The 132089-nt window shown below is 34.3% G+C and overlaps 3 protein-coding genes across 4 annotated transcripts; 2 read left to right on the top strand and 1 right to left on the bottom strand.

Moving 5' to 3' along the window:
• The first annotated feature begins 50980 nt into the window (after window positions 1–50980).
• GEN1_1 (Flap endonuclease GEN 1) lies at window positions 50981–88253 on the top strand. Of its 2 annotated transcripts, none has more exons than XM_051213478.1 (17): window positions 50981–51099; window positions 52205–52456; window positions 57888–58036; window positions 59594–59669; window positions 60264–60353; window positions 62316–62402; window positions 63440–66214; window positions 68501–68562; window positions 72940–73330; window positions 75253–76887; window positions 79033–79067; window positions 80434–80453; window positions 82537–82576; window positions 83555–83596; window positions 84601–84721; window positions 85311–87783; window positions 87873–88253. In XM_051213478.1, exons 7-10 carry the CDS (start codon window positions 66108–66110, stop codon window positions 75716–75718), a joined length of 1026 nt encoding a protein of 341 aa, XP_051069463.1. In that variant the 5' UTR covers window positions 50981–51099; window positions 52205–52456; window positions 57888–58036; window positions 59594–59669; window positions 60264–60353; window positions 62316–62402; window positions 63440–66107; the 3' UTR covers window positions 75719–76887; window positions 79033–79067; window positions 80434–80453; window positions 82537–82576; window positions 83555–83596; window positions 84601–84721; window positions 85311–87783; window positions 87873–88253. The 2 variants fall into 2 exon arrangements, with proteins under 2 accessions (XP_051069463.1, XP_051069462.1); XM_051213477.1 differs by having other exon boundaries at window positions 50981–52456; window positions 57920–58036; window positions 63440–63784; window positions 65943–66214.
• An 8494-nt stretch (window positions 88254–96747) lies between these two features.
• MS3_00005405 (uncharacterized protein) lies at window positions 96748–125594 on the bottom strand. The gene is made up of 22 exons (XM_051213476.1): window positions 125198–125594; window positions 125019–125164; window positions 124898–124986; window positions 124821–124867; window positions 124714–124786; window positions 124475–124674; window positions 123497–123521; window positions 123168–123457; window positions 121770–122411; window positions 120260–120442; window positions 118878–118969; window positions 116146–116324; window positions 115887–116026; window positions 114214–114305; window positions 112854–113046; window positions 110214–110697; window positions 107445–107610; window positions 106769–106918; window positions 104879–105038; window positions 103892–104033; window positions 101282–102189; window positions 96748–100133 (listed from the first exon to the last, which is right to left on the bottom strand). Exons 1-22 carry the CDS (start codon window positions 125356–125358, stop codon window positions 99743–99745), a joined length of 4953 nt encoding a protein of 1650 aa, XP_051069461.1. The 5' UTR covers window positions 125359–125594; the 3' UTR covers window positions 96748–99742.
• Window positions 96781–97878, top strand: MS3_00005406 (uncharacterized protein; the record flags this gene model as incomplete). Its single annotated transcript, XM_012942011.1, has 1 exon — window positions 96781–97878. The coding sequence occupies one exon, from the start codon at window positions 96781–96783 to the stop codon at window positions 97876–97878; it is 1098 nt and encodes a 365-aa protein (XP_012797465.1).
• Window positions 125595–132089: the final 6495 nt, after the last annotated feature.

Genomic DNA, 132089 nt, shown 5'->3' with positions numbered 1-132089 from the left:
GTACTAATAATCATTAGTCAAGGATAAAAAAATTTCCCTAAAATGAACAATGAAAATTTTCTTCCTTATGATTTACATTATCATAATAATAATAATAGTAATAATAATTAGTGGTAGTAGTAGTAGTAAAAAGGAGTAAAAATTTTTTTTCTACTTTGGTAATGTAACTAGTTCTAATAATGTAGATTACATTCACTATGTATACAGTTGTTACTTGTTTAGGTTATTTATTATTATTTTTTCTTTATAATGTAAGTTATTTCTTAAAATATCATACATTTGCATAGATATGTAGTTGAAAAGTGAGTTGTTTATTCTCTTTTTTTTCTGATAAAAAATAATAACCCAAGTATAGATTACATTAGAACGATAGAAACGAGCTTACAGATTAGAAATTAGGTTTATTTTAAGTGTAGCACATATGAATTGATTAGATTAATATGTATATAGAATAATTGACAAGCTTATTTAATGTTTCATAATTGTTATTTACCAATTTATTGCACATCATTCGTTTGTTTTTCATGTTATATGAGACTGTTACCAATGTTGAGCTATATGTTTATGCTTGTTATATATTTTTTGAGACTAATTAACTTATCTTTATCAATAGAATATCATTACGTGTGTATGTATGTTTTTTTTCTTTCATTTCTTTCATAAAAGCTCTTTCATCAATGATTCACGTGGTATATTACAGTTAAGTTCAAAATTACCTCAGTTCATTATCAGTGCTTTCATAAGATATTTCCAAATTCAGTATAATTCTTGTTAAAAGAATACTATTCTGGTAGGTTTATTTGAATATTTTTTTGGTAAAGTTGTGCAACGTCTTTTGTATTAATTAGTCAAACACTTTAAACTGTAATTTTTGTTGGATGTTTGTAGTTTGATCTTTACAATATAATCAGGAACAAAATATGATTAACGAAATAGATCCAGCGTGGTAACTTAAAACAGAATTATATGCAAAACCAGTATCAAGTATCTTAGATCCTGTTGTATCTTGTGACTGCAGATAAGAACGAGCAGCGTATTTATCGATCGGATCAATGACACGTAAAACACGTACGAACGACCTAAAGTCCCGATTGGCCCTGCTTAGCTGTCTAGCCCAGCCAGTTGAATCCAGAACGCAAGTCTCAGCCTCTGGGATATGAATCATTATATTTCAAACATACTCTGTTTATATACCAATCAAGCAGACCAAATCGTACCATAAAATGAAAAGCAACATTTGTACAATATTTAACAAGTGAAACAAATATTGACCAATAGGGAATGCCCATTTAAAGTCCAAGGACACCATTAGACTTAACATGATAATTATTAGTATATTTTTCCGAATATCCTAACAGAACAGAGTAGGATTTCTGAATGAATATTGTATATTCATTTTTATGAAATTATAGCGTGTGAATGGTAATTATCTTGTGGTTTACATCACGAGTTGATACTAGTTAGTGACAGTTGAAAACCAGCTGGTACTAAACAGCTGTGTTGTTCTAGTGAGAGAATTTTTGACAGTACAGACCCACAACCTTACTGTAAAGGAGGTCTTATAGTCTCACGGTGAGCATCTCATGGTGTAGATGTCTAACTTTAATCAGTTTATAGTGTCGTGCGATCACTTTCCTTTGCCTGTGATAGAAACTTTATGAAACCCATAAACCCTCTTTATGGTAAAAAAACCATGTACTTACCAGTGCTTGATTCAAGAGCCATAGCTAATTATGATAACAATTTATTACCTTATTCATCTATCAGTTCATGCCACAATATATTTAGTCGAGAAATTTATATTTCCGGCCAAAAGCTATTCAAGAGTTAGTCGCGATAAACAATTAGTATTTTCTTAGTTTAAGCTTAATATAACAGTTATCCTTTAAATATATCTTCAGAGAATCTACTGGTCATGGCCTCCAATTAAAACTTTGAGAAGGCCCGTTTAAGAATAATTTACTTTTTTCCATGTGTCTATTATTTAAATGTTCCGTCAAAGGATTTACGTAATTTGTTGTTTGTAATTAGAAAATAACCATTCTCTGATATTAAATATCATGCTGTAAGAAAAACCTTCTAAAGTTTGAAACACTAACTGATCGGTCCCAATTTATTGGTCTGAATATATCATATTCGTGAAACTTAATTTATAGTCATCTATCAGCTGATATCGACCCATGATTAAACTTTTCTCCTCAAAACACAACCCTATTAATAATTATCCAATTGTCATGGGTCTGATATCCTTTACCCCTGTTCTTATGAGAATTGATAAAGTTTCATTGAAGTTACTGTGCCCTCCACCTCGTTCTGTCTCTCATTTCTAAGTATCTAACATGCATACTATGGAGTTCATTTCTTCTGAACTTATGCGTAAAACACGTTGCTTTTTACATTATTATTTAGTCTTTATTGATATCCAAATAAATAAGAACAAATTTAAGTTGAATATTTTCGTGATGTAGATACTTCTCTGATGTATGTTTGTAAATACATTGATAACTTTCATCTGTTAGCATGTTATAAACCTGGTCAACATATATTTAGTATAATATTAGTTTGTAATAACTATGTTAAATTTTTGTATATCAGACTCACGTTATCGTGATAATCTACTTTTATTGTATTTCAGTAGAAGATCGACAAGGAAAGAATGGAAACGGAACACGATTGATAAGAAAATGCATGAACAAGGAAATCTGAGACAATCGACTGATATTTGCAAAAGGAACAGTCAAGTTTGAGACAACTTATTGATATTTTGCAAATTAACTAATTACTATATGGTTCTCAAATTTTAGTGAGATGCTCTGTACTTTTGTGCTCTGATACATCCGATTGTCCCCACTGGTGTTCTTGTTCACTACAAGTCTTGTGTGCTGTTCGTTAGTACTAGAGTCTCATCCAACATCATGCTTCATGTTACAAAAAAAAGAATGATTAAATGTTTACTAATAACATCTGACTATTGTCACAAACCTAATTACATTGTCTAAATCTTGTTATTTTGTGATCAAACTTGATCACTTGCTACTATTACTGAAACACTCCTATGAAAAAGTATCATTTCATTAGTTTTTGAGTAAGTTTTATCTATGATTAATCCCAAGTTTTTAAAAAAACGTTTATTCTTTTATTGTCTAATTGTTTAACTTTATTATCTTTATATTAGACGAAAATAATATTTATTTGAACGTTCAGGTAAATACTAAAACTTTCATCAACTATGAAACTGATCCATAAATCAGTATCTGGGTTTCAATAAACAAATTGCATTTATATTTTTTTTAAAAAAAACATCACTAAAGCAAAAAAAAAATTTTTTTGACAAAATCCAGTTTTGTTTTACACAGGGATGATGACCTTTTACCAGTAAACTAAGTCAAGAAAAAGTTACATGAAATAGTTTCATCTACAAAATCTGTTTTGTTCATTAATTTCTCTGTCTACTGAATTCAATATTGCAAGTACAATTGATTTAGAGCGAGGAAAAAAACAAACAAAAGAAACAACAACACACCGACATGAAGATTACAAATGGTCTTGGAAATAATGAATGGATAACAAATTTATTTGGCTTTCATTATTCCTGTAGTACATTTTTTAATTCATCTAATATCATGTAAACTAAGAAAACATAAAAGTAACAGATTTGAATGAAAAACAAACAAACAAACGACAGTATCATAATTTAAATAGACTTTTTTTAAAAAAAAACTTTATCATGGCGGAAACAAGTGTAACAACACAGACTAAACATGTGTCATCGAACAGAAAGAAAAGCGAACTTGAAACATTCAGCAAAAAAATAGGACCACAAAGTGTGCTTGTTCCTGCTTTGTTATAACTAATATTATAAAAGATTTACTAATATATACCTCTATAAAATAAAATGTTATATTCGACCAGTGAATATAATTTTGGTGAAATGAGTCTATATCAAATCCATTATGAAGTAACATATTTTTTTTGTTTCGGTTTTCATTAATATCAATGTCATGAGTTTTTCAGTGAGTTAACTGTTATTTTGCTCTCACTCAAAATAACTTTTCATTCATTGTGTAGTTTCCATTCATTTAGCTCTTAAAACTTGTACTAATCCTTTTCAAGTATAATTTAATCCATATTATCACATGTTTGGTTTTAGATAATGTCTATCTTAACCACTTCATTGAGTTTAGTGTATAATACTCCATTAAAAGTTATCAATGTTCATTTATATTCTTCAAACTACTAACATTCATTCGTGTTCATTACATAATATTATGTTATTTCCAATAAAAAATAAGATTATAATTCATCAAAAAAGAATTCAAGAAATATAATGGATTCATATTAGTCTACTTCAATTTTTATCTATTGTTTCGGTGAAATGAATGTATTATGACTATTTGAATTCTAAAACACAAATTGACGATAAACGACGCGTCAAGAACGTTTTATGTGCTACCGTTTTCCAGTATTGTGCGTAAGCATAAACTGATGATCCAGAAAGCCACTGATTTTCACTGCATTACCAGTTGTTATAAATTACAGATGCAGACTATCTGTTTTAGTCAAATATCTCACTTCAGTCAGTTCTTCAATGAGGAGAAGAAACCGGTACTAACCAGATCCTTTTGAATTAGTATACTTTGCTGAAATCTCATATCACTGAGATAACGTAAATACGATGTTAATAAGAATGCAATTTGATTGAAAAACGGACAGTTTAATTCAAGATTTAAGAATACATAATCATCTTGATTATTTTTAATATTTTAGTTTTGATTATGTGTTCATATTAAAGGTTATATGATTGCATTCCCTTTTTTGATGGAGTTAACACACAATACACAATTCAAGTACTTTAAGATAATTATGTTTATTTATTTGAACATTAGGAATGTTTTGTAGTCAGTTCATCAACCCCCGCTGTGTAAAGAGAAAACAGTTTATTACTGACAATTTGATTGTCAGTATTCACCTGAGCTCATAATAACTGCATGTAGATTGACAAGATATTATTATAACTTTTAAATTGAATCTGAATTAAAAAAACAGCTGATCCTAAATTACAAATGATTTACAAAATAATAAAAGAAGTGATTTGTGAAAATATATATGTCTTTCAACAATTATACTCATTAAATATTTACAGAGTAACTGTTAAGTTTCCACTTATATTAAATAACTGTACATCTTAAGCCCTCTGTTTTATAAGTTCATTAATTTACTATCTTCAGTCATAACAAATAACATTTACCGTCACATTTAGAGACAATCATTGTGTACTACATTTCAATGAATGTGAAAAGTTTTACTCAATGAAGAAAACGATTCTTTCTCGCCGGTTCAGTTAAATGGAATACAATCGGAGATAAATTAATTTCTTCTTTTCTTAAACATATAGAATTCCAGGAATTAGCAGAATCTGTCAATTTCTCTTCTTTTTGTTTGAATGTCATCATGTAAAATGCCTAGATCCTATTTTCGTCTCATTCATTTTTTAAATGACATTTTTATTTGATTATATTTGACAAAGTAATACTTTCTTTTTACTAGTTTTTTATATTTTATTCAATTTTAACAAAATGACAACTTAAGTAGATAATAAACTGACAAGTGTTAAATGGTCTTTACGATGAATGAATATACCATTTTTCCTACATCTAAATAACTAATTACATAGATTAGTTAAGTAAAAAAAATAATACCAAGGTGACATTATAAAGAACTTTCAATTGATGTTATTCTCTCAATAAATCTGAAGTAATAATATCACTATAGAAATTTTTATTGATACACAATGGTTAGATTTTCAGGATATAAAGAAAATTTCAGTAGTTGAAATCATGAGTCAACTGAAGCTAGATCACTATGAAAAACCTGGAAGTACTGGATGGCCGTTTTGTCTTATTGTGATAGAAAATTTCAAAAGAAATATCGAAGTTATGCATCATTCAAGAAATGTACACAATCTTAAAGAGAATAGGTAGAATGGAATTTTTTACAGGTAGCTCTCAACACAAATCTATATCAATAGAATAAACATTATTTCATAATACAGAAATTATAATCAATGCCAAAAATGAAAACAAGAAATTAAATATTTTTTGTAAGCAATGATCAAGAGATATTTTTACTTTGATTTGTGTTTCACTTTGTCAAGTTGTTTGATATTCATATCAATTAATACATATAAAGATGGATAGTGGCTAACAGTGGAATCCAGGATGCGCGCTGATGAGTGCCAAATAGGACGAAACGCGCGTTCCGAATTCCACTGCTAGCCACTATCCATCATTGCTTACAAAAAGCTTGTGAATTAAGACAATATCGAGGCATACGCATAGTATGCACATATGCCAATAACAGACTGATCAGTTGCAATCTTAAACCTCAATGGGAAGATTCAAGCCAAACACTACCAAGTGAAGAAATTAAATATGTTTAATAAAAAAAGAACTCGTAGACTATAGCAATAAAAGTATTTTGAAAAAACAAAATACATAATTAAAATATTTTAATTGTTGAATAAGGTATTCATTAATAAATCACTGTTACAGATAGATGACTGATTTGTAAGATTTTTCAGAATGAAACATTTTTATTTCATTTTTGTATTGTTTATCTGAATCTGATCATTGATGTTTAGGACTGCGATTGATTAGTTTCTTATCGACATATATACATCATGTGTGGATTGCTTCAATGTGACCTGAAATCATAAGCGTTATAAGCAGTAATGAATGGTGGCTAGCAGTGAAATCCAGGACATGTGTTTCCTCCTATTCTTGACTCGTCAGCTGGATACGACTGTATCCCAGAGTTGATGTTCACTCCAGAACCCGAATCCAGTATCATTCACTTTAAACGTCATCGTATAATCCTCGAATAGACATCAACTCTGGGGTGCAGGCGTACTCAGCTGATGAGTCTCAAATATAATGAAACGCTCGGCTTGGATACCACTGCTGGCCACCATGTATCTCTGTATGTAAAGTATATTCATGTCCCTAGATTGAAGTCAAAAAACGTTTAATGAAAAATATCTTGTAATATAATTGATAAACTCTAATAACTAAAATACTTCTACATACTGTGAAATTATGAATATCATTTTCAGTAGAAAATATCAACAATAGTAGAAAGAGGGAAGTATACTAATTCAACAGCTAGAATATTGTAGTTGCGTAATATATAATCTTCTTCACTAAAGAAGTATTTTCATGATGATTCGATGAGATTAATGAAATAATAACTTGTTTTTTCAGTTAAGATAAAAATCAGCAATGAACGAACTATGAGGCAGTATTGAACTAGAGTAAATTATTAGGATAGAAACCAAAGGATCAGTTGAATCAATTCACATTGATAACATGTAATCATATATGAAATACTTTTTTTACGAAGTTTAGTGAAATGCAATCATGGCTTAGAAGTGAAAAAACGACAAACAAATGTAGTATGTGAAAAGTATTAGAAAAATTATTCATGAATTCATATTCGATGAAGGATAAGACAGGGTTATCAGGAAGGTTTTCTGAAGTACCCAAACCAAGGTTATAGACTCACAAAAGACAAGACCGAACACCAGTTACAGACGATGAAGCAATCCCATAGATAAGTACAGTGACGTCAATTTATCTACCATACGGTCACTGTCAACTATGTTTGCCGAAATGGAGCTAATTTAGTCCTCTTTTAGACCTATCTAAACAAGCTGAGAAATTTTCACTTATTTTTTGTTTCAGGGTACGCCTAATATAATCATCTAAGCAAGAGCAGCTGAATTCCTAGATGCACATCGAAGAGAAAAACTCAACAAACTTATCCTTTGTTTTAGTTAACATCACTGGTTGACAACTAGAACATCTGTCTTATTTACCATCAGTTTATGCTTTTTACCTAACATGTGCAGTTATGCAATTTATCGAATAATCATTAATTAATAAAATACTAATATTGATCATCTAACACTTGATTAAACTCTCTCTCTCTCTTTATATATATATATATAGTCAAGTAGATGTTAATTGATTTATTATAATACAATACAAAAATTCATTAAACAATTTCCAATAAACATTTCCTAACTGTCAAGAAATTAGGATGCATACAAACTATATATACTAAGAGTCATTCAGTATAAACATAAATGGAACATAATTCATAAATTTAGAGTTATGTATGATGTTAGTTACATAATAATAAAAAACGTTTTACCTCGTGATTCATTCATTCTAATAACAATAACTATATAGAAGTTTGTTACTTGATAAGAGTTTATGTTTTTGAAACATAGATTGTTACTTATTCAGCATAATAGTACTACAGAACAAATTAATACTCTAATAATTATACAAATTGTCACTGTAAATAATCCGTACTAAAAATCATTTTATTTTAATTTTATTTACAATTGATTGATCACTATGTGGTGATCAATGTCATGTATGTTAGGTCCTTCTTGGTACAGATCGAATCTTATCGACCAAGTGGCCCAGATAGCTCAGTGGTAACGTCTCTGATTGTAAAGCTGGGTGACATGGGATTAAATCCGTCAAGGAGAATCAGTTCCGTCAAGATTACAGGTACAACTTTCTGACGAGTGTCAAGTAGCATGAAACCTAGGTTCAGGGTTTCCTGTTGACTACCATATTAATGTAATTTCATTTCTCTTACATTTGATCTTATTTCTCTCGGATTTATTGATATACACTCATGATAATAACAATAATAATCTGACAACAGTTTCAAGCTTTGGATAAACTAATTAAAAACACAGAGGTACAATGTAAAAGAGTGAATCATAAAGAGCTGAACTATATAACTCATATAATGATGAAATATTAAAGTACTGAAGAGGGTTTGATTGTTATAACACACCTTCTTCGGCTGATAGGAAAACAAACTATAAGAATGGTAATTTTGAATAGCCAAAACACTGGTTTAATCATTCATTAAAGAGAGCAGAAAATTTATTCACTAATGGATATGATTCCTAAGATAATATAAAAACAATTCAAAGTATATCTAGTTATAATGCTCTTCTAATGGTTCCGAAACAAATCAAAAGTACTTTATACAGATATTTTTTTGACATCCATATTCAATCATGCATAATTTTTGTGTGTTTTGTTGCTACAAATGTATCCTTACCGATACCTACAGTATTTCTATTTGAGATTTCCTGTAATTTGTATTTTTCAATTGATAACCCTTTCATAATTGCACATAACAACATACAGTTAACATTTTATAATTATTCAGTTCAAATAAATTCAATACATGAAAGTTAAATGGGATATTTGCATATTTGAAAAAGAAAAGGATGGCGACAATATTGAAACCAACTCCCTTAAACATGAATTTATGTCCGAGATGCTTTTAAAACAATTTCAAATAAAAGACAATATCTAATGGTGGTATTGAAAATACCAGAAATTAATAATAAATGAATTCATCCACCTTTTCAGTATGTAGTATATATATATTTTAAAGCATATTACCTTGTCTTTTATAATACAATGTTAACTGAAGAATAGATGAAAAACTGATGCGGATTACCTATAACAACTCACAATTAGATTAACAAAAACGTCAATAAACTGTATAACTTAATATTTACTAATTAATTGAAAGAACATTACTGTCTTTTTGACATAAAACTTAAAGTGTCATGACGCAACATGCTTTCATACTAAAAATGTTTCATTGTGAGTAATTGAGGCCATGAATAAAGAAATATGTTAACCGAAAGTTGTGTTCAAGTAAATTATAACCTAAATAAGCATGTAGATCGCTCAGACTAAACCTTTCAGATACATTCTGAAAACATAACTAATCTGATTATCGGCATTCCATATATCAAGATTTGTTTGGACATTTTTCAAAAATTCATTTTACTTGAACTCATAATCAGTATAGTCTACTACTTTGAAAGTAAATGAAACAGATCCTGTACTATCGAGTACTAGATTTTGCCAAGTGAAAAAGGACAGTCTGTATTTCTTTGAAAATTTCTTCTTCTAATCTTGATAATACACATCTATTTAATTCAACTTGGAATATTATTCTCTGCATATTATTTAGCGAATATGTGTTCAATCATTAATCATTGAAAAAAAATGGAATTTAGATCTGCATCATCTTAATAAAAATCATTTATCCGTTTAGGGGTTGCGGAGATTGTCAGATTTTTGATTGAGATCATGAACCGATTGGTGCCAAACCACCATTGAAAACATGGAAGCACTGAACGGCCGTTTCGTCCTAGTATGGGACTCCTCAGCAATGCGCATCCACGACCCCGCTCCCCGCGAGATGCGAACTCAGGGCCTTCAGTCTTGCACGCGAACGCTTAACGTACTGGACCACTGAGCCGGCATACAGTGGTGTTAATGTAGGTTTAGGACGAAACGGCCTTCCAATGCTTCCAGGTTTTCAATGGTGGTCTAACATCAATCAGTTCATGATCTCAATCGAAAATCATTTACTCGGACTGTACAGTAATACGATTTTGTCTATATGAGAACATTTTTATAATCAGATGAAACTAGTCAATGTGGTTTTGTTACATGAACATGATTAGCGATAATTATATTCTTCTATGATTATTTATGGGTAACATGGTTTTACAGACGTCCATCAAGTTTTGCCTAATGATGTACTGTTCATTAATACATTTCTTAGTAAATTTGAATATTTTTCCCAATAACAGAATTTAAATCTGTAAAAAAATCGTACGTTTTATAAGTAAAAACAATTTTAACCTCAAAATGAATTATTCATTGATTAAGGGACAATAAATGTTTTCAACCTAATGAACTAAGTTTCATGTAATATTCGATAATGGTAACGTTTTTGTTTTAATCATTTCCAATCACATCAAAATCGTATGAAATAGTTTAGACACATAAGCGAATATTTAACATTAAATGTCCAGCTATCTATCTAAATGAATATGGTGGATATTACTCATCTATAGGCACTTAGAATTGTTAGGGAAGAATAATTTGTGAAGAGCTTTTCTTGACTGGTTAAAAATAATCCTATCAAAGATATTTCCACGTATCATGTGCTTGAACACTGAAAGTTTGATTAGTCACAACAATCAACTTTTTATATATTTCACCTAGGAAGTAATAACTTTCGATAAACATCCTGTACATCTTTCTATTGCCTATCGATTTATACATTTATTTGTTTTTATGATCGCTTTTGTCTATGAAAGTTTTTAGTACGAATTTTTCATGTTTGTTGCTAAACAATATCTTGTTGGATAACTGTCCTGTTTGTTTTCTTATGTACATATATAGTCTCCGCTGAGTTACATTTTGGTGTTTTTGATAATCCATTACTATTGTAGAAACCGTCTTTAAAATGACTCAGCAACTAATACAAAATAAAGATCTGCTAATAATATGCAATGACAAGGGTAAATATGAAGTATGTATTATAAATCCACCGTTTTTGTTTCCTAGTAAGGACATATTTATTAATCCTATCAATGAACAATATGAAATCGGCGTTGTCAAGAGTTAACTTACTAAATACCTAGGAAGAATCTTAAATAAACGGCTACTGCGAAATAAGCACATAAATTACTGTATATAACCCATAATTGAAGTTTTATTCAATTGTGGATATGTCTGTCGCTACAATTTATTCAATAACCAGTCATTAAACTCGAAAAATACGTCTAATAAATAGCTGACTATAAATAGAAATGCTCATATTGATAAATAAACGTTATTATTTGGAGTCAATTTACCTGCAAAGATATTCTCTTTTCTTTATAAATGTATCATTCAAATTTAACAAGTTATAAGATTGAGATATTTTCAATCAAAAGATGGAAAGTAGCCTATATCACTGAAATTAAGCCAATATAATATACAAAAATTGTTTATAAAACTGATACTTTGAACATGATTCTAATGTTTATTATTGAAAACTATTTATACTAACTAACTGTATTTACTATTCTATTTATGACTACGTTTCATCTTTTTTCTTTCCAAGAAATATTAAGGTAATATCGAGGAATACGCACAGTATGCACATATGCCAATAACAGACTGATCAATCGCAGTCTTAAACCTCAATGGGAAGATACAAGTCAAACAATACCAAGTGAATCCAAGATATTTTACTATATTTAAAAGCCTATTAACAAAATAAATCCTATCCATTTGCTACAACGTTTCTGATTAATGTGTAATTATACATTCTAATAGGAAAAAACAAACTTTATCTTTGACATTTCTGTTCTTTGGGTATCATGTAGGAAAAAATTATTGTACACACACACACACAGAGAGAGAGAGAGAAACACACCATAGATGATCATCAACAAACTGTTGAAAAAAAGTACAATAATACACCTTTAATGAAATCATTCATATGAAATCACTTCAATACATCACAATTCATAAGTTTTATATTTATTAGCTAATCAATTGTAAACCATATACATGATAATTAGTATCGTTTAATTCCCATCAGTTAAATTATTTATTGAATATACTTCACCCTTTTATCACCCTAAACAAATCGATTATATTCCATTAGAAAAAAAATATGACAGAAATGAATAACTCTCAATGGTTTTATGGCCGTTCTATGGTGGAGATTTGTAGCTCAGATGGATGATTTTGGTGGAGTTTCGTTCTCTGAGCTGGATGGTTTGGTCGTGGAGCTTTCATCGTTCTTCTGAACGACATCATCAGCACAAACTTCAGATAGAAGTGAAGTGTTTGAATTTCTCCATATGTGTCTCAAAGCTTGTTCTGTGCACCTCGACGTTGATTGGTTCTTATTGACCTTAAATTTGTCGTTGTTTACTTCTTTGTTTTGGTTGTGTTTCCCATTGTTTTGATTTTTGTTCTTATGTTTGTACATGATTTTTCTGATTGGTTGATAAATTGGATTGATTTCAATATGCTTGTTGATTGCTGATTGACCTGAGTGCCAGGCTTCTAAAAATTCTCTGGTGTTTTTGGAGTTTCCTCTGTCTAAGATTTCCACATTTTTCCAATCGAATGAGTGTCCGCAGTTGTCCACGTGTATTGATATAAGTGAAGAGATATCATGCCGTTTGATTGCTAGTTGATGTTCATGTAGACGAAGGTGAAGGGGGCGTCTACTTTGTCCGATGTAGTGTTTTTCGCAGTTGGCACAATTTATCTTGTAAATGATGTTTGATTTGTTTTCCTTTGTTATTTCATCTTTTGGTTTGCATAAGATTGATTGTAGTGATTTTGTCGGTTTGTGTGCCACACCTATTCCGAAGGTTTTCAGCAGTCTCGTCGCGGTTTCTGATATTCCTTGTATATATGGTAGAGTGATCCTTTTGTTGATTTTTGTGCTTGACTTGAGTTCTAATGCTGCGTGCGGTTGGTATTTTTTGATGAAGTTGATGGGGTAGCCGTTCTCCCGAAATACATCCTTTAGGTATTTCTCTTCATTTCTTCGTGCTGCCAGTGTGCTGCAGTGTGTCCTCGCCCTCTTGAACAAATTGTGTACGCAGTTGATTTTGTGAGCTCTGGGGTTGTTGCTATAGCAACAACCTGGCACTCAGGTCAATCAGCAATCAACAAGCATATTGAAATCAATCCAATTTATCAACCAATCAGAAAAATCATGTACAAACATAAGAACAAAAATCAAAACAATGGGAAACACAACCAAAACAAAGAAGTAAACAACGACAAATTTAAGGTCAATAAGAACCAATCAACGTCGAGGTGCACAGAACAAGCTTTGAGACACATATGGAGAAATTCAAACACTTCACTTCTATCTGAAGTTTGTGCTGATGATGTCGTTCAGAAGAACGATGAAAGCTCCACGACCAAACCATCCAGCTCAGAGAACGAAACTCCACCAAAATGGCCGTTCTATTTTCTCTCGATTATTCATTTGTTATTCGATTGTTAATTTATAATTATACTACTTTTAATATTTGAATTCATAAGTCGATTTAAGCTAAACTACTATTGAAAACCTGGAAGCACTACTTTTGTTAGATATAAATTGTGACTTTTATTTTTTTAATGTATACAAGTATATCAAGGCAAATTATTTATAATATCTAGTACTGCGTCTAGCCTACATAGGTTATTCTGGCTTCCGAATAGACTAAATTATTTATTCTTCTTGAGTCACATTTTGACCTTATCAATTATTCACGTATTAACCTTGACTGATTTTATTTGAGTGTGTGCATATATCACTAACCCTATTCATGAAGTCTTTAACTTATTTTTGTCTAGATATAAATAATGAGTCGCACCTGATCGAATCGAGTTGGAATGCTTGTCTTCTTCGGTCTGCTTCTCCGCTTCTTTTCTCTGATTGTCTATCTGGATCAATGAGTGTATGAAATATACGTATCCAAAATTTATTTTCGTGTTTGACTTGCTCCATTATTCCCTAATGAAAATGAAGTTGATAGTTTTATACGAGGGTTGACAGCATGTATGTTTGGTAAACACCATAAATTGGAATCATACTGTTGGGCCACAGAATGATCTGTTATAAGCCTTAGTCTAACAATAGAGTCTGAGGCGCTTTAGTTTGCTGACGTACCATGAGACTCCAAACATCATAAACAGACACGTAGCTAACACGTTCCCAACTAACTTTTACTGAATATAACCTTCAGTGGGACAGATAAGAAATCTATCTGCTTAATAAAATACTTAGGATGGTATCATCATAATATATAATGGTTGTTAAACATGCCCTCGGAAAGATGATAGACCTAGTGCCTTGTATTAATTCGTACATATGTTCATAGTAGTGTTAGAATATGACTGGATCAAAAAGTAACTAATAATGGGATATTCACAACGGGTAATGAAAACGTGAGGGTATATTTCTTACATACTGTCTTTTACCAAAATTTTATTTATTATGTTTACTTTTCCACTAGTTTTCGTGGTTCCGCCTCGAGGTGTTGGTATGAAATATGGTGATTTAACCGATATACATAAATGCCATGTACTCCATTATTTTGTCTGACTGACGATACACATTTGTAGATTGTTTACGTCTAATCGCCATTCGGTTTAGTCTACGTACACCTTAAAATATTGACTAAAATCATTATTAAACTAAAAAGGAACATTATGCTTCCTAAAGCAAAAACACCAACTTACTAATAGTGCTTTGTACGATTATATATGACGCAATTCATGTGAATAAATGTAATTTAATTACAGAAAAATGAAGATGACTCGAATACATAACAAGCTTAAGAAAATGGAAGGAAATCAATAACAATAATAAAATTCGTGGTTTTTCTCCTCTCGACTTTGATGTTAAAAATGAAGCGAATATCTCCCTGAAGCAAATACATCTGTAATTTATTGTTTTACACTTAGATTTTCCGAAAATAAATCCATTTACCTGTTAATTCTATTTTTCTACTCGCTGTGTGTGGCAAAAACAACATACGTTAAACATGAAGTATAAATTTACACTACACTAACATGTTTTCATCCATATTTAATTTTAATAATTTAAAAATTAGTATATACATGTTAAAGACAAATTACAGCTATTCTTCAATCTAACATGGAACTACAGATCCGACCTTGTGATGATTTTGAACTGAGTGATGGATGAGTTTTTTTTAAAAAAAGTAGTTTAAACAACATCAATTATTTGCTTAGTAATCATTTGGTGCAAACTTTTTTCCGTACTGTACCGACTAAAACTATTAGAAATATCATACACTGAAGTACATGCAGTGCTTAAATCGAAATTCGCCAAACAATTTAAAGATACCAAAAGAAGAATTAGTACTTGGAAACAATTAGAAGGGAGAGCCTAGGGTAGAGTAAGATGGAGACTCCAAATCTATTGCAAGTGGTATTATGTATAAGAAAGTGAGTAAACGATTTACAGAATACTTTGTTAATTTAAATTATCTCAGCTAGTTTACAAATAATTCAGATTCAATAGATAATTTTCACTATAGATAGATATCAGCGGAAACGTCATTAAAAATCATAATTCAGTTGGAAGATATTTCCCCTCTGTCTGGCTACACCTCGATAGTATTTTTCAACCACTGTTCATTGGACTAAAATGAAGATACCTAGGCCTTTGAAAATTATCAATATTTGATATAAATTTTATAACAATATGAATAATATTTAACTAAACTTATTTTGACAAAAATCAAACATTAACAGTTCATTGATGAAATTCATCTGATATGAATCCCGATAGTAGAAGGTAAAAATAAAAATTTCATTTGGTTATGTTTGCTTTTATCTTCTGATTAATGATTAGGACTGCAATTAAATAATCTCTTGTTGGCTTATGTACATCCTATGCCAACTGCTTCAACATTGCCTTCAGTTATAAACATTATGAGTAAAGATGGATGGTGGTTAGCAATGGAATCCAGGACGCGCATTTTGCCCTATTTAAGACCCGTCAGCCGTATGTACCTGCATCCTAGAGTTGATGATCAATCCGGGTACAGCAATGCAGGTACATTCAACTGACGAGTCTCAAATAGAACGAAACACTCGTTTTGGATTCGATTGCTAGCCAACATCCATCTTTGCTTATGAAAATACATATGTTTTAACGCTAAGATAAAACGGACTACTAAATGATGGCTAATCATACTTAGTTTCAAAATTAAACAATATAAATTTTAAAAATGTTTGTGATATTAGCAGTTATAACTAATGACAGTCGTTAAAAGTAATTAGGCTTTTTGTATACTATAATTTAATAACAGAATAGATTGTAATATGTCATTAGAATAATCATTTAAATAGGAGACTATCAACAATTATTTTTTGATTGAAATCATGAGTCAATTGAAGCTAGACCACCATGGGAAACAAGGAAGCACTGGACGGCCGTTTCGTCTTAGTATGGGACTCCTCAGCAGTGCGCATCCACGATTCCGCACCCCGCTAGATTCGAACCCAGGACCTATCAGTCTCGCGCCAGGTGCTTAACCAACTAGACCACTGAGTCGGTATTCAATGGTGTTAATGTCTAACCTCGAATTTCGCGACCATCTTCCATTGTACTGAGGTAGACACCTGTTTCTACCCGACACGGATTAGCTCACATCAAATCATACTATAAACTACCCTGGTAGATAACGTTTTCATAAGAAATGACTAATATAAAAGTTCCTATTCAAATGAATGTAAAATTTCATTGAATAAGAATAAAACAACCCATCTATTACATTTGAATTCATTGATAGTTATATTGAATAGATAAATAATTCATTTAAACTATACATATATAATTATAATTGTAGAAATGGCAATCATATTTAATGATTGAATCAACTAGACAAAGTTAGAAATCTTATGAAAAGGTCATAAATTAAATTTTAATACTATTTTATCTTTTATAAATGTAATAGATGTAATTAAGAAATCATTTGTTGAAAACTTACTAAATTCACACAAACACATTCATTTTCTTGTAAACAAATGGTTGAAATGGTCAAAGTAATCTATGAATTCACATATGTCAATATATTTGAAATAAGAAATGTACTATCGAATGGATATTTTTCAGCATACTGAAATGTATGAAATTGAAATGATGTCTTTTAGATAAGTTTTGGTCAAATGTTTCCTACTTACATGATTAGTCTGATTTTAATAAACAATTTAATTTGTTTTATTTTGTTTTGTCTTTGTTTTGTTTTTTCAATGACGATTACGATAATTACACTTTTTTGGAAGAAAAAAAAGTGTGTTTAAAAGTTAAACTGAAGTATTAGAATAATCTGGCATTCAACGTGTAACGTATATCTACACTGATTTTTTAGGTTACCATTAATTGAACAGATAGTCAATATCATACAGAATTAGATGGTGGTTGGAGGTAGTCAACAGGAAACCCGGGTCCAGGGTTTCCTGTTGACTACCTCCAACCACCATCTAAATCTCAATACATAGTGCCCGCAGTGTCGAGTCACCTAGACTGGTGGCCACATTGCAACATGATCGATAGCATTCGATCTGCACTAATAGGGACTAGACAAGCATGAGATTGATCACCACCCAGTGATCAATCAATTGTGATCATACAGAATTCCTATGATGGATTAAAATGCAAAATTGTGCATGGAGGACAGTTGACAAACTCGTTCGAAGTAAAGACCGGTGTCAGGCAAGGTTGCTTACTCTCACTCTTTCTCTCTCTCTCCTGATCGTGATCGAATGGATTTTGAAGACATCAACATCTGAAGGAAAGCACGGGATACAATGGACATCTAGGATGCAGTTGGACGATCTAGACTTCTCAGATGATCTGGCCCTTCTATCGCAAACGCAACAACAGATGCAGGCGAAGACGACCAGCGTGGCAGCAGTCTCAGCAGCAGTAGATCTCAATATACACAAAGGGAAAAGCAGGATTCTCCGATACAATACAGAATGCAACAATCCAATCATAGTTGACGGAGGAGATTTGGAAGATGTAAAAACCTTTACATATTTGGGCAGCATCACTGATGAACAGGGTGGATCTGATGCAGATGTGAAGGCGCGGATCGGCAAAGCAAGAGCAGCATATTTACAACTGAAGAACATCTGGAGCTCAAAGCAACTGTCAACCAACACCAAGGTCAGGATTTTCAATACAAATGTCAAGACAGTTCTACTGTATGGGGCAGAAACCTGGAGAACTACGAAAGCCATCATCCAGAAAATACAGGTGTTTATTAACAGTTGTCTACGCTAAGTACTTCGGATCTGTTGGCCGGAAACTATTAGCAACAACCTACTGTGGGAGAGAACAAAGCAGATCCCAGTGGAGGAAGAAATCAGGAAGAAGCGCTGGAAGTGGATAGGACACACATTGAGGAAAGCACCCAACTGCGTCACAAGACAAGCCCTCACATGGAATCCTCAAGGCCAAAGGAGGAGGAGAGGAAGACCAAAGAACACATTACGCCGAGAAATGGAGATAGACATGAGAAAAATGAATAAGAATTGGATGGAATTAGAAAAGAAGGCCCAGGACAGAGTGGGTTGGAGAATGCTGGTCGGCGGCCTATGCTCCATTAGGAGTAATAGGCGTAAGTAAGTAACTGAACAGAATCAATAGCGTTTTTTGATAAAGATTACATCATGTGTTAGTGTTATTATTATTATTAAAAAGAAAGGATAAGTTAGCAGTTACTGATGATAACATCATAGGAAACTTTTTAGACACTATGGTATACTTGAGCAAATCCTCAACATCATCTGCAATTCATACGACGGACTACATTAAAAAGTGGTGCGTGGAAGACAGCTGACAGACGCCTTCCAAGTGAAAACCGGAGTCAGACAAGGTTGCTTACTTCCTGCCTTTCTCTTTCGTCTGGTGGTCGACTGGATTAATAAGACATTCACATCTCAGGAAAAACACGGAATATATTAGACAACTTGCATGCAACTAAACGATTCGGACTTCGCAGATCATCTAGCTCTTCTATCCTATGCACACGAACAAATGCAGGTCAAAACAACTAGTGTAGCAACAGCCTCAACATACACAAGCGAGATCCTTAAATACAACACAAAGAACACCAACTAAGTCAACCACATTTGATATGGAAACTCTGTGAGATGTTGAAACAATCACGTATCTGACTAGCATCATCGATAAACAAAGAGGACCTAATGCAGACGTACAGACGAGGATTGGCAGAGTAAGGACAGAATTTCTATAGTTGAAGAACGTATACAACTCGAAACAACTGTCAACAAACATCAAAGTCAGAATCTTTAATGCGTACATCGAAACAGTCCTATTCTACGGAGTCGAAACTCGGAAAACTACCACAACCATCATCAAAACAGTACAAGTATTTCTAAACAACCGTCTACGTAAGAGTGTGAATATCCGTCGGCCGGATACCATCAGTAACGGCCTACTGTGGAGGAGGTCAAACTAGCTTCCATCTGGATAGAAAATTAGATGTTGGGAGCGGATAGGACGCACATTGAGAAAATCATCAAAATGTATCATAAGGCAAGCGCTTACTTGGAATTCTGAAGGGAAATGGGAAAAAAGAAGGCTAGAGGACATGCGGCCTCGAGAATTGGAAGCAAACATGAAAAGAATGAATAGGAACTGGAGACAGGTAGAAAGGATTGTCTAGGACAGAGTTGGATGGAGAATGTTGGTGAGCGACCTATGTTCGTCCATAAGGGTTAACAGGCGTAACTAAGTGAAGCTTATATTTCGTTTGAACCTCACAAAACATATTTAAACAAGAGACCTTATATGGTTGTTATCTGTTACCAACCAAACGAGATTGTTTAACACTAATAAACATATTATGATTAAATGGATAATAAGAAAATGGGTAGAAGAAATTAGCACTTGACTATATCTGTTCAATAATATGTTAATGTTAAATGTTTCGAGATACTTTGCTTTACGTAACTACTTTCCGAAACAATGACATTACATAATGAGACAGAAAATAGTTCACCAGTATACATGAATTATCGATTTCGTATTCAGCAAAATATACTGCACATATATAAATGAACTCAATTTCCTTCGAAGAATAAAGCTGTTTAAGTAGACCATTACATAGGTTACAAATATATAATAAGTAAATCTATCAAATTGTCCTTAAAAAAATATATAAATTATTATGATGAAATATTTAAAAAATGTCTCGATAGAATAATGAGAAGACAGAGTTGATCTGAAAAATGTGATGTATTTGCATCATACATTTCGAACAATATGGTCACTTACTTCGTCTTCTCATTGTTCTATTGAAATTTATAAAAGGGACTAATTGTTTCAAATTTTAAAAAATGGCTTGACAATTCTATTAATATTGCATCAGTATTAAAAATATAAACTAGAATTACACTAAACCATTTTGATTTAATTTTTCTGGCTAGCGTTTTTTTAGCGAGTTAGTTTTCTACAGGATGGGGACGCTAACCCCATGCCCAACCCTCCTCCTCTATCCGGGCTTGGGACCGGCAGTAACCCCCGGAGGGACTTCAGGCGGAGGAAGACCAAGGAACACATTACGCCGGGAAATGGAGATAGACATGAGAAGAATGAACAAAAATTGGATAGAATTAGAAAAGAAGGCCCAGGATAAAGTGGGTTGGAGAATGCTGGTTGGCGGCCTATGCTCCATTAGAATTAACAGGCGTGAGTAAGTAAAGTAAGTAATTTTGATTTAACTAAATACATAACCATATAAAACTCAATAATGTCTTTGTTAGTAATTTAAATTATCCCTTATTCATGAATGGATAAACCTTTAACACTTTAAATTACATCATTTGTTCAGGTAAACATTATTGACATAATAACAACAGTTAAACTCCATTTGTCTTTTAACTGCATAGTTTGTTTTATTATATTCTAAGATTTAGCTGAGACATTTAAAAAAAAACTAATTCATTAATGATTATTACATTTTAATAAACATCGTTCATATAATCACTTATTTGATCATTCAAAATGACCCCTGTTGTTTACTTAATAGCTTTCTATACTCTTTTTTTCTTCTGTTCTTTCTTATTTCATTATATAATCCCTATGGGGTTTCTTCAGTTACTTGTTTTGTTTAATTTATAATAGTTTGATTAATAATTTATTCATCTTAAATGTTTACTTAATAAATGTAGCCAATAATTATTTGTATACGAATGTTTTATGCAAAATGATATATCTATATATAGACATATTTTCCATGGGCTTAGTTTGTCATTCGATTGTTTGTGAAAATTTATTGAAAAGAACTAATCATCATCAACATAGTTTTGTATTTACACTCATTAAACATCAAAGTAATTTTATTTACCTTATATTATTCAGTAAACTTGATTATGTCCGATATTTCAATATCTTTCAATGATTATTTTTGGGTTTTTTTTTATTATCATACTATAAAAATAAATGAATGCGCACAATAGGACGAAACGGCCATCCAGTGCTTCCAGATTTTAGATGGTGGTTGGAAGTAGTCTACAGGATTACATCTCAGTCCTACAGGAGGTCAGTCGTGGCTCGGATAGCTCAGTGGTAACGTCTCTGACTGTGAGGCTGGGTGACACGGGATCGAATCCGCCAGGGATCACCAGTTCCCTCAAGATTACAGGTACACCTTGCTGACGAGTGCCAATTAGCACGAAACCCGGGTCCAGGGTTTCCTGTTGACTACCTCCAACCACCATCTAAATCTCAATACATAGTGCTCGCAGTGTCGAGTCACCTAGACTGGTGACCACAGCGCAACATGGTCGATAGCATTCGATCTGCACTAAATAACGACTTGACACACGTGAAACTTATCACGACCCAGTTATCAATCAATTGTGCTTTCAGGTTTTCCATGGTGATCTAGCTTTAAATGATCACAATTGATTGATCACTGGGTGGTGATCAATGTCATGCTTGTCTAGTCCTTATTAGTGCAGATCGAATGCTATCGATCATGTTGCAATGTGGTCACCAGTCTAGGTGACTCGACACTGCGATCACTATGTATTGAGATTTAGATGGTGGTTGGAGGTAGTCGACAGGAAACCCTGGACCCGGGTTTCGTGCTAATTGGCACTCGTCAGCAAGGTGTACCTGTAATCTTGAGGGACTACCTCCAACCACCATCTAAGCTTTAAATGACTCATGATCTCAACTATTTATAATACGCTAAATATTGAAAATCTATGTAATTAACAAATAAATCATAAAACATATAAACGGTTATTCAGTACTTTCAGGTTTTCCATGATGATTTAGTTTTAATTGATTCATCAATTCAGCTATTAGATTACAGGACAATCTTCATAAAACTATCTTTCTGAAAATATTTAGTTGTTTGTATAGGATAGATTTATTTTTCAATCATAACCTATTCGTTCATAAAACTTCTACCTGAAGTTTATGCTGATGATATCGTTCAGAATAACGATAAAAACTCCACGATCAAATTCATTCAGCTGAAAGAATAAAAAATTCCACCAAAATTTTCCACCTGAGCTATAAATCTTCTCTACCATTATGAAAATACTAATTAGATGATAATTAATAAGCATAAATGAATCCACTTGATTCAAATCATATTTAGTACAAATGGCTAATGTTAAACAAGAAAATCCCATTATAAAAAGTAAGAAAATAGAATAGTGAAACAGTTTCAATCTCAAACTCATATAGATTAAGAACAAAATCGTTAAGATTTAAGCTTAAGGAAAATGAAAGAAACTACACAAATTAACAATTGAGTTGTAAAACATTATTAAAAAGTAGATAAAGTTAATTAGTAATGTAGATAGTTTTTAAGTTAAACATTCTTTGTAAAATCTGATCAATGGTCATAACACACCAGTAAGTAACTGAGAAAAAATTACAAATTTCTAATAGGTATCCATATGCTGTCTTATTCAATTCTGTACAATTTAAATGTAGATTTTCGTAATTCTGATTATTCTTTTTGTCATCATTTAACCATAGATATTTTTAATTCCCATATGTAAATGTTATACAAGGCAAAGTAGAGGATTTAAAATTTGTTTCATATTGGTTCTCACATAATTATATCGCGTTTATCTGAGATTATATAATTTATATAATACTACATGACAAACACTGGGGTTTCCATGTTTGAGTCTCACTGTAGCCAGTTTGAAGTTACGTCTTTTATAAAACGCTTGAGTAAATAACTCGGTTACTAAGATCCAGTAGGTAGCTAAAAATAAGTTCAGAGTTGAAAAGTTTATTCCAAAATCAGAACATTTAGCAAATGATTAGATGATCTAACAAGCGATTATTAACTTCCATCTTTTATACTTTTATTTAGGTCAAAAGTCAATAATTATTCTTTCGTCATTCGAAATGAGAGATGCTAATTTTATTTTGAGTAAATATACACTTAAGTATCAATAGTGAACTATTACCTTTACTAAATGCCACCTCATTGTTTATTGACAAACAACTACTACAAAACCCAACTTTTATTTACTTTTAGTCAGCTTATAGTAATATTGCAAATGGGATTTTGATTAACTTAGTGAGTTTACTGTACAGTGTCTTCTTCATATTCAATAAAACACTTCACAAACAAATAATTGCTATTCGCTTGACTGTTAATTCACTTACATTCAAATATTGTGCAAACAATCGAATACTTCACTTTACAAATCAATATTCCTTTGTTTTGTTAAAGTTATGAGGAGGATCTTCATGAGCTAATCAATAAAATACAACATCTTAGGTTTAGAATCATCAAGCAATTACTGTAATGCTAATTTACCCACTCATAGACTAGTAATCCACAGTTCTATCTTTAAATTTTAATTACTACTAGGATTGAAGATATCCAGCAATTAAGATATCACTGACCAGTATGAATAATTTAATCAATTGAACGTTCGAACCATATACAAGCATATGTAATAGACAACATTGGTGAAAAAATATTTAAAGTTTAGAATTTATTCATATCACAGACTAACTTTATTGGTTACACAATTGAAGTGAATCCATAATGTATGTTAATATTAAAGTAAATAAATGTTTAAATAACATTAACTGGCTAAGATATACTATAAAGCTTCAGTCGATTGTAGCATATTTCATAATTCAGTTTTTCCATTTCATAAAAATAAATGACTATTTTTCATAAAATATTTTACATTCATTTATCAATAATGTATTATTTTGCTTATAATAAGGCCAGGTGAAATAGATTAAATGCGGCAAATTTATATAATAAAAACCGAAAACTAATAGTTTCAATGAAGTTTTATTGTTCCTTAAGTTGTACTTTTTTTTTTGAACATTGAACCTCGTTTATTTAATCTTCTTTCAACTCGGCCAATTAGATAAGATCATAATTTTGAAGAAAAAAAACTAAAAAAAATATCATTACTATTATTATTATTATCATTACTACTATTATTGTTATTATTATTATTATTCATCTATGCATGACCTTTAATAACCAATTGATAGATTTGATGATAGTAAAAAAAAAGAAGAAAAAAAGGAATAAATTAAGGTCAACTGGATTTTTTTTGACATTTTCAATAATAAATTATTTATTTTATGGCATTATGATAAGATGTTTGTCTAATTTATTTGAGGTAACTAGTCATGTACAACTGATGATTTGTAATTTTTGGATGAATCTTTGCTATTTAGTAAAGTTAATAGACCATATCTGATTCATCTATTGAAATCAACTATTATAAGATGGTAAAAGTATGTTAATACAAAAAAAATAATAATACAAAGCTTAAAAGTTAATTGTTGAATTAGTAATATCCCATTATATAATTCAAACCTACGATAATAATAAATTATATTATACTTAGAAACAAATGAAATAATATAACAGAATAGTATTATAACATTATTACTGTAAAAAAGCACCTTAGGTGGAAAAGATTCACATAAAAAGGTATTTCTTTTCTATGTGTCTATCATTCACAATAAATCACGCTGCGAGGGACTAAAGCTTTTAACAGTGCAATAGCTCGGCATCTACTTGACACCGGGCATACCGTTGATATTATGCGCGCGTTTAAAATTATCAATAGACAAAGAACTACTACCACTCTCCGCTTTGCTGAAGTCATTGCAATTAAGAAACTGAAACCGGACTTATGCATCCAAAAAGAGACTTTAATAAACTTATCACTACCCTGGTAATCTTTTTGTTTCTGTTTGCTTTGTGTTTTGGTTATTTTATTCATTTACTTATTCTAAGATATTTTATATTCCCCCCCTATTACCTAATTCTTAAAATAATTTTTATTCACACATTTCCACCACCTGATCCTCTTAAATCATCTTAACTTTCCAAACCCTATTTAACTATTATTACGTAATCTACCTTATCATTATTTAATTCCATTAATCTCTACAATTATCACACAATTTATGAACTTCACTAAATTATTACACCACCCACCCTGGATTAACCCCCTCTTTTGACCTCTGACCTGTTCCTAGCATATATATATATATATATATATATATATAGTTATTATTGTAATCACGTTATCTACACTCATTTACGTCAATTGTTTCACACTATCTCCATGTAAAAATTCTATCACAATTTTGGTTTGTAAGCAGCTGACGAGAAACCTCGAAACAATATGAATTCGTACTATTCTGCATCAATGTTTGTTCTTGCTCTATTTAAATTCATAAAGGGAACCAATCGCATGATAAATCACTGAGTTGAGTTAAAACTGTTTTTAGTTATCAGAGATGTTGTTAATAAATTAGATGTATTTACTTACGTTTATAGATAAGCTCTATTGAAGTTAATCTGTGTAAATATTTTTGGTCGAGAAACCTTCATATTTTCAATATCTAGGCGATATTAACATCTTAGAAACGCGATAAACGTTTGTTCATATAGGCTTAACAACAACATGAAATGTAATTGGAACAAGTAAATAACGTCTTTATATTGCTTTCTCAATAATCATATGCTTAATTGTGATTTCTAAGGTGTTCAGTTCAACAGTATCAGTGAATATGTTGCGATTCTGATAAGCAACACTAAGTAGATAGGGTAACATAAACATTCTTATCAAAATCATGAATAAGAAGTGCCTATAGGGCGTTTTCGAGAGACGTTTAAAATTGTAGTTAACTTTATAGAATAACTGTGGCTTGACAGTTATTCACAAATGAAAATCAATGAATAGCTGTTTCATCCTAATTTAGCTTATGATGTAAGCTATAAAATTCAACAAACTCCTGGAAACTGCCCAAACTAATAATATTCTTGTGTTTACTAGTGACTTATTACTGAAGATAATTCCCATGGTTTTACTGAGAAATCATGACCAGTAAATTTGTTTCAAAGTTTCCCAATATCTACCTTCAATCATATTAAAAATAATTTATAAATATAAGTAATTGACTTCACTAGTGAACTTAATATTCATGCAAAACTTATAAGAATGTATTATAAAAAATTCACAAAATCATTAAGAGAATTATTCAAGGTAACAAAATATTCAAAGGAGTACAATTTAATATTTTTCGTAAAACTTAATCAGTTCATGAATGTATACTCACGGTAAATGTTTACTAGTTACAAACTAATTATCTAAAACTAACAGTACAAACAAACAAAAAGAATGACAAGCACCTATGATCGATAATAAATAAGTCCTCTTTTCTGTGGTATATAAATTAAATACGCATATGACTAAAGACTAACAACAGTCATAATTATTACGAAACTATATTCAGTTACTAATAACATTATGGTAATTAATTTATTAGTTTATACTAACTAACACCTTGCTGACGAGTGCCAAGTAACACGAAACCCGGGTCCAAGGTTTCCTGTCGACTACCTCCAACCACCATCTATTCTCACAATAGTGCATGCAGTGTCGAGCCACCTAGGCTGGTGGCCACATTGCAACATGGTGGATATCATTCGGTCTGCACTAATAAGTACTAGACACGCATGACATTGATCACCACCCAGTGATTAATCAATTGTAATTACATCTCAGTCCTACAGGAGGTCAGTCGTGGCTCGGATAGCTCAGTGGTAACGTCTCTGACTGTGAAGCTGGGTGACACGGGATCAAATCCGCCAGGGAGCACCAGTTCCCTCAAGATTACAGGTACACCTTGCTGACGAGTGCCAATTAGCATGAAACCCAGGTCCAGGGTTTCCTGTCGACTACCTCCAACCACCATCTAAACTAACTCTAATATCCTATCTACCATTATTAATTTCTTTCTTTTTAAAACTAAGTAAATCATGCATAAATAATCGATATTTAAAAGAACAACTTTTAATTTAAACGGGAAACAATGATCATGTATTTACTAAATACAAAATTCAATTATAAAACATTGGCCCACTTAATAATAATTAATGTAATGTTTCATGTATAATATGAATGTCAGACACATAAATTGGAAAATGTTATGAATAATAATGTTCACTATCTCCTCTCTCATAAGTAATCAAGTTTAAATGATTTCATTATTATATATAGATCACTTTATATATATATGATGTAATAATATAACTTAGAATAAATTTTTGACCGATTTAAAACAAACTATACTTTATTTCTATCTTGTAATAAACAATATAAAACTATTCAAATCTACATAGAAACAACGTCTGTTAGAAAGATTTAAACTTTATATTACTTAAACAAATACATGAAATAAATATGCTACAAATGATGAATTATTATTAACTATAAACATAGTTAAATTACAAAAGAACATAAAAAGTACATATGCGGTAAATTAATCTTGGTTTCTTATTGAACATATGATGTGTTTATTAAAAACACATGTTTAGTAATTTGACTATACATTGATATACTTTTTCGAAATTAATTCAGGTTAAATAGACATAACAATTAATATACTTGGATGCCAACTCAATGGTCCAGAGGTCGTGTTTTCGCGCGAGATCGACAGATCTTAGGTTCGAATCCCACGAGCGCGATGGTGGATGTACACTGTTGAGGAGTCACATACTAGGACGAAACGGTTATCCAATGCTTTCAGGTTTTCCATGGTGATCTAGCTTTAATGAACTCGTGAATTTAACAATTAACTTATTAAAATCTCCACAAAACCTTCTTTTGATAACTTAACAATTATTTGTAAATATAATCATAACAAGTATTTATTATAATAATTACTATTATTCGAATTTTCTTTTAAAACGAGTTCTATACACATTTATAACTCTGATCTTGTGATCAACTATTAGCTAAATTTGACTACGGGCAAGATTAAATGTGAATTACATGTGACTATTATAGTATTTAGATCTAACTGTTTATTCAGTTATCATTTTGAATATATCTTTCAATCAACAACATAAGAAAAACAAAATATATTTTTTCAATGAATCAATGTTTTTAGTCAAAAAGTCAAAGACTTGTCTGGAATTTTATAAGCTAAATTTATTAATGTTTTCAAATGTCAATCAATTTTTAAGCCCTTTTTAAAAAAAATATAAATTGTACTACAGAAAATAAGTGGATATAATATCATTTTATCGATTTACTTCTTTTTGATTAAGACGATTTCAATGTTCCTACATTCAAGAATCCGAAATTGGATAATTGTGCTCGAAATATAAGGTTATAATTTTAAATGGGTGTATTTATGAGGCACTTGTGATGATGATCTATGAAGTTTCAAATTATTTTATAGATAATATTATTTCTCTAACATGATATCTCATACCAATGAATTTAGCTTTAAATATAGTTTTGACCGTGAAACTATCACTGATTCTGTTGGATTCATCACGATCTTTAATTTTGTGATTCTTAATAACAACAAACCAGGATCGTTTTGAAGTATAGTACTTTTATATAAAAAAAACAAAATTTCATTCCATGAATGAAGTGACATAAGCAACGCAATGTTAGAGGGAACAACCCCTTCAGATATTTGGCTTAAATTGAAGCATTTGAGATTTATACAAGTTTGTTTCATTTGAAATTTTCTTGGTGATTATGCAATCGTTTACAAATAACTAATTATTTCTATGGTTGGAGATCAGATGTAAGAGTAGATGAATAAAAACGTTTTCATTAATGCTGATTTCATTTGAAAATTAATATATTCTTAGCTCGTCATGTACAAATGCATCAAGAAATCTTAATTTTTCTATACCGTCGACCTCTATCACTAATGTTTGTTGGTAGATTTTTGTTGTTGTTATTTAGAATATTCTTTGTTTTAGAAAAGTAAATTATTCTAAATCATATTTGTGCTTCATATTCCATATGATACTTCCAATTCACAATTCCTTTCTATTTTCCCTTCTATCCTCTCCAACTCAATCTTTCTAGCTTTCTGCTGCCAGGTTTTCCACTTCTGACTAGTGTTACATACTACTTACGTCGATAGACATAAGTAGGCATACACCATATATATATATAAACAAAGATGTTTGAGGCTTCGACTATTCACACTAGCTTTGTATATGTACTTGTTGGGGGCGTTAGATCCCGAAAACTCATATTTCGTAGTTTTATCTTTGTGAAGCTTGTATACAGATGTATGCTTGGGTATTTCTTACCACCCACGCACATAGTCGATTGACGAACGTATCGATTAAATGTTTAAAGACTTCCATGGCAATATCGATCATATATATTTTTTATAAATACGCTTGGTTTGTGTGCTTGATGAACCTGGTATCTCTGGTTGTCTGTAGAATATACTTTCTACATCTTACCAAGACTTCTGGATCAAGTTAGCTGAGTCATGGACAATGGACCAGTATAGCCTATCGACTCTCTCAATCCTTGATTCTCCGTTCCGTTCCGAGTACGACGAATCAGTAGTAGCATTCAAGTTAACGAATATAACAGTACTGACATAAACTAATTGAAACATATAAGACAATTACCAAACGATTCATAATTCAACAAAAATGTTTAAAATTTGAACTTTAGAAGTTTTAACATTTTAAGGTCATAACAGTTACACAGTGGATTAGATTTATTACCTATAAATGTAACTAAACTTGGTAAGAAAAAAAAGAAAAAATACGAAGTTCTTGTTTTACAAACTTGGTGTTTTTCGCTTCAAAAGAAAACTCTCATTTTTTAATGTTCTCAAAATGATATAAGAAAATGAAAATGAAATTGTTACACACACCCAACTAATATTTAAATTATCACTGAAAAATATTCTATTTTCAAGAGAAATAATTATTCACCTACACTCCAAGAGAGAGAGAAAAAATTTTACTCTCCCGCACCAACATTGTTTTACTTATATCTTGGAAAACTACTGTTGTAGTGAACAAGAACATCAGTGGGGACAATCGGATGTATCAGAGCACAAAAGTACAGAGCATCTCACTAAAATCTGAGAACCATATAGTAAATAGTTAATTAGCAAAACATCAATAAGTAGTCTCAAACTTGACTGTTCCTTTTGCAAATATCAGTCGATTGTCTCAGATTTCCTTATTCATACATTTTCATACCAATTGCGTTCCGTTTCCGTTCTTTGCTTATCGATCTTCTACTGAAATACATTCTGTGTGTAACCACCGTTATACGCTACTTATGTGGATATAAGTAACCCACACCACACTGTGACTAACAATTAAATACAAACAAAAAAACTGTACTGTAAATATTAAAATTTCCTTGATTGGTACATAACGACGTGCTGTTAGAAAAAAAACAAAACTTGTTAGTTTCAGATTTTTGCATCTATTCACTTAATTATTTATTAAAGATAAATATTAACTTAATATTTTGTAGTGATTTCATTATTTTTCAATGTGATTATTGTGAATAATTACAAAGTCAGTTGTTCTTAATCAAACATTAACTCAATCAATTATGATAGACTGTTTATTTTCCGGTGAACTGGAAAATTCCATATTTACTGCACCAAATAATCTCAAAGTGATATTCATGTGGATAAAATTAGTATCCATAAATTTTGTGTGATTGCGAATATGAATCAGTCAGTCGGTCAGTCTGTCAGCTACAAAGTAGAACCGGGCATATATGTGCATCGATCCAAATTACCATGTCTCATTAGCACAGTTAATGAATAATAATATATGAATCAAAACAGTGAGAGCAAATGAGATTCTCAAACAACCTATGGGTAAATTTAACTCATATAAACCATATATTAATAGTTGTTTAAACTATTTCTTTTTTAAAGTATGAAGTTCTTATACTTCATGAGAATTCGAAGTTGCACCATCACTGAAACTTGGTTTTGAGATGTATGAAAATTTTAGTCCAGTAGATGAAGCTTATGTTAATAATAAGTAGGTTCATAGAAAATGGAATATGTATTTGTGTTTTATTCATAATTTTCACTAAAAATCTGTATTCACGTGTATTACATATCAGCATAACTACAATTTTTAGATGCAGTTGTAAACACCAGCTAAATAGTTAATGATATCTTTTATTTTAGTGGATAAGAAGCAGTAATAAATCAGTTTGTTGAATAACAATTGATGATCATTGTTTTATTTTCATATTGAATGCTAGAAAGGAAAACTTCTAAATTGAGGGATATTGTTAGCTTGACTTAAATATAAGATTCATACCCTTGTTTTCAACTGTTTAACGTGTATAAACCAAATGAGAAACATTTCAATAAATGTTACGCAATCGATTACGTACGGTGTAATGCCTCATAGAATTTATAGTCAATGTAATGAAGTGACCGGCACACTTTGACGACTGACAGTTAGAATATGATATCTTTTGCTAATTTTCGAATAACCATTGATGTAACTGTCAAATGTAGCGCCTGTTTCCATCAAGTAATCTACGTTATTCATGGAGAGTCAACGGACTTTCATATCTCATCTCTTTTGTGAAGACAAATATAATATCATTGAAACCATGAACGAATCAACGTTAAACTACGATAGAAAACCTGGGAGCAGTGAACAGTCATTTTCCCTGGTACGGAAATCCCCAGAAATGCTCAATCACGATCTCGCACGCGGTACTTGGAGCCATAACCTCCTGTCTGGCACAAACGTTTAACCTTTAGACAACTAGACCGGTATTCAACGATGTTAATGGTGTGGATTGACTGAGGTAAGACATTAACATCATTGGATCCAAGCTCAGAGGTCTAGAGATTAATTGTTCGCGAACGAGACCAAATAATATGCATATTAATCCCGTCTGTGGAATCACAAATGCGCACTCCTGAGTAGTCCAATACTACGAAAAATAAACAGGTTATTTTTTTCAGCTTTCAGTGGTGGTCTAAAATTGATCAGTTCATGATTCACTGATACTCAATAATATTCACTTAGATTGTAAATTGTTATCAGCGATGACTTACAATTGTATCTACATATTAATGATGCTATCTAGAATAATTATGTTCCATATTCTCTTAGAAGTTGAACTATGATCTACCAATAAATTCAGTTAGCATTCTATTGTAAAACACACTAACTTTCAGTACTGTTCACTGATTTTCTATTTCCTTGGTCGTTCAACCTGGACTATTCAACATGTGTAAACAGTTACACACCTCAAACAGAACAATCTTGCCTGGTTAAGTTGTATCTCTATATTAGAATGATATTACTTGACCAACAATTTTCCAATTACAAACTGAGTTCCTCTACCTTATTTTCTTGCCAAACGTACTTGAACAAATCGAAAGATTAAATTCGTAAAGTGATGATCAACAAAATAAACTCGAATATTACCCATTTCATCTAATTATTATTTAGTTACTTTAACACTACAGGTATTCTTAAGTATAGCATTCTAATTATGTATTAAACACTAAATGAACAATGATTGACTTTAGTAAATCAATTTATCAAGCTAATCTCTTTTTTTGTGAAATTTATTTTAACAAGTTTATATTTTACTTACTAGTATATGTTATAGATAATACTGGTTCATTCATCTAAATGTCTATAATGAAAACTATATTCTTTTCAAATAAATACCAATTGTATATATTGCTACTTTGTTAACCTCTTATAAGTAATAGATTATTAAAAAATGTAAATTTTCAAACTGAAATTTCATCATTATCTGTATACTATAATGAGGTAAGCAATAAACAAATTATAACACTCACTACCATTATCACTTTTTTTCTATTCTTCTTATTGTTAATACCACTATTACTCAAATAACTGAAAGAAATGTTACTTGTCTGAAAAGAATTTTTAATAAATTCCGATGAGACTATAATTTATGGGAGACCTTTGACGCTAACGTGACCTTGAGAATCTTCACCTAATAATTAGGACCAAATGAGAGTTATAAATCACTGTGAGGAATTAGAATTATGATTTACATTTTAATGGTTAGAGTTAGAAATTACATTTAGGGTTTTTATCACGAACTGAAATCAGCTTTAATGCCAAAACTTTATTTGGCCAAATAGATGGGTGAATTTTGCACCGAAATCCAAAACCTGTTATCTTATACCTGATTGGTTCGTTCATAAATTATAGTCTCGCCTAAATTTCTTGTATAAAGATTTCAAAATACTAATAAATGATTTTTCATAGTTTTGTTCTTAACTTAGAGCGTCTAGTAAAGCAAAGAAGATTAGAACATGTTTGGAATTTAAACTTAAACAGCTTAGAGGATACTAAACAGCAGAGATTCTTAATAAAAGTAGATGAAATTCAAATCAGTTCAATTATCTGACCAAAATTAAAATAATCTAAGCATTTAGGTCAGTTAAACCAAACGATTAGAAATTATACTTGGTGATATTAACATTGAAATGAAAGCATATAAGTGATTTATCTGTGTGTGTCTACTAAGCAGCGCTTATCCGGATGCATTATATCTGACTACTCATATTTATAAGTATTATATAAACTATGTGAATATCGATTAATTCATCAACCGCCATGTTCGTAATTTTCGACTATAAATAGAACAGTCGTTCATCAAATGTAATGAGGTTAGAAGAAAGCGACATGTTTGTGTTATAAGCAAAATGGGAATTTACTTTATTCTCAAGAAACGTTTATCAAACTTTGCTCTTTCATTGAAATACATTGTACCATACATCATGCTGGGTTTTTTTGTAGTTATTATCATTACAAACATTAGTTTAACTTAAACTACTTTTAATGACATGTAATATGACATATTTTTATTAGTTAATTTAACTGAATTCTCACTAACAAAAAGAAACAGAGTATAACCCATGGTTGTTCATTCATTGAAAAACATAATAATTTATTTTTGTTTTAAAAAAATAATTAAATTTTAAATTATTCACTGATAGATATCTTAATAAAGCTAAAAACAAATTAGTGATTATCAACAACATCATCACAGATATCATTACAATAACTATGAGAGTAATAATAGAAAGAAAATTGAAAAAGGAAAACATTTATTGATCACAGGCGAAAACAAGTATTATTGAACTGTATCTAATGTAATAATCACAGCATTTGTCCATTTCTTGCCTAAAAGTAAACCGTTCTATACATATATGTAATGTAGCTTTATAATTATCCGATCAGTTTTTGCCTCGATAGTTTTATAAACTTTAATGATTAATAGTAAAATTGAAATGGAATAGAAAAAAATTCCAGACAAAATTATTAAAATTCTTTTTTAATTATATGTTCACTTGAATGGTTAGTTATTCAGTTAACTTCATGAGCATCATCTATTGTATAAACTGGTATAGGTTTCGTTTCTTTAATTATATTATTTAAACAAAACGAATATAAATTAAAAAATAAGTAATCAGTGAATAACTTTTAATTTGTCTGTCTATTTTTTTTTTTCATTTCTATAGGTTCAGTAAGATTTTGTTAAACTAGACCTCCCAATCTCGCTCACATTGTATTTTATCACTAGAAAGATTGAAATAAGAGATAAAGGTTTACTTATTCACAAAAGTACAGATAGTATTATACGAATAATGATTTAAAAATGACGAATATTTGAGCGAACAATTGTTTTCAATAACTTCATCATCAGGCTCTACAGTTATAAGTCTTCATTAATACATGCCTTAATTCTGGCCTTTGTAAAATATTATAATTATGGACTTATAACTGTAGAACCTGATGATGAAGTTATTGAAAACAATTGTTCGCTCAAATATTCTTCATTTTTGAATATCCTATGGGGATTTTTAAACTACTGAAATAATGATTTAATAATTTTTTGAGTTTAAATGATGATTGAATTATCAAGTAGTCATAGATTTTGAATAGAACCAACCTAATACTTAAATTGAAATACACTACATATTACACCAAATCATTCGAGTCCTTATATAAGTAGCTATCTTATTTGACTACGGTTTTAACTTATATATTGAGATCAATGAGATAACTTCTGAAAATTTGGGAGAATTGACATTTGTATCGACGTAGTTTATGACTATTGTGACAAACATATCCATAAATCTGCAGTTAAGAATACTTAGTTCTATCAAATTTCCTGGTGAATGTAACACAATTGACCAATGTAGTTAAAATCCGACCGTTCATATTTTTAAGATACACCCAGTATAAATGGTTATCTGTTAATGTAGCACTCATTTTCCATGACCTCTATATCGTCATAAATTATTTTCGGGAGAAATAAATGTTGGTTTCTTGACAGAACTAATAAAAATAACATTGAATACACAAAGTAGAATTCAAAGTGTTTAAAGTGTGGGGCTGATGACAAGGAAAAGAAATAAATGGTTTTTTAATATAGTTAATTGATAAAAAATAACTAGTTGTACACCGAGGCTAATTTAATTGAAATCCTATGAGGTCCATCATATGTGAATTATGAATGCTATTGTTAAATGATTGAATTATTGAGATTGAACATAAAGCTTCAAAGGGACCTATATGTCAATCCTATGTTCATATTTCACTAAATGTAAACAAATAAGCCATTTTATTTACTGTTCCTCCTCTGTGGTCAGCCACTTCCGGCAGTAAGCTGATGAGCTTATCTTTTTACACTTGCAGTCCAAATGACTAAAGAGAAATAATAACATCATTTATTTTGTGAACAGTGGTGAAAAATACTTTCTTGCAAAGAAATCTTTCGTATTTCCCACGTTTCCTTATAAAATATAATGTTCATAGTCTATTGTCTGAATACTTATCTGATCTTTTTTTAAACTCACAGAATATTTGTATTACTTTATTGTTATCATCAACGTACCAATACCATAATATACTGATAGGCTAAACAGAACATCAGGACACGGTTCAGTCAAGAACAGACTTATAAATAACTTACGATCTCATAGACTACAATCTTTCTAATCCTCCTGTTCATGTGTTCACTTTTTGATTCATTTACAATTGTATATTTTACCGAATACTTTATCACAATTTAGCTTTATCTAATAATTAAGTGAAATTTCTTTTTTTTTAAAGAAGTATATTTAGGAAGTAATATTTATAGCATATCGGTATTTTCAGAATGGGTTTTGTGGGGATTGTTAGAAATTTCATAGGTTGAAATCATGAGTCAATTGAAGCTGGACCACCATGGGAAACAAGGAAGCACTGGACGGCCGTTTCGTCCTAGTATGGGACTCCTTATCAGTGCGTATCCACGATCCCGCACCCCGTGGGATTCGAACCCAGGACCTACTGATTTCGCGCGCGGGCACTTAACCACTAAACCACTGAGCCGGCATCCAACGATGGTAATGTCTAGCTTCAACCAGTCCACGAAGTTGCGCCACCGTACACCATTGTCTTCAGTGAGCTGATATTTCACAACAGACCTGGTTGAACTCCACTGGTAACGGCTTCTCACTAGAACCCCAGGAGTATCTCTTGAAGTCAGCCACTAGTGAGCAGTTGGTTATTATCAGAATGGGTTTTGTGGAGATTTTTGGAAATTTCACAGGTTGAAATCATGAGTCGATTGAAGTTAGACCACCATGGAAACCAGTAGGTCCTGGGTTCGAATCCCGCGGGGTGCGGGATCGTGGATGCGCATTGCTGAGGAGTCCCATACTAGGACGAAGCGGCCATCCAGTGCTTTCAGGTTTTCCACGGTGGTCTAGCTTCAAATGACTCATGATATCAATATTTATAAATCAACCAAATTCTAATATTTACAATGAACTTTATTGTATCATCCTATTAGTCAAACGAATGTAGTACAAAATTGTAAGATTCATTTCTGTTAGTTTGTGGTTAAATAAATTACACTATAGAGAAAATTTGAAATTTCTTATGATCACAATTTAAACAGTTGTGTACAATTAACAATTTTATTTTCTACTTTTATATTTTATATTGAGAACATAAATAATGGGAGTATCATTCTTTATTTCTGTCGATTTATAAAAAAAACTGAATGTTGAAGAACACGAAATTCTTTTTTTTTTTAATCATATACAATAACATTTTCTAATAGTATAAATAATGAATTGAATATTCCTTAGGAATTATTATATTACCGAAAATGTTAAAATTCTTTAAGTTCATACTTTCTCAACGCTTCTTTGAAATATGTACCATTTTTATATTTGCTATACAAGTCGTAAATGATATATGATGATATAATTGTATTCATAGTGAATAACTTTCAAAGGATTACAGTTGCCGGAATTCATGAATTTTCTATACAATTTTAATATTGTTTCATTACAATGTTTCTAAAGATTTTAAAGTGGTTTAAACAACTGAATTTTATCACACACTAACGTGATCGCTATATTTATAACTTTCTTTGTTTTAATATTTTGTTATATAAGTTTAGATCCCTTCTAGTTTCACATGCTGGCTTTGTATTCATAGTTATCTTGTTATGCAGCCAATTATTTATTTATAATCAGCTTAAGTTCTGCCATGGTTTTCATGAAATTATATGACTGGAGTCAATCGGGAAGAAACCTTAGTTTACACACTTCAGTAAAGTGTACTGTTAATGTAGAGGGAAATATTACACCATGTGCTATTTAAAACTTAATTATAAATTGTCATAAAACTGGCAAATCATAATCTCATCAATTAAATTCAATTAAAACTAAGGTCTAGACAAACATGAAACTGATCACTACTCAGTGATGAATTAAATATCTTAGTTGGACAAGAGATAAGGTCAGGTCCGATTAGTTCAGTGGAACTGGCTGTAGCTCTTCTAGAGTTACTGCCGGTCCCAAGCCCGGGTAAAGGAGGAGGGTTGGGCATGGGGTTAGCGTCCCCATCCCGTAGAAAACTAACTCGCTAAAAAAACGCTTACCAGAAAAAATAATTCAAACCATTTTAACTCTGCCCTGAGAGTTAGAAGGTCTTCATTTAGAAGAATTATGACGCTTCATGGTGAAAGCCGAATTCCTTCGGAAGCCACGAGGCCGATGCCCCTTCTAACAACCAGAGCAAAAATTTTTATAGGTACATGGAACGTTAGAACAATGTGGGAAACCGGGAAGACCAGCCAAATAGCAACGGAAATGAGGAGATACAACTTGGCAGTACTGGGAATCAGCGAAACCCACTGGACTCAAGCTGGACAGAAAAGGCTAGCTACGGGAGAGATGCTGCTATACTCCGGTCACGAAGAGGAAAATGCTCCACACACACAGGGAGTTGCTCTAATGCTGTCCAAAGTAGCACGAAATGCACTTGTAGGATGGGAATCCCACGGATCCAGAATCATCAAAGCATCATTCAAAACAAAGAAGGAGGGGATCTTAATGAATATTATCCAATGTTATGCACCCACCAATGATAGCAACGACGACATTAAAGATCAATTCTACGAGCGACTGCAGTCAATCATAGAGAAATGCTCAAGAAAGGACCTCACCATTCTGATGGGAGATCTAAATGCCAAGGTCGGAATAGACAACACTGGATATGAAGATATTATGGGACGACATGGACTGGGAGAGAGGAACGAAAATGGAGAAAGATTTGCAAATTTGTGTGCATTCAACAAATTAGTCATAGGAGGCACAATATTTCCACACAAACGTATACACAAGGCTACATGGATCTCACCGGACCACACTACAGAGAACCAAATAGACCATATTTGCATCAAAAAAAATTCCGAAGGACACTGAAAGATGTGAGAACCAGAAGAGGTGCTGACGTAGCTTCAGATCACCACCTAGTTGTAGCCAATTTAAAACTGAAGCTAAAAAAGAACTGGACAAGTGGACAAACAGCAATACAAAGGTTCAATACAGCCTTCCTTCGAGATACTGACAAACTCAATGAATTCAAGATAGCTCTCAACAACAGATTCCAAGCCTTTCAAGATCTACTGAAGGAAGAAGAAACCACCATGGAGGACAACTGGAAAGGCATCAAAGAAACATTGACTTCAACGTGTCAAGAGGTTCTGGGCCTGAAGAAACATTATCATAAGGAATGGATCTCTATAGAAACACTGGACAAGATCAAAGAAAGGAAGAACAAGAAGACAGCAATTAACAACAGCCGAACACGAGCAGAGAAAGTCCAAGCACAAGCTGAATACATAGAAGCAAACAAGCAAGTGAAGAGGAGCATTAGAGCCGACAAGAAGAAATACGTGGAAGAACTAGCAACGACGGCAGAAAAAGCTGCTAGAGAAGGAAATATGAAACAGCTCTACGATACAACGAAGAAACTATCAGGGAAATACAGTAAACCAGAGAGGCCGGTCAAAGACAAAGAAGGCAAGCCAATCACTGAAATTCAACAACAGCGAAACAGATGGGTAGAATACTTCGAGGAACTCCTGAATAGGCCGGCTCCAATGAATCCACCGAACATCGAAGCAGCACACACAGATCTTCCTATAGATGTCAACCCACCAACGACGGAAGAAATTAGAATGGCCGTCAGACAAATCAAGAACGGGAAAGCAGAAGGACCCGACAACATACCAGCTGAAGCACTGAAATCAGACGTCGAAGTAACCACAAGCATGCTTTACCCTCTATTCAAAAAGATTTGGGAGGAGGAACAAGTGCCGATGGACTGGAAAGAAGGACACCTCATCAAGATTCCAAAGAAAGGAGATCTGAGCAAATGTGAAAACTACAGAGGCATTACACTACTGTCAATACCAGGGAAAGTCTTCAACAGAGTGTTGCTGAACCGGATGAAGGATGCAGTAGATGCCCAACTTCGAGATCAACAAGCTGGATTCCGAAAGGATCGGTCGTGCACAGACCAAATTGCAACACTACGGATCATCGTCGAACAATCAGTTGAGTGCAACTCGTCACTATACATCAACTTCATTGATTATGAAAAGGCATTCGACAGTGTAGATAGGAGGACATTATGGAAACTTCTTCGACACTACGGAGTTCCTGAGAAGGTTGTCAATATTATCCGGAACTCATACGACGGACTACAGTGCAAAGTAGTGCATGGAGGACAGCTGACAGATGCATTCCAAGTAAGGACCGGAGTCAGACAAGGCTGTTTACTCTCTCCCTTCCTCTTTCTTCTCGTGGTTGACTGGATTATGAAGACCTCGACATCTGAAGGAAAACACGGAATACAATGGACAGCTCAGAACCAATTAGACGATCTGGACTTCGCAGATGACCTAGCCCTCCTATCACGTACACGTGAACAGATTCAGATAAAGACAGCCAATGTAGCAGCAGTCTCTGCATCAGTAGGCCTCAGCATACACAAAGGGAAAACCAAGGTCCTCAAATTCAAAGCGGAGAACAGCAATCCAATCACCCTTGATGGCGAAACTCTGGAAGATGTAGAATCCTTCACATATCTGGGAAGCATCGTCGATAGACATGGAGGTTCAGATGCAGACGTAAAGGCGAGGATTGGCAAAGCAAGGGCCGCATTCCTACAATTGAAGAACATATGGAACTCAAAACAACTTCCAACCAATATCAAAGTGAGAATCTTCAATACGAACGTCAAGGCAATTCTACTGTATGGAGCTGAAACTTGGAGAACTACAACAACCACAATCAAGAAAGTACAAGTATTTATAAATAGCTGTCTACGCAAGATACTCAACATCCATTGGCCGGATACCATCAGCAATAGCCTTCTGTGGGAGAGAACAAACCAACTTCCAGCTGAAGAGGAAATTAGGAAAAGACGATGGAAATGGATAGGACATACATTACGCAAATCATCAAACTGCATCACGAGGCAAGCTCTAACTTGGAATCCTGAAGGGAAGCGGAAAAGAGGAAGGCCAAAGAACACATTACGTCAGATAATAGAAGCAGATATGAAAAGGATGAATTACAACTGGAAGGAGCTGGAAAGGATTGCCCAGGACAGGGTTGGATGGAGAATGCTGGTGAGCGACCTATGCTCCTTCACGAGGAGTAACAGGTGTAAGTAAGTAAGTAAGTAATATTTCTTCTAACTTAAGATATCACAATTACTATATTGGTCTTCATTTACCAAATATCTAACAAGTAAACCAGACGCAAGCATAAAAGTGTTTGATGTTCAGTATGTATAAATTTACTTAGATTAATTTCAGTCTTTTTAATCAATGTAATGAAAAATGTCCATTTGCATAGTTTGGAACCTTGATATTTAGTAATTTTTTATCTTCCACAACTTCTGGACCTTATCCTAATAAAAATGTTGTATTTGTGCAAAGGTCAAAAAGAAATAAATGAGGAAGAAAATAACAGAAAAGACGAAAAGATGAAAGAGACTTCAATAGATAACAAAGTGATATTTTAAAATTACCGATACCAGTATTTACATCAGTAAGCCTTGTTCAACATCTTTCTACACTACAGAGTACTTGAAAAGATTGTTTACTAACATACAGTATCATTACATGAGAGTGAATTGAAAACTTTTGCTTAAAGGATAGCTATTAGATACATTTCAAGTGAAGACCAGTGTTAGACAAGACTGACAACTCATCTTTTGTCTTTCTTTTGGTGGTTGGCTGAACTATGAAGACCACATCTCGGGGGAAACACAGAATACACTGAACAGCTAGGATACACCAAGACGATTTAGTTTTCGTAGATGACTTAGCTCTTCTATTCCATATACAGCAAAAAATGAAGGTGAAGACGGGCAAAGTAGCAGCAGTTGTTTTCACCTTTCACAAGGAAAAAAGTCAGATCCTAAAATTCAATACAACGAGCACCGGCCAAATCACACTTGGTAAGGAAGTTTTGGAGAGGTGGAAATTTTTACGTATCTCGGCAGTATCATTGATAAATAATGAGGATCTAATAAAGATGTAAAGGTTCAAATTGGCAAAGCAACGGCTTCATTTCTACAACTAAAGAACATATGGAATACAAAAGGATTGTCAGGTAACACTAAAATCAAAATTTTCAACATTAATGTTGAAATAGTTCTGTTGCAACAGACTGAAACTAGAAGAACTACCACAGCAAACATTAAAAAGTATAGGTTTTCAAAATAATATAATATACTTCAGATCAATTAACCAAATACCATCAGCGTCAATCGATAAATCAACTTCCAGCTTAAGAAATTAGGAAAACAGTCTAGAAGTAAATTGGATACATTTCGTGGAAATCATTAAATTACATCATAACTCAAATCTGAACTTGGAATCCTTAAGCCCATATCCACAATTACTTAAGATTTCATTTTTCTTATGTCAAAATTCAACAATTAGTTTTTACTACTTAGGAATTTTCTAGAATAAATCTAGCAGTAATTAATTTTATCATTTTATTAAATGGATCGTTTCTTTTAGTATTTTCTTTATTTTCATTTGAATCAACTCACAACTGTTATTTTAAGCTATAATACTTATTTTAATCATAAAATATCTTATTCATATTATATTTGTCCATTATATTCTTATATTCACATGTCATTCAATTATAAATAATACTATTTCTTAGGTTACTGCAAAAAAAGAGTAAATGCCAGAAAACAGTACCTAGTTAAAATAAAACGAAAACGTAGTCACATTATCTTAATAATAATAATAATAATAATAATAATAATAATAATAACAATAATAATAACAATTATTATTATTATTATTATTATTATTATTATGGTAATCAACAACTTTTACTGTTTTTATTTTTCAAACTAACTACAAACATGCCGAGTAATAAAAACAACTAAAAGATGTATAAACATTGTCTTTAATTATATCATACAATGGTTAGACGCCGAATTAGTTGATAATTTAATTAAATGAAATCAAACAAAATATATATATATATATAATTTGTATTATTATGTTTGTTTATTAGTTATACATGGATAATATTTATTTAAACAGTTGTTTTAATTTTGTTTATAAACTTGAATGTAAATTGTATAGTACAATGTTATAATAGAGTACAAATAGAATTCAACTATATTATATATCGATTTATAATGATGTTGATAAGTGATTAATCTCAACATTGTAAACAAGTACATTCTCTTAATGAATCATATATACATATGAATGATTCTATTAATTTATTGTTATTTATTCGTCAGTTAAACTATATGAATGCCACATGTTTATTGTAAAAATAAATGGAACATATTGAGAAAATAAAACTCCTTTTTATTGAAAACATGAAAGAAATTAGTGAATTTATTTTGTTTCAAGGAATCTCAAGCGACGGATTTCTCGGAGGGTGATGGTCCCAGGTCTGTACCTATGTGGCTTCTTCACGCCCCCGGTAGCTGGGGCACTTTTGCGCACAGCCTTGGTGGCTAGCTGCTTTCGAGGTGCCTTACCTCCGGTTGATTTGCGAGCAGTCTGTTTGGTTCGTGCCATTCCGAAACACCGAGAGATGATGAACTAAGTATGAAAATTTAAGAATAACTGAAATATCTGTAATGATTGTTGATATGACAGGAAGAGAAGTCAAAATTCCATTGATTTACTCAATATGAGTTTTGTTCAACATTTCTCTCCGTTATGATTCAATGTAATGATCATTCAGTGTAGTATTTGTTTCCTTTTCTTGTATGATATTTTCTTCTGTATAATATACGATAATTTTGTATTCCATTGACATGAACTATGCTCTAGGTGGGATTTGTTATATATGTGATTTCATCCGGAATAATAATCAAAGTGTGTGTATTTTCGACTAGGGTTGTCGTCGTGTTTTGGGGTTGATAAATCTTCACTTATATCAGTTTTGTTTTCTTACTTTCGCGTCGTGGGAATTGCAGAGCTCCCTCGTTTCCAGTATAAGTGATAAGCGTTTCCGAAACAACAATCAGCGACGACCAGATATAACAAGTAGCATTCAATTGACAAGTTGTAACAATTGTCTCATGAATTTATCAAATTTCCGCATAACTTCTTTTAGTTCATTTAAAAAAGCTACTACAGTTTTTATATCTTGTTTTATGTGTTGAATAGTTGAAGATTATATTTGCGGAGAACTTTCACTGAGTTGGTTTGAAGAATCGGTCTAGGATTTTTAAAAAATGTTTATACTTTTTAAATATGTAGATTTGAGTCGTGTCACTGTAGTAAAGCTTCTATTACTATCAGTCTAACCAATACTTATCAATTAATAGTTATCTCTTAGTATTTTAAACTTGATTTAACTGCCTCTATTTACCGGTCGAATTATGTAGTATTTAAAGAACTTTATTAATAAATGCATAGACAGACAGGTAAGCTAGGGTATGAATTCAAAAACTCTTTAAACCAAAGTTTTAAAATTCTGAGTATAAACTACAAACTCTGAAACGATTACTTCGTATTTTTCTAAAGCTGCATCATCAGTACTGTGTAAATTCAGTAGCACATTTTCGTCAATATAGTTACAATTTTTTGTAGCCACGAAAACAAATAAAATGGATTTAAAAACGAGTTATACTGAATAAAAATCATACTGAATTAAAAACAAGCACTTTATCTTTCTACTTCATTCCGTAATACTACAAACACTATTAGTAAATCTGTAATAAAAACAATCTGTCACACTGTCCCTGAACAAAAGACAAGTTGTTTGCAATAATTATATTTGTTTGTTATTGAGTTGTCTGTTGAAGTTGACTCAACTTAAACATATTTTCCAAAATTGTTTGACTCTGTTAACAGAACAGCTAGAAAGTTATCTTTTCTTTTTATTTCTGGATTTCTGTGTGGGTAACTGAAATGTCCTAAACAGTTTCAAAAAAACCATCGAATATATTATGATTCTCAAACTGATGCTTAACTGTAGTGTGGAACATATAGTTCTCCATCTTCATGTTACATATGCACTTACATACTTACATGTTAACCCTCGTAGGGAAGCATAGGCCGCCCACCAGCAGTCTCCTTCCAACCCTGTTCTGGGCAATCCTTTCCAGTAGCTATTTATCCTTTTCATATCCGCTTCCAATTCCCGACGTACTATGTTCTTCGGCCTTCTTCTTTTCCGTTTCCCTTGAGGATTCTAAGTTAGCTCTTGCCTCATGATGCAGTTTGGTGATTTCTGCGATGTATGTCCTATCCACTTCCAACAACGTTTTTTAATTTCCTCATCAGTTTAAAGCTGGTTTGTCCTCTTCCACAGTACGCTGTTGCTGGTAGTTTCCGACCAACGAACATTGAGTATCTTGCGTAAACGATCATCTATAAATACTTGCACTGTTTTGATGATGGTTCCAGTAGATCTCCACGTTTCAGCTCCGTACAGTAGAACTGTCTTGACGTTCGTATTGAAGTTACTGAATTCTGTATTGCTTGATAGTTGTTTTGATTTGCATATGTTCGTCAATTGTATGGGTGCTGTCCTTGCTTTGCCAGTCCTCGCCTTTTCGTTTGCATCGGATCCTCCTTGTTAATCAATGATGCTTACTAGGTACGCGAAAGATTCCACCCTTTTCAGGGTCTCTTCACCAAGTGTGATTTGGTTGGTGTTCTTCTGTAGCGTCAGTTGACATGTTAAGCCCATACAGCTTATTATAGCTTTCGGACAGGCCAGTCCATTCATTCTAGTTGAGTCGTATTTCGACCTTGGTAAGTATTCGCTTTTCAATCCTGACCGTTTTTGTATGAGCGCATATGTGTGTGTACGTTTCTTATCTCATTCATCACATTTCTGTAACTTATTTTTGTGTGCCTATAAATATTGATTCCCTTCATCTCCATTACACGTCGTTTCGCCTCGCTCTATTCCATTCGCTTCATAAACAAAATATATGTATTCAAAAGTCCATTTTCGTTATTTGACTTATTTAATTCCGTTATTGACTAAAGTGATTTAAGTCGATGATTATATACGAAGATAGGCGATAAATATATTTCAATAACAATCATTTAATAACAAACATTCATACGATTTAATGAGTCAGATCCTGGGCCACTAAAGTGAAGAACCCGTCGACAACACCGTCCAATCTAAATGACGACAAAATAAAGGGCATACACGAATTTCCATATGTATTAGTAATAGTGGGACAATTGTGAGATCACTTTAGTGGCCCAGGATGTGACTCAAGTTAAATCGTGGACACGGAGAGTCCCCGTAGGGGAGTCGGAAAATCACGATTCAAAAACGTCTACAAGATCTTGAGGGAATAAATAGCGTATGAACCAGTTGTTGGTCACGAGCTAACATAGGGCTGTATCTCCTGACGTCACTCCACTGCCAGACCTTTAGGTCCAAGGCTTGGGGTTTAGAGACACTGGGCAGTATTCTGTCTTCCACAAAAATCGAATGATTTATGTGGCGCATATCTGTTTGGTGCCCCTATGATCCAATGATTATATGCTTTACTAAATAAATAAATAAATAAAATCCTTAAGATTTAGAATGGCATTCTCTGCTGAACAGATAACTACTGCTTTTAGCCGTTGATTGCATCAACTCTAATAAGCGCAAATCAGGCTTTATATCCGTGTTACCAAACTATTCAAATTTCTGGATAATTAATGTATTTCATATATTTTGTGTCTAAACAGTGGTTCTATTGCGATCAAACTGTTGTCTTTTGAATTATGGACGGGTGTTAGAGAGAAGCAAACCAAGTATAGGAGATATACGAAACATCAACCAAAATAAGTTGAATAATTGGCTGAATGTGATCACCTAGTTATGTAGATCTCCCGAAACAAATGCCCTCAAAGTAATTGGATAAATATTTGTTTTCCTCTTCAGTGTCTACGGCGATGAAGCGGTTAATAATTCCCCAAAATAAATAGCTCTGTAAGTTTTCGACATTGGATGCTGACCAGATTAGTTTTAGTGGACTCACCTAGCTGAAGGCGCTCGGTCATGCATCCGCACCAGATCACGTGTGGGAACGCCCTGCTCAACTGCTACTGCAATCGCTAGCCAGATTAGATCAGATAATTCCGATATATTGGCAATCGTCAAATACAACTTCTGATCTCCTCAATTCAGTCTTTTGATTTTTCTTGGTGGGAACGAGTTATATTAGAAGGTGTTACTGGTAAAAGCGCTGTCAAACACTGAATACCTGTACCATCGTCAGTGAGTGGCGATTTAATTAGACTGTTATTTACAGTCACTACATTTGCAGTAGGTTCTCAAGCTAATGATACAAATTAGCGAATTTTAAAGCAAACTGTTTCTCTCTCTTAAGGTTTTGGAGGCTTCACTAATTTCTATGTTCTCCACTATTCATATTTGTTCAAATGAGATGAGCGATTTCTTAATGAACTGTGACTTATTCGATGAAATATTCTCAATCAGTTGTGGTAGTTGGTGTATGTAAAATCACACTAGGCTCATTTGATTCAATAATAACTGTCGAATACGTATATGCACTTGCGACTTTTATTATGATGCTAACCAAGGGAAAACTTTCACTTCATTTGATAGACAGAATTGTATAAATGTGAGTAGATAAGAGTAGAAAGGTTTAAATTAATCACCAGCACAATCCTCCTGTAAGTTCAAATTCTTAGTTGCATAAAGGATCGAGTTCACTCTTTACTTAGCCCTCTGTCATGGAGAGTGAATTTACTGCCATCTTATAGTCAGCTAGCGCAGTTAGTAAATCTAAAGAATTCAGATATTGAAAGACTCCTGATGATCATTTGTACTTCAAATTGTATCCTTCACTTGGTCAGTCATTGTAATTTGCCCAGTTGTAACGGTCAGTTGTGAAGCTAGTGGATCAGTAGCCATGTCTCAGACTGGTTTAGTTTGACACAGGATCAAATAAAAGGAATACGTTTTCTACAGCTTGGATATCAACTTTGATGACGAGTGTGAAATAGCACGATGACTAGGTCAGGTGTTTTAAGTATTGGAGAAGATATTCTACAGTTCTCGGTAATAATCTGCAACGAACTAAAATCAAACCACAGTTTGTGCTGTGTCGAACTTTATCCTTCTTTGATACATTTGTTGACATTTAATGTATGGATGTACGTAATTCAGTTTAAACGACAGTCACTCCTCATTCTTGGAATAGATTGGTGTGTGTTCTCGTTCAAAATGTAAAGAAATGAATTTTAAAGACTTAAATCGTCTAACACTGTTGATATAACATTGTTCGGGGTTCTGTATCCGGTCTGTGGTTATTGTTGTAGTTGGATAAATGCATCTGTTGCCCTACAAATTCGTGACGGTGTCAGTGATTTACGTCGGATTAAGCGTACTAAAGTAAGTTGTACTTTTCATCAATTATACAAAGTATGGAGTCCAGATCTGACTAGTTTTTCGGACATCTAGAAAAGCGGCACAGAAGGTGATGGACATCAAGAGCTAGGTAAACACTGCATTGACCACCGCTTAATGAATAATCCATGAATAACTGCCAGTATTTAAATCAAACAACGCTTCTATAGTACGAATTATTTATTCTTTTGTGTTTGATTCCCCGATGATTAGGAGTTCCGAATACAATACGTTTGTAAGATCCAAACTAAGGTTTGGACTGCTGAATAGCCTTCCAGGTAAGTTAGACACGCGCCCTTTCCCGTCGAAATCAAAACAAGTAATCGGGTAAATAGCGGTTCTATAATTCATCATAAATTTATATGTAAATCGTTACCTAAACAAATATTACCACCCGGCTATTCAACCAATAATTGTTCAATCAATCAAACCTAAATTACAATAAATAAAGAAGTTGATAAACGATGAGGGAAAGTTACCAGTCACAACAAATGAACGTTATTCTATCCTGACTAGATAGAACACACACAAAAGGAGGAGCAAATCAATATGGCTACCGCCAAGAACAAGCGTCAACTAAAACAACGTAGATACAGTTCGGGAAGAAGCACAAAAACTTAGTGAAGGCGTAATAAAATAAAAACTATGATAAAATGCAAATATTAACAACTCAAATGTAATCAAAAAACCAACAATGTACAACAAAGGGGATCAATAGGAACGAAGTGCAAGTATATGCATGGAGGGATTTTCACAAACACACAAAACATTCAAAATGGATCTTACAACGTTCAGTTATGTTCATATAGTTCTACCCGTCTTAAATTGTACCATTCCGGGAACTCTTAGTTTGCGAATCAATTTGAATACTTCTAGTTATAATACTGGTTCCGCAGTGGAGTCAAATCTTGAGCAGTTGGACACTATTTCAACTGGGCATGTCATTGAAGACTTCGCGGGGCAGTGTCACAGAAACAGTGCACGTTTGGTTGGGATGTCACTGGTATGCTCTCATTCTGCGTGGTGAAATACTCCGACAAAATTTCAAAGCAGTATTACACCTTATACTACGGTACTATGGAGATAACAGACTCACCTTTGAGACTTCAAAGTGTAAAGTAGTCCATTTGAGACATGTTACAAACTACAGCTACAACTTAGGTGACTCTCCTCTAGGAGTATCCTGAGTTGAAAAAGATTTAGGAGTGATGGTACATTACGATTTGAAGTCTTACGCTAACTGTGACAGAAACGTCTTCCGAGCAAACCTTGCACTGGGAACATCGAACCGCATTTTTGGTCAGCTTGGCTGAAGGAATTTCCACATAATTCTCAACAGTTTCATTCGTCCTCATTTAAAATGCGGGATACAGTATTTTCTCCCTCTCTTTACAAAGATAAGGACACTCTGGTACGTGTCCAACTGCGAGCCACGAAATCAGTCTTGGAACTCAAATTCAGGTCTTACGAAGAGCGACTCCAATCAATGAACCCTTATCCATTAGAATACTAACTTGTTGGAGGTAACGTTTCAATGGCCTTCATTATCATAAAGACTTCTGGACATCTCAAACATCTACTTAAGCTTACTCTCAATACAAACCTTAGGGGTAACACCCAGAACTGCAGATACAACACGAAAGGACGGACTATAGACACACCTTCTCCTTCTCAAGAGTATTTAAATAATGCAATTCTCTGCCCGATGAGTTAGTTCGAGTGAATTCCCAGGAGTTCTTCAAGAGAAAACTTGATATATTTTTAAGGATTAAGGATAGTATCTTACTATGATTTACCTTTTTTTCATTTTCCTCTTTTATGGTTAATATACCTAAGTTTCCACCTAGAAGCATCAGTGATCCACTGCCACTAGATACAGAAGCCCGTCAAGCAAAATCTCCGTCTATTTCGTCCATAACCACTTGACACGTTTGGACCCTTCCTATTGAAGACTGAAAGCGCATATTTCGTTTGTTGCGTCACTTCACATCATATTTGTGATGCTAGTTATTGTCCTGAAAGAATATGCCCATTTTCCACTTATCTCCATAAATCAGTGAATAGATAACAATACAAGTGAGATTTGCGTGCTAGACTATATTTCATGGACGACACAACCACATTTAAGAGATCAGATCTTGGATTTTGGCGCGAAATGCATTCACTCATTTGGCTAAATACTATTTTGGCCTTATAGCTGATGTTTCTTGATGGTATTATTAAGTCCAACTCTTAACCCCAACATTCAAGTGTTAATCCTAATTTCTCACACTAATATATAACCCTCATGTACTAGGCCTAGTAAGTACCCATGGGTAGATTGCATGAGAGATTGCAATCTCCCAATTTTGGGGAACTTTGGGTAGATTTTGGGGTTTTCCCCAAAGTCTCAGAAAATATAGTAGTCTTTCACAAGGTTGGGAGGACAAACTCGAAGGACTATAAGATTCTGGGGAAATATTGAGGAAGACTTCGAATTTCCCCAAACTTAGATGTTTGGGGGTTGGGTAGGTGGACACGTGAAGGTCATTTTAGTATTGTTCAAAGGTCATCCATAAAATATAGTCTTGCTCATTTCAAAAGTACCACTTAAATTCGCGTCAAAAATTCTGTTTTTGCTTTCATTTACGCCAAGTAAGTTACGCGGTATTATCTGCTCTTAGCTTGAATATCACCACTGTTCGTATTTACGCACGTTATCAAGGAACTAAATTTTTTTTACGATGGACTTGGTCAGGAAAAACGGTATGTGCTTTAAAAAAATACCATTTCACTTTCTGAGGTAATACAGCCGAATAAGGGAAATGAGTTATACCTCCATGACAAACCATATAGATGTTCCTTGTGACATTTAACTCCCACTTGTTAGCTATATTCTGAAAATGTTTACACAATTTTCTACGAAACTTACCTACTATATGAGTTATGTCAGTTTCTGAGTATCCATCGTCGTAGTGAACATATCAGTGATGTTTGGAGTTATTGTACCTCTTTGATATGAAACGTAAAGCCCAGTTACTGTTGTGGATCATGCTATATAGCATATGTTTATTACCACCAGTGCCTTAGTAGTTGAAATAGTAACACAACTTGTATGGGATCTTTCGTTTTGTTTGGGAGTTCACTAATCCATCATTTTTTCTTTTATCTTGATTTGGGTTTAATTTTATTTCACAACTAGGTATGGCCTACCTTCCTCTCATGTTATAGCACATAGAGGTCTTTTGAGTTCGAAAAACAGGAAGGGCTGGGAGTTCGCACGTTACTTGATCTCTAGCTTCACAATGGGAGTCCATGGATTATGGGGAATACTCTCATCTGTCCAAGAATACCGCCCCTTATCCAAAATTGGCTGCGATTCTGTTGCTGTTGATCTCAGTATATGGATTTGTGGAGATAAGTCAATTGGACCCTTACCTGCACTACATTTAAGGTACGATTTCATGTGAACTTCTATATGGTCCCGCATATAGACTAAAGTTACGTTTACCCTACATTTATTTATCGTAGATACAAATTTAGCTATTTGGCAGGATACGTGATAGTTATATTCCATTTTATTTGTTGATATTTATCAGCGATACCAATTAAATTGTACTGAAAGAATAAAGAAGGACAGTATTTGAGTGATCAACAAAATCAAACATAGCTCTTAACAACTTCTAAACTCCAGTTCGGTGATTGAAAATGAATTTAAAATACCAGTTTAGTCAATTCTGATTTTGTTCAGTCACTTACTGTAGGTGGAAGCGCGTAAAATATGGTACAGCTAAGTTTTCTATTGTTCGCTAACCGATGTGACGACTCCTGTTCAACTATTTATCAATGCAAATTGGCATGTAACTCGGTAAAGAACGTTCGGTAAAACTTAAGATAATTGCTCAACGGTTTATCTTTGAGCTATATACAAGTCAGAAACTGAATTTCTTAATATAAGACAATTGAATGTTAACAATACAGGCAATTAAGGCGAAAGTTGCCAACTGAAGGTTTGTGATAACTAAAAGGTTGAGACTAAAGATCTGATTCTAACTTTAACACCTATACCTTCAGTGATATAATTGAGGTCGCCAATTTGGGATCGTCTTAAAGGGTCTCATTTCTTTGTCTTAATTGGTGGGACGTTTCTGATTCTTGTGAATCCTACCAAGGTTATGTTCCTTTGCTTTTTAACTTCCCATAAGATTCCCACTAGAAAATGACATTTGGTTTACTTCGTTTACGCTTTTCGATCACATAAATTCATTATTCTTTGTAACCAGTAGTCTTCAGAAATAAATAGTTGCTCTTAGTCAGACGTGAGAAATACTACTTGAATTCAAATTGGCTCGACAAGATGTTTCTGCTAAAGTTTGTGCTGTTCTCAAGAAGTTAATGTTTAGTGGGCATGCGGAAGATGTCGGTTCAGTTTTCCGAAATAGGTTTCAGATATCTTTGTAATATAACAGCAAAAGACTTTTCAATTCGCCATACGATACCGGAATACGATAATAGTATGATCATTAGACTGGATACTCGACCCATAAAATCACATTATACCAGACACATTTTTCGTGACTGAAAACATAAAATCATATTATCAGCCAGATAATCGTTTGTTTAACAAAGCACTTGGAGTTCGTATACATATGAAAGCAACTTACTAACTTACGCCTATTATTCCTAATGGAGCATAAGCCACCGACCGGCCTTCTTTTCTAGTTCCATCCAATTCTCGTTCATTTTTCGCATGTCTATCTCCATTTCCCGGCGTATTGTGTTCTTTGGTCTTCCTCTTCTCCTTTGGCCTTGAGGATTCCATGTGAGGGCTTATCTTGTGACGCAGTTGGGTGCTTTCCTCAATGTGTGTCCTATCCACTTCCAGCGCTTCTTCCTGATTTCTTCCTCCACTGGGATCTGGTTTGTTCTCTCCCACAGTAGGCTGTTGCTAATAGTTTCCGGCCAACAGATCCGAAGTACTTTGCGTAGACAACTGTTAATAAACACCTGTATTTTCTGGATGATGGCTTTCGTAGTTCTCCAGGTTTCTGCCCCATACAGTAGAACTGTCTTGACATTTGTATTGAAAATCCTGACCTTGGTGTTGGTTGACAGTTGCTTTGAGCTCCAGATGTTCCTCAGTTGTAAATATGCTGCTCTTACTTTGCCGATCCGCGCCTTCACATCTGCATCAGATCCACCCTGTTCATCAGTGATGCTGCCCAAATATGTAAAGGTTTTTACATCTTCCAAATCTCCTCCGTCAACTGTGATTGGATTGTTGCATGCTGTGTTGTATCGGAGAATCTTGCTTTTCCCTTTGTGTATATTGAGACCTACTGCTGCTGAGGCTGCTGCCACACTGTTCGTCTTCTCCTGCATCTGTTGTTGCGTTTGCGATAGAAGGGCCAGATCATCTGAGAAGTCTAGATCGTCCAACTGCATCCTAGATGTCCATTGTATCCCGTGCTTTCCTCCAGATGTTGACGTCTTCATGATCCAGTCGATCACCAGGAGAAAGAGAAAGGGTGAGAGTAAGCAACCTTGCCTAACACCGGTCTTTACTTCGAACAAGTTAGTCAACTGTCCTTCATGCAAGATTTTGCAGTTTAATCCATCATAGGAATTCCGTATGATATTGACTATCTTCCGAGGCTCGCCGTAGTGTCGAAGAAGCTTCCATAGTGTTGTTCTGTCCACGCTATCAAATGCCTTTTCGTAGTCAATAAAGTTGATGTAGAGTGATGAATTCTATTCAATTGATTGGTCCACAATGATCCGTAGAGTTGCGATTTGGTCTGTACACGATCTATCCTTACGGAATCCAGCATGTTGGTCTCGATGTTGGGCCTCTACGTAGTCCTTCATCCTGTTTAACAATACCCTGTTGAAGACTTTTCCCGGTATTGAGAGAAGAGTGATGCCCCTGTAGTTATCACAGTTGCTGACATCGCCTTCCTTTGGTATCTAGATCAGGTGTCCTTTCCAGTCTGTTGGTACTTGTTCTTCATTCCAAATCTTGCTGATGAGAATGTGGTGTATCTTTGCAGTTACTGCTACAATTGGTTTCAGTGCCTCTTCTGGAATATTATCTGGTTCTGTTGCTTTGTCCCTCTTGATTTGTCTGATGTCCATGCTGATTTCTTCAATTGTTGGTGGGCCAACATTGATTGGGAGGTCCGTGGGTGCTGCTTCGATGTTGGGTGGGTTCAGTGGGGCTAGTCGGTTCAAGAGTTCTTTGAAGTATTCTACCTACCTGTTTCGTTGTTCTTCAATGTTGGTGATTACCTTGCCTTCCTTGCTTTTCACTGGTCGTTCTGGTTTACGGTGATTCCCAGACAGTTTCTTTGTTATGTCATACAGTTGTCTCATGTTTCCTTCTCTTGCAGCCTTTTCCGTCGTCGTTGCTAAATCTTTCACATATTTACGTTTGTCAGTTCTGATACTCCTCCTCACTTGCTTGTTTACTTCTGTGTATTCAGCTTGTGCCTTGGCTTTTTCTGCTCTTGTTCGGCTGGTATTGATTGCTGCTTTCTTGTTCCTCCTTTCTTGAATCTTGCTCACTGTATCAACAGTGACCCATTCCTTGTGATGGTGCTTCTTGTGGCCCAGGACCTCATGACATGTTGAAGTGATTGCTTCTTTGATCCCCTTCCAGTTCCTCTTCATAGTAGTTCCTTCTCCATTGAGTAGATCATGAAAGGCCTGGAACTTATTGCTGAGGACTATCTTGAATTTGTTGAGTTTGTTAGTATCCTGAAGGAAGGCCGTACTGAACTTTTGTGATATTGTCTGCCCCATTGTCCAGTGCTTCTTGAGTTCCAATTTCATCTTGGCGATCAGCAATTGATGGTCTGATACTATATCAGCTCCTCTCTTGGTTCTCACGTCCTCTATAGTCCTCCTGAACGTTTTGTTGATGCAAATATGGTCGATTTGGTTTTGTGTAGAGTGATCCGGTGAAGTCCATGTGGTTTTGTGTATGCGTTTTTGTGGGAATATGATGCCGCCTATGACCAGTTTATTGAAGGTTTGCAAATCTCTCACCATTTTCGTTTCTTTCTCCCAGTCCGTGTCGTCCCATGATGTCTTCATATCCAGTGTTGTCCGTTCCAACCTTGGCGTTGAAATCTCCCATCAGAATGGTCAGGTCCTTTGTTGGGCACTTCTCGATGATTGACTGCAGCCTGTCGTAGAATTGATCTTTAGCGTCTTCATTGTAGTCGTTGGTAGGCGCATAGCATTGGATGATGTTCATTGAAATGCCCTCTTTCTTTGTTTTGAAGGAGGCTTTGATGATCCTTGATCCATGAGATTCCCATCCTATAAGTGCATTTTGTGCTTGTTTGGACAGCATCAATGTAACTCCTTGTGTATGTGGGGCATATTCTTCTTCATGGCCGGAGTATAACAGAAGCTCTCCTGAAGTTAGTCGTTGTTTTCCAACTTTCGTCCAAAATGTTTCCCTGATCCCAAACACTTCTAGGTTGTATGTCCTCATTTGTGCAGCAATTTTGAAAACTCTCCCAGTCTCCCACATTGTACGATCATTCCATGTACCTAAATAAATGGTTTCTGGTTGTCAGAAGTGGCATCGGCCTCGTGACTTCCGAAGGAACTTGGATTTCATCATGAGGTGTCATAACTCTTCTAAATGAAGACCTTCTGACTCCCAGGGCAGAGTTGAAATGGTTTGAATAATTTTTTCTGGTTAGCGTCTTTTTAGCGAGTTAGTTTTCTACAGGATGGGGTCGCTAACCCCATGCCCAACCCTCCTCCTTCATCCGGGCTTGGGACCGACAGTAGCCCTCGAAGGGACTCCATGCGGAGTTATATGACAGCAAACTATGTAGTAACAGTTTTCACATACTCACCGTCACACGTCACCCTTTGGAGTGTTTTTGGTGGACAGCTTTATGAGCATTCAGATATCAAATTATTTAAAATGTGTAGTTACATGAATACTACTAATAGTCCATATTTCTTTCAACATGCAGACTGAACTGTAGTAAACATTAGATTCCATAATATTATCTTCGATTGGTAACCAGAAGCTTTTTCAATTGCCATTTAAGTGAGATTAAACATTTTGCTGAACAGCACAGCTAGTCAGCAGTGCTCAATAAGTTTACACTGTACTGTAAACACTAGAAAGCGGCCTCATGAGTATTATCCTGGAATAGGATATGCTTAGGATCGGATTGTTAACATGTGACCGGTTTCTGAATTAGGTGGTAATAAATGAATTCACAGCGTGTGCTTTAAATATCTACAACCAGGTTAAACTGACGGCTGTTTGAAGCCTAAAAGCAATATCTTACCAAAGCTTTCCAGTTCTCATTCATATCTTAAACATCAAACATCACAAACTTGCTCAGATTGCTTGCTTGCTATTTATAAGTCGTATTTTTCTACTGGTTTTCAGAAATATCTCTAAATCATCTTTATGTTACGTGTGAATATCTATTGACGAATGTCGCGAAATATTGAACTTTTTCTGGATACCATCCGCCACGGTAGATTTACCGACATTCATCTAAAATATCTTTATAATCCAGCTGCTGTGCATAGTGATACAAAAATCTTTTTCTTTTTGATTATCATACTTTTAACTATTTTGTCAAAACTTCATTTTATCCAGCAGAAAGCTATTATGGTTAAGTCGAATTACTACCTTTCAAATTGACTAGCTATATCTCATTGTTTTTCTGACTTGGCATAAATTTTCGTTTGACATTAAGTCTTCATCAGGACACCTAACAGGTATGACTTGTATAGTGATAGTTTATAATAAATAAACAGTATTCTCTTATAGTCAGACATAAACGAAATTAACATTTAGTTAATAATTTGAAAACCTAACTCCAAATTCTTTATTTTTTCAGTATAATAGTCCACTTTTGTTTTCCACAAGCAGGAATTTGTTTTTCCGGTTAGTGGGTCTGTTACGTCAAAATACCCTGCCTGTCGCAGTTTTGGATGGTGTCGCTCCGTCACTAAAATCGGATGTTATGGAACAAAGACAACAAAAATGGTGAGTTGTTTTTCCTGGAAAGCTGTCAATAAAGGTAGATCTAGTGTTGATGTTTTAGAAAGAGAATATATCACCTGTACATGTTCTTTTATCCTTAAGTTTTATGAGTACCAGCATGTTTTCACTGTTTCAGCTACCTAGGTTGAACTTGAAAAAATATATTGTTTAAAGTTAAAAAGTGAATTAGTTAAACGAGAAAGGCTGATGGTTGATGACATTCCGACGCATATATCAAATGACTTTTTGTGTTTGCAAAGATTTACTATATTCCACTAACGTGGTTAACAAATAGTTGGAAGAGAATTATAACACGCGTCTCACATCTGTTTGACTGAGTTGTAGTTATTAAGGGCAGATAATCAAGAGTTAATATATTCAGAATATTTGTCATTATTGGTGTAACTTTTCTTGCGGTAAATGCTGTTTCAGATGTAGAGTGTTAGTCGACTGATGAAACTAAAGTGAATGAGGCTTCGTTATTATTAATGGGTGGAATTTATCAGATGCTTAACACTCCCTAATAGGTGAATTCCTGTATGTCCAATAATGGCTAGGGTCCAAGTAATAATCTGATTTAAAGCTTCATATACCCACTGAGCTTGTTTCGTCTTTTTAAAAAAAGTTTTATATCATATTACCATATATATAGATTTCGGTTGCCAATAGGATCGAAGACGTGACTTTCTACTCTGTCTCTACAGTTCGACTTACGTGGAAGTGTTCGATTTCACATTTCAACTGTCATATTCCGTTCTTATAGGAAAGTTGAACAATTTAAGTCTCTAGTTTGAATATTGAATTAAGAAGGAATTTAAAACTGAAAACTAAATGAAATAGCTCAGTTTAGGCGACTATTTAGTATTCATTTTCGTTTTTATTATTTATTAAAGGATAAGTTGTTTAATCAAAATTAATTTCTCCCATTTCTATTCAGTTCTTATTTTCAAGATATATATTTCGCGTATATTTTTTAATCATATTACTTCCTCACTAAAATTAACCATTGATCTGTCGAAGTCGATATCCAGTTATAGGATTGATGATTAACAGCCACTAGAATAACTGAAATCCTTTTATAAATTATTCTACGACATGATTTTGAAAGTTCTTGCTTTACGAACTTAATAAAATAGACAGCTGGTTATCAAAACAGTTTCCGTTGTTGTTAAGTTTTATTTGACCTAGCATTCTTGAACACTTCACTTTACTCTACTTGTTCCCATATCAAAGCACGACTTGGACAGAAACGTGAACACATTCCAAAGCAGACAAAAAGTTAGGTAAATGCAGCATAAAGATATCAGTGTATATACAAAGAAATTTTAATGTCTTCTTACCCCATTCATTAGCTCTGATTGGTTGTACCTCAACGTCATTTTGTCTGAAGCATGCGTTAATCATGGCTCTATCCTGCTAACAGTCATTTTAATTTCTTCCCCATTCGTATATGCATAGCGTTTATAGATACTTTGAGTTGTTATATCACCGTAGTTTTCATGTCTGTTTTCTCCAAAACGTATCGATTACCGTCATTTTCGTTCTATTCTCTTTTCCTAGGACAGGGAAGATCACAACTCAGAAATGTACGAAACCAAATCGTAGTAGAATACGGTTCTCAAAAATATCTCAAGAAGTAAGTAGTAAATGAGGATTCTAAGGTTCCAAGATAATTTAATTACTCAGTAGTATGGTAATTTATTTTCAAAGCCACTATATTAACAGTGTTGTATCATAGGGCGAAATTGATTAATTGATGAATTTACGGAAATCTAAATAAAATAAAGTCACAGCATCTAAACTCTGCTTCTTTATTTGTTTGTCAGGACACTGGTATCTGAGATCGAAAAAAAAATTAAAACGTTCAAAATAGTTAGTTGAATCTTTCTAGTTTCCAGTTTGAACTGACTTAAATAAAGTAAAACACAGGTGCATAGTTCCGGTTATGATATGAGATAGACTAATAAGTAGCCACCGTCTGTTATATACCAAACTTTGAAGCACATTTTCGTCTAGAGTCTACTTGCGTTCCTCAGAGTTACCATATTTTACATTTTCTTTTAACCAATATGACAAGAATGGGGGAAGTAACACAGAAGAAATAACTACTTTTCCACAATAATAGCCACTTTTATCGATGTATTTTGTTATCGTGTTAAAGTAGATGTTAGGAACGACGTTAAGGTCTCAATGACTGTTCAGTTTAGTATTTCTTTGTTGTATCTTTTAGTGCATTCAACTACTTAATTCATTTGGCATTCCATGGGTCCAGAGTCCTGGAGAAGCGGAAGCTATGTGTGCATTCCTTAACTCAAGTAAAGTAAGTTTTCAAGAAAGACTCACTGTTTTCCTATTAATAGAAACTTAGCTTTTTGGTTTGAGCACTAATCTATCAACTGTGAGTGTATTGCTTCACATTTTACTTAGAGCATATTGTAGTTTATAGATGCCTTAATTAACTGTGTGTATTAGGAGTATGTGGTTTTAATAACTATTCATTTTATTTATTTGAACACCTAAATATTGGCACAAAGTGGCACCGAATGCATATGCGCCACATAGGCCACGTGATTTGTGTCTAGGCTGTGATACTGCCCAGGTGCCCAAACCGAAGCAAGTGATTTTCTTAGAGTGCCACACTCGGAGCCTTCGACCTACAGGTCTGGTCCACAAGGCAGTGAAGCGACGTCAGGAGATGCAGTCCTATGGTAGCTGGTGATAAATAATTGGTTAGTACGCCATTTGTTCCCCCAAGATCCTGTAGCCATTTGTTTTGAATCAGGATTTTCCAACTCCTCTAGGCGGACCCGCCATACCCACCACCCCAGTTAGAACGCCGAACATTCGCTTTTCTTTCTCTCAATTTCGTAAACAATAGTAATGCCACGAGAAGGCAGTGAGTAAGATTTCCCTGACAGTAGCTGTATAATAGATATATCGCTACATGGTATTATAGGAGTATTACATTTGTAACAGTTATTTTATGATGCTTCAGATACTGATCTTATGCTATACATTACTGTTATGTTTTGTAAAATTACTCATTTCTTATGACTAGAGATTTCGAATACTAATTGCTAGTGGAACTGGTAATATATTTTACGAACTGATACACCGACCAACTGTTATAACTTGTTGCCTGTGCCCTGTTAATGTATAACTTAATGAGACCTCCAATTAGAGAACAGTGAATTATCGACCGGACTAATGACTCAAAAGAGTCTTTATCGGTCCCGCTTCCCGCCTAGCCCTGCCAGTTAAGTCCAGAACATCAATCTCAGCCTCTGCAATATGAATCATTTATTTCAAACATACTAGTGTTATATACCAACCAGATAGACCACATCATACCATAAAATAGGAAACAACATTTGTACAAGATTTAGCCAAATGTGGCTGCGAGTGTGGGAGGTAGTAATTAGTAGACAGGGCATAATTCAAGAATTGTAAATCATAGAATAATAGTTCATAGGTCAAAATAGAGCTCATAATAAGAGGGACATGAAAATGAATAGTTTAGTTATTTAACAATTATACAATGAAAATATACGCATAGTATCGGTCCATAAATGGATCCCAAAAGTTACCATTCATTATTCTCATCGGGACATAACACCAACCAATAACAATCAAGGTCTTAACACTTATTGGTCTTCGAGCCCTATCCAAGCCGGCAGTTAGTCAGGAGACGACAGTAGAAAGCAGATTAGTTTTCTGTTGTGCCCAATCCAATCATGAATCAAAACTCCTACAATAATATACCGACGATCCCTGACCACATACGGTACCAAATAAATAATCACACTTTATAGCACAATCATACCATTTGGTAGAGGACGAAGCAATCAGTTCGTAATTAATTAGCAGTAATTAGGGAACACTGAAACTTATAACAACAGTCAATAGGTCCACTGAAAGCTTACAATAAGGGGACGTAGAACTGCAACAGTAAAGTTATCTATCAATTATATGGTAAGAATAACTGAGAATTTCAACTTTCCCATTATTCGTCGTGTCATAACAGTTACCTCATTTCTCAGTTTACACTACTCATATAGGCTTTAAATGAGTATAAGTATATCAAAGTAGTTTGAATATGTGTTTTCAACTATTAAGCCATGGGCTTAGACCTATTGTTTCAATCCAATCTCTCACCGAATCCATAGACCTTTTCTGATAACTGATTTTTATTAATTATTCCTTGGTCTATTTTTTAGATATTTTTAATGAACAAGACTGTTCCAGCTAAAAATAAAGTATTTTTTCTCATTTATCCTTTTAGCTAGTGGACGCTTGTATCACAAATGATGGTGACGCTTTTCTGTATGGTGCTGAGACAGTTTATCGTCATTTCTCTATGGATAGTCGAGTATGTCATGAAAATCATGTGTATTTCATCCAACTTTTATTGCTCTTTGACGGCTAGTTTATTCAATAGTTATTTTTCTGTTTCTCCTTTAATCTTATTTGTACATGAATGAACCAAGACCTTTTATGAAGTTATTTCAGTGTTAGATTTTAGTTGGCTGTAGATAATCAATAAGGGGCTCTAGGTCTTAGTTTCTCTCAGGTATTCATCAACAAAGGGCTTTTAAAGCTTCAATGAAACTGATTTAAGTCCTCGTCAATCAGCACTGTAGACGGAGCTACTTAAGTCACAACTGAACATTTGAAGAACTGGTTTATTTTACTTTTAATGGCAACCATTCTTACCCTACTTAGCCCTCAGTTCTGTATTCAGTCGACCACTCTTACAATGAGATTGCTGAATAAAGTCAGTCTTGGCTGAAGTAACTCAGTAACACTGTCTCTAATCACTACGTTGGGTGATGCAGTAGCTATTGTTATGACTACTTACTGCCTACCTTCAACTACCGAGCATCAAATACAAACTACAATAAATCGGGATTGTTCAAATTAATGACCATGTTGCCACTTTCCTATCAATTGAATTCGATCAATGCTAAGAAGTCCGGAGTAAGATACTAGTTGCTTACCAATGATCGATTAATGTGAATATTATACCAAGACTTACTTTTTATCACAGGATTTTTGTAGTCTTTGATAAAGTTTAAATTTTCATTGTCGTTAAGTATGTTCTTATCTCATACTCTCGACGATAATGATTTTTCACCATACTTATTAGTCTGTTCAGAAAGTTAAAGTACTTTCTTCCTCCTGTTTTTCTGTTTCATTTTGGTTCTAGAACTATTGAGTCTACTAATTATTTTTGAATTCTCCAGTTTAAATTGACATTTCTTAAAAATGAGTGACTTTGATGCGATGAGCTATAAATTCGTTTTTAACAAAAGTTCGACCATGCTTTGTATACTGAAATTAGAACGGTCAGTTTTATTTTATGAATATTATTCTAGATGTTATCACGCATTCATTTCTCTTTTTCAGGACTCCAGTGTTTGTGTTTTTCACATGCATCGTATACGCAACGTACTGAATTTGACGAAATGTGATTTAGTTCTACTTGGCATTTTGTTGGGTTGTGATTATTGGGCAAGTGGTGTCTCTCGTTTAGGTCCAGTTGGAGCTTTACGTTTGATTGCATCCTTGAAATCTCCAAATCTGCATGTAGATGAGCATTTCCTCATTAAATTTTTGACTTGGTTAACAAGTACTTGTCCACAAAATTGCGAAGATTTCAATCTCAATCCATTTGATCTTCGTGTATGTCCAAGTGTTATAAAAATGTGGCTGCGTGTTGGCGTAGAATTAAAGAATTGTCCGTACGAAGAAGTAAGTCACCAAAAATAAGGAATCTGACTAATTATGTCATTGTTTATTAGGCCGTGATGGCATTAGTCTGAGTCATATTAAAATGCACAGACTTCTTGGTTAAAGTTGTTAAAATAATCTTAATCTATGGTAGAAAACCTCTAGTTCTTACTCTCGGGGTAGTCAGTGACTTGTCATACGTCGAACAGGTCTTCAACAGTTCATTCGATAAGGATTCACAACCTGATAAATGCAGTCCGTCACAACAACAAATAAATAATGAAAGTTTCAAATGGGTTCTGGGAAATTAGGTTTCCATTATGTTTGTATTTACTGTTTCTGACTATGTTATATACCGATAAGAATAATGAATGGTAACTTTTGGGATCCATTTATGGACCGATACTATGCGTATATTTTCATTGTATAATTGTTAAATAACTAAACTATTCATTTTCATGTCCCTCTTATTATGAGCTCTATTTTGACCTATGAACTATTATTCTATGATTTACAATTCTTGAATTATGCCCTGTCTACTAATTACTACCTCCCACACTCGCAGCCACATTTGGCTAAATCTTGTACAAATGTTGTTTCCTATTTTATGGTATGATGTGGTCTATCTGGTTGGTATATAACACTAGTATGTTTGAAATAAATGATTCATATTGCAGAGGCTGAGATTGATGTTCTGGACTTAACTGGCAGGGCTAGGCGGGAAGCGGGACCGATAAAGACTCTTTTGAGTCATTAGTCCGGTCGATAATTCACTGTTCTCTAATTGGAGGTCTCATTAAGTTATACATTAACAGGGCACAGGCAACAAGTTATAACAGACTAAAAGATTCATGTTCCCAAGGTGAACTGTACTAAATAACTAAGCCAGTTAAACTTAATGTAGAACCCGACATATCCGTTCAAGTTCCCGTACCCCATTAGTATATCGAGATGAAATTGTTAGGGCGAATCACAGAATCACAGAGGTAGTAACAGTATTAGTGGTAGTAGAAGCGACCAGGAATAGAAGTTACTATTGAAGAAAATATGAATTAGTGAAATAAAAGGGTTTTCGTAAAGAATTTAGAAACGTAGAATCTAAGGAGTGACGAAAAGTGTATACACCTTCACCGTTTGTAACGATTTTGAGCCATTTCCTATAAAGTTTCTAACTAGAAGTTTTAATAATCGTGCGGACTCTGACCAGGTAGTCTATTTCTGCCCAGAACGCTAAATAGTTGTGGATGTTTTTCGTTTGTGTCTTTCAGAAACTAAGTTCTTATCATTATTTGTGTTCAAAGTTCAAACACAACCAATCCCGTAAACACCAAGTCTGTCAATGAGAGTTATTTATTCCTGACAGTTGACCACTTGAACTACCGATTCACTGGATGAACTAACTCAAAATATGCCTGTACGTAATCCTCTTTTTTCTCTCTTCATTCCGTCAACATTAAATTCTTAAAACTAAATTTCAGCTTCCAATATACACTCGTGTATCTTGTTTTATTTATGATTAGACCAGGCAATATAGAATAAAGCCGATCCATGTTTAACTATTTGAAATATATATTACATCCATCTGTCTAATCATTTGTTAAAGTATGGATATTGAAATTAATGAGCGTCGTTAAAAACTATAAAGCTAAATATAACGGCTCACTTATCATAGAGTAATTTGAAGTATGAAATGGCGAATTGATGGGAGTGGAATGTCGTCTTAGAAAGACGACGATGACAGTCTTTACCACTATTTTTATGCGTTCTTTGTTTTATCCAATCACCGAGTCAACAAATGTGGACACACTGACTACAGAAATCCATTTGGCTGTTTGATACCTATTGTTAGATACCAGATATTCAAATCGCGATGAATGAAAACCCAATATATAATTTTTTCTAACTAACAGGATGACATTTCATCCACGCATGTATTTTTTTGGAAATGTTTAAATTCATGTCTAGTTATGATTCATTTACTGTCTGAACGATGTACGTTGATACGTTTACTCTTAGTGTCTTTGTTTTATCCATCAGTGAATTCCAAGAATACATCCACTAATTGAAACAATTCAAATTTAATACATGAACGTATGTAATACGTGATCCTCGAAAATCCTATAATGTTAACCAAATATTTTATTGAATACCCAGTTTTATTTATTTATTTTTGTTCTAGATATTTGCAGAATTCTTAACTAGTTTTGAAAATCGTAATTGGATCTTACCCAAACAGGAATCTGTTTGTCAGTGGAAACGACCAGATCCAAGAAAAGCTGTATCTTTTTGTCAAATTCATTTAAATTGGGATCCAGCCTATACTCTTCAACATTTTTTACCAGTTATGGCATTATGGGATTTAAGACATCCTCAAATTTATAATTCACCTTCATATATCAAGTCGTTAATTGATTATCAAATTGATGATTCTGTTATTTTGAAACCTTTAAGGTATATTTAAACGGTTTAATCAGTTCACTTGGTATTGTTTTACTTGAATCTTCCCATTGATGTTTTAGGACTGAAATTGATCAGTCTCTTATTGGCATATGTGCATACTGTGCGTATGCCTCGATATTGCCTTAATTTGCAGGCATTATACGCATAGTATGCACATATGCCAATAAGAGACTGATCAATTTCAGTCCTAAAACATCAATGGGAAGATTCAAGTAAAACAATACCAAGTGAATTAAACTTCACCCCATTGCACAAGCAAGTGGCTATCAGGACTCAGTAGCTAAGTGGATAACGCAATGGCGTTTGAGGCGAATGGTACTGAGTTCGAGTCCCAGGGCAAACATCAGCCCTGAGATGCAAGTACATCCAGCTGACGAGTCCCGAACAGGACGAAACGCGCGTCCTGGATTCCACTGTTAGCCACTATTCATCTTTGGTTTAATCAGTTATTCATTTATGCTTAATTTATTGTTGGTTTTCGGTTACGTGTAGAGTTTGGATATATGATACTGAAGCTCTTGAACGTTAATCTTCATAGAACTACAGTGTTCGATTTTTCAACTCATTAGTCACACTCAAACTTCAATCTAGTTATCGTTGGGAAATAGATAGTTTGGGATTAATTGCCTTTATTGACCAACAACTGATTAACTGCGAATCAACACCACAGCTCTTAAATAGAATAAAGAGTACCTATCAGTTAAATATATACTCGCACCATGGTTGAATAAAGTCATAAGATTTTCGTAGCTTCTTGTAATATTCAGTTGTCTGTTACCATATGCCGATATTTACTTGGATAAAATTTGTTTAAATTACTAATTGAAATCCAAGGTGAGTAAACCAGGAACATATAGTAAACGTTAAACACAAACAAGAGACAAAATTATCAAGATTGCCCTCTGGGATAAACATTAAATACATGAATCTTTAACAAGGAACTAGCCTCTAGCTAAACAATAAATCTTGACTAAGAAAACATTTGCAATAAAATTAGCGTTACTTATGGGCAATATATCTAGTCAATATTCCGTTTTACTCTTGACTAATTTCATTAGATTGATGCACCATTAAAATGGTGATTGGATCTCCAGATCATAAGATCGCATTATTGTTTCGTGTTCGAAAGTATTTTAACCATGTTATTTAAAATATTAACCTCGTGAAATACTACTGAGTGAAGCTGATTAATTTTACCTGCTCTTCGATCTTCAAGCGCCTTATAATTTGGAATCACTGGGGAGATTTCGATCACTTATCTTGTATGTTTCCCCAGTACTTCAGTATGATTTCAGAAATCTCCTGAGATTTACTAACGTGTTTGCCGTTGCGACGTCTGACAATAAAGCAGGAAGTACGGTAGATATCATTTCGCTGTGTTTCATTTTTTGACTACGAAACGTGTCACTTAAATGTAGAAGGCATTCATAAGTTACCAGTATTCGATAATAGGTTTATTCGAAACATTGGTCATGTGTTTCGGGACCACCGAGTTAGCAAGGGTTAGGTTACAGGTAGGTTTCTGGCAAATCGGTTGACGAGGTTGTGGGTATTCGTCAGCTGAAGTAACGAGGAGATTCGTTGTCTGTATCCAACCACCAACTCCCTCGACGAATAATGTTGGTTGGTATAATAATAAATTAGACAAAAATAAAGATACCCAAACTAAGTCTTGTCATCAGTCTATAAAGATCACTGACTATTGGACTGAGACATATCGGTAGATCCAAACTGTTTGTAATCTGTGGGATAATTGAGATCAGTGGTTGGAGATGTTGAGTAAAATATCTCCAAATCGGACATTTAGATCCACTTATCTTCTAGATCGTAAGTTTCAGAATTCCTTCATACATACATTTTAACTACTTTTGTAACCATATTCAATATTTAACGTTGTTTACCATCATTGCTACTAAGATTATATTGACTCCATTGGTGTTTATCTTGTTATTTTCCTATTTTGTTGTGATGTCAGATGCGTTAACCTGAATCAATAAACGTTCATCGTAGGGACCTGGTTGACTACATAAAAGCTTTACTTCCCGAGAAATATTTTAAAATATATTTAAGCTGCAAGTTAGCAACTCAAATATTGTTCACTTTCTTAACAAATCTGGTCACATTTTAAATAAGAGACCGTTGATAAGTTTTACTAATTGATTGACTTGAATCTCTAATAATTTATCTCACTAACCACCTGTACTTATTTCTTAATTTAATTAGGCTTGTACATTATTTCTCTGGTATTTTAATCTAAGTATATTTTTTTCCTTATAGGATAGTAAAGAAACGCATAGTTAATTATGTAGACTCTTACGAAGTCGAGTGGGAAAGATTGGGTAAGTTGCAATTTGTGAACTTATTTTAGTGGATGTTCAGTGTACTTTTATCTATAGACGGATGTCAGTGACATATTACTTTGTTATCTGCGTATAATTTTCAAACTAACTTAGTTTAACTTAGTTGCAGCCCGGATGCAATCAAGGATGAGTTTTACCACCAGTTATCTGTTCTTCTCCAGAAAGTGCGTTCGACAGATATTGTAGTACTAGCCGGAGACTTGAATGCTCAGGTCGGGCGTCTAGGCACAGAAGAGAATTGTTTAGGTGGCCGATGGGGACTTGTTGGTCGCAGGACAGATAACGGGGACCGTCTACTGCAACTATGCACAGACCACAACCTGTTTCTGGCTAGCACTAACTTTCGGCACAGTCATCGCCGATGTGCCACCTGGCGTCCTCCCTCTGCATCTCAAGCCTGGACTCAGATTGGTCACATCGCGATCAGCTACCGCTGGCGTGGTTGTGTACAAGACTGGCGCTCCTTTTGGAGTACCTATCTGGACTCTGACCATGCCTTGGTCTGCGCCAATCTTGCCTTACTTTTCAGTGGACAACGAAGTGACCGCCACCAACGGATTGATGTTAGCAAGTTGGTTGCAACTTCTGTTGCAAGTAAGTATCGAACCGAGCTAGCCTCTAGGCTAGCTACCACTCCACCGAAAAGTATAGATGAGCATTGGTTGCAATTGCATGACGCCATGAAAATGACGGGTACAGTCAGTTGTGGATTCGCGAAACGTTCCGCTTATAAGCACTGGGTTTCTTCAGGCTCCTTACAACTCACTGAAGCCCGTCGGTCTACTCCGGGTGACCGTGAGTTTGACCATAAACGAAGGATGTTACGTAAGGGAATTGGGCAAAGCTTGCGTAAGGACCGAGAAGCCTGGTGGTCGAAGCGTGCTAATGAGCTGGAAGCAGCAGCTGCAACTGGTAACTACCGGAAGCTCTTCCAACTCATCCGAGCCACTGGCAGCAAGAAGTCTGGTGTGAGTGAAACAATCTGCGAGGATGATGGGATGTCAATCACTAACATCCATCGACGTCTTGGACGATGGGCAGAATTTTTCGAAGGGCAGTTCAACTGGCCTGCTGCTCCGGCAACATCGGTCAGACTGTCCTGCCCTCCATGGCTTGTGACGACTGATCCACCAAACGAGGAGGAAGTCCACAAGGAACTCCAACTCTTGAGGCGTTACAAATCACCTGGCCCAGATGACTTACCTCCGGCTTTTTTTAAAGATGGTGGTGACTTTCTGACTAAGGAATTGACGACGTTGTCTACAAAGGTGTGGGAGCTAGAGAGTGTATCAACGTCATGGAATGAGTCGATAGTTGTCCTTATCTTTAAAAAGGGTTCACGTCGTTCCTGTAACAACTATCGGGGGATAAGTCTACTTCCGATTGCGTCCAAGCTATTGGCTTCCGTCATACTTCGTAGGTTGCTCAAAACTCGAGAAAGATTGACTCGCGAGGAGCAGGCTAGGTTTCGTTCTGGTCGAGGATGTATTGATCATATCTTCACCGTCCTCCAAATGTTAGAACACCGCCATACTTTTCAAAGGCCAACAATCGTAGTGTTTCTTGACATCAGGGCTGCCTTCGATTCGTTGGATAGGACTGTTCTCTGGGATTGTTTATTGAAGAAGGGTGTGCCTGAGAAGTTTATTAACATCCTAAAAGCCCTATATAAAAACACCTCAGGCAGAATGAGGGCATACAACCACCTCTCTCCATTGTTCCATTCGAGCAGTGGGGTTAGGCAGGGTTGCCCAATCTCACCATTCCTCTTCAACTTTGCCATCGATGACACTCTGGAAACAGCTCTGATGAATGTAAGTAATGGTGGTGTGGATCTGTTGCCTGAAGAAAGACTTCTCGACCTTGAGTATGCGGACGATATTGTCTTACTGTGCGACAATGCCCAAGGCATGCAATCCGCACTTAATCAGTTGACAATCAGTGTCCGTAGGTATGGTATGTGCTTTGCACCTTCGAAGTGCAAAGTACTTCTACAAGACTGGCAGGATTCCAATCCTGTACTCACCCTGGATGGTGAGCAGATAGACGTAGTCGAGAAGTTCGTGTATCTGGGTAGCTGCATAAGTACTGGTGGGGGTGTGAGTGATGAGATCAATGCACGTATAGTGAAAGCCAGAGCGGCTTATGCCAATCTGGGACATCTTTGGCGCCTTCGTGATGTTAGTCTGGCTGTAAAAGGTCGGATCTACAACGCGTCGATGAGAGCAGTTTTGCTCTATGCTTGTGAAACCTGGCCTCTCCGAGTTGAGGACGTTAGACGACTCTCTGTGTTCGATCATCGTTGCCTCCGAAGTATTGCTGACATCTAGTGGCAACACCATGTCAGTAATGCAGAGGTTCGGCATCGTGTGTTCGGGCACAGAGATGATAATTCAATTGGTGTCACCATCTTGAAACACCGACTTCGGTGGCTTGGACATGTTCTCCGAATGTCGTCCCAGAGAATTCCACGTCGTGCATTATTTGCCGACTCTGGGACTGGTTGGAAGAAGCGGAGAGGTGGTCAGTGTATGACTAGTGTCGTGGCATGAAAGAAAGCTGCAAAGGGCTGGCTTCTGTTGGTCCTTCACGACTCCCTGGTTGGGGTCCGAGAGGTGGTGCTACACAGTGGCTAGAGACGTTATCAGATATGGCTCAGAATAGAAGCCAGTGGCGATCCTGCTGTAACCTTCTTTTACTTTCTTCATAAAAAGTGGTTGTGTCTCCCTTACCTGAAAGATTTCTTCTGATTGTACCTTTCCGTTCCCTTATTTCTACCATACTACCTTACACCAATCTCCTCGTTATTGTTCTCTTTTTTTTGCGCTCCTTAGCTTTTTTTTCTATTTCTCTTCGAATTCTCATTGTTTTGTGTGGCGCATATATATTGGCGCTCTCTTGTACCAATATTCATGTGTTCAAATAAATAAATAAATAAAAGTTTAACTTAGTTGTACTGAATAATGTACAAGTAATCTGGATAAAATAGAAATTCTAAGATTACAAATAAATAAATAGAAAAACAAATCATCTAAAACACCTGCAAACAATGACTAGTTGAAAATCAGCTTGATTGAATCATTTCCTTACTGAATGTTTGAGGTTAGTTTGTTGTTGACCAGTCTACCTAAAACAATAAAAATTCTGTTCCATTGTTTGGTTTTTTTTCTAATAGTCACAAAGGTAAAAGTTTGACACTCATTTCATTTTACTCCCTAGTACTCAAACACTCCACATGTAATCGTCTTCAGTACAAAGAGCTTACTGACTGACTAAACGAATGTTGAGATTTCACATACTAGTGAAATAATTCCAATGACTTTTAATCAGAAATAACCAATACAAAATAGGTGCTTTGTTTTTCATTTTAAAAGATACCTGAACATGATAAGTAAATAGAATATAAACGAGTTACCGGAAATTACCCAAAATACTCAATTAACTTGATTCTCTTCTGTAGTAAATCTTACTCATCTTGCTATAATATTCCTGACTATCTGAATATGACACCTGTAACATCATTGTTTTCAAAATTACACATACACTTTGGTGAGAAGTGCCATCCAGCACAATTCCTGGTTTTATAGGTTTTTACTGAATTATTTTAACCATCAAATATCAAAAGAAAGTTCCCTCGAATATCATGTAACCTAAACTAGTAGTCACATTACAGCTCAATTAGTATAAATACATCATCGCTATTACTTACGCCTGTTACTCCCAATGGAACATAGGCCGCCGGCTAGCATTCTCCAACCCACTCTTTCCTGGACATTCCTTTCTAGTTCTATCCAATTTTTGTTCATTTTTCTCATGTCTGTCTCCATTTCTTGACGTAATGTGTTCTTTGGTCACATTACGCCGATAAACCATCATCATCGCTATAAAGAATAGATAATATAACACTATTCAATATTCAGTGATTAATTAGTTCATGGTTATGAGGACGGCACACTGGTGAACTCAAAGAAGTTCTAAGAAGCTCAGAAAGAGCCGAAGACATTCCATCCATTTATCTCTTGGAAGAACATTCCAGAATCTCGACGTGTAGCTTCCCTGTTGGACGAAAGTTAGAAACCACTGTGTGCGAATTGGATGACTATAATGATGATTTCGCTTTTACTAAAAACTATAAATACCTGAGAGTTTTGTACCATATTCGACACTGTTGTAATAACATTCCTTCTCACTCTTCTTATGTCTTCTCATTTTGCCACTCGCAGGGTTCTAGCGTTCGAGTGCTGAAGTTGTACGCGGTGTATGAAGAATCTAAGCTCTAGATATAACAATGATTTTATGGTATTCCTAGTTTGTTTTGTTTATACCTACTTTTTTCGCATTTTTATTTATATCTAGGATTCGACAAATGGTCCGGACAAAAAAATATTCTGCATCCCAATGATGAAAATGTTCAGAATATGAATACTTCTGATAATTGCAATTATTATTTTTCTGTACCACAAGTAGAATTTCGTAGAGCTCATAGTGAAATTTGTTCTGTGTTCGAAAATTCCACGCGTCAAATTCTAATTGGGAAGAAAAAAACAAAGTCGAAGTTGTCTAAAATTGACAAAAATCAACTTATGTTAGATGAAGCATTCAAGGGTTTAAGTATATCAACTAAAAAAGGAAATAAGAGTGAGTCAGAAAAAGACAAAAGTCCTAATATTTTGACTTCGCTTACTAATCTCATTAAGCATCCAGTGTGGGAGTCAGACAATTCAAGCATTGATGAAAATGAATATGTGTAAGTTCAGAGGGTTTTCTATATGTTATTTAGGAATAAATTCATTTTTTCACATTAGAAAAACATATGTATTAGCATACATGTATATTTATTGAAAATATGTGTTATGTATCCACCGTATTGTTGAGCTATAATCCGTTCTACTTAACAGCTATCAAGGTAAAGTGTTAATCACAGATAATAAGAGGTTTCTTCAGTTTGGTTATCGATTCCTCCTTTGTGTTGTGTGATTAGATTAATCAGTGCAAATTTTTGATGAGAGATGACAAATCAACCGACAAAGTTATTGATATGTATCTCATAAAATGACAATGAATGACGTTTGAAGTGCTGAACCCTGACTGGGATTGATACTGATTGTGAGACTGGCACATAAAACTCAATAACGAGAGATAGACTTCTCAGCTAGTATTTGTGCAATATTGGGAATTACTTATCAAAGAATAAATACCGTGAACCACACTTTGAGCGACACTATTTCAAATGTTTCACAAGTCACACATAGAAGAAATATGACTTAACATGAATGTGTTATCAATACGAGATGCCACACTTCATATCACCACGGCGATCGAAGAAGTAAAGATGAAAAGTAGGGAAAGAGGAACAGTGCTATCCATGTCAGTGGAAAGTAAAACATCACGAAATAACACTATGATCAGGATTCGTAGAATAACATTTATATCACTGTGACTGAATGATATCATATCACTCGTCTTTCACTATCTCCTCATTTTGTTAAAACTGGTAGAAAATAACTTGATTTCGTCTAATGTATTGCTTTTCTACTATTACTCATGTTCCTGTTATGTTCAGCTAGTCTTGTAAACGTGTTTATATTCGGAATGTTAAATTATCTCTTAAAACACCACTGACTATTAGCCTAATTATCCATAACCTGTAAGTTAGTTCCAGTACCACTTTGAACCCTCTACCTTTTAACTTAGTCATCTGGCGTGAAAATTCGGAACTACTTGTTGTAGTATAGCCTCAAATGAATGTATGAATTGTAAAGTCATGGCTTAGTGACTAAGATATTAGACTTTTAACTACTATGTTACATATTCGAACCCATATTCCATCTACTTTAGCTTGAAACGTAAAGTGTAGCTCAAAGCCCAAGTATACGGATCTGTACCTAGTTGATGATTTAACCAGTCGGTCAGTCAAACGCAACGTAGAACCCGACATATCCGTTCAAGTTCCCGTACCCCATTAGTATATCGAGATGAAATTGTTAGGGCGAATCACAGAATCACAGAGGTAGTAACAGTATTAGTGGTAGTAGAAGCGACCAGGAATAGAAGTTACTATTGAAGAAAATATGAATTAGTGAAATAAAAGGGTTTTCGTAAAGAATTTAGAAACGTAGAATCTAAGGAGTGACGAAAAGTGTATACACCTTCACCGTTTGTAACGATTTTGAGCCATTTCCTATAAAGTCTCTAACTAGCAGTTATAATGATCAGTGGACCTCAACCAGGTAGTGTACACCTACATACGTGACAGCCGATTATTCGGTGTCTACATGGACCAATACTACATCTTGGCTTGGTTGATCCTACCTTTCTTTCAACTTGCTCCTTTACCAGTTGTCATTGCTCGTCAAGGTAATCGGTAGATAGGCATACGTAATACATGTCCGAACCATCTCACTCGATAACGATTTAATATCTCGTTATTCAATTTCCATCCTTATTTAGTACTCTGCATCTTACCTCAGATTTGCTAACGCAATGGTCCCAAAATACACGAACAATACTCCATAGACATCTATGATCGAATACTAGTAACCTACTAGCATCAATTTTTATGGGCCACGTGCGAGTCAGCCTTTGCTGTTTTTAATTCATTCCTTTCAGTTGTATTAATTACTTTATATATTTTTTCTCCCAAATATTCTGTATATTTGCTGCTACTAGTGATTACAATAATGATGTAAACAGAAATCACAAGCATATGTTGCCTGAATCCATCATTTCCGAAATGAATATTGGTTATAGTAGTGATATTGAAGCGTACAATCACACTGGTCGCGAATCGCCATCACCGTCTCTCTCCGCTGTATGCACATTTTCATCTCCATTGAGTAGTGAATTGAAATCTACATTTTCTAACTTGACCAAACGCTCATCTTCATTGTCTAATTTATTTAATAACCCACGTTTACAATTGCAAACTTCTCTTCTATCCAATTCTTTTGTATCTGAAAGGAAAATCTCACATTCCAATCTTTTGTCACCATCAATCTTCTCTAGTTGTTCTTCTTCTTGTTCAACTGACAAAGAAGATGATATAATTACTGGTCATAGTGTTTCACGAATAATTGAAAAATTCCGTACACCTAAAACATTAAAAGATCGGTTAGGTGTTGTAAATTATTTTTAATGAATGAATCGCTCTCACTAAACTATTTTATTGAAATAGTATTACTTTTTTTATCCACCTTTTTGCCTTATTCCATGCTTGTCTTTATATGAATTACTATACAACCAGGAAATTTTTTTAACTTTTTAAATGCTTATGATTTTTTCTTCTCTCTAAATAGCCTTTCTTGTATTGTCGTCTTTATTTTTTTTACCCTGTTGTAAATACAATTTATTGTTTTTTAAAACCTGTTTCTATGAGATGTTTTCAAAATTTATTTAAATGAAACAGATTTTATTTTCTGTAGAAATATGCTGTCATGAATGTTGATGAAAGAATGCGTCTGTGTTCCTAGTTATTCGTATTATTTTAACTTCGGTGTATTTTAAGGAATAAAGCTACTAGTTAATTACCATAACACATAAATGACACCTTTCTTTGCTTATCAGGAAAAGGTATTCACTTACTCATCAGAGCTTTGACAAATTAAACGGTAAAATTTTAAAGTTTGTATGGTTCGAGAGTATCCATATTTTCCGGTATTAGTTTCTCAACTGCATAACCAAACTTGTTTTAGAATCCTCTGGTTACTTAAAATTGTTTTGAGCTGGAGTAATGTCTTTCCGGACAAGAGAAATGTCATTAATAAACTGTTTTTTTGGACCACTTTCCTTTGTTTTTACTTGTTTAGTGTGAGAAAACGTGTGGGTTGTGGATTTCGTTTCTTTTCATCAATGAACATTACGCTAAATACCAACTCAGTGGTATTAAAACCTGACTGAATTCGTCTTATTTCCTTTGATTGACGACAAAACGATTTACCATCGCACCAGATAGTTCATGTACGAGGACCTAGCGTCTTTAGATCGTTTAGACATATCGACGATAAACTCAAATCAATAAAACACAATACCACTATTTTATTTTAACAAAGATCCCATAGTACTCACTATAGGTTACTATTTTGCCTTGACTATAAACGTTATAGATATATAACTATTCTTCAACAATGGTTTCATGTCCGTTTATATTCTACACATAGATAATGACTTCTGCAACTGGCAGTTATTGGTTTCAGCGAATTATCACTTTGAAAAAGAAGTCACGTGGATGTCATTATGTTACGGATGAGATTCGAAAAGCTTTGCCAGAAATTGGACAAATACAAATGGGTATTTTACATCTTTTTAGTAAGTACACGTTAACATAGCTTATAAAATTGTATACTAAACGGAAGCGCTTCATCCCTTTTTTGATATTTTCGCCGACCATTTGTACGGAATCCCTAAATACTTGTCACTATACATTTGTAGGTCGTTAGGTTCTAGTTCTCAAGTGTCTTGACGACTCCAAACACTCACTTTTTCGTAAGAGTGTAAGCTGAGGATGCGAAAGTTTATTAATAGGAAAATGGTTAAGATACTGGCTGTAGATAACACTACCTGGTTGGGGTTCACGTGACTATCGTAACCAATGTTTGGAGACTCTAGGTGACATGGCTCAGAATCGATCACAATGGTCTACGTGTACACACTCTTTGTCTTCCCATAAACTGAGATTGAAATTACTTTATATATTTCTTTCTCCCCGTATTATATCCTTATATGCAATCCTTCTTTTATATATTACTGCCATTGAGGTAGCTACTTTTATGAATTTAGTGTTCATCTTATTGTGCTAATGAGGTATGGCAACGTGGACCGATGCATATGTGTGCCTGATCCTACGTTGTAGATTACTGACCATGAAATTCACCTGTTGACTTAGAACACCCATATAATATCATCCTGTTTGTCGAAAACTCTGATAGGATGTAGTCTTCTAGTCTTGTGCATGTCTGGATTACGTTTCTCACCCTCTAAATGCAAATTGTTTCAAAACCGCCTTACATTATATTCTAGAGTGTGATAGGGAATGTAGTGGTTAAGCGTGTCGACTACTCATCTTGGAATCCTCCTCAGCCCTGGCGTGTTGGTGATTGATAAGATCTCTGCACGGATCTAGAAGTCTATCTTGGGTTTGTCAACTCGCATCACCTTTGTGGTGAGCCAGAAAATCGTCCTCTAATCAAAGGAAGAGTATGCTGCGCAGCAGTCTGCTCAATTTTCCTTTACAGCTTTGAAGTGTAGTCAGTAAAAGTATAGGACATTCAGAAGTTACTGATATTTGATAATCGGTACTTTGAAGTTTAATGTATAATACTAGACAAATGTGGCAAATTAGTTTATGAGGCTGTGATTACTTCATGACTGATATGATTGGGAAATGTGTTACACACGATAAATACTTAACACTAAATACCACGATGCACAACGCTGATCTGAAAAGGAGTGGGTTAGCCGGAAGCTAGAGGCGTCTAAACTAAGATGTGAAATCGATCCGCAATGTTATTTGACTGTTCGTTTATTCAAACTACGAATAATCATAATCGGTGGCTCGAGGTGGGTGACATGTTGATGAATCGGTTACAGTGACATGTATTCGTTCGCTACTAATCTAACTCTAGATCACGAGTTTCTAAATTATTCTACACTTTTTGCTCAGCAAATTCTTTCTTACTGAATCATATTCTCTGTTTTAAATCTTGTTTATCATAACTGGTGCTTCAACTCCGATATTTATTTTCGCACTGTCATCTCACTGTTGTGTAGCGACTCATATTTATACACAAGTGTCATGTTCTTACGTTTACTTATGACTATCTGGCTAATATCAAACCTTCTGAATACTGAAGTTTGTGCATAGCTATATTATTCAGTTGATCAAAATGTGTGAACTTGCTAGAAAGCTGGATATGTGGTTTTTCGTTGTACTGTCAAATAATTCACTTGTTGATTTGTTAATATTATTCTCCTTTATCTACTATTTTGGTGTTTTAATGGAGATATTTTTAGACAGATATACATAGTCTTTACAAAAAAATGGAAACTTTAATTTATACAATTTAGGGCGATTTAGTTAACACACTAAATCAACTTCCCTTTGCATTAAGTTTAATCCCTGGCAATTCCTTCCCATTAGCGAGAACTTCCACGCATGTTTTGAACAATTGTAATGGAAGCGGGAACCATATAATGAGTATTTTGAACGAGATAAGATCAATATTCCCACATGTTTATAAAAATGTCTTTAGGATCTCTGTTCGCGTATTTATTGGACAGATAATGTATTTTAAAACTTGTCAATCTTGAATGAGAAATTACTTCATTAAATCTTTAAGCCACCACTTTTGAGATTTAAAAAATTCAGTCTGTACGTCCTCTATAAATTCTCTTTATTATCGTTCTAATTTTCGGCTTTCACTGTTTTATCTTTTTTTTTCTTATTTCTGACAGTTCAGCATACATCAGCTACTCTAACAATTAATGAAGTACGTTCATGTGATATTATAGGGTATAGTTAAGTATTCAAAGATATTATCTACTACCGTTATATTGTTATTTGATCTGAAATTAGATTTTATCACTTACGGATGATGTTTATGAAGACAATGAATCTTCACGATTAAGTTATCTAGCTCAGAAACAAAACATCTCATAAATCCTCTTCCTAAACTGCAAATATTCCCCCTTCATCTCATTGACATAATTCTTCACTCAATAATGGAAGAAGTCCTCCATTTGTTCATCTCACACTCAACTGTATAAAGTAACTAGATACCAGAAATATAATCTCAAATGAACAAACGAGACTGAAGAATGGAGAGTTGAGAATGATGCTTAACCCACAATTTTTAGAGGAAAATGGAGAATGAACACAAGTGCAACCAGTTTTTCACCCTATCACTGAATGTCTACAACAGTTGATTATGAGTCTTTTGCGACCTCCAGTTGGCAAGCCTTCACTTGTCAACATGTCTCATATCATCAGTCAGTAAATTCATGGAATGATTATATGCAGTGATCTTCCCATCTCTAGCTTTTTTTACAACTTTTCCACTACATGTCAGCGTAAATGGTTGTTGCATGTGCAACGCATCATGTACTTGTTCTTATATGCAATCTTTCTTTTATATATTATCACCACTTAATTAACTACTTCTATGAATCCGGTGTTCATCTTGTTGTGCTAATGAAGTATGGCAACTTGGATCGATACACATATGTGCCTGGTCCTACGTTGTAGCTGACTGACTACATCATGTACTAAGCATCTCACTATATGGAGATATATGACCTCAACTACCAACTTTCCCTCTATTCAATACTCTATAGTGAGAGTAATAAGGAAAAAACTGCTGTTCAATAAATCTTTTCTAACATGAATATCTGGCGTAATTTGGCAAAAACCAAGAGAACCTTTTGTACCCGTGCTTGGATTTTGTCAGTCTCATATAATTTCGAAATCGGAAAACAGAAGCATTATACTATGTTGATTACTGTCTTATTTACGATACCACTTACCTCAGAGTTGAAAATACATAGTCAGTTCAATACCGATAGGCGATGAGTCCTGTCAAGATGCATGTAGACGTTTCGAAGATTAGTTAACCATAGTTTATTTGTCACTCTTATTTTCTGTACTGCAGAATAGTTTTTTTGGGAAAACCGGTCATGAAACATAGGGTCTCGCTCTGTTCACTCAGCCTTCTTGATAAACCAGTGTTTAAATGTATCCAGTTATTCCTGAATATTTTGAAGTTTACAAAAGTTGCGAACAAGATTAGGGGTGTTTATGATATTATCATATTTATATTACCCCTAACATTTTTTATTATCTTTTTCTTTAACTAACAGAGTTGGGATCCATCTGTTACGTAAGTTTCACTCGACCTTTTTTCAGGTATTCATAATGAGGGTTGTAGTAACTCATTTACAATTGGATTGTAGCGGGAATTAATATGGCAGAATTATACAAATCATTGCTTGACCTTATCTGATATTCACATAATTAATTATGAGATTATTGGTTATATTGTATTCATTCATTTACTAATAATCCCAACCTTTCACTTATGTGCATTTTTATATGTGAATTCTTGTTTATCTCTATTCACCAAGATTATTCTTTGTCTGTTTTCATAAATAAGCTTAGATATAAATTTATTTAATAAAGTTGGCGTAAAGCCTATTTTCAAGCTTCATCTATTCATTCTTACCATCTGTCCGTTTGCATTCGAGTGCCTCAAATTTTTCTAGCACATTTCGAATTCGGCTTGTATTACCACCATTGCACAATGTGGTTAGATTAAGTGTAATATACGAAATTGATAAGAGATTTATGTTTCATTATCGTCTTCATTCATGACGTTGATAATGGACACCAAAGGTTTTACTTCTATTGCGTATTCTCAAACTTTATTATTCTTTTATTTGAACACATAAATATTGGTACAATGTGGCACATCGGCGATGAATGTGCCGAAAGTTAGTGCTAGCCAGAAACAGGTTGTGGTCTGTCCACGGTTGCAGTAAACGGTCCCCGTTATCTGTCCTGCGACCAACAAGTCCCCATCGGCCACCTAAACAATTCTCTTCTGTGCCTAGACGCCCGACCTGAGCATTCAAGTCTCCGGCTAGTACTACAATATCTGTCGAATGCACTTTCTGGAGAAGAACAGATAACTGGTGGTAAAACTCATCCTTGATTTCATCCGGGCTGCAATCTGTCGGAGCATAGACGGAGATGACGAAAAGACATAGTTTCTTACGCCAATTTCTTCTCACTTTGATGGAACTTTCTATTCTAACAGCACATAACCGACTGTTTATGGGGATCCAATGGATTGGTGCTGCCTCAGCTCTAGCGCTTAGTGCGACACCAACACCAGCAAGACGAGATGAAGCTGCCACAGGGTCCCCGGATAAACGCACGTCAAACAAGCTTTTGAAGCGACAGATGGAGATCGAATTTGTAGTACTTCGCCAGAGTCATGAATACGGGTCTAGGATAGGCAACAAACATCGATATTAAGACTATCCAAAGACATAGCCAGTCCTATCTGTTGTCCGACCTGCATAAGTGTGCGGACGTTGAAGGCAGAGGCTGTATACGCGTGGCCGTGTGAGAGCATTTCGAGAGGGAGGGTAGGCCCACCCCACTCTCGGCCATACCAGGACATTTGGGGGCATTCTCAAACTTTGATTTCTGAATATTAACAAATCAAAAATGGGACTAACTGTAATAAACAGGGATCTAAGAAATTTCTCTTAAATCAGCATTTTGGAATTTTTCTCCAAGATATGGGGATAAATGGTTCATCTCTCGAAAACGGATAATTAACAGAACTAAGATAAATGGATGAATGGAAGTTTACGATAAAGTATATTTTGTGTAGGTTAGGTACTTTGTTAGGTGTAGTGAATTCTTTGTTTCAACTAAGGTTCTTGATGTCTTTAATTGCGTAGAATATAAAAAGCTGGATTATACTAGACAATTTCTGTTGGCATTATATTCAGACTTAAATGTTTATTTTAAAGATGAAACCTAAGAAACGTGGCTTTTTTCTGTAAAAAAAAATGCTAGTGGCTGGTTTTTCTGTCTGATACATTGATAAACGAATGTGTCGATTTCTTTATTGACTTAATAAAAAAATGTCAGTCATCCATTCTGTTAGTCTTGCATGTGTTCGAGCACTTGAGCATTTATAACAGTCATATAAAGTCATTAATATTACTATTAGTACTGCTATCAGGACTCCCAAACTGTTGTAGATATTGTGGAATTCTCATCCTTGATTTAGTTGTTTGACATTTAAACGAATCAACCACCGTGTTGAAAACATCTTGTTCACATTTTAATATTAATAGTTTTTTTGCTTAAAAACTCTAATCCTCATTTCTATGAATTTGGGATAAGGGATTATATAAATTCACTTTATTTCGCTATTGATTTTTCAGAACAGATATGGAAATGGTTCTAAATCATCTTGTACCTGAGGTATGTTTCATTCTCATTGTTGATTATCATGTGCTCATCTCACCTATCGTGTGGGAACATTACTGCTTAAAAGTCCATTTTGCTTGGAAATATTGTTTTCCCTTTCAACTTGCGTTTAGAAATATTTGTTCCATTTTCTTTACGGACCACCGGCATTTCATATAGTAAATGTCTTATTATTGTTTCCAATGCGTTGCAAACGACCTATTTAGTTAAATATATACAGCTCTGGACTTTTGGTGGTGTATGCAATGAATCTACTGCAACTAGGATCTATATAAATATATCATATTTAGCTTGTTAGCCTTCAACTTGGTCTTGACATCGAATAAATTACACTTTGTCTCCATATAAATATTTATTTCACGGCAGGAGGATCCAGATTCCTAGAGTTCATGAAGCTATAAACAAATAAGTTCATTAAAAACTTGAAATTTCAGTCAATAATTCCACTAATGTATGTGGCATTTTGATGAGTAATAGAATTAAGCGCTTTACAAAGGCAGAGTAATCGGTTACTTAAATTTTCGAATATTCAGATAAGGTGGTGTAATCTTTTTGGGATAGTTCCCACCATGAACTGACTCCAACTAGAAAATTACTTAAAATTCAGAGAGCACTGGCCAACTGTGTTATATTTAATGTAACGTATTGCAAATTAGACTTTTAAGTCGTGGTTAACGGTAGAATTCCGGGATGCACGTGTTGTCCCAGTATGACTATTCTCAAGTAGAACAAAACGGGTTTTCTAAATTCTGCTGATAGCCACAATCTTAAAATATAGTAAACTCTTTAACTCAAAGCGATATTTAGGGGTCCACCCAGGGTGTACAGATTCCAACGGAGATTAATCATATATAATCCAAAGAAAATATTTGCAAAAACCTCTTCCTCAGTGAACAATTGTGCATTAAATTTATTCATGTTAACATATCTATGTGTTGTTATTAAATCATAATTTTTTTATATTTATCGTAGTCACTTAAATACAAACATAATTGTGAAGGTGCTGATGACATGGTAAGTTCATATTCACTCCAATAATGTACAACATTTATGATTGTTCTTAATACCTCAATTTAATTCTATTAGTACATTGATGTGCTGAAAATTGCATAACTTAAATAGATGGTTGAATTATGTTTATCGATTGCAGCTTAAAATGTTGATGAAAAGTTCATTTGAATAATTAATTTCATCGGCGTGATTTTCGTAAATCACCTTCCACGAGTCAGTCATGTTACTATAATGTACGACTGACCTACTTTTGTATCATTACCATATTGTAGGTTAGTTTCCGTTGTTGGTGGGAGATATAGAGAAAGGATAAGCTACTGATTCTTATGTAACTCTCTGTTGTGTTGTACAGTGTTTAGCTCTGACGTTGAATAACATGCTTCCTATTTGCGACCCTAATCGGCTAATTGAATGAGAAGACTGAAAGTGAAAAGAACGTCTCTTAATAACTGCATTCATATATATATATATATATTCCATAGAAATTGAAGCCATATCAATGGAAATTCCCGTTTCTTAGAAAAATACTCCATATAGTGTGAGCTCAGTATGTGACTAATGTCCAACTGGCCCACTGTATCAACTTGATTAATCATTAGCTACTTAATGAGTAAGTATCTAAATGGTTATACTGTCTTGGGTGAATTTATATCAGTTGTAATTACATTATCTTATTCATTCAGTCGGGCAACCACTGATTCTGTTCTTTGTGATCTGAAATTTGGGTACCGACTCAACGAATAAATTGTCTGTAGAACCACTTCAATTGCTTTATTGTTTGGTCAATCGACTGTACCGTCATAACCCATTGTTACTAATTAGTTTTCTTGGATAAAATTCACATATTGGCTTTTCTTACGATCCTTGTATACGTATTACCTACTTGCACCATGTCAAATATATTTTTTCAACATATTTTCATTATAATTATTAATATTCACTTACTACATGTAACTTTTAGCTTAACAATATGTATGTATGTTTTCAAATTTCAAATTCTGTTTAAGCCTGCACATGCAAAACAAGCATTACTTGGTGGACCCAGTATTACCGTACCTATTACAAATGGTCAGTTAGCCTTGGGTACTTGGCAAGGAATATGGCTTTGTGAACATCGGAACTCTGGTTGTAAGTTCTTATTCAACTTTGTAATCTCGTATCTATGTTTAATTTCTGTATCTTTAACTCACTATTTGTCCATTATCTGTATTTCTCTGAAAAAGACGGTAATTTTTGTTTTCATACGCGAACCCATTCGCTGAAGCATCTTATCAAAAAGGTGCTATCAAAGACCCGAACTTATTCTCTGTAGATTGACTAGCTAGATAATTGGTAGAATACTTATTAAAGTATACTAATATAATTTGGTAACAGTTTTCTTATAAGAGTAATTAGTCATCAACCTTACTGTCTGTATAATTTTAAGCTATTCTAAGCGTGACCATAAAAAGCGTATTGTTGACCAGTCATGTTAACTCATTATCTCTGAATTCTAACAACCAATTATGGTGTTGTAATAATCATTAAGTTTGAATTGGTGGTCTAATATTTGATTGCTGAGCTATTGTACTGCTGCTGTAATTCATCAAATACAATCACATCCTGTATGTTCTAATTATCTCGATTCGATTTTCTTTTAATAACTAATGTTATTTTTTACTATGACATAGAATTAGTACCCTTATAAACTTCTAACTTTCATCCATTTTTATCGTAGCTTCGCGTCAAGTAGTGGCCACAATACAAGGATGCCTACGATAGTACAATTGAAGTGAATACTTTTTTTCCGTCAATTATTTCTTGTCTCTGTTGTTCTATTGCTTAAATGGCTGCTCGATTTCTTGGTTGTGAACTGTTTTGTACACATAACATTTGAATTGCTTTTAATGTAATTCTTCGACGACTCATATATTTAGGTTTAATATCTTTAAAATTTCACATTATCAATGTAAAACTTCATTTCCAGCTACCCGATCGTTTCTCATGTTTGCTTTAATCCTCCCGTCTCTAAACTTTTTTTCTTGTCACATATTTGTTGTTTTTTTATAACACAATATTGTATTAACGAGTGATTTCTTCAGTTTGGTACTTTGTTCTGTTCCGGAAATTATGTAACAACTACCTAAAGCTTGAAATACTTGAGTCTGATCTCTAGTGGTGTTAGAGGTACACACTATTGAGAAGTCCCATGCTAGAACAAAACAGCTTTCTAATTCTCTTGTTTTAATGACTTCTGAGTTACAGTCATTCCGTATAATAAATTGTCTTTATGTTTCGTTTTTCTGCACATGCATTTGTTTTTTATTGTAGGTTTCGTTTGTTTTAACATGCATCAATGAATAACTAAAGAAAATTTATTAAAACCTCAATTGATTTATTTTTTGAGTTCTGAAGAAAAACAATCCATACCCGACATTTTTTATATTGTTTAGGTTTTCGTTTACCGTATTACTTCAGTGACATAAACTCCATGTGTCCGTAGGTATTGTCTCTTTATGCTGTTTACGTAAATTCAAAATGTTTTGATATTTTAACATTTCGCCGTACTAAAGATACACAGTCCCGATTGTAAATGCTTTTGTAGTAAGAAGTAGCACAATATGCATATCATAAGCGGAGATGGTAGTGGTCAGCAATGGAATCCAGGGCGCGCGTTTCGTTCTATTTAGGACTCGTTATCTGGATGTCCCGAATAGGATGAAACGCGCGTCATGGATTCCACTGCTAGCTACCATCCACCTCCACCTATAATGCTTGTGACTTAAGGTAATCCGCACGTATGCTGATAAGAGACTGATCACTTTCAGTCCTAAACATCAATGGGAAGATTCAAACAACCAATACAATAATGAATTAATATGCAAATCAATTCTATCTGTTAAAACTGCCGATCTTCCTGAAAGCAGGGTTGATATTGAAATACTTAAAATTTTAAGATTTACAAAACATAACTTTTAACCATTATTTCTGAAATGTAGGTGTGAAGAAAGTTCAACAACCAACGGAATACATAGTATATTATCAATCATTCCTCGTACACACAAACAAACTGAAAATGTACAATTGTCAACAATTATAGACATTTTCAGTAATTTATATAGCAGAATCACTACACCCATTCAGAAGTTATCGACAATTTCACTTTAGAGCATGTGATGGCTGTATATGCATATTACAGTATTGCAGTAACACTCAAAGTGTTCATGAGACTATGACTATGTATTGAACTTAAAACTTTTTATAATTTAAGAAACAGAAACTGTGATATAGTTTGAGCTGAAAATGAATACGAATCAACACAGTGAAAAAACAAGCACACTAAGCAAGTGCAAATTAACTCGTTCATTCAAAACAAAAAACTTCTCTAACAAAGATACCCGTATATTTGCAGATTCATATGTATTGTTATGGGTTAACGAAATTGATACTTATGAAGGATTACTCTAAATTAATACAAAATGACATCAAACTAAATTGATGCAATCAAAATGTTAAGCTGAATTTATTTAAATTATGTTACATATGATACAAACTGAAAATTTATATAAATGATGCACTATACTAAAGAAACTAGCACACTAAATAAGTTACGAGACCCCTACTACTAGTTCATCATACAATACGATGTCAGTCAGATACTCCAAGTCAAGATAGCTTTCAGGTAGAATATCAATTCCTGGAAAGTCAGACGAACTGTTCCCTAAAAAAGGATATCTATAAAAGAAAACTGATGAGATTAATGGCCCATGAAAAGTCCACTTGCTATATTATTGCTCTAGATCTAAGGATTATACTGATCATCTAACAGCTGTAATGTGGGTAGGATTCCAAAGATTTAGAATAGGTACCCTATGAACACACTCATAAGTGTTCCATGTAACGTTCAGTGTATGTAATAATTTAGGATTGATCTTAAATAAGCTCAGTGAGCTTCACAAAGTAATATGGTGAGTCGTTTCGTCACCTTTTTATTCGATTGCAGTTCATATAGGTTAAATATTGATACAAATATTTTATTGATCTCCATATAAAGATGACTGAATTGTTTAAAGATTCCAATCAGATACTTGAACAACAATGAAAATCGTTTTTTTCTTTACTCCAAATACTTCAAAATGAAAAAGCAATCAATTTGAAATTTCTCATATCATACACATAAGATCAACATGATTCTATTCAATAAGGATAAAGTGAGTCGATTTATTTAGCTGTAGTTTTCCTTCATTTCATATTTAGTAAACTGTATCATGGAAAATTGGTTTTCGTTTTTGCCTTACAGTCGATAAAGACACGGGATAATTATTTAAACCTATCAACCAAATGATCGTAACCATAGTATCTGTAAATAGCTCAAGTATATTTAATACGGGAGAAAAAAAATCTTAAATCACGTTACCATTCATTATTTACATTTCAAGTGCATATAGGTGATTATAATTTGAATTCATCTAATGAAAGTACCTGCCTCTTATTTTTGGTTATATAATCTGTGATTTCAACTTCCGAATTACAACATCAATAACCGAAAGTACTAACAAGTTGCATCTATTTCAGTGGGTATTATGAAGATACTACATTATGTAGGTTAACTTATAGATGATACTATTTAACTGAATTAAATTTGTTATCAAAGATCGATATATTGATTTCATATATCTGGAGACAATCACATTTATTTGAACAATAGGAAATGTTAATCTATATACCTAACTTGTATTACCATTAGAATAAAATATTTCTATATTATATAGTGATCTTATTATCAAGTTAGAAATGCCATTTTACAATGATGAAGATTTAATTATTATTGATCCTAGTTATGAAAATTTAACAGATTTTCGCAAAGATTACGATTATGATCTAATTGGTAATGCTATTAGCTTACGTGCATCATTTCTTCGGAATCCAGCTGGTTATTTACACAACATTATTGAACAACATATGATAGAGTTATTATTTACAAGTCTAATCTGTTTCAGTATATTTCTTGGTGTGGTTGTTTTATTATTTGTACTAAAAAGGTTTATTCGTTATGTGAAATTGATCAAGTTACTTGTGAAGGAATTCAATAGTGTAAGATTACAACTAAAAGAGATTAAGAAAGAAAATTTGCCAATGAATTATGACATCTATGCAAAAGCAGTATTTACTGTATTAATAAGTTATTATCAGCTGTTCAAAGGAAGTAAGAAAAGAATTATACCTGAAGATTTGGTTGAATATGAAATAATACGTTTTGTATTAGAGGCTGCATGGAAGAATACTATAAGTTGTAGACAGCTATACAATATAGAATTGAATAGATCAACTGAAGATGAATCAATTGAAGGACTAGTAGATGATTCAGAAAATGTAATAGACAATCTAAATGATGTGGTTGATCATAATCAAAATATTAATAATTCAAGAACAGGCAAAAAATCTGATGTTAATCATATAAGAGACGATAATGTGAATTTTATGGTGAATAAAATGTATTACAAAAGAACAAATAAGCAAAATCTATCAAACAAATCAATTGTAAAACCATGGTATAAAAACAAAAATCAAATATTTATGAAAAACATCATTAGTTCCAATGATAGACATAGCATGATAAAATTAGAAAGTTTAAACAATCTTGATGAATACAAAAGTAATGTTCAATATTTGAAGGAGGAATTCAATAATAATGAACTCCAGAAAATAACTCCAAATAATTTCGATCATGCTAATCAAATATCCTTGGATTATAATGACACAGGCGAATAAAATAAAATAAAGAGATTTTGAGGTGAATTTTTTGAATGTGAATTCTTTCAATTATGTTCCAAGTACTGACACTTTAATTATTACACTATGCATTGTTCTCTTGTTTATAATTTACAGATATTCTATTTGTTTTTTAAAATTCTAAATAAACTGATTACTGAAGTTGCGTTTTCCAAAATTGTCCTTTTTACTATCATATGAACAAGAAATTCCTGGGTATATATGCAAATAGATTAAGTATATAGATGAAAACTGTGAATTAATCACGGCAATTAATCAAGTCCATTTGTTTTTTGACTCCATCTCTAAACGGTATCTGAAAATTGAAAAAGGAACTAATTGTTCCGATACTTCATTTAATATCTGATACTTATAAAATAGAAACAATAACGGGGCGGATTTGCATGCATAAAGCATACAATTCTCTTTGAACCTAGCACACAACAACAGCATCATGCACTGTCCCATCGCCCTTGGCAGATCAGGCAACCCGAAAGTTACGAGAACACCATCAGGACATACGACAGGCCAGGTACCCCGATATGGCTCAGAATAGAAGCCAGTGGCGATCCTACTGTAACCTCTTTTTACTTCATAAAAAGTGTTTGTATCTTCCTTAACTAAAAGAATTCTTCTGGTTGTACCTTTCCATTTCCTCCATTATTATTATTATTACACTACCTTATACTAATCTGTGTTCGTTATTGTTCTTTTTTTCTTATACTCACCTTACCTTCTTTTTTCTCTTCCCATTCTCATTGCTTTGTGTGGCGCATATATATTTGGTGCCCCCTTGTACCAATATTTATGTGTTCAAATAAATAAATAAACTTCATTTAATATTATCCAAAAGTGCTAACCTTATGGTATATTTGCAATTATCAGCTTTAAAGATGAGAAAGAAAATATACTTTAATGCACTGAAATAAATCTATGCAGTGAGTGGCTCCATAAATGTAATGATTTAAATGAAGTTTAACTATTTCAGTTTTAAAATTTGTAAAGTGTGAAAACCGAGGTTCAGTTCAAAAAATGTTACAGAATGGACATATAACCTTAGTTTTTAAGTCCAATGTTGTAATACAAAGCTTGATATCGATTCCAATAAACGTCATGTGTATTGCTATTGCATCATAAATTTAAAAGTTTTTCAACAGTGTAAGTGCTTGCTATTTATTCCCCCATTCCACATATAACAGTAATTATTTACAAAGAGATATTGCTAAACTGTTTGCTAAAATCAGGATCAAATCACTTAATATCTGAATATACTACAACCAACGAAGAATTGGGTAGGGTAGAACATTTTATCCCGTGTAAAATATGACAATAGACAGGAGGAAAGTAAGCTTATTGTAAGGTTACTAAGAATTTACAAAATGTGTATACATAGCCTTCAATTTCCATTTGCATTTTTAGGTGTTCTGCAGTCTGAACCGTCTTCTCGTCTAGCCTCCACATGCTATCACAAACCCATGCTTTATATGAAATGAAACTCTTCATTTCGTCTGAAGGCTGTTGCGACTTCGATGCCACATTCCGCTACATGCTACTTACAAACAATCTTGTGAGTAGTGTCCACTACAATAGGACAAAATAAAAGTTCACTAAGGGATAAAACCTATGCTCATCAGGTTAAGTATTTTAATTATACCTGCTTCTAAATTCATCCAACCTATAATACAAAGTAATACATGCTAACGAATGAAAGAATAAACTACCTGATATGGTAAAATAGAACCTCATTATAAAGACCCTAGCAAGAGTAAAGGGAGGAAGTTTCCTCTTTGAGAGGAAAAAGACCTTCATGTAGAAACGTTATGACACTTCATAAAGAAATTTAAGAATCACCAGAAATTACAAGGCCGATGTCCATTCTGACAACCATGAGCACAAATAAAATAGAGATATGGAATGTCCTTATATAGGAGACCGGTATTATTATCTTACTGGTTCAATGAAAATTTACAACCTGGCTCTATTTGAAATAACTAAAACAAGCCAAACAGAAAAGGCTAGGTGTAGTAAAAATATTGTTTTATTCTGATAATGAAGAAAATGAACATACACAAGGATTGTTCGCCAAACCAGTGCGAAAAGTGCTTATGGAATGGGAGACTCACAACTCCACGATCATCAACACATATTACAAAATGAAGAAAAAGATTACCATGAACGGCACAGCCCTATGCACTTATCAACAACAGTAGTTAAGATGACCAAAACTAGCTTTGTGAGAATGTCAAGAGAATAGAAACGGGGATATCACATTGACAAATTGTTATAACTTGTGACCTGTATACCCTGTTAATGTATAACTTAATGAGACCTCCAATTAGAGAACAGTGAATTATCGACCGCACCAATGACTCAAAAGAGTCCTCATTGGTCCTGCTTCCCACCTAGCCCTGCCAGTTAAGTCCAGAACATCAATCTCAGCCTCTGCAATATGAATCATTTATTTCAAACATACTAGGGTTATATACCAACCAGATAGACCACACCATACCATAAAATAGGAAACAACATTTGTACAAGATTTAGCCAAATGTGGCTGCGAGTGTGGGAGGTAGTAATTAGTAGACAGGGCATAATTCAAGAATTGTAAATCATAGGATAATAGTTCATAGGTCAAAATAGAGCTCATAATAAGGGGGACATGAAAATGAATAGTTTAGTTATTTAACAATTATACAATGAAAATATACGCATAGTATCGGTCCATAAATGGATCCCAAAAGTTACCATTCATTATTCTTATCGGTATATAACATAGTCAGAAACAGTAAATACAAACATAATGGAAACCTAATTTCCTAGAACCCATTTGAAACTTTCATTATTTATTTGTTGTTGTGACAGACTGCATTTATCAGGTTGTGAATCTTTATCGAATGAACTGTTGAAGACCTGTTCGATGTATGACAAGTCACTGACTACCCCCAGAGTAAGAACTAGAGGTTTTCTACCATAGTTATTTAACAATTATACGATAAAAATATAAGCATAGTATTGGTCCATAGTCAGTCAGTCAGCTACAACGTAGGACCAGGTACATATATGCATCAGTCCAAGTTGCCATACCTCATTAACACAACAAGATGGACACCGGATTCATAAAAGTAGTTAATTCAGAGGTGGTAATATATAAAAGAAAGATTGCAATAAGGATATAGTACAGGAAGAAAGAATTAGTTCGTAGAAAGAAAGATATGAAGCGATTTTAATCTCTTAGTTTAAGAGAAGACAGAGAGTGTATACACCGACGCCATTGTGATCGATTCTGAGCCACGTCACCAAGAGTCTCCAACCATTGGTTACGAAAGTCACGCGTACCCCAACCAAGTAGTCTGCATCTACCAACACGGCTCAGACTAGAAGTTAGTGACTTCAAGCACTGATGCCACGTTTTGGTTTGGCCGCCCCTAACTCTCTTCCAACCATCCCCCACACCGGTTGGCATTGCACGTCGTGGTAATCGGTGTTCAGGCATACGTAACACGTGGCCCAACCATCTCAGTCGATGAAGATTCACAACCTCATCGACTGATTTACCATCCTCCCCTAATACCCTGCGTCTAACCTCACTATTACTTACCCGGTGATCCCAGCAGACTCCAGCAATATTTCTGAGGCATCTGTGGTCAAATACTAGTAGCTTACGAGTGTCTTCTACTCTTAATGGGCATGTTTCGCTGCCGTAAATTAAAACAGAACGGACTGCCGCGCAGTATACTCGTCCTTTTATTGATAGACGGATATCTCGCCTTCGCCAAACATGGCGTAAGTTGGCAAAAGCCAAGCGAGTTTTCGAATCCGTGTTGAGATTTCGTCCGATACCAACCCATTAGGGCTGATCAGACTCCCAAGATAAGTGAAGTTGTCAACGCGTTTGACTACTTCACTCCCTATCCTTAGTACAGGCGTTGACGCAGACCAGTCCTGAAGCAACAACTTGCATTTAGAGGGAGAGAAGCGCATTCCAAACATTCTGTTATTGTTGCTCAGCGCTACCAAAAGACTCTGCATTTTGTCAGCGTCTTCACCAAACAGGACTATGTCATCTGCGTATTCTAAGTCGATAAGTGGACCTTCTGGTAGGAAATCAATAATCGAGAATTCAGTAGACGAGAATGTTATTTGCATCAATAGGTCTATGATGAAGTTAAACAGAAATGGAGAAGGTGGACAGCATTGACGGACACCACTTGAGGTTGCAAAAGTAGATGACAGTTCGCCATAAGCTCTGACTCGACTTGTTTTGCTCGAGTAAAGAGCCTTTACAAGGTTTATGTACTTCTGGGGTACGCCTTTCAATGACAGATACTGCCACAGAATCTCGCGGTCTACAGAGTCAAATGCTGCTTTTAAGTCAAGAAAGACCACCATTGTCGGACGTCGATAAGTATGCCTGTGTTCTAGAACCTGACGAATGGTGAATACGTGGTCGATGCAGCCACGAACAGGTCTGAAGCCAGCTTGATTCTCTCGTGTTTGTAGTTCACGAGTCTTAGTTAGGCGTCTGATAACTATCGAGGCTAGTATTTTAGATACTATATTAGTTAAACTAATCCCTCTATGGTTGTCACAGGATGATTTTAACCCTTTCTTATATATTGGGACGATAAGTGATTGCGTCCAATCAGATGGAATAACGTATAACTCCCAGATCTTAGCTAAAATATTAGTCAACCTAATAGTTAAAATTCGACCACCATCCTTAAAGACTTCTGGAGCCAATCCATCTGGACCAGCTGCCCTTCCTCGTCTCAGATTAACTATAGCCTTTTGAACTTCAGCAAGAGTTGGGGGACCTACTTCAATGTTCCATTCACACTGTCTGGGAATGGAGGGTAGTTGTAGAGTAGCTGAACGTCAGCTGAACTGTTCCCTAAAATGTTCCGCCCATCGTTCTAAACGTCTGGACTGAGAGCAGATGAGGGTGTCGTCTTTTTCCGAAATAGTCTGACTTACACTCAACTTATTAATTTCAGTTTCTTTTATTAGTCTGTAAAGCTGTCTTGTGTTCCCGCTACTCAATTCAGTTCTAATGGGTCTTTTTAATGTGGCTGTTTTGCGTCCAGTGAGGCGCAAGCAGATGCGTACCCGTATTAGGGCATGGTCAGAGTCCAAGCAGGTACTCCAGAATGAGCGACAATCTTCTACCGACCCTCTCCAACGATGACTGATGGCAATATGGTCTATTTGAGTCCATCGTTGGTTTGGTGCTTAAAATTTGTGTTTGCTAAAAATAAACGATTGTCTGAGCACAGTTGCAGCAGACGATCACCATTATCTGTTCGCTGAGCCGGTATACTAAAACACCCACCTAAATGCCTTTCTGGTTGGTTTAAACTACCTAGGAAGCCTGTTGACCGATTTGACATAGGGTGCGTACGTTGAAGGCTCCAATGTGTAGTGTGGAGCGAGGTTTCAGTAGACCTGGGACAGTGTTTTGAGCATTAGAATCGTCAGCTATGGTGACACTTGAGGGGGAAGCCGAAAAAAGAAGTTTAGAGTTTGAAGTCGATGTAGGAGGAATAATAGGAATTGAAGAGGAAGGTTGATTATGAATACAGTGGTCTTGAGTGCTGTTAGAGATATGAGGGTGGTTATCACTTTCCGGTTGCCCACACCGTGGAAGGGTTGTTCTGGAGGTACCTGAAAAGGAAATTGGATTAGAGGTGGTCTTAGTGACCTGAGAGCGTGACCGCAGTGCCCAAGGGACAACTGCCTGAGGTCGGTCACACGACCTTTTCATGGGCAATTTTTATGTTAGCTACGTACTTGTTGAGACCCTACCGCCGGAGACGGATATCCGTGAGATAAGGCGAGGTGTGCATTTTTAGGGTCGACCTTTTCTAACCTCACCCCTCCTTGTGGGAAGGCAGCATCGCTGTCATGCTGGTTGTCTGAAGGAAACACCTTACTGCTGTCACACCTCTGTACAGTAAGCAGTACGACTTCGCCTTCGGACCTTGGGTTTGTTGCTTTTAGTCTTACCGCTCTTCAACCGACCTTTCTGACGTGGTAGGACCTTGAGGAACAGTTGTTCCAGCCAGTATAGCTCGGTTGCTTCATCACGATAGGCAAGCCCGACCACCACGTCAAGGTAGCAACAACGGTCGGGATTGGTCCATAAATGGATCCCCAAAGTTGCCATTCATTATGCTTATCGCGACATAACACAAATGGAATAAAGATCGTAGTAAGTGTGAGAACTACAGAGGAATCACACTACTGTCAGCACCAAGTAAAGTTTTCAGCGGTGTTACTGAACCGAACAAATCATTCAGTAGATACATCTTCAAGGTAAACAAGCTGGCTTTCGTAGCAATTGATCATGTACGGACAAAACTGCAACGCTGTACAATCGACTAAACATAATTCATCAGTTCGTATTAAGCTCCTTGATTATGAGGCAGTATGCGACTTTGTGAATGAAAGGTACGGTAGGATCGTCGATATTATGAAATACGTGAAAAGATCTTCACCATCATGCGAAGCCTTTAGGAGGGATACTGATGTGTGGGTAAGAAAAATAATGACTGGTTATTTACCTAATCGGACTAGTAGATAGTGTGACAGGTACTAGATGCGCTACATATTTTCCTACCCCTATTATTATTTCTGACGCTGCAACATACTCGAGTTCTAGTCAGGCTTGTCACGTGCTCTTGATCTGAATTGTGTTGAAGTTTTGTACAATGGACACTGAGAGGGCATCTAGTGTAGATATTCGTCTAAGGCAAGTTAAAGGTGGAAAACCGAGAGCTATTTCAGACACACATCGCAGAAGCCAACAAAGTGGATTATCAGAGAGATTCCAAATTGAAGTCCTGATGGCAAAGAAAGAGGCCCTAGGAACTGGATGTGTATACCTAAAAGAGAGAGCCCAAGACAGAGTTGTTAGGATTCCTTGGTCGGTGGCCTATGGTGCAAGAAGGGTACAACATTTAATTATATCCTTTTTAGTCCATATCGATACTACAGCACATGAAATTAGAATGTAGATGTTTAGTCATTTTAAATTTAGCTTGCTAACGTGTTGCTACTATGAATAATCTACACCCTTGAAAAAGCCATCTTTTGTTAACCTTCTCAAATGTCTGAGGTGATTATATTAAGCTGCTTGAATTTTAATTTACTGATAGCTGTATTAAATCTTCATACAAGTCAATATAATCCCTGAATTCATGCTTCAACTCAACCAATACTTTTCTAACAGTTAACCAACATATTTTTTGTTGACCAATATCATCTAATATAATGAAATGTATCACATCTCATGACCTTGAAAATGTAATGTGACTAAGTTTGAAATAAAATTTCTATCAATAAAATCTACTGCTATGTATAATACTTAGTAAGTATTAAATAAACTGATCCACAAAGAATTGTACTTTCGTTACACGGATGCATAAAATTAACAATTTATGTCAACCAAGTCATTATTTCCTATCCACATTATTGATCCAACATATAAAGATATAAATGAATATGCAAAAGATTATGATTATGATCTACGTGGTGTACCAATATCAAAATGGACATTGATCATAAATTATCCATTAATTTATTTAAAATATTATTTAGAAAATTACTCGTTTCTGTCATATTTACTACCGGTGATATTACTTTTGATATTTTATATTTTAATGAATCTTGTTGAAAGTATCAACTGTTTATATTATAAAATGAAAATTGCAAGAGAATGGAAAAAATTTACAGATAAACATTATCGTCCAGTATCAACTGAAAACAAACCGGAAGACATCAATCTTAAACGATCAAAACAATCCCACGAACAATGTAAAGAAGATACTTCAAACGTTACAGAAGGACAACAGAAAGAAGATTTAATAGACCCTGTTCTTACCTGCCTACCCTATCATATGAGAAAGTTACTAACAATTACAACTGTAAACGATAAAGTATCGAATGAAACTAATACAGAATCAATTGATGAAAAAATCCAGCTTCAAGAAATTGAAAGCCAAGGTTGGATAAACGAATACATATCTAGAGTTCGTGTTGCAATGAAACAAGCTGCAAAGTATCAAAAAATAAAATCTTATCCTTGCGAAGAATGGAATTCTCTTGTGTGCTACAATGAAGATGGTAACGACCAAAATGAAGGTCAGGAGAATCCTAACAGTATAAAAGAGGTTGGTTCGTCCAAAATGAAAACACAACTAGTAGATAATGACCACAAGGATGACAAAAATAATGAGAAGCAAAAACCGCTACTAGAATTTCAATTCAAAGGAACTGGTGAATCACATGGTAAATTATCTGGTACTAGGGAACAGAATTCGTTAGCACCGATTTCACACAAAAAACGAAATAAACGTTATCAATCAAAACAACGCTTAATGAAATTTAATAAACCGTTGTATTTAACAACTGAACAAGCGTTGTTTAAAGATAGTGGTCAAGTATCAAATCTACATAGTCTATCATATAGACAGAATAGTTATCATTATTACTCAAGGCATCATAAAAGGCATAAACGTTCTGAAAAAGAAATTTAAAAGAGCTGCAAATAATCAAACAAACATTTGTTGCATCAGACTTGAATGAAGATTGAAAAAACTACTATAAGAAATCAATTTTTCCTTATAAATAAACAAAACATTGATGGAAGCAAAGAAGTAACGAATACTTGTCAGTTGATTCATTTGGAATATTACTACATTAATATTATAATAATACCAAGTAAAATTCTTACGGTTATTAATGAAATTACTCTAATTTTACTGCATAAACCTTATGGGCCAGAATTGTTGCTAGTGTTCATTAGAGCGTCAACTTCATGAAGGTAATACGACATTTTAAGCAACCCTCTCTTAATGCATACAATAATCCATTTTCCTAATTTATAAAATGGACACGGACTTTTGCATACAAAATTTATTATAATTATTATCAAATCTTTTATTTTTATCAGGTCTTAAACTATAATGATTGCTTCACTTATTTCACATAGCTAACAAAAATATTTTGTGAAACAGTTACAGCAATTTTAAAAATTCTTAAAATAATAAGTGTATGCAATTTGTAATACTGTGGTGTATGCTACTTATATTGACAGACACATGTAGTATGTAACGCCAATCAGAAGAGGCATGCCCGGAAGTAGAAGGTTGAGCTGAAGAAAACAGGAACGTAAACAGAGTAATTGTAATAACAACAGGAGTGAAGAAACGATGAAATTTGTGAGAGACAAATGATAGATGTGCAAATGAAGTATTGAATAAATGGTTTCCATAATTTACGAAGACACTCTAGCATTAAGTAATAAATTGATCTTTGCCGCCTGAGTCCTCGTTCACTACAATACTATTCATAAACTTGACGTTATCAGCTGGAACAATTTCTACATTGTAGGTTCTTATACAACATAAAACAAACTTAAAATGAATGTGTTAAGGAGACTTCGACAAAATAAACTGAAAGTTGAATTTATTCAAATTTCATACGACGAACGGGAACTTTGGGACAGAATTTTCGAAGGACTATTTCAATATTCACTATCAAAGTTTTGACATCAGTAAAACGTAAGATCGATGACTTTACAATAATATACAGGTATTTTCGATATAAAAAGCCAATTATTCAAGCTGTGTTATCTTAATTACAAATAGTTTAAGGGTCTTATCATCATTCTCTAAATGATTTAGGTGTCTGAACATGAATCCTAAGTAATAACAATAATAAAGAAACTAATGTTTTTGGTCACCGCAGCAAGACAACTATAACAATGAGAAAGATCTCTATCTGTAAAAGGTTGCTCAAAGTTTTACAGATACTCAAAATCTATTAATTTACAATGAGGGTATTAATAAGTGTTAAAATGACCAAGATGTTAACTCAAAATTTTAGATGCCACAATATTTCATAAGTGAAAGTAGCAGTCATTATTGAGAATGCTCTGTCTTTGACACTTACTAATTCTTAATTTAACTAAGACTTTAAGTGCCTCATTATGCAGACAACTATGAATGACTATATGAAACATTAAACATTATAAGGTTTAAAATAGGTGCATGATTACAATGTCATTAAATGTCAAACAAATAAACTTCATACAAGTTACTTGAATCGACAGTGAGTCTATTCCAAAGATCACACACTGGAAATCAATAAACGAGAACAAATGCATTAATTTAAAGAGCGAACAAAATTATTTATAATTTCATACTATAATATAACAAGGTAATTTGATGTTTTGCTTGTATGCAAGTGTGTTGGATCTCCTAAATGTAATATAAAGGTCAAATATAAAAAAATAATAAAGTTTAGAATAGAAATAAAATTTTACAGAAAAGTTCCTGTTCACTGTCGAATAAATTATTTTTTGTAGAATTAAAATATAGAGAGAAAAGCAAGAAACAATCAACTAATATTTAATTCAGCATTTGTCGAAGTATAAAAATCATTTAAACCAAATATTATAGTTAACTGTGCCAATTTTGACCTAGCGCTTCTAACACTGCTACCTCCATCAGTAGTATCATGAACAAGTAATCGATTAACACGACGTCTTAAAAATTGACTGTAACTTCGAAAACTTGCATGAACCGCATACAACTGCCTCCATTCTGTATGCTTAATCTGTTCATTACTCAATAACTGTTGTTGAGTACCATCAATATCACTAAACTGATGATGCGATGATTTAACATTCCATCTTCCTGTTAATAAAGCACGATGAAACTGATGTGCACATGTCAGCAAACCTTGGAAAAGTAAATTTAATTCACTATCTGATACATCCAGCAAAAGCCTAAAAGAAAATTAAAATATGAACAACATTATTACTATTCTACTTCATAAATACACATATGTAAACAAAGGTAGCCACATTTAAACACAGTCAGTATCAAAAGCATAGGCGGTAGAAATATAAGGTCGTACTGTCATTTTAACCAATGTTAAGATTAGCAAACGAAATACAGACTAATCAGCATAAACATTAGCGAACACTGAAATATGAACAGTTAGAGTACGACCCAGAGATTCACAAACGGGAATTTACATAATTTGACATTGAAGTGAATCTTATAAACAAATAAGTAACTGATTTAAAGCCTACATTCTTTATACAGTAATGGCAAACAGCCTGTCCACAACATTAATGCTTTAACGATTTAGATTTATATACATTCATGCTGATAACAGCCTATCACCAACTCAGGGGAACATACAGCTAAGATTCAAACTAAGAATCCAGTTTCTGTTTAAAAAAGTTTCACGCAACAACGATTGTAGAAAGTAGACTGAAGCTAATATTATCTACTGTAATTTTTGAGTTTATTTTTCTTTGTTCCTATATCGTCCACGAACCTTTATCTTATGACTTCATCTCTGAGCTATTCATTCCTTTATTATTTAAATATAAGTGTTTTTAAATTGAAAAAGTGGTAATATAGTCTGCAAAAAAAAGTTGAAATGAATGATATATATCATAATAAACCGACTAATCAGTCAGTCAGCTACAACGTAGGACCAGGTACATATATGCATCGGTCCAGGTTGCCATACCGAATTAGCACAGCAAGATGAACACCGGATTCATAGGAGTGGTTAGGTCAAAGGTGGTAATATATAGAAGAAAGATTGCAATAAGGATATAGTACAGGAAGAATGGTCTAGTACATAGAAAGAAAGATATGAAGTGATTTTAATCTCTTAGTTTAAGGGAAGACAGGGAGTGTATACACCGACTAATCAATTAAAATTCAATAAAAAAAGAAGTACTCGTTTATGAACGTTCACTTATAAACATAATTAACGTTAAATTAAACTTTCTTTATTTTGAACCAGAACTGTAACGACTTTTACTTCAATATATCAAATTCAGAAGACATTTCTACATAACCCGTAATTCAATATACACAAATAATAATGAAATAAAAAGAAAAGAAAATTTACCCAGATAGAATTTCATTCAAATAATTTTCATGTGCATTGAACAACACATTCAAATTGTTAATTTGTTCACTTTTAATAGATTCTTCATTATCTATAATATTTTCTATGATATGTTTATACATTCTAAATGAATTACCTTCGGACATAAAATTATAAAATGTATTAGATAATCCTAAATATTTCATAAATTTACTCCAACATGCATTAACATGATTTGATAAATGCATATTTAAACTATGAATAACTTGATGTAATTCATGTAACCATAAATAGATACAATGAAATGATTTTGATAATTGATCAAATAGAGTAATGAATGATGATGGTGATGATGATGATGATGATGATAAAGTCGAAGATGAAGAGATATTTCTTAAGTTTAATAAATGATTTAAACAATAATTATGATCATTTTTTAATTGTATAATACATGAATTCAATGCCCATAAAGCAAATTGACATTGGATTAAACGTTGAAATATACAATTGTATTTTTTTATTATATTAACATTAAAACAAAGATTAATTGGCCATGGAGCATTATACATTAAATGTAAATTCTTAAAAGATATATATTCATATTGGTCAATAATAGATGAACTATTATCAGCTATAGAATGATTTGATTCTACATCGAAATCATTATTTAAAGAATCAATAGTTGATAGTTGTTTTGTTGTTGATATTGACGATAAGGAGATCAAATCTAAGTAATTCTTAATCAAGTTTGTAGTGTTTAACAGTGGAGAATTAACAGAAATATCGTCATGTTTATCACTATTATTAAGATCTGAATTAAAATTTGATAATATTTGTTGATTTGACATTTCTGAACTGACTGATTTTAAAAGCTGTTGAAGATAATGTGTATCAAATATGCTGGCACGATCATAAACTGTTCCAGAAGCCTAGAAAAAATAACGAAAATCTATATTTGCATTCTATATAAGTAGTAGAATATAGAAAATATGTTTTCAACTGTTTGGGAATTCATCACTTGAATACAACCTACATACATCCTAATCACCGTACATGATTCCACTTCAACCTGATAAGAGAGTATTTGTCGTTTTAAACACTAAAACGCTTTCTTGCATTGTGATTTCAATCAAGAGTTCTACTTATTGCATTTACATGACCAATTAGTTTTTGTCTAAAGCAAAATGTTGTCAAATATTAAAAATCAATTGATGTATACGGAATATCAAATTAAGAGAAGTGGGAAAATTCTTATTCCAAATCCAGTGGCTAACATTGGCTCCTTAATTCCAACAGAATGCACGTTACAGGAATCTGTCCTAATAATTATAGTTAGTGACAACTTAACTTCTAAATAGTTATAATTCATTAAAAAGGGCTTCTCTACGAATTAATCTGAATTCAATCAGACGGTAACCTACTATTTCAAAAATACTGCTCAAAATTCAAATTAGAAAAAGGCATATTATCGATAACTAGTGTAAACATATCAGTATGAAAAATCTTGATTCTAAATTATAAATACGCTCTACATTCGTTTCTATAAGATCATCGTCTAGATGTGCTAATGTTCAACCAAGCACCAAAACCAAAGATACATTAATGAAAAAATGGAATTATTTCCCATTTTTCCAAACGTGATCCTCGTCAATACTAACATTTTCTGAGTTACTTACAACAAATTTAATACCGTTACATTAATTTTAAGGAGAGCAAACACAACAGTATTTTCAACTGTCATCCCTGGAAACAAGTGACCGAAAGCGAAATACAGAATGAAGAGCTTAACAATAAGAAAACAGACATAGCTTAATAACTCGGTACAAATATATCCAAACGGCTGTGAATGAAACGCCTTGCACAAGAGCTGGAGATTTTATCCGGCTTTTCAGACGGAACTTAATAAAGTATGTATGAATATTAAAAAATTACATGCTTAATGAATAAATCATATATAAGCCAATTTCATTTAGATTAAGTATATACTTTTCAAATTGAGGGTATTTTATTAAACAGATAGTTCCACTTAAAAGTCTGATCGATATGGATATGTAATGATTATATACTAAACTAGTTGAAGACACATTGGAGAATAACTCATAGATCAGTAGAATTTATGGACAATTTTTATTTTGAAAAGCACCAGGAAATTCAGCAAAATACAGTATTACAAAATGTAAATATGATATATCCCTCATCAAACGAATAAGCTTGCATGTTTAGAACGAAGGTATTCTGTACATGTCGACTGGCTTCTTTTCAAACTGGATATTTTTAGGATACCCTAGAAGCTTCCCATGTAACTTATTACATAAACAATTGAGTTTCTTACCTCTGTACAGTCGTTCCAGAATTTATCTTCAGAATATAATTTATGCCTAGATTATTCTATTCTGTCTAGAATTGATCAAATTACGGTGAAATGTACTACAAGTCAAAGACACTAGAAGTCGAGAAGAATGTAATACTTAAGGAGTTCAATTAAAACCTAAGACCAGGGACAACAACAATCTGGTTACTTTTTTCTAAATATTGCAAAAATATACATAATGAGATAATACCAACTTTAAACAATCATTTGTAATGGTTTACTTGATTTAAAATTTAATAAAACAAACAATTACTACTAACCTTATGAAATAAAGCATTCAATAATGGTTGAGCAAAACTTCCATTGTTTAGGAAATAAGTTTCATACAAACAATAAAAGTGATCACATAGACGAAGATCAAATATGAAATAATTGCACAGTGTTTTGTTAACATGTTTCATGCTGTAAAATATGTAGAAAAACACAGAAATGAAAATTTATTCAAAGAAGGTGATAATTATCACTATAAGGTTGTGAAGATTGTTGAGTTTCAAATAAAATCATGAACCGGCCAATGTTGGGTTCGAGTCCTGTGTGCGAGATCATGGATGTGCATTGCTGAGTCCCATACTAGGATTAAATGGCCGTCCAGTGCCTCCAGGGTTTCAATGGTGGTCTAACATTGGTCGGTTCATGATTACAATTGAAAGTGATGATTAGTTGAAAAACATCAAATTTAATGTTGTATTTTTTTCTTATCATCTAAATAGTGCCTAACAAACACATCAAATTCACAGAATCATTAACTCAAACTTTCAAAATAACTTATGTACCATTTTCCATTGCACCGATTTCTGTATCGCTGGCTTTAAGAAACTAGATATTTAAATCATCTTAAGCGAAGATGTTAATTTATAGTTTACAACCAGGCAATAGAGATACATTCTGTTCAGAAAGGTAGAGAATGTTCAGTAAGATCACATTTAAGGTATTGATGATTTGTTTGGTTTATAAAAATCTCTTTCAATGTCACTCAGATCCAATATCTAAGGTTTAAGTTAACTCCACATCAAAACGTTAAATTGCAAAAACCAACTACAACTCGTCTTAAAAGTGGAAAATTTGAAAAAGTTATAAAAGTAGATCACCAATATCTTCAGGACAACTAAGCGTAAACTTCTAACGACATAAGATGAATATATATACAGCACATCCACTGGTAATTTATAATCTTAAAAATGAAAGAGGAATTTTCAAAACAAAGTAACACTTTTGAAAATGAAAGAAACGAATCAAATAAAACCTACTGAATACTGAGAGGCCAAATCAAGGAACGGTTGATTAGTACACTTAAGGGCATTAATAGTGAACCATTTGAATTTTTAAACAAATTGTCAAGTTCATTTGAAGACTGTACAGATGAATCCGAGTTTTTGAATATTGACGACACAGAAAGACAATTTTGATCTATGGTAACGACAAAAAAAATTAGTCAAAAGAAATTATTCTTTAACTACCAGAATAGGTAATCAGTTGAAAATAACGAAACTAAAATTGTTGGCATGTATCATCAATTTGATAATTAAGACTAACATCCTAGATGTTCTGACTTTCTGGTGACTTCCGAGTTGTCAGATCTATCAAGGCCTATGGGATATTACATGACGATATTATTGCGGACTAGGTTTAGTGCAAGCTCCATCTCATGAATATGCGGTCTGCTTATTTCTAAAGTAGAGCAGTGGCTCATAGGTTTAAGCAATTGTCACTTGACGAGTAAAAATTAGTCCCAGCAACCACGTCTTAATTAATTAGTCAGCAAATAACCTAAAAAACCTGTAATTTCCAATTATATATGACTTAATTATAGTTTTGTCCTAATATTTTGTGCATAAACGTGTTGCTATTAGGAAGAAAAACCTATTTTGCTGAGCAGATGTTTTGTCTTTTGACATCTGTTCATATGGGGGCTTGTGTCAATGATCAGGTTTTGTGAGCAGTTATCACTCGACTACATTGTATCATCCTATTTCACATATCCATCAACATTTTACTCATCTATTTAACAATTCTTAAACATTTTTCAATACAAATCATAAAACCTTCCTCTATAACAGCTTACGAGAAATAAATCGCGGTTTTAATCATCGCTTTGCCTAATTCAGTGATATCACCAGCCCTCAACACAAATATTATAGTTCATAGCTGAGTATAAAAACTTGTACATTCACAGTCAATATTGAGGGAGTGTGTACGATATACTTTGTGAGCACCAAAATGTATTTCTGAGTATACGGAATACAAATATGAGCAATATAACGGATACTTACATATCCATATGTTCAACAAACCACTAAAACATTATGAGATACATTTATATAGTATTGGTCTCAATTAAATAACAACCAAACAATCATTCATCAATTATAGGAGTCGATTTGATACACGTTACGTGTAAACAACGTTCAAAGCTAGAGATGATTTAGGAATAATATCTTGTTTTGAATAATGAAGGACAGCAATTGACTTTTTTACAGGTGGGAATTTCAGTCTTGGAATAAAATCTAAATGAAAAGAGACTGGATCACACTCTACAAATAAGTGATAAACTCATTCGAGACATTGAATTTTAGTAAATATTTGTGGATATTTGTATTTGATTATCGGCTGCAATTATTTTGTCGAATTTGAAGGTACTACAGAAATATGCAAACATAATCTTGTACTTATACGTTAACGATTGAAGATTTATGTTACTGAGATACAACCCAAATAATTCAAGAAGCGAAATTACTAAACAAGTTTGCTTTGGGAGTTTAAAGTTGGAATTAACAGAGCTCTATACTCCAGCTTTATATATATTGAGACTTATCAGAAACCTTTGTCACGGAATCAATTTATGTTATTAGAATGCATTACCGTGGAATATAGACAAATGTCAGATAGAAAGGATACATAGCATGACACTGGATTTTTTTCTAGAGCATATAGGAACTTTACAAATGTATATAGCCAAAACTCATTATATTACATCACTTTTGGACCCCGATGGTATGAGGACAGTTGAACCTAGTGACTCGTAGGAGAATATTCACAATCAAGCACAGTTTCAATAAAGTTGAAACACTAAGTGCACTGATAAATCACATGAAAAAATACACTATATTCTAGAACAGACATTAAGAATGTAAACGTACCAAGTAATGGGAATTCTTTGGTAAACGGTTTTACTGGTGACGTATTGTCCGAAAATTCTAAGGCTTCTTTATAAAATGTGACTGCGTCCGGTTCAGGCAGTTCCGTAGCTAAGCGAACTGCATCCTCTTTCTCACGTTCTGCTTCCCAAACTTTATGCATACAATAAGGGAAATGATAGGAAAGAATAACAAGCAATTAATAGATTATATATATATATATATATATATATATATATATATATATATATATATATATATATATATATATATAGAATCAATCGAAATAAAAATTCATTCTTTTAAAATGCGTAGTAAAAAATAGTTTATTTATAACTATACTAATCAGCTAAAAATGAAATCTGATATCATCAAGAGGATAATCGAAATAAAATGATTGAGTTACTTTCATTTAGAGTTTCAGAAAAGCTTTAAACAAAGCACAAATTGTTTACATTCAGTCAGTTAATAATTTTCTCATCAACGTTATGTCGCCAAATACGAAGAATTCATTGGTCTGGAGTGCAGGCAAACATTTACCTTTATCGACGGTAAATTTCAGAGGAAATTATTCATGTAGAGAAATGTAAAATATTTGCCACAATAAATGATATATGTATAAATATACCTGGAAATATATGCTCGTGTAAAACTATTCAAACAATGTAAGTAAACTAACCTGACGGCCTAGATGATGGACCAAGACCTTTACCATAGAGTATATGCTGAATAGTTGAATCAGAAGAATGACCAAAAGTATTACGTTCCCGAAAGGATTTCATAGATGTTAAAGTATTCAAATTATTTACATCGGCAGATTTGGTAAATTTAGGCTGAATCGATTTCTAACAAAACCGGATTGTAGAAGAAAAAATAGGTAGTAGGTGTATAAGAATGAAGTAATAAAATATTGAAGAAAAAGGACAAGAAAATAAGAGATGGGTTTAACAATTTTTACGACTATTTACAAATAATGAAAGCACAAATAGATACATATATGTATAACGGCAAAAGAGAACTGAAACAAAAACTTTATTTTACTATTTATTTTATTGTTGGACAAATCAGCATAAATCACCCATGACAATTTTAGATCGTCTTATAATGTAAATAACGACTGGTATTTTTTTATATATTAATCCTTCGTATATACAACATAAATGTTTGATATTCGGCAACTCAATAAAATATAGGGCTCTGTGAGTACTAATCATATTGCCGTCAACTTGGGTATTATCAACGCAAATCTGTTCTCAATATCCCATAAATTTGCTACGTTATATCATACACCGACCGACTGATAACTAATTCTACCTTTCATCTGATTAGACTTTGGTTTGAAACAAAAAAAACAATATTACTGTAACTATGACATTGTACCAAAGTTCTAAAAATCTAACTTGTCAACCAGTGGAGGACCCAATTAATACCATTAGAAGTAACATTGTTGCTCTCTTGAGATGTCTGTCAACAATAAACAAGAGAGAACTTGTCCCGATCTAGGTTAGGGCCCTGACACGATGGACTAACCGGTAAAATTTTGAGGTTAGAAATGAGTGAGTCCAAATCGAGACTATCGGCCTTGAGCAGAGAGACAAAAGATAACCTGTCGCCTAATTGGTTAACAAGCGAGAGAGAGAGAAGACGAACTAACTGAAACACTACTCAACTTATTAGTGATTCAACTTAGTGTACAAAAGATACATGAATAAATAGACGTGTTGGGATACTCAGAAAAATATCCCAATAATTATCCTGTTAAGTCTAATGGTGTCCTTGGACTTTAAATGGACATTTCCTATTGGTCAATATTTATTTACTTGTCAAATATTGTACAAATGTTGTTTTCTATTTTATGGTACGATGTGGTCTGTTTGATTGGTATATAAACAGAGTATGTCAGAAATACAGTGATTCGTATGTCAGAGGCTGAGACTTGCGTTCTGGACTCAGCTGGCTAAGCTAGACAGGGGGGGCGGGACCAGTCAGGACTCTAGGCCGTTTTTGCGTGTCTTACGCGTCTTTGAATCGACCGATAATTCGCTAACCTGCAATCTGCAGCATTTCACGTTACAACAAGATGACTAACATAACCACAACGCATAAACAATTAGAAAAGTACGATTACGTCCAAACTGGGCATTAGAGTAGAAAAAATGGAGTACAAAATTTAGGTTTCAATAACAATAGCTTCGGAATACAAAAGGGTATGACAGTGAATCATACATCAAACGACAGCTCATGATTTACAGAATAACCTAACGATAAGAATCAAATGTTAGTATTTTACAAACTTTAAAATAATGTCCGTAAAAATAGCTTCACGGCTTCTTCATTTCTCTATTCACATCAAACCTAATGAATGAACTAACAATGGACGGAAAGTCCGTCGCCCGCTAAAACGTTAGATAAGGTTAGCGGATGCCATAGTATGATCACTATTCAGATACGTACTCTAAAAGGAGAGGCAATTTTTCACACGTTCACTCCATAGACAGTGGGTCGTAATGTGAGAAATCTAAGTTCAGGCACAAGTTGTAAGAGAAGGACACCAGGTAGCATATTGGTAATGATCGCGTCGGAAAGTAGTGCTGGACAGAAGCTCAAAGGTATGGAAGGAAGTCAACGTAATCTGAACTTAAGTCGCCGAAACCCCATTAGGCACTAAAGCGACTCTCTTCTGCCCTTCGACACTAACCAGAACCAGAATAACTATCGAATGAATCTTATTGAAGAGATTATTTGACTAGTGGTAGGACTAATATTTGGTTGCTTTCGAGATGTAATTTATTGACGAGTACGGGGAGATTACGAAAAGATAACATTTCCTACACAGGTTTCTTCTAACAAAACGGTGAAAATAATGTCCGTTAATGTAGATCCAGTAGATTATTGCTGCCTTTACTGTGGCGCTTAGAGTAATACTAAAGCCAAAGGGGGAAAGTTTAAATGTCACTCATAAAATCGATTATTGAGATAGAACTTTCAATAAGAAACGAGCTGTTGAACACGAATAAAGGTATGTCGAGAATGAGAATGAAGCGAAACAGAAAGCTGAAGCAATGTAGAGTAATTTTAATTGTAGTAAAGTGATTCCCAATATCATTTGCAAGGATAACGAGGCGGAGGGAATAGAACATTATCTTCACAATTATTTATTATCATATTTGTGAGAAAGTGAAATCATTTATAACCAAAGGAACACTGAAACAAACACCGAATGAATTCCAGGAAAAAAAAGACATACGTCATACAATTTACCGTTAACTATAATTCTACAAAATTGTTACACGAATTATAACACGACAGCAGAAAACATTTTTCGTGCATAATCAGTAAAACATAAAACTGATTTAATATAAACACATAAAACATCAAAATACAACACAAAGTGAATTAGGAATTATCACAATCAATATTGGATAATAAAAACATCAAAAAATCTTACTTCATCTGAACATTTTTCATGAGCTCCATAAATTATCTCTGACATTTGATCTTTGAATATGCATCCATCTTTATTACGCTGACGAAATTTAATACGTAGAATTGTTAAAGGATCATCACTCAATAAATTATCGGGTTTAACTAAGTTATTTTCTCTTTCATTTTGTACAGTATGAAATTGTAATTGTGGTTGATGATCATTATTTTCTTGTTGAATCATTTCAGATGAAAGGATACACATTTCAGAGGGCTGATTAAACATACTTGGAGTAATTTCAACTGAAGATTTTTCATTAATTGAATTTTCATTCCATTTATCCTTACCCATGGGAGCAAAACGATTTGCTTTAAATTCTAATGCTTTAATAGCACTTGGTTCCAATGCCTCAATAAGAATATGATCATTTTTAATATGTTTTTCAAAACTGAATCTACGTTCATCAGCTTGTTGTATTAAATTCGTGTAAAATGCTTCTAATTCAGCTCTGTGATAGAAATCAATAAGTAAGAACGATATATATATATATAAATTGTGTAAGTTTAATTGTTTAAACATCATTGTGATAAATAGTATCTAAGATTTCAATATGTTAAACTGTTAATTATATTACCGCCTATCTGTTTTAAACTACACATGATAAACATATAAATTACCAAGTGTCTGAATAAAACAAGATTAACAACAGACTACCTACCTAGAATTGCTTGTCTATTAAAGGAATTATCAACTAGCTGAGAAATTTATAAAGCACATAAATGTTAATTAACTTTGGAATGAATACAAAAATTAATTTGTACGGTTACATATTGATATAAGAGATAATTTAAAATGTTTTCTTCTCTCTGTAGTATATTACCATAATACAATAAGTAATATGATAATGAGACTGGTCTGGTTGATTGAGTTTGCAATACCGCTGGATTGGATACTCGAGCAGTACACAGTTGAGACTGGATCACGTTATATCAGATAAACGATTCACAATTAAGAATCAAGAATCAGATTAACGCCAGACAACACTTTATTCCACACAATTGCAAGCAGTCACTTTCAATGGGTCCAAAGTAGAAATCAATAAGAGGAAAGGAAATCACAAATTTAGTAGTCAGTAAGTTGAATGCCTGTGCTTTTTACACTCAGTGACCAACCACATTTACTCTCACTAGCACACACACCTAAACGACAAGCTACGTTACATTGCATTTATAAGAGCCTACATATTCAGATTTGTAGAAATCTTAAGATTGAGTAGATACCTATATAGCTTTGACCTTCGCTGGAAAACTAAATGAATATATTTTACACATAAATGGTGTACATCACCTAGTACATTTATTTCAAACACAAGATAAATAAAATATTTTTGCACTTCAGATACGGATGGTGTTTAAGAATAACATGACCAACACTCGGATTAGTTCTAGCATAGATTGTGTTCACCGAATTGTGTACAGAGCTCTAGATAGAAATAAGTATGTGAAACGAATTGCACAATTGAACGATGAGAAGTGTTCTCGTTTCGCGCACACACGAAATCTATGCATCACCACCATTTTACTACACTTCCGATTTAATTTCGACGTTAGCCAGAATCATTTCCAAAAAAGTGTTCAGTTTCCAAGAATTCAGATACCGAATACAACATTAATACACTCAAATTCCAATTAAATCAATTGTAACTTTGGTAACTAGACATTTAAATATTCGCGATAAGTAAGTGTAGTATAGAAGTTGAGTAGAGGAGCGTCTTTTCTGTTATTTAAGGGGATTCAAATTTTCCCAGGATTTTAAAATGCCTAAAATTCTGAGTACTTTTGATTGACAGAGTAATTTAAGTTACATCCACTCAGAAACTATCTAAAATTTTGCAGCACTAAAGAATCGTTAGCAAATATTAGCATGGAATCTCTAGAACTGTAAAAATGATAGGACTAAAATTTATAAATTGATATGGACTAGATGAAATGGGGCTAGCAGCGGGATCTACGATGCGCGTTTCGCCCTGTTTTAGACTCTTCAGCTGGATGCACCTGCATCCCAGAGTTGATGTTCACTCGGGGACTTCAATCAACTATTGTTTGCTTCAAGAGCCATCGCGTCACCTACTTAACTACTGAGTCCAGATGTCTACTTACTTGTGCGATGGGTATGAGATTTAATTCGATCTGAAATGGTTTGTGTTATCACGAAACACGCGTCCTGGATTTCATTGCAATCCACGTTCAATCTAGTCTATATCAACTTGTGTCATAATGACTTTATCGAGGTAATTCGCACGGATGCCCGTTTCTCAACCAACTTTCGGTCAAAAATATCAACAACGGGTTAATCCAAACCACCTTAAGTTGAATTAAGAATCATAAAGATATTGAATTTCTGATTACTACAGTTACATATATTTCATTATTTCTGTTCATTTATCAAGTACAGGTTTTACAATTTGGCTTTAAGACACACTGTTTTTATAAAGGGCTAGTGATACTACTCGCTTGGCAGAATCAATAAAGGTGGAATGAGATTTAAACTTGTAACCTAGAGGTTGAAAGTTAAGTAGTGTAACGATCAACGCACCACTACTCTTTATATATATTTCACATAATTCCATTCAACTATAGATCAATTAATGTGGAGTAAACGTACTTGGTTTCAGCTATCACTTCTTCTCGATACTTATTAGACATAGAAATTGATTCCAACAGCATTTGATCAGCTTTCTTTTCAGCTTCTATTGCTTCTTGACGTTGTTTAGCCGCATTTTCAGCCGCGAACTTTAAATCAGCGAATTCAGTTTGCTGTTTAGTTAAATATGCCTCTAATCGTTCACGTCGTTTAGCTACATATATTTTTTAATGAGCAGAAAAGTAACGAACTAAACAGTAAACGTCTAGATAAGAATCTAACACAAAAGTTCGTAGTAGTAATAATAATGCTGTATTCAATACTTTAATACAGTACAGACATGTTAATATTCGGACGCATACTTTTTTCAAACGTTACTGATGTCATAAACTCCATGGATAGAATGATAAATGAAGATTATTGCTGTGATAAAGCAAGGACGATAATATTTACAGAATACAGTGAATTGATTACATTTCGTTGCATTTTATTCAGCTGTATACATTTACAAGTATTGTCGTTCTTGCTTTATTGAACTTTATGAAGGCAACCATTTGCATGAACATTATTGTAACTATCATTCATCAAATAAATACGGAAAAAAGGAGGCCATTTGTCGAAAGACAACTGCTACTACTAATCTATACTTTATACGTTTCATAGCTAATTTTATTGTGTACAATTTAAACCTCTTCAAACGATCTTGAGCTTGAATTGGGTCCAATGACTCATTATTCGCTTTTCGGAAGCATAATGCACATAAAAACTGAAACGATAAATTCATCGGTGCGTTTTTAACATTCGTAGTATTTCAATGGGAACATTGTGTAAATTATCTTGAAGTGTAGTGGTATGTTTTTTGGCACAGTAAATTAATCATTTCATATCGTAAATAATGCTCTCTTTTACAAAACTTTATTAAACAAAACTGTTACTTAGATAAAGAAAGACTGATGAAATTCCAGAGAAATTACAATTGAGTGTACTTTTAGCGACAGAAAAGTACGTCAAGCGTAGTGTATATTAACATGGTTGGTTCAATTGATTTAAAAGAATGGTCTGTTATAAATAATAGGTAATTTCAGTGTAGTATCATGATACAATAAACAAGAATGGTCTGGAACTCACTTTCATTTCTGTATCACCAATTCATTTATTTAATCCATGACTAGCGTACTCAACAGAAACCATATGCCTAATCACCACAAAAAAGGACTCTGATTCTAACAAGCAAGCCGCAAATCCAAGCCACACAACAGATTCCTTTCAAAGCCTAGCCACTCTGCAAACAACTTAGTGTACGAACGGAAAGGTAATTTCTTACTTGTGTCTAGTTTTCAATGTAAATAAACACTGACAAGAATATATATACACAGCTTACCTTCAATGGCCGCGACTCTTGATGATTGAACTTGACTCACATATTTCAAGAAATTTTGTCGTTCAATAATCATTTGGGTAATCTTTTGCTTTCTTAAAGAAGAAGGTGAAAATTAGACAACAAGAAGCAATAGATAAATTACTACGAAAATTATAATAAAAACACATCTGTTCAGGCATACTGACGCGAAAACAAATCAATTTATAGAAAAATTAGGCTGATATGAAATCAGTTATGGAGAAGCTGATTATATCAAAGCTAAGAAATTGTAGCTTGATGGTGCAGAGAAACAAAATATTCCAATTTCGAATCAACAAATCAGACTCAAGAGAGGTAAAAACTTACAAATCATAGGCAATGAAATTTTTCAAAAGAAATGGTTTCTTACTTACGCATGTCACCCCTCGTGGAGGAGCATAGGCAACCCACATGCATTCTACATCCAACCCTATCCTGGGAAATCCTTTCCAGTTATTTCCAATTGCTATCCATCCTTTTCATGTCCGCCTCCCATTCCCGATGTAGTGTGATCTTCGGCCTTACATTTTTTCTTTCCCCTTCACAATTACGAGTTAGCACCTCCCTCGTGATGCACTTTGATGATTTCCTCAATGTGTGTCTTACCGACTACTAGCGTCTTTCTCCAATTCCCTCTTCAGTCGGAAGCTGCTTTGTTCTCTCCCACAGTACGCTGTTCCTGATGGTATCCGGCCAACGGACATTCAGTATCACACGTAGACGATTGTTTATAAATACTTGTAACTTCGTGATGATGGTTGTGGTAGTTCTCCAGGTTTCAGCTTCGCACAGCAGAACTGTTTTGACGTTCGTATTGGAAATTCTAACTCTGATATTGGTTGACAGTTGTTTTGAGTCCCACATGTTCTTTAATTGCAGGAATGCGGACATTGCTTTGCCAATCCTCACCTCTACGTCTACATCACATTTTTCATGTTCATCGATGGTGCCACCCAGATACGTGAATGTTTCAACCTCTCCCAGAGTTTCTCCATCAAGTGTGATGTGGTTGGTGTTCTCCGTGTCGTATTTGAGGATATTGCTTTTTCCTTTGTGTATGTTGAGGCCTACTGGTGCAGAGGCTGCTGCGACATTGGTTCTCATCATCTGCGTTTGTTCGTGTGTATGGGATACAAAGGCCAGGTCATCTGCGCAGTTCAAATCTTCTAATTGATTCCGAGCTGTTCATCGTGTTCCGTGCTTTCCCTCAGACGTCGAGGTCTTCATAATCCAGTAGACCACCAGAAGAGGAAGGGGAAGAGTAATTAAGCTTGTCTGACTCAGGTCCTTACTTGGAATGCATCTGTCAGCTGTCCTCTATGCACGACTTTGCACTGTAGTCCGTCGTATGAATTCCGGATGATAAAATAGTTTCTACAACCGTTAAGTAATGCATTAAATCAAATAACTAATATTCAAATGAGAACATTTCTGACTAGTATTAAATACGGATAGCTCAATACTTACTAACTGGAATCGAGTAATGAAATTAGTGAAAGCATTCCAGGATAATTAGAATATGCACAGTCTATAATTACAATAATTTTTATAGATGAAGGAAAATTAAACATACTTCAATACAGTTAAAATGTCTTGATAAACATGGGAAAGGTTATGAAACATTGCAATATTTTTTTACTGTTACTCTTACTAACCTTGTAGCTGTATGTTCATAGGCTGTATCTTGTAATAATTTTTGGTATTTTTTGAATGCATCATTATAATCCGACATTTCTTCAATAGTCTCCAGAAAACAAAGTGTTGGGAATTTTGAGCGAGTTTGAAATAGAAAATGCTAAAATTATAGATTTTCGAGAGATGTACAAAGAAAAATGAACTCATTACTTTTGCATATATTTCAAATGATAAAAATTCATGGAAAAATCCCTGACTATTAAAACAAAACTATCTAACCTTTGGACAGATTGACCTCAATAACAGCACAGACTTAGCACAACACAAGATTTCCTCTTTAAATCCGGATGGTAAAAGCTGACTCAATGCAACTCGTATAAGCTTCTCGGTCCCAATATCAATGTTCAGTATTTGATCGTACGTTGAAAAATGAAAGCTTTCAGTCCAAAATGAACTATCTAAAAATTGCAATTTAAGAAAAAATCAAGGAAGTAAGTAAATAAAATGCTTACAGCAAATTTAACAGAGTTCATTCAATTAGGTAATGAAGAAAATAGCTGTGTGATACATAAACACGTAGGATTAATGGCACAAATTACTTTGTACCTATGTAGTCATTAAGAATTGTGATTTGGTGAACGATGAACGGTTTGAGAACTATTAAATGAACGCAATGAAACGACATGGCCAAGTGATGGCTGCTCACAAAGTCAGATCAGTAACACAAACCACTAACCAGAACGATACATTTTCTTCTCAGTAAAATAACACGTTTATAAATAAAATCAGAAGGGAGTTTTGTGGAGATTGTAGTAATTTGATAGTTGAGTTCATGAATCAATTAAGAGTCCCGTGCGCGGGATTGTGTATGCGCACTGCTGAGGAGTCCCATACTAGGAAGAAACGGCAGTACAGTGCTTCCAAGTTTTCCATAGTGGTCTAGCTTCAATTGACTCATGAACTCAACTATTAAATAAATAAAATGTTGAATACAAGAATAAACATGATTAACAGTCAATCAAAATAACTAGAATAAATGGGTTTCGTAGGTCACTCAACTCTTAATGAAATTAAGACCTAAACAGCAGGCTTAATACCTGCCCGATATTAGGAAATGGTCCACCTAGAAAATAATCTAACTAACAGTGTTTAGTTCTGCCACATAACTTGGCAATCCAGCCAATGTATTAGTATCCGTTTACTAATTCGCATTTAATGTAAACCCCAAGTGAACAATGGAAAGTTAATTACAGAGCTATAATCAAGGGACAAAAGTCAGTAACGGGGTCTTTAAATATGTTTCTATTGAGATAGCTGAGTTGAGTTATATAATTCACATTTATATAATATACCTTTATGGGCCAGAGTAATTTTGCATTGGTTTTCAGGAGAACCGAACACCATCCAGACTTTCACGTTACAACCCAAACGGTACAGCTCCATCCCGTTTAACAGGAAAGTCAGACACCGCCCAGGCTTAGTCGGAGTAATACAGCTCAATCCCGCTTCACAGGAGAACCAGACACCAGGCTTTAACGCTACAATCTAAACAGTACAGCTCAATCCTATGGCGCAACCACACAGGTACCAAGCACCCTGGTGGACCATTCGCACCATTCATATATACATTCACATCACATGTATAATTATTCGGATCAATGGTTGCGTAAATCAATTATGCACAGCACGAACAGGTCAAAGTTGACCTATTCAGCTTACACGACAGTCTCATATGAGACCTTCAACTCTACATAGCAATATAGCTTATACTCCATACAACACATGTAGGGTAGCAAACGAAATAGCCCAGCCTGAGGCGCTAGGGCTTAAAGAACACTTAAAACCGATTGTCTTGTATCGGAATACTGCTACAAAACCACCAAAATCATTTTTATCACATCTGCAAAATTTTCATTTTTCCGACTAAATGACTAAGTGGATGTTATTTTAACATTGATCAGTATATTATGATAACAACTAATTAAAACCGTAATTGATTTTGAACTTGTGATTATGAATAAAGTAGTGAAAAAATTGAGTCACTTGCAAAAAAATTACGATCCAAACTTTTCCTAAGACCTCAAACTATATTTTGTGTTTTTTGTTTTAAAGCGTTATAGACACTCCTAGTTACTTATTAAAGTGTCTAAAACTTCAGTGTGGTTACTAGTGTCTAACATAGTTGGTGTAGGATAAGGCTGTCAAATTTACGGTTTTACTAATATAGGGGTTGTGGAGATTATTAAGTTTTTGATTGAGATCATGAACCGATTGATGTTAGACCACCACAATTGAAAACCTGGAAGCACTGGACGGCCGTTTCGTCCTATTGTGGATCGTAATTTTTTTGCAAGTGACTCAATTTTTTCTTTACTTTATTCATAATCACAAGTTCAAAATCAATTACCATACACCACTAATCTTATTAATTTAATAATATAGTTTGTTACACATAAAACAATCATAATCGTACAAATTATTTTTTTAATTAGCTGCTAAATATCTGTTACCTAATTCGACTATAAACCTATAAATTGCCATTAAGATTGCTATTACATTTGTTATTTTCAACATCACCATAATCGTCACGAATAAATTATCATTGGTTGAATAATTGTCTGTGATACATAGAAATTTATTAAAATTCATAACATAATACAAATTGCAACGTAAATCAAAACTCATTATTGAATTAAAAAGTAATATCAATTCGCTAATATTCAGTTATAAAATTAATCATGAAATGATAAAAAAACTATTGATTTAAATGTCTTATACTAGTAGTGTTGCGTTTATTGAACTGTACACAGATTATTGTGATCAAAATAAAGCATTATAAATAGTATGTGAACAGAAGACAGCTCCTAGTGTCAATCTGTTCTGAACAGATAACTTATGTATATAGAAAAATTTATAAAATCCTATCATGATGACATGGTGATATTCATTCAACTTAAAAGTTTAAAGTCATGGTTATATGAGAAAAGAAAAACAAAACAATTTATACTGACCTTGTTTAAATAAATGTTCACTTGAAACAATCAAACTAAACTCATTACCAATATCATCGTAAATTCCGTCTAAAGCAAACACTTCAAGAAATCTAAAAAGTAACCGTAAGGTATTAAAAGTTAGATCAGTCAACTCGAATGAAGAGAAAAAATGTGTGTTGGTTTCGTTTAATACACAATAAAATTAGAAAGTGAAAAAACTATAGTGAGAAGAAGTAGACGACCGGACTCATCAAACCTGAGTAAATTCGTACCATGAGCTATGGGCAGCACCATATAATCTGTATACAGTCAACATTAACCGATCATTTTATCAAGCCAGATACAGTAAGTCCGAAACAGTCAAATCGAATGTAAGTAGTGCTGAAGTAGTGACGTGTTTTTTACTAATTGTAGATGATTAAATGTATTCATGTTGAATGATGCTTCAGTGGTTTAAAACGTTTGAAGCATCTCGTCACATTAGCTTCAATACAGCTCATCATTTGTCACTTTTAGGACTGTATCAATCGACAGGGGGAAATTAGTTTATGACAGGTTGCTATGTGGAGCTATCATTTTTGGTTTAACACGATTCTCCGGTTGGTTTCTTAAAGGTCTTGCAATTCGGTGGCCGTAAGCGTTTGTAGTGTCAGTTATTATACCAAGCCCATATACCTTATTCTAGCTTTCGGACATCCCATTTTATTCATTCTACCTGAGTCATATTTTGACCTTGTCCATTATTCGCTTATCAGTCTTGACTGTTTTTATATGAGCGTATATGTGTGTGCCCTTCTTATTCCATTATCATATGTCTGTAGCTTTATTTTGTCTGACTATAAATATTGAGTAACGCTTGACTAAAATGGAGTTGGCTTCCCAGCCATCTTCCCTGCGTGTCATTTTGCTCTACTCTGTTTCATTCGCTTCGTATACAAAATATATGTATTCTCAAGTCAATTCTCGTTATTCGACTTATTTAATTCCGTTATTGACTAACGCGATTTAAGTCGACGATTATATACGAGAATAGGCGATAACAAACATTCGTACGATCTAAATAGGAGTCAGATCCACGGGCCACCAAACGTTACACCAACAATTTAGAATAGAACTCAGCCACAATCCTGTTAGAGTTTTCTACTAAGAACAATAGAATCGGTCTTGGTTATATGTTTATCGAGACAGTACGCACATTACAAACCTACTTACGTAACAATTTTTAACATTTTGTAAATTAAGAATTGGTAGGTAACTTTAGAAGAGTTTAATGTTGTGAGTACCACAACCTTGAAACTACTGAGCTACGACGCGACCAACCAAGGCATATTATCTTAAGGCTGTAAACGACAAGATTAGTGCGAGTTGATATGAAATATGTCTAAATATACAGTGCTTACTTGATAAACGGTCGAGCAGCTTCTTTAAATAACAATCTTACAATTGGTTCACATCCATGAGACATACAACCATCTGTCTTTGACATTAAGTAGGCCAATAACGCTATGCCATGAAGTTTAGTCAGCGGATATGTGGAAACATCTGATTGATCATAATTGAGCATGCATAAGTCGGAGACAAACCTGTGGAAAACGAAATATAAATATACACCAATAGTTGGTTGTCTGTACAAACTTTCTACCCCCTTTATCAGTCTAAAGAGTATAGTTTTTATCACACTGATATCAGATGGAGAATTACTGCAAATTAGGCAGTAGCTGTCCAATCTCAATTTGCGACTTCCAAAGAATAACCCCACTAAACCTCGTTTGGAGTGAAATAAAGGCCTTTAAAAGTAGTGCCATGCACTTAATTAAGGCTTTACATCTGGATCCAATAGTTCATTTTTCTGCTTCAGTTTGTGAATTACTGCGTCTATCACTAAGTTTGATTGGTGAGTGTCTATCACCGCTTTCGACGTTATCGACATAAAACGTTATGTCTTCAAAAAAACTCAGGAAATCAATATAGAAGTCAAAAATGAGCAATGAAGTATGTTTACTTTGTGGTGAATATTTCAATCTTAGGATACTTTCCATAACTGAATAACATCTACTCGAAGGTCTATGAGTAAAAATAAAGCAGCTGTCAATTCTATAAGCCAAGTATTTGATACTGATACCACGATATTTCTTGACCAGTTGTCCTCGAATGAATTCGAAATCTACTCTAACAAATGAGTTTTTGGAAAATATGTAGTAGTAGTAGTAGTAGTATTAATCACCAGAAAACAAGTGGGTCATAATTATTGAGAGCTATGAATAACACCCTGCTATCGAAACCGAGTAACTTGGATTTTCGAATTAATGACGTAACTGGTAGAAGTTGAGCGTACAAACTGCCAATTCATACCATCAAAAAGAATCTATTGTGAATGATGGTTGAGTAACACTCTATTTCCATTTATTTCAATGCTTCTGAAAAGCATTTATCAGCAACATATTTCCCACTTGGCTGGTAGTACATTTTTAATTGTAAATAATGAAACTTCGAGATGAAAATAAGAATCTTAATACCTAGTTCAATGCAAATATAGCATAAAACGATGAGGTTTTTTGTAGGAATATAAAAGAATCAATGCATTTGCGATATTGTGACAGATATTGAACAACGGATATTACGAAGACTTTTAGCTTCTAGATTTCGACAGCTTTTCATTTCCCAGTGCGGCTCAAACTAACTGTCAACAAATTCGTGGATCTGTACACTTTAGGCAAAGGGGTTACTAATCACTGGCTTGAGGATGTAACTGTTGACCAGTGAGACATAGATTTCTGACAGATGGGATCTACTAAGGCGGAAAATTAGACCTTTACCTGAGAATCGATCGATATCTCAAAATACTTTTGTTAGTGATAAGACTTATTGAAGCTTTAGAACACAAAAAATGTATCACATGGTACAACTTACTCAATCTGTTTTGAAAGATAATGTAAGCTCTCTGTAATAAGAAGAAGTTTAGATTCGCCAATGTTCGATAGCTTCGATAACACTGAGTGAACCGAGTTTTCGTACGTACGTAACCAAGTTTTTAATCCCTGAATAAAGCAAGCCCATATCTGTCCGAGCCAAACAGACTTATCATATTCACAAGTCGGAATGAGCGAAATAGAGTGATGGGCAAACCAACACAGCTGTCTGTATTTAGTTCCAACTTTGATATGATCAGTGACGAAATGTGATAAGCACTGGGATGAAACGCCCAACGTAATAGGATCACATTTATGTGGTATCCACAAGAAATGACCAGTTAGTGGATATGAAAAAGAGTGCTTAACATTTTCAGTCTGACTTGGTCTGGAAGTTCCCAAGAACTGGAATCTATCAGACTGAATGCCTAACCTCAACACCAAAAGATCGTGCAGAAAGTTATCATTGTATGTAAGTGGCGATTTTATTGTGGTACTCTGAAGCTTTACAGTTGATTGGGCCTCTTCCGCTTCGCTATTGCTCGACAAAAAACCAAATCTCGACTTTTTGGCAGCGAGAACAGCTTCGGCAGAAATTGGACCAGTTTCACTCAAATAAGGTAGTTCCTTGTTTAAACATCCGCTAAAAATGAGAGAAAATAAAAGAAACTATTGAATTCATTATCCCAAAATGTAATGTATTGAACGTGATGTTTGTCTTTGACTGAAAGGGTCAGAAAGCATGTTTAATTCTGCATCTAACATCTGTTTGAAGTGCTTACATTCCAAAATAAATAATTTTCTCTTATTGTTGAATACTTGGTTCAGTAGTCTAGGCTTTGATAAAATATCCCTATCTTTTCTTAAGATGAAGTCGAGATAAAGCTGATGTCAGTTGTTACCAAAGTCAACTTACTTATACTTTGGCAGAATAAAAATGGTCAACCCATCGTTGATGCGTGCGACGTAGTCAACAATTACAAAACTGTATGTTATGTTACGAGTCACACCAGTTGCGTAAAGCCTAATGATATCAGTGGACAATTAAAACCTTTGTAAGCATGACAGGACCGAAGCACATGTTCTGCAAATTGAGAATCTGGTCCATTAACTGACAAAACACACGTCACTATCATGCCAGATAAATTCAACAACCAGTGACGTTTTAAAGCTTATCTGTTAAATTTGAAATTTTGTAGATCGATTGTTATATTAACCCACCATAAATCATTTTTATTTGCTAATATTTAATGTTATTTGCTGAGCTTAGAAATTACTTATTTAAAGACTTCAATTTGAGTCATAAGTATTCTCCATCGTCTCATTTAATTTAGTGTCCGAATGTTCGTTTTTAGGACTCTTAAACTTATAAACATGTGTAACAAAACAGAAAACTTACATCCCTCTGGATTCCCAAGAAAAGTTCTGGACATAACTTGGAGATACTGGTGGCAAAATAGTATCCAAAGTTTTGTTGGCTAGAAGAGTTGTATCACTCCGAATCCCCTTGAAATATGGTTCAAAAGATGAGTAGAATATTTCATTGACCAGCATTTGACCGATGGCCGTAGAATATTGAGAAAAAAGACGAAATATGGCATTTTCTATGTCTTCATTATTCAGTAAACGGTAATCTATCCTAACAAATGACTCACAGTAACCTTCATCTTCTTCATCCAATGCTCTAGGCTAATAAAGATATAATTAATTGGGAAAGACAACACCTACCAAAGGGCGAGTACAATCTATATCACTGAAAAGGAAGCGCAAAAAGTATGTAAGTATAAACGATTTCTCTAAGCGCACAAAAGCTACTAATTTTGTAGAAATATAACTTATTCAAGTGATTACCTCTATAACTGTCACTAACCCAAAATACCAAGAGCCTGAATAAAGTATTTAGAATACAGAACTAGTTGTCATATGATAACAGGACCGCACCCACTGTACAGAAGTACCAACGAGTTCCTCGTGATATAGTATACTGGATATAATTCAGAGGCGAATATATTTGAGAATTCAGTACGTTGACTATCGAACTTTGCCAGCTATCAACAGCAACATGACAAAAAGCCATGAACGTAATGGATTTCTAAATAATCTAATCTTCAAAGTAACATAAATCCCATAAGGGAGGCTTTTAATTCTCAGTACATATTAAACGACCAGTCAATTACACTACAAGACTGCAACTATGTATCCGTATGCGTTAAAATTGCTCGGTGGAATAAGCGATAGGTGGAAATTAACAACACCTTCCCTTGCTACTTTAGTCACAGAAGATTCCATAACTTGATGAGTACACTTATTCACATACACTTAGTATTAATTGCTAAAAGTGGACACAAAATCATATGTCACTACATGTGAATATTCTTAAAATACAAAAGTAGTTTATGTGACAATATAATCACAGTTTCTGTTAAACTATTCCTGTGCAATTGCGACGTATAATATCAATAACAGCACCATTGTCAAAAGGTATACACCACACTCGTTGTAGTTGTGCCAATGAATGGGCTAATAATTAGGATAAACGGAGGACTATGGCACATAGAAAACCTTTCAGTACATAATGGCTGATATGTTAGCAAAACTGTGTGTGATAAGTAAACACCAAAAGTCATTAGACCACTACTTCATATATACATTCAAAAAAATAACATCGACGTAATTTGGGGAAAGCACTTGAAATAATCGGCTTACCTAGAAATTGTTGGACATCGTGAAGCTTTTGGAATGTTGAACCTCATCCAATTGTTATTCATGTGAATGCTACTCGGAACACCAGTAGGGTCAACGTTAAACATGTTATTCGAATAAGCGGTGGTGCGAATGGTCTTCAATAGAACACTTGATGCACAGTGATTACTAAGAGCTATGTTTTCCGATGGGAACGTATAAGCCTACGTAATAACTTTACATAAAACAAAGTAAAAGCATACATTAACTGAAGTTGTAGACAAATATGGCATTTTCACTGATGAGAAAGGACTGATACATCCAAAATTACTAAGACTGATGAAGTTTGAGAGAGATTTTAAAAAATTACCCTGTGAGTTTGCTGTATGAAACAGATGATTCAGGATTTAAATAAGTCTAAAAATATATAACGAAAGTTAGAACAACCTCGGAATGTTCATACATCTCAGAATCACCGTAAAATTTGCAAGTTCTGTTGGCAATAAGATATATAAAAACAAGTTGACTCGTAAATTCTAAGTTATATTAATGTTAAGTAGTATAATACCTTTAATTTCCGGAAGGGTATTAACTAAACCATCAAGACGACGAGCTTGTTTCTCATTTCCGGACTTTTCCAATTCGAACTTTATAATTTCGTGCAACTTTTCAAAGATACCATTTCGGGGATGAAAAACCTTGCCACTTGAATATCTGAACAGTATGTATTGAAAAGAAAAAAGTCACTTGTGTGGCCCTTTCTGGAAATTGAAATTCAGGTCATAGGACTGAATCCGCAGAATCCTTTTCAGCTTTTTATTACTGAGTCCATGAATAGTTAACCGAGATGTTGACTTCGATATTAAGCGATCAATAAAACTAAAGACCGACAAATCGCACACGCTCATAATACGACCCGGCCTTGGGACCAAAAGTCCCGCATTCTGCCGAATTTCAGACTCATATGGCTTTGAACTTGGTAAAAGGAACTTCGCCTAACAATCTTCTAATTACAGTGGCGGTTAGTCATCTTGAGGGATTTCCTGAGTTTTATACATTTACAACACGTCTAAGATGAATTACATTACACTTCAAATTGCAGTCACTGAATTCAACGTCAACTTTCCAAGCTCTGGGTTCATATTAATGTGTTTTGTGGATAAAATGCCAAGTAATATGCCAGTCTTTCTATAAAGTGCCTTGCTTATCGTTTGGTCTTCTCTTCTCAAGGCACTGACTGTTACGGGAGAACTGAAGACATTTGGCGGATTAAAACCTTTTATTGTACATTAATAATTTACTGTGTTTTTTGGATGTAATTGTTTTACTTAACTTTTGAACTTGTTTGTTTATATCATTATTTCGGACATTTTGGTTTGTCTTTGGTTTGATATTTTGGTGCTCTCTTTGTCTTTGGTTTGGTATTTGGGAGTTTTGCTCCGGGAACCTACAAAATTGAAGGTTTGTTTTGTAATTGTTATAATTATTGTTGTTAGAACGACATTTGGTCGATTATTTGTGAATTACGAATAAATTTGGTATCTAAATTGGAACTTGGTTCTGTTGTTAATTTGGGTTCGTAATTTGCAAGTAGATCGATAGTCCGTACTTCAATAACTGGAACGAGCAAAACTTGGACGTAACATAAAGTTCTTCAATTATTGGTTCTGTGTTCATACCTTGGATTTGTCTGGATATTTTGGGTCCAAACTCCTGGTCTTATTGGTCGGTTTGTTGGGATTAATTCAGATGTGTTTTGGTAATTGATTATTTGGAACAACAAATACGATGGAAACACGAAGCAAAAGGCTGAAGGAAAATGACGAAACGGATGGTAAAACTTCCAAAGATGTTTGTGGTATGTCTGATGTTAATGATGATAAATGTGATTATGTTAGTCTTAATAGTATGTCCTCTAGCCAGCTAAGTACTTCTAGGTTAAAGTTAGATAAAGCATTACTGAGGAAAAGGAATTTAGAGAAGAGACTTGAATTAGAACGGCAACTTAAGATGTTAGATCTACAAGAAGAGGTTGATATCGCTGAACTAGAATGCAAGGCCATCGAGGACGACGAACGATTACCCGTAGATAAATGTGGGATAAATGCTAAAGTGGAAAATTATTTGGATTGTGATACTGGGTGTAATAATCACTCAGGGGAGGTATGTGACATCTCAAAGGTCGATTGGGTTGGGGAGCTGAAGGACACGTTACATACAATGGTTAGTAACATGGTTTTACCTAAGATCCATATGATGTACTTTGATGGGCAACCGGGTCAGTATTACCGTTTCATTAGTCAATTTAATAACCTTATAGAGAGTAAACTATCAGATAAGGGCCAATTGTTGTCGTATTTGTCATATTATTGCAAGGGAAAGGTCAGAACAGCAATTGAATCTTGCGTTTCTTTGCCCAGTGATTTGGGCTATGATAGGGCTAAACGAATTTTGTATGATTTATTTGGTAAAGAACATCTTGTTGCACGAGAACTAATTATTGAGTTATTAAACCATAAACCTGTCGGAGGATCGTCTGACGTATTAACTGACTTTGCGATTAAGTTGCGTAATGTATGTATAACGTTGAAGCAAATGGGATATATGTCTGACGTTAATTCTACGGCTAATTTGGAGGTAATAGTTTCATGCCTACCAATAGAATTGAAGAATAAGTGGGTGGAAGTCGCCGATAATATCATGATGCATGGGAAGGAGCCGAGCTTTGAAGAATTTGTGGTCTTTGTAGAAGAGAGGACCAGAATTGCCCGAACTCGTTATGGTAGATTAGTACAGTGTAACTCAAGGTTCGGTAAAAGGAATTCTGAAGGCCAAGCTGATAGGAGATCACGCTTTCATGCAATTAGACGAGACCCAAATAGCTCAGTCAAGGTATCACGTTGTGAAATCTGCGTAGGTGATCATGAGGCGACAGATTGTCCAAGGTTAGCAAAAATGAATGTAAAAGAAAGGCAGGAGGTAAGAAAACGTGGTCTATGTTACTTATGTTTGAGGAAAGGTCATATAACTATGACATGCAACTCAGGCATCAAGTGCGACGTTGAGAATTGCAAGGTTAGGCATAATTCATTATTGCATATTGATAGTATAGATAACCATGTGGTGAACCTAGCTAAGGATTGGAACTCCTCAAAGGTTTGTTTGGGGATCGTTCCAGTCAGACTATACGGTCCCAAAGGATGTTTGGAAACATATGCACTTCTAGATAGTGGTTCGGACATTTCTCTTGTATGTGAAGAATTAATTAGTCAGTTGGGTATCATAGGTAAAGAAACTTCGATAAGGGTGGCGACTGTGAACGGAACTACCAATTGTGATTGTTTGGAGGTAAATTTAGAGGTATTTTCATTAGATGAACGGGGTTCTATAAGGACCAACAAAGTTTACACGACCAAGAAACTTCCGATCGATCATGCAACACCTTTAAACGAACTCCAACTGAAACGGTGGAATTTTCGTGTCTATAGGTAACCCTCGTGCTATTGATAGAAGAAACCAGACAAGTAGTGAATAGGTCCTTATTTCGATCTTAGCGCAGTCACAGTGGAGCGTGGGATTATCTGTTCAGACAAACAAAGGCTCTCAACATTCAATATAAGATAACAGGGAATATAACGCTTATACAAAACAAGGAAGTAGATGAATACTTGAACAATACTGTTTTGGCATATGCTTGGTTGTTTGAGGTCAACTCTTAACCAACCAACCTAAGCTGTTACATTAGCTTCCCCCTAGAATCAACTTCCGTAGGAACGTCGGTTCGATTAACCTAACTATCGAAAACACCTTAGTTCTATTTCTCGTCCCAAGGGAAAATTATCAACTCGCTCACTTTTTGACTTACGATCAGTGACGACTGACGCTGCCAACAATAGTCCATGGATGTCTCTTCTTTACTAGCTTGTCATCTTATTTTGTAGCACGTGATTTCTTCTACAACTATCGCCGACGGTTTGCTGCGTGCTTTCAAGAGAAAGTGTGAAAATGTGGAATAAGAATATCTGAGGAAGTGCCGCGAGCGGGCTACCCAACACCATGTTGGTGAGGTACGATTTTTCCGTGCTCAGACCGGCTATCAGGTGTTTACTCACCTGCCTCTTGAGTCGCCCTCAAGTAAAACGTAAAGAAGAATCTACTTCAAATGTAATGGTGAAAATCAAGCAAACCTGAAGAACTGCTCTACTGCCTGCATAAAATAATAAGATACAAAATGGAAATACATAAATGTAATTGATAATTGTTCGGTTCCATGTAAGTGCTTGGTCTCCAGAACGGATTGGTATTCTGGAAGGGAATAGACATAGTGTAGATATCTTGTGCACGAAAAACCATGAAAAAAATACTCTTTTGTAATGCATATATGTAAAAGGGTGAACTTGCTAGAAGTTGGACTCTTTAACAAAATCGTTCAAACGCGTGACCTTGAGCCTGTGATGACCGCGTTTTACAACTAGGTGCGTAACCAAGGGTGCATCAGAGTACTCCACAAAACGGAAAAGAATACACGGTTAAAAAGGAAAAAAAAATTGTGTAGAGTATGCGGACCAAGTACAGTTGTGTCAAATACCCTTTTCTGGTTTGATTTAGGTATGCATGATATATTGAAGCAATATTTCGTCAGTTCATCCAAGTAACGAATTGGTTTGCACCTCAGAAGTGTGTAAGTCCTATTACTCATTAGTATTATGAGTGATTAATTGGTGTAAGGAAATATTGAAGTCACTTCCTCCGTGGTCTGATGTGGCTTAACGGCTAAGCACGCGGTCTAGCATTCAGGAGGGCAGAGGTTCGAGTGCGTGTGGGGCCTGCGTTTTTGTTCACCAGGCCCACCTGGGTTGCTTTTAGAATTCGTTGTATTTGCCAGTGTTAGTTGTATGAGTTTGATTAAAATCCTCAGCCATCGTTTCGGAATACCTAGCTTATGTGTCCAGTATTTTAAAAAAAATATTTAACATAACACGTATATATCAAAGGTAAAAGGTCTGGGGAGTTGTCGGTGAGGCGGAATGAGGAAAAAAATTATTTTTAAGTAGATGCAGGGTGTGATTAGCTGCGTGGTTAGATTTTATCCTGCAGCCGAAACTGTCAACATCCTTGACTGACTAATTGGATGTGCCCAGCGAACCGTTTTAGTCATTTGTAAAGATTTATTATCTTTACATTTCGATTCCGTAATGGATTTGTCAGTTAAACGATCTAACAACACGTATGGTGGTTCATGATCTAGATAAGCCGGCTTTAGCCTATCAATACTTACTGTGTCGATGTTTCCATGTTTTTCTATCACGAAATATTTAGATTTTCTTGAGATGACTTTGAAAGGACCTTCAAATGGAGGACTGAGTAGTGCTTTTATTTTGTCACATTTTATCCAGACGTGCGTGCAATTGCTTAGGTCTTTAGGTATATATACGGCGCGCGATTGTTCACGAGTATTAATCGGCTTAAGTTTAGACATGTGGTCCCGTAGTTGATCTACATAATTTTCTAAATTAAGTTTTTGACTGTTAGTATTAGGGTTAATAAATTCACCTGGTAGCCTCAGAGTTGTTCCGAAAACCAGTTCCGCAGCTGAACACTGTGCGTCAGTTTTGACAGATGTCCGTATTCCCAACATAACTAACGGTAGGAATTCTGTCCACTGATTGGGGTTTGAGTGAGATATAAGGGCGGTTTTTAGCTGATGGTGAAAACGTTCTACCATCCCATTAGCCTGAGGATGATATGCAGTGCAGCGTATCCTATTGGAGCCTAGAAGTTTAGCCAAGTTATTAAATGGTTCGGATTCGAATTGCGCTCCTCTATCCGTCGTTATTGTTATGGGTGTACCAAAAATGGTTACCCAGTTCTGCATGAAAACTTTGGCTACTGTTTCCGCTGTGGTGTCCGCTATCGGGATGGCTATAGGGAATCTGGTAAATCGATCTATGCATGTAAACAGATAATTAAAACCGTTTGAACGTGGTAAAGGACCTACCAAGTCGATATGCACATGGGCAAAACGTGCATCTGGTTGCGAGAAAACACATATGGGTGAATTTGTGTGACTATTAATCTTTGATTGTTGACATGCTGAACACTCTCTAACCCACTTGTGTACATCCTTCTGTAAATTCGGCCATATATATCTGGCATTGATTAGTTTTGTTGAAGCTTTTGCTCCAGGATGAGACAAAGAATGAAAGTTATTATATATCAGCTTTCGCATATTTTTGGGAACGAAAGGTCGCGGCATTGCCTTGGTCGTGTCACAATAAATTAGAATACCATCGATAGGTGATGGGAATTGTTTTAAATTAAGACTTGAATTGTTTGTTTTAAGTAGGTTTTGTAATTCCAGGTCCTGCTCTTGTTCGTGTCTCAACGTTTCGAAGTTTACTGTAGACTGCTGTAGCACGTTCATTTCTAGTCTGGATAAAGCATCTGCCGCCTGATTGTCCTGACCTTTGACATGTCGGATATCGCTTGTGAACTGTGATATATAGTCAAGGTGTCGGACTTCTCGAGGTGAGTATTTATCGGCTCTCGCTTTTAATGCATTCGTCAGTGGTTTGTGATCCGTAAAGACTATAAATTCCCTACCTTCTAACATGTGTCGGAAGTGTTTAATGGTCAGGTAGATTGCAAGAAGTTCTCGCCCGAAGGTAGAATACCTTGTTTCGGCTGGAGCGAGTCTTTTCGAGAATAAACCAATTGGTTTCCAGGCGTTTTTAACCAGTTGGTTAAGGGTACCGCCTACTGCTTTATCTGAAGCATCCACCATCAAAGCAAGTGGGGAAAGAGAATTCGGATATATCAACGTAGTTGCTTGAGCCAGTTTATCTTTAAGCTGTTTAATAGCTTCGATGGCGTCAGAAGAAAGTTTGAATTCTTTTGGTTTTCCTTTAAGTGAATCTGTCAAAGGTTGCATTAATTGTGCACAACCTGGTATGAATCTGAGATAAAAGTTAATTAGGCCTAGAAAACTTCTCAGTTGTGTTAGAGAACTAGGTATGGGGTATTGTTTGATGGTATCCACTTCTTTTTTTATAGGTTTAATCCCTTCTGGGCTTATTGTGTGACCGAGAAATTCTAAAGTTTGAACACCGAAAACACACTTACTTTGATGTATGTTTATTCCATGTTCATCCAGTCTTTTCAACACTGCTTGTACATGCTGTTCGTGTGATTGCAAATCGGGGCTGGCAATTAACAAGTCGTCTATATACCCCTGCGCAAATGGCATATCTCGAAGTAGGTTATCTATGAATCTTTGAAATGTCTGTGCCGCATTTCTCAGGCCGAATGGCATGCGTACAAACTCGAATAAGCCAAAGGGTGTAGTAATAGCTGTCTTGGGAATATCTTCATCAGCCACCGGGATATTGTGATATGCCCTGACTAAATCAATTTTAGTGAATATGTTCATACCCTGTAAACCGTTGGTGAAATCTTGGATATGAGGTATTAGGTACCTATCTGGTACGGTTTGACGGTTTAGGGCTCTGTAATCCCCGCACGGTCGCCAGTCACCTTCATTCTTCTTTGGGACCATATGCAAAGGGGATGCCCATTGACTATCAGAGGGACGGATAATACCCAATTGTAGCATATAATCAAACTCGGCCCTAGCGATTTT

Source organism: Schistosoma haematobium, chromosome 3 (genome assembly GCF_000699445.3).
Source record: "Schistosoma haematobium chromosome 3, whole genome shotgun sequence".
Lineage (NCBI taxonomy): Eukaryota > Metazoa > Platyhelminthes > Trematoda > Strigeidida > Schistosomatidae > Schistosoma > Schistosoma haematobium.
This window is presented reverse-complemented; position numbering and strand designations above follow the sequence as displayed.

Bases quoted from the DNA above. Each gene is read 5' to 3' on its own strand.
- MS3_00005405 (XM_051213476.1), bottom strand. From the start codon at position 125,358: ATGAGCGTGTGCGATTTGTCGGTCTTTAGTTTTATTGATCGCTTAATA. The intron at 122,412-123,167 runs GTAAGTTTTCTG...TCTCATTTTTAG, and splicing joins TCTTGGGAATCCAGAGGGAT to CGGATGTTTAAACAAGGAAC. The intron at 116,027-116,145 runs GTTAGATAGTTT...CTATAATTTTAG, and splicing joins TGAGGTCAATCTGTCCAAAG to CATTTTCTATTTCAAACTCG.
- GEN1_1 (XM_051213477.1), top strand. From the start codon at position 52,308: ATGGGAGTCCATGGATTATGGGGAATACTCTCATCTGTCCAAGAATAC. The intron at 60,354-62,315 runs GTAAGTTTTCAA...TTATCCTTTTAG, and splicing joins CATTCCTTAACTCAAGTAAA to CTAGTGGACGCTTGTATCAC. The intron at 73,331-75,252 runs GTAAGTTCAGAG...TGCTGCTACTAG, and splicing joins ATTGATGAAAATGAATATGT to TGATTACAATAATGATGTAA.